The sequence below is a fragment of the Phascolarctos cinereus genome, unplaced genomic scaffold, assembly GCF_003287225.1.
Source record: "Phascolarctos cinereus isolate Bilbo 61053 unplaced genomic scaffold, phaCin_HiC Scaffold_3;HRSCAF=262, whole genome shotgun sequence".
In the NCBI taxonomy this organism is placed as follows: domain Eukaryota; kingdom Metazoa; phylum Chordata; class Mammalia; order Diprotodontia; family Phascolarctidae; genus Phascolarctos; species Phascolarctos cinereus.
Window position 1 is genome coordinate 229818027 of NW_027555736.1, and position 144179 is coordinate 229962205.

The following is a 144179-nucleotide window of genomic DNA, read 5'->3' on the forward strand; positions in this document are numbered from 1 at the left end:
ATAAAGTGAAAATGGTTTGCTTCAATCTGCATTCAGACTCATCAGTTCTTTCTCTGAATTTGGATAGCATTTTCCATCATAAGTTTCTTGGATTTGTCTTTGATCATTGTATTGCTGAGAAAAGTTAAGTCATTCATAGTTGATCATCTCACAATGTTGTGTTAATGTGTACAATGTTCTCTTGGTTCTGCTCACTTCACTTTGCATCAGTGCATGTAAGTCTTTCCAGGTTTTTCTGAAATCCACTTGCTTGTCATTTCCTATAGCACAATCATATGATTTTTGTTCTTCTTATTAATATGTTTAATCATGTTTATAATTTTTCCAATATTGAATAAGTCCTGCATTCCTGGTATAAATTAAATCTGGTCAGTTTATATTTTGGGGGATATGTTGCTGTAGTCTCCTTGCTAATTTTTTTTAAAATTTATACATCAATATTCATTCATACTCTTCAATCCAATGACATTGGCCTCCTGGCTGTTCCATAAACACAGACATTTCATCTCTTCGCTGGGGGCATTTTCTCCACTGTTTGCCATGCCTGGGAATGCTCTCCCTCCTCAACTCCATCTAGTGACTTCCCCGGCTTCCTTTACATCCAGACTAAAATCCCATCTTTTACAGAAGTCTCTCTTGCTTCCAGTACTTTCCCTAGGTTAATTATTTACTATTTATCTTGTACATAGTTTGCTTTGTGTATATCTCTTTGCATGTTGTCTCTCCATTACACTGTAAACTCCTTCAGGGCATGGACTGCCTTTCCCCTCTTTTTTACATCCCCAGTGTTTAGCACAAGGCCTAGCACATAGTAGATACTTAAATGTTTATTGACTGATTCTGGATATTGGTCTCTTGTTTTCTTTCTCTTAGGCACTAAGACCATATTTGTATCCTAGAAGGAATTTGAAAAACAGTTTTGTAGTACTGCATTTACTATTTAAATGTTTGCTAGAATTCACTTGTAAATCCTTCTGGCGCAGGATTTTTTTTTTTCCTTTGAGAGTTCATTTATTACTTGTTTAATTTCTTTTTCTGAGATCAAGTTATTTAAGTTATATTTTTTTCTGTTAACCTGGGTATTTTATATTTATATAAATATTATTCATTTAATTTAGATTATCAGTTAACATGTAATGAGGTAAAATAGTTGTTAATTTCTCTTATTTCTTCATTGGTTGTGAATTCATCTTTTTCATTTTTTATACTAGCCATTTGATTTGCTTTTTAAAAATTAAATTAGCTAATAGTTTATTTTTTTTTGTTAAATATCTCCTAGTTTTATTTACTAAATCAATGGATTTTTTACTTTCGATTTTGTTCATGTCTTATTTTATCTTTAGGATTTCTATTTTGGTGTTTAACTGGGGTAAATTAGTTGGTTTCTAGTGGGGGGGGTTCTTACATATGCAATTCGTTGATCTCCTCTCTCTCTCTTTTATTGATCAAAATGTTTAAAGATACACTTTTTCACCTAAGTACTGCTTTAGCAGCATCCCAAAATTGTGGCATATGGTTGCACTGTTGTCACTATATTTTAATAAAATTGCTGATTGTTTCTATGATTTGTTATTTGGCCAATCATTTTTTAAAATGAACTTTTATTTTACTTTTAAATAAAGATCAGCCTTCTCTCACTCCTACTTTCCTCCTCCCCTACCTTTAGAAAGAAAAACAAAATCCCCTTTACCAGCATGTATAGTCAGCAAAACAAAATTTCTTATTGGCCATGTTTAAAAAAAAAAAATCTCGATCTGTACTCTGAGTCCATTACCTCTCTGTCAGGAGGTGGGCAGCAAGTTTTATCAAAAGTCCTCAGGAATCATGGTTGGTCATTGTGTTAATCAGAGTTCCCAAGTTTTCATATTTTAAATACATATATTTATATATAATTTATATAACCAATCAAAACAAACTTCTACATTGGCTATGTCCTAAAAAATACTTGCCTCATTCTGTATTCTGAGTCCTTCACCTCTTCATCAGCAGATGGGTAATATATTTCATCATTAGTCTTCTGGAACCCGGTCAATCATTCTGCTGATAAAAGAGTTCTGTGCAACAGTATTTCATCACATCTATATTCTATGACCCGTTTGTTCATCCAATTTATGGGCAACTCCTGAGATTCCCATTCTTTGCCACCACAAAAAGAGAAATATTTTAGCACACCTCTAGAATTTGTTTTGTTTAGGATTAATTGATCTACCCTCCCTCTAATTCCCATCACCCCCTTCTCTCCTTTCCCTCCTATTTCACTGAAATGTATTTCTGTATCCAACTCTCAATGTGTGTGTGTATTCTTCCTTCTTCTGACCAGTTCAGATGAGAGTAAAGTTCAAACGTTACCCACTTCATAACTACCTCCTCCTCTTTGTATAGATGTCTACTTGTGCATCCTCATTATGAGATAATTTTCCTTAATCTTCCGTTCCTTTCCCTCTCTCTCCACTGGTGTATCTCCACCTCCACTCTTTTTCTACTCTTTTCTTAAGATCAAGACACAATAGAACCACTCTCAGGCCTTGTCTAATTAGACTTTCTCTATGAATCTTGATGATGACAGAAGTCAGAAAGGACAGCATCATTAAAATTAAGCAGTTTATTCTTGTTTTGGAGCAGCTAGGTGGCACAGTGGATAGAGCACTAGGCCTGGAGTCAGGAAGATTTGAGTTCAAATATAGCTTGAGATACTTACTAGCTTTATGACTATGGGCAAGTCACTTAACCCTGTTTGCCTCAGTTTTCTCAACTGTAAAATGAGCTGGAGAAGGAAATGGCAAATCACTCCACTATCTTTGCCAAGAAAACCCCCAAAAAGGGGTTACAAAGAGTTGGACATGACTGAAACAAATCTTGTTTAGTCCTTTATCATTATCCATTTATGTTTACCTTCTTATGTTTCTCTCCATTCCTATGTTTACATTTCAAAGTTTCTCCACAGCTCTGGTCTTTGCATCAGGAATGCTTAGAAGTCCCCTATTTCATTAAAGGTCCATTTTCCTCCCTGTAGCATCATACTGAGTTTTGCTGGGTAAGTCATTCTTGACTGTAAGTCTATATATCCTTTGCCTTTTGGAATCTCATATTCCAAATTCTCTGTTCCTTTACAGTGGTGGCTGTTAAATCATTTGCGATTCTGACTGTGATTCCTTGGTACTTCAACTCTGCCTTTCTGGAAGCTTGTAGTATTTTTCCTATGACCTGGAACCTCTGGATTTTGTCTTGAAATATGATGTTCCTAGGAGTTTTCATTTCTAACAATGTTATTAGACAGCCCTTATCATCCAGCCAAGAAGTTCTGCTGGTTAAGAACTGCAGGCTTCCCTTTGGTCAAGGAATCCTGCTCTGGTTATTTCTTTGCAGGCTGGTTGAGATAGTGGAACTGAGATCCCATTTTGCTCCTAGGGCCTGAGCCAAAGTCCTGCTGCTTGCTTCTTAACTTCTACTATGTGCCAAGCACTGTGCTAAGCACTTTACAAATTTTATTTCATTTGATATTCATAAAAGCCCTGGGAGATAGGTGCTACGATTATTCCAATTTTATAGTTGAGGAATCCGAGGCAGAGAAGTTAAGTGACTTGCCCAGGGTTCCATAGCTAGGAAGTGTCTAAAGCTGGATTTAAACTTGGGTCTTCCTGATTCCAAGCCCAGTGCGCTATCCACTGAGCCATCTAGCTGCCTAAGCTAGACATATGCTTAGCACCAGTACTCTAGGTTTACTGCACTCTCTTGTTCCTAGTCTTTTCCTCTCACCTAGACCTAGTTCTTTTTCTTTCTTTTTTTAAACCCCTCTTCCTGATTCAAACTCCATGGAATTTGTTTTTCTTAGGACTAATTCCTTCCTTAATCTTTCCTTCTTCCTAAACCTTAATGTTTCCCAACTGAATGAAATGTATTTTTGCATCTAACTGTATGTGTGTGCATTTTCCCCCTCCTTTAATCAGTTCAGATGAGTGAGGTTCAAGTATCACTTACCTCTCTCAACCTACCTCCTTGTTTGTATAGTCTTCTAATTGCACGCTCCAATTACAGGATAATTTTCCTCAAACTTCCTCTCCCTCCCACCATCTCAATCTATTCCTTTCCCTTCCCCTTTTTTTCTTCTTTTAAAATAATCAAAACATTATGAGACCACTCCCAGACCCTCTGTCTTATTAGAAGTCTTCCATGGCCTTTAATATGGGGTAACATATTTCTCCATATTAGGATGTAAACAGTTTATCCTCTAGTCCCTTACGATTGAGTGCTCATGTTTACCTTTTTATTTTGGTCTTTTCATTAAGAATTCTTGGAAGTATTCTATTTCATTAAAGATCCATTTTCCTCTCTGCAGAATTATACTTAGTTTTTTTGGGTAAGCTACTCTTGGTAGTAAGCTTATATATATCCTTTGCCTTCTGAAATGTCATATTCCAAGTTCTTCATTCCTTTATCGTGGTGGTTGCTCAATCATGTGTAATCCTTACTGGCTACCTGGTAGTTGAATTCTTTCTTTCTGGCTGCTTGCAATATTTTTCATTTGATCTGGAAGTTATGGATTTTAGCCACAATGCTCCTTATTTTGGAGTTTCTTCCAGGAGGTGACCAGTGGCTTCATTATATTTCCACTTTGTCTCCTCCTTCTGGAAGAAGATCTGGGCAGTTTTCTTTTGTGATTTCTTGAAATATGATGCCCAGGCTCCATTTTCTCAGTCAGTCATTGTCAGCTTGCCATGGCTGGAGTTCTAGCAGTTTGCTAACTGGAAGGCTGTTTATGCTGAGTTCAGAACTGTAGGCTCCCAGGGGCAGCTAGGTGGTGCAGTGGATAGAGCACCCCAGCCCTGAATTCAGGAGGACCTGAGTTCAAATCCGGCCTCTGACATGTAACTTACTAGCTGGGTGACCCTGGGCAAGTCACTTAACCCCACTGCCTAACCAAAAAAAAACCAAACCTGTAGGCTCCCTTTTGGTCTGCAGCTGTCTGCTCTGATTATTCTGCTGCAGGTTTCAGACTGGCCTGGAGGCTAGAAATGAGACTCTGCTCTGTTCCTAGGGTCAGAGCAACATAGCTGCTTGCTTCTGAATTTGCTCCTTGCTCAGTACACAGCCTAGGATCCATGACCATTCTTAACCCTGGAATGCCACCTCTAGACACAGTTCGTGCCTTCAGGTCTCCCTGGTTCTGTGACCACAAACCGGATAGCGAGTTACTAAATATGTTGTCTCCCCCATCAAATGTAAGGTCCCTGAAGCCAGGAACAGTTTCAATTTTCTTTGTATTCCCAGAGCTTAGAATAGCACTTGGGATATAGTAAGCCACTTAATTTTTGTTAACTGACTGCCCCTCATTGCACTAGGTCCTAAGACCATAAGTTACACAGAAGCTATTAATCCACACTGGTGGAGGAAATCTTCACAACAGGACCTTCTTAAGTGGAAATCATGGGTCCTGACTACTCATGCATGTGTGTTTATCTCATATAAATATATGTGTGTGTGGGTGTGTCCCCCCCACACACGTATATTAGATAAGACAGACATATTGAATAGTCACAGGAAGAAAAAATCTGGCTTGAATCAATTTAGGAAATCATTTAATCTGTTCCCTTCTTGACTTTACCCCACTGTGTTACAGATTTCTTACTGAGCACTCCTATCTAGGGATATTATTAGAACACTAAGATATACCACTATCTGGGCTCCTGGCAAAGAGAAGCCTCTTCTAGGTCACCCAAGTTTATAACTTCAGGTCATCCTTGACTTTTCTCTTCTTCCCCCACCCCATTCTCCATCCACTCAGTTGCCAATTCTACTTCCACATCTCTCGTTCCCTTTTCTTCAGTCACATGGACACCATCCTAATTCAGGGCCTCACTACCTTTCATCTTTACTATTTTAATCAACTGCCCTCTCCCTTTGGCAAGCCACTTCAAACCTTCCATTTACAGAGCTGACAAAATAATTTTAAGGAACAGATCGGATTGTTACTACACTACTGAAAAGCCTCCAGGAAGTCCTTGTTGCCTTTATAATAAAACACAACCTCTTCTAAAATGCATTTAAGAGTTTCCATAATTTGGCTACAACCTACCTTTCCAATTTACTAATTTCATGCTATCTATTTTCCACCAATATGGGCATCTAGGTAGTACAGTGGATAGGGGGAGAGGCCTGAAGTCAGGAAAACACATCTTTGTGAGTTCAAATCTGGCCTCAGGAAGATGGCAGAGTAAAAAGGTAGTCACTCTCACCCTTCCCTATCAACTTCTGAAAACCCGGAAAATATCACCCCAGAAAAAAAACCAAAAGCCTGAAACAGCTGAACTAGAAGGAAGATGGGGAGCAGCAGTGCAGCAGCCCAGCAAACGGGTCTCCCAGCGCCTCAGCAAAAATAAGGGAAGCAGCACTACAGAGGGCCCCAGGCAGATAAGTACCCTACAGCATCCATCTGAAAGGAGCTGAAGAAAGCAACCTAGAGTTTTCCTAAAATCCCAGGCTTGCTGATTCCAACCCAACACCAGGTAAGCTGTCAGAACCCTACAGCCTCCAACTGTCAACCAGGAGAAGACCCCGAAGCCCAGGCGGTAGAGCAGGCAAACACCAACACTCAGTGCCTCAGTGAAGATGGGGGAACCAGTGAAAACCAGCTCAGAAAACCACCAGGTGCCTTGGCCCTCTATCGCAAACGAATCTCCCAGTGCATTAGCAGAAAGGAGGGAGGCAGCACTGCAAGGAGCCCCAGGCAGATAAACACCCTGCAGCACCCAACTAAAAGGAGCTGAAGAAAGCTAAAGGAAAGGAAAAGCAAGCAACCTAAAATTGCCTAAAATTTCCAGCCTTGCTGATTCCAGCCCAACACAAGGTAAGCTGCCAGAACCCTGCAGTCTCCAAGTGCCAACATAAGAGGCCCCAGCACACAAAGCCAGTGACCAAGACCTAGCCTCCCAACACAAGAAACTTGTGTCACTGCCCTCTGTTCCCCAGCTCAATCTCTTTAAAGGTCAGGGAATAAAGAAACCATGAGTAAAAGGAAACGTATCATAGATTCATATTATGAGAAGAGTGAAGATCAAGACAGAAATTCTGAAGAGGACAACATTGTCAACAAACCCACATCTGCAACATCAAAAGGGAATATGAACTGGTCTGAAGCCCAAAAAGTCTTCTTAGAAGATCTCAAGAAGGATTTTAAAAGTCAAATGAGAGAGGTAGAAGAGTCCTTAAAAAATACAATTGGCCAATTTGAAAAAAAGTACACTGAAGAAAACAAGTCCCTAAAAAACACAACTGGCAAACTGGAAAAAAGTACACTGAAGAAAACAAATCCCTTAAAAATACAATTGGCCAATTAGAGAAGGAAGTATAAAAACTAACAGAAGACAACAATCTGTTAAAAACTAGAATCGGACAAATGGAAACTAATGACTCTATGAGAGAGCAAGAATCGGTCAAACAGAAACAAAAAAATGAAAACATAGATGAAAATGTAAAATACCTCATCGGTAAAACAACCGACCTGGAAAATCGATCCAGGAGAGACAACTTAAAAATTATTGGACTACCTGAAAAACATGATGAAAAAAAGAGCCTGGTCAAATCTGGCCTCAGACACTTACTAGCTGTGTGACCCTGGGCAAGTCATTTAACCCTATTTGCCTCTGTTTCCTCATCTGTAAATATGAGCTGGAGAAGGAAATGGCAAACCACTCCAGTATCTTTGCCAAGAAAATCCAATGGAGTCACAAGAGTCAGCCATGTCTGAAAACAACTGAACAACAACAGAACATTTTAGCCAAACTGAGCCACTAGATTTCCTTCTAAACTTGACCTTCCATTTCTCATTACTGGGTATTGCACAAGCCATTTCCCATGCCTGGAAGTACTTCTTCCTCATCTCTCTCTTGCAAAACCTCTTCTTTTAAGGCTCAGCACAGGGCAACTTCTGCTAAGTCTTCCCTGGTCCCTGTCCACCACTCCTACCACCCCAAGACCAACTCTAGCTCTTCAAATTTTAATGGGTTTTGTCAGTAAAATGTAAGCTTCTTGCGGACAAGGACTTTACCTTTTGTGTCACTACTCCCAGTGCCTAGCATATCACAGATGTGTGAAGAGTGTTTGAACTGAGTTGAAAATGACTCTCAGCAAGACTATTTCCATTAGGACTTCAATGAATCTTGCCGTCTGCCAGTAGAAGCAGTAACACCCTTCTTAGTCTTCAAAATACCCTTGGCAAAAATAAGCTGAGAACTGGTCTGCTCCCTGGCTTGCTTCTTCTAAAGACTGTAACTTCCCTTTTGTTTTCTTCATAGCAGGATGTGACTCAGAGTGGATGTCATTAAGGCAGTAGGGGTGTTGTAATGTTTGGAACAAGGGACGGGGGAGTGGATGGAAATTCTATGCATTGTCAGATCCATAAAATTGGTATTGAATGCTATTGTTAGTATGATCTACAGAACAGCTCCCACCTAAAAATATTCCTCTAGCACATGGAAAAATCTGTGTTGCAATAAACCTTCATGCAGCATTATTTCATGCTATAATAGTTTTGACAATGTCTTTAAATTATTGTAAAAAGAAATTTTTCCCTAGAAAACAAGTTTGAAGAAAGAGCTCTGTAAGGAAATGAAGCTTTTAATAAACACCTATAAAATTGTACCATTTTGAAACATAGCTTGCTATATAATCTATACCATCTTAATAAAAGCATAGAAGGAAAATGGGCTTCTGACCTGTTTCACGTTTATTTCTGTATTGTTCCAGTATTTTTATACTATGGTACTTAAGGCAAGAAGACTAGCAGTTAGGATTCATGCGATCTTTAGTTTATTAATCTGACAAATACAGGAAAATTTTGCAATCTATCAAAATTGTATCTTATCAAGAATTTGAAAGGTGTTACAAAAAGATGTTTTCACATTCTTTCTGGATTATGTACAAATCAGTGTCTGTAGAAACAAAAACAAAACAGCAAACACTTGAGAGTAAAGGAATCCCAATGAAGTCCATATTCCAGCATGTCCAACCGCATTGTAAACTACTGCAATGTGGACAACCTTGTAGCCACCACTGCATGATTCAAAGTTTTGAAGCTGCTGACAACAGTTCCAATAAATACTTGTTCTTTTAAAAAGGAAAATGTCCTAAGAAGGAAACTTTTCCCGCTGCATAGTCCAACCTGAAGTTCTAGTCAGGCACATTCGAGGAGAGATCTGACTGTCTCCTCATATTATTGACAGAGCAAGCATTCAGAAGCGTTACCTCTTTCTGAGATATTCTGAAAATGCTTTGTACACAGAGACATTGAGTCATTTCAGCAGGAGGCAGCTTTCAAGTACATCAGGTGAAAAGTGGTAGGTTTCTGATCAGGACTCTACTGGCGGTCAAGGCAATACCTATCCTGCATCCTCTCCTGAGGCAGGTGCTTCCTCTAACCAGGTAAGACCACCAGGTAATGATATTCAGATAAGCTGCTCAGAGACCATTCTTTTATGACAGGGCTGAGAAGAGTTGAAAGTCGGCGAGTGTTTTTCAAAGTCCTTTATTCTGGGATTTTAAAGACATTATGAAGATATGCTCTATGCTCAAACTGAAGACATAAAAAGTCTCTGCCATGAGATCCAGAGGAAAAGAGAAAAAGATCAGTGAGATCATCTGTCCAGTTCTGAAAGCTCCTCTCCAACACAGTGTTTAGGACATCTGCAGGCAAAGAGGGAGGATGGGAGAGTGGGGTACTGTCCATCACATATTATATGATGAGGGCAAATTCAGAGGAAGCGAAGGAAAGAAGCCTTAGTCCACTCAGAAGACTCCTTCCTGAAATGAGCACAACCCAGTTCATGAGCCTGCTTCTCACACAGAGATGGTCCGGGGGAGAAGCTGCGACAGCACACGCTACATAAGGCTCTGACAACATTATTGCAATTTTCAGTGTCAATTGTGTTCGTGTGGCAAGAGCCCTTAAGGACAACCATGAAAAAGTGGTTACAGATTACAGTATACAGTCATTATGCCTAAAGTTTCTGATGTTTTAAAGAGTTTAAAGTTATCCACATGTTAGAAAACAGCAAACTAATAATACAGTCCAAGTGAAACTCTTGAAAAATTTAGAGAAGTCCAAGGTAATGCAGCCTCCTCCTTCCAGGAAAAAAACAAACAAACCGTTGCTGATCAAGCACAGTCGGGTGAACAAAATGGGGAACTTGTACAGCCAGGAATCACAGAATGTAGCTCAAGTTCTGCTTCTGACATCATACAGCTTCTCTTAACTGCTTAACTTTTTTATATTTCCCCTTTTGTAAGTGGGGTACAGATCAGTTTGTGTGAAAAGTGCTTTGAGATCCTTAGGGCAGCAGCATCAGATATGAGCAAGGTACATTGTTTGCAGTCCTGGAGACTCCGAAGGAGACTATTAGATGCAAATGACGCATAGAGAGGAGATCCGACATTCACAACTTAAACAATATATTCAGTTATTGCATTTATGGGTGGATAATTAATAATAAATTTCTGACTTTTCTCATACTTTTCTTCCAAGCTCTGCAAAGGTCACAATTTCCACTTTTCTAAAGGTCAAATGTCATCAATAAGAAGCTGCGGTACCTGCAATTTGTTCTGATAGGTGATTTTGCTTAACTTTTAGTAGGAAGGTACTATAGGACAGGGGTGGTTATTTAAAAAAAAAGGTTGATACAGTAAAAATTAAATGTATAAATAAAAAAAGAAAAGAAAGAAAAACAGTCTTGAAATACAATAACATACTAGGCCAGGAAAAAAACAGAGGGCTGCGACTTCTAGTCTAGGGCATCAAACATCAATCTTCCAAATATACCCTGTGAACTATTTTCTACATAAAAGCACTCTTTCATTAAGTAAATATGTCGTGTGTCAAAACTAGATACAAATCTACCATTTTCTCATCTATTGCCTTAATTCCTTTCTTTTAAAGGGAATTTTAATTTAAAGAAAAACTTGAAATTCATCAAACTTCTGAATTTGTTGCATTTCGTTGGTTAATTCAATGGGTGGTGCTATTCCCAGTGTGGAAGAGCCCCACTCCTCAGATAAATACTTAAGGGATAAATACTGTGGCTGCCTATCCTTGAATGACTTTCAAATGTGTATCTGGCATTTCCTCTGCTCCATAATGTGACCTAATTCCTTTTTCATTATAGAAGACTCATAATTGATATGCTGGAATCTCCAAACTTATTCTTAAGAGAGCATTTTGGGGGAAGTTCATGCTGTTGAAGTCCTTGGTTCTACTTAATGGAACATATAATGGGTCTGTTTGCTATGATGCAGCTTGGTTCAGATACGGCTCAGATTTGCATGTAGCATCACCATCCTTTCAAGGGGGAAAACTGAAGCACAGGATAGCCAACACAGGCACAAGCAAACTTCTCTTAGGTGAGCCCTGGTTTGAAGTAAAAATCTATAACACACAGAGTATCTGGAAGCCTTGCTAAAAAGAACTCGCTTTATACTTCACTAAGTAATGCCTGAGATCATGAACTCATAGATATCTAAGTGCTTCTGAATCACAGGTAAAACTCCAGGAGATAATATTTCTGCTGTAAAGTATTTAAGTGGGAGAGAAGAATGGAGAGAAGCCTGAGAGAAAAGTATGAAGTGAAGAAAAGATTCAGATTTTTAAAAAAGCAAAACAATCAAATGTTCTGAAACTCATCCTTTCTTTTTGCATCCTTCATTTCCATTGAAGTTCCCAAAACAATCCAATATGAGCAAGTATTTAGATACAAAGGCATTACCTGAACATAAAATCCCCAAACCAGGTGAATACACATATTTTCCTTATTACCCTAATAAACCAGAGAAGCCATCCAATGGCAGAGTGCATATATTCCAGGCCCCAAAAGAAACTGCCCCAATCTAGAAGACATATTACAGCTAGATGCGTGTTAGGCACAGAGATGATACTGGTCACTCCTGAGCTACAGCACCGCCTTCTTCTTCTTGAGTACACTGTCTGATCACTAAAGCTGAGGGTTCTCTGAGGCAAAGAGGGCCAACAGAGTTTGTGCCCTGTCTACACACACAGACTTTAGTTAGAGATAGTAACCTCTGGAAAGAGCAGGTCATCAGATTTTTTTTGTTTGGCATAGAACCGAATTTCACTGTTGCTTAAATTAGTGTCTTCACTGTCCCCAATTCAAACAAAGATACTTTGAAACAACATGCAATAGGAGAGGTATAATCACAAAAAACCAACTGTAAGGTTTCTGATAAATGATTTGGTATCTGCTCTTTAGCATTTAGTTTGTTTTGCCCTATTAGCTGTTTGAGGATGCTTCTTCCCTCATCAGTGACTTCTCCTCCTAACCCCATGCTCCTAAAGATAGGCCAAGTTTGTAGACTGAAAATACTATTATCTTTCTACATACTAGTTTCTAACCCTGCTAAACAAAACTGATTCATAAACTACCTAAAAAATAATTTGCTTTCAGCAGTTCATTCTAATTCTCGACAGCTGACAGAAATACTGAGTCCGACTAAGAAAGAAACCAGGAAAGGAAGAATATCACAAAGCATTATATTTTGTTTTAATTCCCTGGCTTTTGGCCACAAACTTTTGATGGGAGTCTGTGTATTATTGAAGAAATTACAACAAAAAAGGCTAATTGCAGCAATTTACAAGCATACAAGCATGCTTGAGATAAAATCCTAAAATAAATGGGTCATCCATCCACTGCCATGACAGACCTTATCTGTCTTTCTTACTTGGGTAGGAGAATTACATGCAGTTTGGAGTGAAGGCGAAAAATATGGAAGATATGTGGGGAAAGGTGAACTTGGAATGCTGTGCCTTTTGAAAAAAAAAAAAAAGACTAATTGCATGTTGCTATCATAGCAAGAAAGGACAGAAATGTAGCTGGATATCCAGAAGCATTCTGAGAATATCAGTGAGGAAGAGGCTTTGAACAACAGTCCCCTTACCACTGATATCTACTGAATCTTGAACCAAAGTCCTTTGACATGGCCTAGCCCAGATTACTTCAGATTGAAGTTGAGAAGAAATGGCAAAAGTGAAAAGTGATAAAACTTCAGTGCTTGAGAACATAAACCATTAAAATCTGCCCGAGCCCTGGCTTGACCCAAGGTGGAGGAGATTCTCTTACTTGAAAATGGCTTGAACTTCTAGCACAAAAGTCAGGAAGTGGCAGCTGCCTCCCTTTTCTCCACTCCATTTGGCTTGCAGATGTCTGTCCACTTGGTGATACCCCAAAAGGTTCAACCTTTAACTAACACAGATTTATTGGGTTGATTTTTCAATACATGGGTTGAGGTACAGGTCACTGTTTGGTCTAACAGCTTCCCTCATTTCACCTCTTGGCAATGGCAGTCCTGAGAGTCTGTAGTGTTGGTAATGTCTACCTATGACCAAGGGGTATAAACTGCTGGTGCAAGCATCAGCAACTTTCTGGCTTATTGTCCTGCTTCTATGTCTATTCCACAAATCCAGGTGGCTTCTTGTAGCAAAAAAAAAAAAAATCAACATATTTAAAACCATTTACGGCCTTTTCAGTGTTCAGGGAAGCAAGTTCTCACAAAAAACTGGGAGAAAGTTGTGATGAGTCCAGCTGGGAATCTTGAAACTGTTCCATGAGGAAGAAGAAAACTTTTTTGTCCTCTCTAGATTTTACTACAGTAAGAGGAGAAAAATCCACAGGATTCCAATTTTCAATGTGCTAGATATAAAATTGGTGGAATGCTAGCTGGTCCATAAAAGGCTGCACTAGATAATCTGTGGCAAAATAGAAAACAAGCCCAAAGGTGATGGAGATTGGAAGAGCTGGCAATGCTTTCTTGAAGATGGCGAGAAGCAGTAAAGTAAGGCACAAACCCTGCAGAGAAGGTAGAAAGAAGCCATAAATTGAAATGCACTCATGCACTTTACAATTCAATGTTGCTATTAAACTCAGGAGTTTTTGCTTCATGTAATCATTAGCCAACTGAATACTCTTAGGTTAAATTTTAGAAATCAATTTTTTTTAAAACACTGTGGAAGGTCATTAAAAAACTTTTTGAGGTTCCTAGTCTAAAATAAAGCAAAACTCATTTCACTGGTTTACAGCAACCCAGTTATAGTGATTCAGTATATTTCATACACTTGCACAATTTCAAGCAAGAAATAAAATTGAAACAAATTTTTCAAAAGGAAAAAGTTTCATTACTAGACATAAAATAGTGGAAATTTTTACAGTCTTCAGATTGGCCTTGGAAAGAAATGGAAGAAGTGAAAAGTGATAAAATTTCAGTGTCTGAGAACACAAATCACTAAATTTTACAACTGCTAACAGTAAGAGATGGAATCTCCCTTTCTGAAAAGACTTCAGTCCCTGGAATTTTAGGTGAGCTGATGAAAACTGTGTTGGACAACCCACCAGCATAGAAACTTTATCCTTTATGCTCTATATTGCAAGGAGAAGTGACTGCTAATGGTAGAAACAAGGCTTATGTTTAGAGGAACTATCTAGCTTTCTTTGAAACCTGAAGTAACTGTAGTGCAATTCATTCTCTTCCTTAGCTATTTAAAAGTTAACTACAAAATTTGAGGACAAGGGTATGCAGCATGCAATTTTGTCTAAGGAAAAAAAACAGTAACAAATTCCCAGTGTTACAGTAGATATTTTAAAGTATATTCAATAGTGGGGGCAGCTAGGTGGCACAAAGATAAGAGTGCAGGGCCTGGAGTCAGGAGGATCTGAGTTCAAATTCAGCCTCTGACATTTACTAGCTACATGATCACAGGCAAGTCACTTTTAAGCCTATTTGCCTCAGTTTCCTCATCTGTCAAATGAGCTGGAGAAGGAAATGGCAAACCACTCCAGTACCTTTGCCAAGAAAACCCAAAATGAGTCACAAAGAGTCAGACATGAAATGACTGAACAACAAAAAATTCAATAGAATAAATTAAGGCTCTCATCATGCTAACACATCTACATTTCACTTGCATACTGCACAACAAAGATGGTATATTTTACAGAAAGACAAGTGAACAAAAATATCATATGAAATTAGATTTGCTTAAAGCACACATGTGAAAAATTCAGTGCTCATCTTTTTGCACTATCAAAAAACGACAGATACGATGGTCTATAACCCATTCTGTTCTAAGAGCTGGCTGAACAGCTGGGACACAAAGTTGTTAAAATGACACCATATAAAAAGAGCAATAAAAGGCTTTGTCATGTCCTAACATAGTCCCCACCTTGTGAGAGGCTACTGAGAACATAGCTGACTCCTGATTATCCCCTTTAAGGTTGCTCTCTAGCACGGCTACTTCCTCATATGAATGACTGCCATGCTTACCTTTAAAGGGATGGAATAATCACAGCTGAGCCTTAGGGGTATTTAATCATTTGTTAGGTTATACTTACAATTAATATGGCTACAAAACAGGCTATTGTTGTGTTCCAGTCTCCACTAGCTGTTGCTGAGGCTTTGCCAACCAGAACACTGTAGAAAATGAAATCCCCTAGTCCAAGCTTTACTCCCCCTGAAAAGAAAAGATTAGGAACATGAAGAAACACAACTGCCCGAAGGTCCCAGTTATTCAAAATACAAAAACCACATATGCTTTAAAAATTTTTAACATTTTAAACTTTAGAAGTTCTGTTTAGTTAGAAAACCATGCTCTGCTGCCATCTAATCAAATCAACACTACACCAAGCTTACTAAGCTGAAAAAGAGTAAGGAGCAGGTGTATGACATAAGTAAAAGTGAATTCTCTTAAAATGATGGTACTGGTATATGACATAAGTAAAAGTGAATCCTCTTAAAATGATGGCACTGGAAGGCAAAAAAAATGCTATGATTTTGAGCTTTGGGTGAAATGCTATGGAAAATACACATGGTATAATTAACTTTAGATTCAGGAGACATGATCTGACCTGTAAGATGACTTCATGACACTGCCAGAAGAAACCTGCAATGTATTTGTATTGTTCTGCTTTGAATAGGAAAGTAAAGGGCTTGGACTAGTTCAAATCAAGAAACACTTATTAAGTGTCTATGAGGTGCAAGGCATGACAGTGCTGGTATACAAAGACAAAACAAAATGGTGTCTGCTTTCAGGGAGCTTATTTTTCAATGGAAGGGAAACAGCACATACACAGATCAATACCAAATATACATAAGTAATTCTTTGTGGGGAGGGAAGAGAGAAATCACTAAGCATTGGAGAATCAGGAAGGGCTTCCTGTTAGAGAACAGCACTTGAAGTGAGCCTTGAAGGAACATAAGGATTCCAAGAAATAGAGGTCAGGAGGGAGACATTCCAGGTGTGTGTTATAATCAACAGAAAGGCATGAAGATGAAAGATGTAATGTCATGCATGTGAAACGGCAAGCAAGCCTATTTGGATGGAACACACATTGGAAAAAAATGTGAAATCAGGCTGGAAATGTTTGTAGATTGGAGGCAGATTGTAAAAGGTTTTAAATGTCAAAGAAAGGAGTTTGATATCATCCTTGAAAGCAAAATGGAGCCAATGAAAGCATCTTAAACAAGCGAGTGATACAGTCAGAGCTACACAGTAAGAATATAAATTTGGTAGCTGTTTTACAGAAGGTGGACTGGACACAAGGAGACTAATTAGGAAGCTAATGCAACAGTTCAGTAATGAGGGCTTTAATGAGAGTGGTGGCCATGTGGGTAGAGAGAAGGGGATAGATATGATAGATGTTGCAGACCTAGAGTTGATTGGACTTGGCAACTGATTTAATTAGGGGTGGGAGGATGACAGGGAGATAAAATGAAGAGTTAAATATGACACCAACCTTAAGAACCTGGGTGATTGGAAGGCTAGCAGTACTCTCAATAAAAAGATGACTTAGGAAGAGGGGTGGCTTTAGGCAGAAAGACAATGAGTTGTATTTTGGACATGCTGAGTTTGAGATGTCTATGAGACATCCAAATGGAGATGTCTAACAGGCAGCTGGTGATACAGGACAGGAACCCAAGAGAATGATGACACAGACGTGCGTGTTTGGGAGATGTGTGCACAGAGAGGATTACTGAAATCATGGGAGTTGAGGAGGAGATTACTGAAAGTAGAAAAGAAGATCCAAGATAGATGCTGAGGACACACCTGGGCTACCAGCTGAAAATCTGGACTCTCAAAGGGAAAAGAGAAAATAGGGTGTGGAAAAACTGGCTACACAGATGGTGCTGAAAACCTATGGATCATAATCTAAGACAGGATCACAGAGCTAGAGATGGAAAGGACTTATGGGACCATTTAGTTCAAACCCTTAATTTTTTAAACGTGCTAAATGAAGTCCAGTGAAGTTAATGTCACCCAGGCAGCAGAAAGGAGAACGAGGATTTATTCCACTGTACCACTGGCTTAGGGGAGAATGTAACTCAAGAGAATCAGGAACAGCATGTTTATCCAGAAACTTGGCATTTTGACCAAGAAAGCTCATAATAATGGAGGAAAAATATGCCCAAATAGATTGTAAAACCAGATACTATGCAGAAGATCAGGTATGACCTAGGAAGAATAGGGAAAGAAGTATCAGGTAATTCACAGAAATTTATTGAGAAGTTAGAGACAGTAGTTTTTCTTCCCTCTTTTTAAAAATTTTGAACAGAAACGTCAAAGAATGTCCATACATACATCGGAACACAAAAGGATTCCATATGAAATTGTGATTTTTCATTTTATATTTCTTGCTTTAAAAAAAAGCATACAATAAATTCTACATATTACTTTCAAAAACATCTTGCTTATCTGTGTTTCCTTCTGAACTTCCCTCAGTTCTCTTCGATGTACTTTAAAAAAATGTTTCAGTAGTTTTCTTTTTTCCCCATCACTATTGCTATCCCCCCTCACCACCATCTTGCCCCATCCACCCACCACCCCATTACCCACTGCTAAGAAAAAGAAAACAAAAAAACTTATAAAAATATAGTGTGAGCAGAATTCCATATATACATATATATGTATATATATGTCTATATATGTGTATATATAATTGCAAGCAGAATGGCAAAATTTCATACACACACATAAAAACCCAGAGTTTAACATGCATATGGAGCAGTGTGTGTGTGTGTGTGTGTGTGTGTGTGTGTGTGTGTGTGTGTGTGTGTAATCAGCTTATCAAATTAAATGCTTGGTGAACATTTAATGTAGTAAAACACTGAATTAAGCTTATAAATTATGGTCTCAGAAATTTTTGGTCAAAATTTGTGTTACGACTTATGTTCAGTTGAATGTCAATAATCTCAAGAAAAAGCTAAAGTTATAGTCAACAACAGTGGCATCAAATTCAAACAGAAACAGATCCTGCAGGCCACATACTAATTTAGAAAACCACAAATTAACATTACTTGTATTTATTTTGTATTTTTGTTTATTTTGTTAAACATTTCCCAATTACATTTTATTCTGGTTCAGTGATTTTGCAGGCATAAGTTTGATACCACTGATCTACTTCATTCCTAATTTTATTAAAGGAATTGACTTCCAAATTTTACTTCTATTCCTAACACTGTTTATTTTAATCGAGACAGGGACCTATGACCAACACTACAATAAAATGAACATCAATGCTTAGAATATAAAAATATAACTTTTCCTGATGTTGCAGATACTAACATGCTACAATGCCCCTGAAATTTGTGTGTGTGTGCTTACAACTTAAACCAAGGGGTTGAAAATGTCCTTCTCAGTTCAAGACAGAGTGATAAAGTATCTTGACAGTCATACCATTCCCATCCTATATATCAATGAACTGCTAAATAAGCCCTTTCTCTATGTTTGATTCCTCAGGAAAAAGCTGGGAAATCAATCTTTTCAGGGAGTGATACTGAGCCATATTTTATTAGTGATTTAGGAATAAGGATGAAAAATAAACAACAAAAAACGTAATTCATCAAGTCTCTTTCCTTAGTCAAACAATCCAAGGGGACAAGTTATTTCTAACAGAAAAAGCTAAGGGACTTAGGTTCCTCTTAACTGATACTTGTATTTGATAAAGACAACCAACTGATAGCACAGCAAAGCAACCTGAATCTCAGCAATGAGCCCTGGGACACGGTTGAATTAGTCATTTCTATTTCCAAGGGTGGAGAGAACTCTCTACTAAAATCTTCCTTCAATGCATGCTCATGGTACAGAGGTGACCTGGGTTCCCAAAGGCTATGTCAGCTGTGGATGAGCTCTGGGAAGTTCTCAACAAGGTGGAAAGGCTTCAAAAGCATGGGCTCAGTGGACCACTCTCATTAAGTTTGGAGAAATGCACTTCTAGAAGGCTGGGCACTCTGCGCTGAATTTTTTATTCAAAATAACTCGTGAAAGACCATCTACTAAAACATGGTGGTCTTTGCATTAATGAAGAAAGTATATATTAAGATTACACTAAATCTGAAATACTGAAAAAATCAGAAGACAATTTGCTTTAAGTGTGGCTAATAGTTTTTCATTGCAACCCTCCTCTACATTCCCAGATGTACAACTAGAATCTTTATGTCAACTCTGAAACATAATTATTCCCATCCCTTCTTCCCTACAGGATTAAATTCCTACAATGAGCAGCCAACACTTATAATCTCTGCTCATTCTTTCAGTGCTTTGGTATACAGCATTTGACTATGCCATTTTATGAAATTACTTTCTTACAAGTTACCAATGACTAAAAAAGTGGTAGAATCAATAGTATTTTCCCCCTCATCCTCCACGAACAAACAAAAAAGCATTTATTTAGAGCTTACAATGTATCTATGCTAGTGATGGGTATCCTAAGGGTCCTTAGAAGTCATTTAATCCAATTCCCTTCATTTTACAGATGCTCTGAAATGGGGATACAAATGCAAAAAAAAATGTTAACAGCTTTTGCTCTCAAGAAGTTTACATTATAATAAAGGGAGACAGCACATTTAGTGGAGTGGTAGCCAGAGGAGGGAGGGTGGGTCAAGGGTACCACTGAGATGGTGAGCTGATCTACGGGGCAGTGACCTGACAGTCTTTCAGAAAGCAATGGTATCACTGATTTGATTAATGTGCCCAGAACAAGAGGTTCAGAATGCACAGAGGGAGGGCAAATGATTCCTCATTGGACAGCTAGATGAGTTATGAAGCATAGTCTTATCTAGAGCTATCTAGATAAATCTGAATTCACTCAGCAGGGCTCAGCCTCAGGGCAGAAGTTTAGAGAGGTTGAGTAATTTCTGTTCCCAAGGGAAAGGGAATATGGATTCTTGAGGTCCAGTATATTTGGTGCTGATCCAAGTCTTGGGCTTAGATCATCTCTGTTTGTCCTCTCAATTTTCCCTCTTCTGCACAAATAATGGCTGTGAGGCCTGAGACTCAGATAACCTCTTGGTACATCAGGTCATTCTCTAAGATGCTAAGTTTCAGAGTAGGTGCTGATCTGGTAGGGGATGTTTCCCCACTGGGAGTTCCCAATACCGATGAAAAAAAAAATCACAGTTCTGGTCTAAAAAAAATATAACAAAGGAACACTGGCCCTGGAGTCAGGAGGATCTGAGTTCAAAGCTGGCCTCAGACCAAACACTTGACACTTACTAGCTGTGTGACCCTGGGCACAGGCTCTGCCTAAAAAAAAAAAAAATTTAAAAATAATAATAAAAATAAAAAAATAAAAAAGTCTTTATAAAACAAACTCTGATTCATAAAACATCATGAAATATTTCTATAATATTACAATTATAAGCTAAATCATCACAGCTATTTCTGCCTAATTATACTATCCTGTCTCCCACATTTATTAGTTCCGTAACTTCTCTGAACCACTTTCCTCGTTTACAAAATGGGATATTAATATCTATGGTACTGGTCTCATAAGAATACTGTAGGATCAAATAATATATGTAAACTGCTTTAGGAACCTTAAAATGCTATATAAATGTCAGGTATTATTCTTATCTTCAGAGAGTAATCATCTAGGAATATCAGCATTCTATGTTGAATATTTTAAAATCAGTTTTATCACCAGAAAACAAGATTCTGCTTATAATGACAACTGGATATCTTCCTTGACTTTAGGCCTCATCAAATTTAGCAGAGTTTGAAATATAAATCAGCAGTGATTTCAGTGTTACAGCATAAGAAATTCCCAGTAAGAAAATTCCCTCCCCCTGGGCACCTACTTTATAATATTGTTAATAAGAATTTTTAAAGAAGGAATTAGCAAGTCTAACATATTAGAAAACTGAAAGAAAAAGAGAGTTTTCAGAGAGTCTGAAAAATAAAATAATAGAATTGGATCTCAAATCTATCAAGTCAGAATGACAATTTAGAGAACAAAAAAATTTAAAACAATAACAAAAAATATTATTAGAAGAATAGATGAACAATCTTCAAAACAAGTATAACAAACCTGAGGGTAGTATGCCAAGAGATTTAGAATGATAGTTTCTAGAAAATAGTTAAAAGAAAATCTAAAGCCACATTTCAAGAAACTATACCGAAAAAAACCCCAAAACACCCAACTGACCAAAACATTAGATGTCAATGTCAAAGTTCAAATTGAAAGAATCCACAGAAAGCCAATAGAAAAACCTATTTTTAATTCACCAAAGAAAGTTGTAATCAAAATTAATTGCTACATCAAATTACAAATTTTACAACAGGCTATAATAGAAAAATCTTTCTGATTCCTAGGAGAATTAATCAAAATAGCACAAAATTACTCTGTATTTACAAACAATCAAAAGGAAAAAGTTGAAATATCATATCCCTGAAAAATAAAGATTGGCTGCCAATCACAAGTAATATGCTTTGTCAAGCTGAGGCTAAGCATCAAAGAAAATAACTAGACGCTGAACAAAAGGGAAGAATCGTTCGAAATAAATTAGAGGTAAGCTGGGCATTCAACATGCAAACTGACCAAATAGAAAAAAATTAATACATTTTTAAACAGAAAATAAAACAACAAACCCGCATACTATATGTGATGCACTAGAAAGACAAAAACAGCATACACGTGGCCAAAGAAACCAAAGACATGTACAGCAAAAATCAGGAAGAAAGTAGGTGTAAGAAGTGCCTTAACTTATCAAGGGGGAAAAGTCTTATTCTCTTAATATGTAAATCAATAATATAGGTGATAGAATAATACAGAGGAATTCCTCCTGGATAGAAGAGAAGATGAAACAGGGGAGTCCAGGAATTATACTTTTCCCCTTCTCCTTTCTGGAGTGGCTGGAGAATAAGAAGAGAACACAGGGGTTTGGAGTGGGTGAAAGGAGGAAGCACAGAGTGAAGAATGGGAGCTGGATACTACTGAAAGGATGTGAATTATCTGACAGCACTGTGAAACGACGCTACAGAAGCTGGCAATTGGGTAAGTCTTGCAATGAACTATGTTGATGGGATTTGGGTATTTAAGGAGATCAGCTTCCAAAAGATGAGGCTGTGCATACTGGTCCTAACTAACTTACATCACGAATAAAGAAATATGTGGGACAGGGGTGTGCTGATGGCTCAGACAGTTTGAATACAGGGTGGGATGCAAAGGGAGGATGGCATATTATCAAAAAGGATAAGCAATGAGGGACAAGGCTAAGAAAACGATTGGGGCCTCTGGATTAGGATTACAGAATATTTCCTACTGCATCCAAATGCCTTCATCAAGAATTAATATTCCTGTGAATAAATTTTAGGAGTAACATAGAAGGAAAAGAAATAAAAAAGTGAGTAGAATGAATACAACACTTCTTGGAACGGGGCACTGCATATTAATATCAGTGAAACAGTAGGCTGGGTCAGAGATGATTAGATAATATATTCTGATGTGAGCCACGAAAGGATAACATTAGAGAGGGTGAAAGAGAGAGGATATAACAATAAACATAAACTCAAACAATTTGGGATTGAGTAGGGTTACAGAAAAGCTAAGTTCCAATCTCACCTCTGACCCATACTGGCTGTGAAACCCTGGACAAGTCCCCTAACCTCTGTGTCCCAGGCAACTCTCTAAGAGTAGAAGTACAGCACCAATGCCAATCTAAACTGGGAGAGGGAGTTTCCTCACTGGAAGTTCCCTACACCAGTGAAATCCCAGGACTGGACAAAAATAAAACACAGCTCTTTTAAGTATGTAGAATCAGATGAAGAATATTCAGAAAGCAAGAATCCCCATATGTACATGTGTGCATATATTTAATAGAAGAAAATAACACTTGACAACTGTAAATCTAAACAACAGATGAAATTCCCTAATAAAAAAAGAATGGGAAATGCATTGACCCCTCCCCCCAACAATTTGTGGCATGTAAGAAACACATTTAAAACACAGAGTGAAAATACAGAGTGAAAATGAAGGGATGGAACAAAATTATTATGATTAAAAAAAAAACAAGAGTTGCTACCATGAAGCTACTGAGAAAACATTCAAAACAGTAGAAAAGAAACAAAGCAAACATGTAAGAAATTCAAGTGGTTACTACAATTCAGAAAGCAAGGAAAGTATACTGATGAGTAGACTTACTCTGACCCTCTCAGGCTTTCCAACTATAGAGCTGACCACATGAGGTGCATCTCATTTCACAAAATTATAGAATGTATGACCTAAAAGGAACCTTAGAAGCCATTCAATATCACTCTTTGATGAAGAATTCCTTCTACAGCATCCCAAAGAAGTAGTCATCAAACCCCTACTTGAAGCTTCCCAACAGAGGGAAATCGACATCTCACAGCTGCCCATTCCACCTTTAACTGGCTCTAATTGTCAGGAAGGTTTTCCTTATGTTGAGCATAAATCTGTAACTTCCACCCATTGTTCAATCTAGTCCCTCTTCTAGATAAAAGCCTCCAAATAGTTGATCATAATCAATTATGCATCCCTTCCACCCCCAGGCTAAATGTACCCTGTTCCTTCAAATGATCCTTCTATTTTTGAGTGTTTTTATCATCTTGGTCACTTTCTCCCAGATGTGCTCCAGCCTAAGTCTTTCCTAAAATATGCCCAACACTAAAATGTGATATGGCTGAATGAGCACTAGATTTGAGGCCAAAGATCTTGGGGTCAAATTCTACCTCTGTTATTTACAACCTAAGCGCTGTAGACAATTAACTTAGTCCCTCTGGGCCTCAGTTTTCCTCATCTATAAAATCTCTAAGGTCTCTTCAAGATCTAAATCAACGATCCTAGATCCTAGACCTAATTTCAAATTAGGTAACAATAAAAAGTGGTAGTATCAATATAGATATGTAAGGAAACTACATTTTTAAAAAGACACCACACACAATAAAATGACAAAGATACTAAATATATCCGTGCCAAACGGCACAATAACTATGTTCTTAAAACAAAAGCCAGGTGAACTAGAAAAATACATTAGTAGTAACACAGTAACAAGAAGGATTTATATATTTCTCCCTTAAGATATGGATAAATCCAACAAAAGGACAAACCAGAAAGAAAATACAGAACTGAATAAATTGTTGGGAAAAAGTAGATTTGATTGACCTGTGGTGACTGGCAAATAAGAATATTAAAGAATATGTTTCTCAATATCCCCTAAAACCTTTACAAGAACTGATCACATACCAGTATAAACAAACACAAAAAAGGCAGAAACATATCCTTTGTAGATAATAACAAAATAAAATAATAATGAATAAAGGAAACATGAACAAAATATATAGACCTAAATAAAGGCCAAGTGATGATATTATCAAAGAACAAATCATAGGAACAATAAATACCGATGCTAAAGATAATGATGATGCAATATATCAAAGTTATAGAACACAATTGATGTGTTCCTCAAAGTAAATTCACTTCTCTGAAACTTCTTATTAATAAAATGGAAAAAAGGATGAAAAAAAATTCAGCATTCAAATAAAAAGATTAGAAAATATATCAAGAATGAATATACGAAAGAATTCTGAAAATTAGAGAAATAAGAAACTTGAAAAGAGATTACAGAACGATAAATGAGCTATTTTAAGAGATTAGTAAAATAAAAAGCCATGAGTTAACAAAAAGAAAATATTATCAAAATTTAAAATAAAAAAGGTCAATTTACAGAAGAAATAAGGAGAATTATCGGGGCAGCTAGGTGGCACAGTGGATAGAGCACTGGCCCTGGATTCAAGAGGACCTGAATTCAAATCCAGCCTCAGATACATAACACTTACTGGCTGTGTGACCCTGGGCAAGTCACTTAACCCCATTGCCTAGCTCAAAAAAAAAAAGAATTATCAGAAAATACCATAAATAATTACATGACAGCAAAATTGGGAATTCAAAGAAATTTGAAGATTATTTACTAAGACACAAAATATCGAAATTAGCAAAACAGAAAGTAGAGATCATAATGAATCCAAAAAGAAAAGAAATCAAGTCATGAATAAATAAGTCATGGGGATGGAGCCAAGATGGCAGAGTAAAAGCAGTGACTTGCTTTGAGCTCTCCCCCAAACTCCCCTGAATACCTATAAAAAAATGGCTCTAAACGAATTCTGAAGCAGCAGAACCCACAAAAAAACAGACTGAAACAAATTTCCTGCCCAAGACAAACCTAGATGGTTGATTGGAAAGGCATATTGCACAGGGCTGGGAGCGCAGTGCGGCATGGGCACGCAGGCCGCACTGAACCTGGAGTAGGCCTCAGAGGACTGAATCACAGGCAGCTGTGGTGGTTTCCAGACTTCTCAACCCACAAATGCCAAAGACAACTTAGGAGGTCACTGGGAAAAGTCTGTTTCTGCAGTGAGAGAGAAGTGGGGTACCAGCTCCATTCCCTGAGCTTGGCCCCAGGGAGTAGCTGCCTCCTGAGCTTTGACCCACAGACTGAGGGGGAATCGAGCGGCTGATCAGAGGCGGACTGCAGGGAGCTCTCTGCTGGTGCAGGATTCCCTTGCTTTGCCCGTACCTGGATCTGGGTCACAGTTCCGGATGATGGTTCTGAGGCAAGGAGGAGCGCTGGTGCACTGGAGCTTGTAGTGGCTGTGAAGAGGAAACCCTCCTCACAGTTCCAAGACAGAAAAGAGTGCTTGTGGTCACTCACAGACCAGAGCACAGGCCAGCAAAGGAGCAAACACCTCGCCCTTGATCATAGCACCTTGGAAGAACTGAAAATTTACAGGTCCCTAGAAGCATCTCTGAAAACAGCTGCACAAAACCCCTGAAGCTTGGGACAGTACATTCTCCATACTGGAAACAGACTCCTACCTTAACAAAGAGTTTATAACTCAAGTAATTGGCCAGGATCATGAGCAAGCAGCGCAAAAAGAGTCAGACTATATTATCTTACTTTGGTGACAAAGAAGATCAAAACATACAACCAGAAGAAGACAACGAAGCCAAAGCTCCTACATCCAAAGCCTCCAAGAAAAATATGAATTAGTCCCAGGCCATGGAAGAGCTCAAAAAGGATTTTGAGAAGCAAGTAAGAGAAGTAGAGGAAAAACTGAGAATAATGCTAAAGGAGACCCAAAAAGATATTGAAGAAAATAACACCTTAAAAAATAGCCTAACCCAAATGGCAAAGAGGTCCAAAAAGCCAATGAGGAGAAGAATGCCCTAAAAAGCAAAATTAGCCAAATGGAAGTCCAAAAGCTTACTGAAGAAAATACTTCTTAAAAACTAGAATGGAGAAATTAGAAGCTAGTGACACTGAGAAATCAAGCCACTGTAACACTGATCCAAAAGAATGAAGAAATAGAAGAGAATGTAAAATATCTCACTGGAAAAACAACTGACCTGGAAAATAGATCCAGGAGAAAGAACTTAAAAATTATTGGACTATCTGAAAGCCATGATCAAAAAAAGAACCTGGACATCATCTTTCAAGAAATCATCAAGGAAAACTGCCCTGATATTTTAGAACCAGACAGCAAAATAGAAATTGAAAGAATCCACCGATCACCTCCTGAAAGAGATCCCCAAAGGAAAACTCCTGGGAATATTGTAGCCAAATTCCAGAACTCCCAGGTCAAGGAGAAAATATTGCAAGCAGCCAGAAAGAAACAATTCAAGTATTGTGGAAACACAATCAGAATAACACAAGATTTAGCAGCTTCTACATTAAGGGTCCGGAGGGCATGGAATATGATATTCCAGAGGGCAAAGGAGACAGGATTACAACCAAGAATCACCTATCCAGCAAAACTGAGTATAATCCTTCAGGGTAAAAAATGGTCATTCAATGAAATAGGGGACTTTCAAGCATTCCTGAGGAAAAGACCAGAGCTGAATAAAAAATCTGACTTTCAAATGAATAAACAAGTCACAAATGAAAAAAAAATCTCTGGGCTTGATGGATTTACGAATGAATTCTATCAAACAATGAAGAAGCCATTACTATATTCTATTCTACAAACATTTTTCTTAAACACTGAGAGAGAAAGTACTCTAAAATAAATATTATTTCAATACCAAAACCAGGAAGAGTCAAAGGTATAAAAGAGTACAATAACTCACTAGTGAATATTGATGCAAATATTTAAAATCTTCACAAGACTACAGTAATAGAACTAGAAAGTAATCTACTATGAGTAAATAGGATTTATACCATGCATGCAAAGATGGTTCGATATTAGAAAAATAATTAGCATGATTAATCATATAAACAAGAAAACACAAAAATGATATTTCAACAGATGTGGAAAAGGCCTTTAACAAAATGCAACAGTCATTTATGTTAATCATTTTAAAAGCATAAGCATGGAACCACCTTTCTTTAACATCATCAAAAGCATATATTTAAAACTGAAAGCTAGCCTTGCTTACGATGGAGAGACACTGGAATTCTAAGTAAAAAGATGGGTAAAGCAAGGACAACTCCCTCTCTTTACTATTTTTCGGCATAGTTCTAAAAATACTTACTCTAGCAACAAAAGGAAAAAAATTAAAGGCATAAACACTGGCATGGAGAAGGAAAAATTATCTCATTTGTAGATGATATGATACTATACTTAGAAAACCACAGAAAATCAATGAATAAAATAAATGGGAAAACTAATAGCGTCATTAAAGTAACGGAGCAGTATACAAAAAGTAATTCAACAATCATCAACATTGCTATATAGTACTAACAAAATCCTAGAAAAAACAATTTGAGAAATTTCATTCAAACAGCTACAAAATACATAAAACATTTGGAAATTAACCTATCAAGACAAATACAAGATTTATATAAATACAGCTACAAAATGCTCTTTGCAGAAAGACAGACTTAAATAATTGGAGGTATATTCACTGCTCATTACTGAGTCATGATAATTTAATTTAAAAGTGATAAAATTACTTTACAGATTTAGTGCTATGACAATAAAATTGCCTAGGGGGTACATTATTGAACTAGACAATGTACTGACAAAATTCTTTTGGAAAAAGAAAAGGTCTGGAATCTCAAGGCATATAATGAAAGGAGAGGAGTGCAGGAAAGAATGAAAGAAGCACAGTGTTATCAGACCTCAAACTGTATTACAAGGCAGTAGTCAACAAGTCTATTGTATACTGAATTAAAAAGCAAAAAAGCAGATTAATGGAACAAAGTAAATAAGCAAGAATCAGATGCAATAAAAAAAAATGTACCCTAGTGTTTAATAAACTCAGGAATATAAATTACTGATGGAAAGAATTCCTTTTGACAAGAACTTCAGGGAAAAGTGGAAAACAATGAGCAGAACTTAGGTTTAGTTCAACATCTTATACCATATGTTGCAATAAATTCAAAATGGTTATGTGAACTGAATACATAAAATCATAAAAAATTAGAAGAGAACTAGAAGAGGTAACTCTCAAAACAATGGCTGGAGGATGAACTCTCAACCAAACCAGGGACAAAGGGCAAGACAAGAAAAGATTAAATAGACAATTTTGTTTTTGAAAAAAACAAAATGACAAAAAAAACCTTTCGTATGCAAACAGAAAATCAATGAAGATAAAATAAAAAGAAAAATTCCCGAGCAAAAAAACACTTGTATTAAATGTTACCAATAAAAGTTTCATTTCTAAGAGATGTAATGACATAAATACTGTTATCAAGAACCACTGGCCCAATAAATGTGTCAAAGTATCCAAAAAATTTCTGAAATTGTTACAAACTATAAAATGACCATTTGTAGTCATGCTCTAAATCATCAGAAATGCAAACTGAAACAATTCTGAGGTTCTCCTTGCAAATTGGCAAAGATGAAATACAACGGGAGCAGTCAATGTTAGATCGCCTATAAGAAGACAAGGCTGTTGGTAGAGCTGTGAACTGGTTCAAATGTTCCATAAGGAAATCTGAAATTATGCAAGAAAACTGACTGTGGATGATTCTTTTGACCCAGAAATATTACTATAGAACATATGCCCCAAGGAAGCTAAAGACAGAAAATAAAGGTCCATTATAAACCAAAATATTCTTAGCAGCATTCTTTGTGGTAGTAAAGAACTGGAAACAATGTACAGATTGGAGAACAGCTGACAGAATTATGATATGTTAATGCAATAGTGTTACTGTGCCATAAAAAATGAGGACAATGAGGAATTTAGAGAAACAAGATTTATATGAACAAAATGACTACAACAAAGTCGATGAAATATTACTAAAAGATGACCTCTGGGTAACCGAAAAACTAATGAGGTCCTGGGGAACCAAAAATGAAATATACTTCTTTCTTCACAGCAGAGGGACAGTTTACTAGGGGAGAACACTACATATGTATTAGATCTGGTCATGATGGTACTGGATATTTTACCTTAATTTTTTCCTCATTACACAGGAGGTTCAGTCTAGTGAGTCAGGGGAGGGTTTTATTTTCTTCCAGAAATGACAGTAACATAAAGACAAAAAGCAGTTAACAAAATGGAATTTTTTAAAGAAGAAATATGGAATGACCAAAGAAATGGACAGAGTACGTAATACTTGCCACTTCACTCCCAGCAAGGATACTCTCTCTACGTTTTATTTTATTATTTTTAATATTATATCTTAAATGCTTTGTATATATTTTACATTTACTTATCTGTGTACATGTTTCTCTCTCCTCCTGGAGGGCAAAGACTGTTTTTCATTTTTGTAGCCCGAGTGCCTAGTTGCACGTAGCAAGTACTTAACAATTGCTGAACTGACTCTGGTGACTGCCTAGATTTAAATACCAGTAACAGTATCAAACAGGAGAGAAAGTGTCTTGGAGGCTGAGCTTGAAACTTAACCTTACAAAGTGATGATAATCTTATACCTGGCTATTTGCATTTCTGACATTATAAATTCCTTTTCTTTTCCTCAAAACTAGCAGAATAACTTCTAAAGGACATAAAAATACTAAACACTGATACAAATCAAAAGACTTCTGAAACACAGAAGATTTTCAATGACAAGTAAGAAATATATCAATAAACAAATTGCAACTACAACATTCAACAAAAAAGATGAACAGCCAAACTTCCCCATCTCTTCTTAAAAAAATGTTAAGTAACACCAGATTCAGAAAAACTAATTTAACAAGCATCTGAGAATGAAGGACAGAGTTTGGCTAATTTATCAAAACAGCAATGTGAAAAACACTAAGGTGTTATTATAGGCTAATAATAATAACTATTATTAACATTATAGTCACTTACTTAACTGTTAACTATCATCATTCAGAAATAGCCTGTTTCACTGGCCAGGTCTCTTTAGATTTACTTTCTGAAAAATATGCCCAATATCTAGGCTGCTATTTCATTATTCCTAATTCAATGATGTCTTTGGTGGTACTGACAAGTGTCCCATTTGAGACTTACAGCTTCTCCAATTAAGGGAGCAGATACATACTTTCCTCAGGATCCTCATGTACATGGGAAGCTCCTCCAGGAAGCTCCTGCACAGCAGCTCTGGATGCCGGTGTGGAATGGTGGTGCCCCAGATTACGATCCCTTTGAGCTTCCCACTCTTCGTTGAAACCGCCATCATCGTCAGTAACACTGCTAGAGTTCTGGTTTACTGGGGCTTTGGAAAAAACAGCAGCAAAGATTATACACATGACACGTCCTCAGGTTGGTGAAGGCGACTACTTCGTAAGAGTCGTCAACTTTTGTTATAAATTGGCACCTAAGCGTAGGTATGCTACAGTACAAGAAGACTGCGTCTTATCACTTTTAAAACACAACTTGTAAATAAATACAAATGTTTTCCTATTAACATTTATCAACACACTTCTGGTTCAAGTTTCTTTCTATACAGATGAAGCTGACCTGACTGGAACCTGACTTAGAGATTATGTAAATCCATGAATCCAAGAGGCATTGTTATCTTAAGAAGAAAATGCAAATAAAGGCTAGACTAGACTAAATTATGAATTTCATGAGGGCAGAGAGCACAGATATCTCTTTATCGTCCCCAGTTACTATGCGTTGTACATAAATGAATGACAATGAATAATCAATATCCTGCCACTTTTATTAAACTCTATATATTAAAGTGAGACTGTCATGGGATAATGAGATTTACATGGGATAATTTAAAAAAGAGAACTTCTTTGCCACTTTTATCAGTGATGCCAGTAAACTTAATTGAAGCCATGGCCACAGAGACAGGAAAAGAGGAGAATAAAAAGAAAACCAAAGCTTCCAGAACTGCATACAAGTGGCCTAAGGCAACTGGCATGGTACCCTCTTACCCTTCTTTGCTGCCTATTTCGTCTCTCTTAAGTTGCTCTGCTCTTTGTCAATCTGGACCCATAGAATGATTAGGGCAGGTTTGAAAATAGTCATTGGCCCATCGTGGAAAATGTTTTATGGGAGCCAAGTAACTGTAAAAGCTGATTTTAAATACTTTTTATAAGTGTGCACATCTCTGGATGGAAGGATGAATCAGAGTTATTTATGGGCGCTAATCTATTTATTGTCAAAGCTAGTTTAGTGGTTATTTGATAACATATTTCTGAAATATGTCTATCACATTATAGTGTTTGGAACTGTCTATATAGGTCAAAGTGATTAAAAATAACTACATGGTAGATATTCTAGAAGATATCTATTTTTACAGTTTTGTGCTGGATTTTACCTGATAAAGAAAAGAATTTTTCCCCTTCTCTACTCTTATTAGATAATTCTTATCCTTATATCTAAGCATTACACCACTTCTCTTTATCTGATCCAGAAAATGTCTATACTGGGGAAAATGCTGCTGAAATGTAACCATGAAAATCTCCAATATGCACTATTTAATATTCAGTATAAATAAGATGTATTTCCTTCCTGATGGTAGAAATACAAGTAAAAGTCAAAAGAAATAATAATCAATTTTATAATAAGACAGAATCCAAGATTCCTCCAAAAATTTGGTCCCCCATTTATTTCAATCTAGTTGTGTGACCCTGGGCAAGTCACTTAAACCTGTATGCTTCATTTTCCTCACTTGTAAAATGAGCTGGAGAAGGAAATGGCAAACCTCTCCAGTATCTTTGCCAAGAAAACCCCAAATGGGGTCACAAAGAGTTGGACACAACTAAAAAAATGACTGATAAAAAGATCTCAGGGTATATACAGGAAAATTACTGTAAGTATCACTTCCACTCTTCTTAACTCTAGCTCAATGTCAGGACTCTCTCTTTAGCAATCTTGTTTACTAAGAAACAAAGACTTAAGATCCAAATAGATGTGAGCTCCAGATGAGAAATGCTCTTTCCAGTCACTTGAAACATGACTTAGAATTTCCTAAGATTATCCCCAAAGAATTTCCCTGAGCTATTATCTCTCTTTCCTGGTATACTTCTTTTTTGACACTTTAAAAAAGTAGGTCTTTAAAAACTTTGTGGCCACATATCTCACTTCAATTTTTCCCGATACTGGCATACTGTTCTGCCATAAGATGACAGTATATGTAGAAAGCTAGAAAAGCTAGAAAAAAATGAATATGTAAACAAAAGTCTCTCCTACTTTGTGCGTTGTAGTTAGAATTTTTGGAAACTCTCCTTTGGGCTTCTGGGTCTCCTTCTGCCATGTTCACCAACCACACCATTGTTGCTGTTGGAAAAAGATGAAAGTCTAGGTAAACATTTCAAACAAAGAAGACATGAGCAGACATCAAGGCACCATTTTGCTACTGAAATCACCAATTTTCTTTCATCAAATCACCTCCAAAATCTCTTTAGGAAATACTTAAGAAACTATGGGTGGAGACTTTTTAAAAGCGGAAAAAAGTTCTCTTCAGTCAGGCACAGAAATAAGTCTCTGACATTAAACATTTTGTTGTGGCATTCAAATGGCATTTAAAAATGTTGTTTTATCATGTCTGAATTCTCTGAAAATTACCAAGAAAACTACAGAACTGCAACTAGTTGGACTCGCTGACTGGCCCTAAAATAGTTTTAACTCATTGGCAAGTGGACTCTTGGGAATTACACTTCAAGGGAAAACTAGTTTCACAAAAGCCTAAGCTGATGAAAAGCATTACAGAAGAAATTTACACTGTAAGTTTCCTTTATATTCCATGTAATGCCAAGCTTCTTTAACAATGCCAAACTGTGTCGTGGACAAAGTTAAAAAAAAAAAGAAGGGGAGAGGGTTAAAAGCAATGTACATAAAGTATTAGGTTAAAATAGTTAAAATACCATTTAGAGAAGAGCAAATTGTCATCTTCTTGGTCCCAAATAAAATTTTAATATAACAACCCCATGTTTTTGTTCATGGAAATCACACACAACCTTGGGTTAATCACTTTATCTCCAAGGGTCTGGGTTTCATTATCTATAAAATGAAGGTGTTGACAATGAATTCCAAAGTCCCTTTCAACTCTAAAATCCTCTGAATGATTTTATAGAATGGTTCCAGGTTTTTACAGCCAGTACCATTGAGTCATAACCAAATTTTCAGTTTGATTTTTTTTTTTAGGATAGGCAATTGGGGTTAAGTGACTTGCCCAGGGTCACATAGCTGGTGTTATGTGCCTGAGGCTGGATTTGAACTCAGGTCCTCCTGAATCCAAGACTGATGCTCTATCCACTGCACCACCTAGCTGCCCCTCAGTTTGATATTTCTGAAAATTTTAAACCCTCAACCACTGGAATGTAGTTATCTTCTCATTTTGATCCTTTTCTATTCTCTGTACATAACTTGATAGCTACAGAAAGGTCAGTGGCTGTTATATCTGCTGTTAAATGGGAGTGATAAAAATATGATTATGGGTCTGATTCTTGTTACTCAGTTGGCTTTAGTCTGTTCCATGGCTGTTCCAAATTGCATCTTTAACCACATCCGACAAGTTACCTCACAAATGTGTGGAAATCAGACAAAAAAATAAAATACTAGAGCCAAAAGGGACCTTACAGATCATCTAGTTTATTCTTCTTATTTTGAGACCAAGAAAGTAAGATGATCTGATCAAGATCATTTCACCTCATATGGATCAGCGCAAAGTCATTACCACTAAAAAGCATATGTTGCTAACCAATCGTAAGAAAAACATCTACCTTAAAGTTATTTCAAAAATACCAGCTACTATTATTAAATATAACATAAACATATATAAAAAGTAATTAGAAAAATAATTTGCTATGGGTACAATGATTATAAATACAGTGAATTCCTCTTCCTCCTCCAAGGCATGCACCACTACAGCTAGGAAGTGAGCACCAGCAGCAATCTGCCTCTTCCCTCAGACAGTCAGGGGCTTTAAACAAAGCTCCCCGAGAGCTGTGTCTGGTACTTTAAGATGGAAGGCACGTGATTCAGATTCCACATGTACTTTTTGAGGGGATCAGATCCAGAATTCCACTGGTGCAGGACCCTCTTAGTGGAGAGACCCCTGCTCTCTAATTATTGTCTCAGAATGTTTTGGAGCACAGAGAAGAGATTTGCCTTATCTCCCACAGCCAGTGTCAGAGGTGGGATGCAAACCCAGGTCTTCCTGACCCCAAGGCCAGCTTTCTTATCTACTACGCAACATGACCTCTCTACACTACTCGTAATAACCATTTAAAAAAACAGTACGTTTCTTGAAAAAAGTTATCAAAGAAAGCTGACAACTGAAGCCAGTATTTTGCTTATCGTTCTCTGATGTTCCTACCTCTTATTAAATTAATATTATAACATCGCATTATAGTTATTTTGTATGCCATACTCTACTCCCCACTAGACTATAACCTTTTATCAAGGCAAGTATCATGCCTTAGCTAAACTCTCTACCCCAACAACTAGTACAATTCTCTGCACACCACAGGCAGTTACAGTATGTTTAACAGATGAATATGAGCCAGCTAAACACCCTGGTGGCATCATAAAACAACCCAGAAAGTTACTGACCAAAGGGCAGAATAACAAGATAATTAAAAAGAATAACAATAAAGCAGACAAGAAGTGGCTCAAAAGAGGGAGAATGGAAAGGAAAACAAAAATTACTATGCTCAGAAGTATATAAATTTCTCTAGATCTGACAAAGGCATTTGAGATTCGTAAGACTTTCTCAACATTTTCATGTGTATTATGGACGGGAATATACTTCTATTACCAATATATAAGAATACACCCTTTTGGAGTCTTTTTTTTCTAGTATGATACTCTTCCTACTCACACTCCATTGGCTATTTCGTCTAGAAAAAGATACAAACTCTTTTGGCACTTAAACACCTTTCCCAATCTGGTTTCAGCTGCCCTTTCCAATCTAGATCAGCCAGATTGACAAGCTGAGGCAGTGAGGTGGCACAGCAGATGCAGTACTGGACCTAGAGTCAGGAAGACTTGAGCTCAAATACAAACTCAAATGCTTACTAAATCTGTGATCGTGGCTAAGTCACAACCCCTGTCTGTCTCCGTGTCCTCAACCATAAAATGAGGACAATGACAGCACCTTACCTCTCCCAGGGTTGTTGTGAGGATCAAACGAGACATTCATAAAGTGCCTACTTAGTGCAGTGCCTGGCACTTAGTAAGCACTGAACAGATGCTTCTTCCTTTCCCTTTCTGTGCCTTTGCACAGGCTCTCCCTCATGCTTAGAATGCACTTTTCCTCATGTCCAGCTCTTACAATCTCTAGTTTCCTTCAAAACTCAGCTCAAACTACCTCCTTTATGCGTCTTTTCCTAATCACCCCCATATGCTAGCACCCCTTCTTCGACCTCCAATTATATTTTACTCATTTTGTATATGTTGTAGTTTACATATATGTATATGTTGTTTCTCTCCTGTAGAATATAAACTCCTTTAGGGCCAGGACTATTTCATTTATGTCTTTGATCCCACCATCTTACACAGTGCCTGGCACCCAGACAGCACTTTTTTAAAAATCTTATTCATTGATTAACAGAGCAGGTCACTATGAAACAAGCAAATCAAAAGCTCACAAAAGTGATTTTGTTTTGGAGTTTCAAAAGCTGTTCATTCATTTGGAGGGATGGGATGTCAATCTCCAGGAATCAAATAAAGTGATGGTGCAGCACAGGAATAGCATTGCGGCATGCTGGGAAAGTGTAATGTCTTTGTTGCCAGAAAGCCCAAGTTTAAATCCTGACTTTGTTACTTATTACTTCAGTGACCCCTGAAAAGTCCAAAGTGGCTATTTTTTAAAGCAGCTAACAAATAACGAAATGAATTAATACACTTTTGGATGAATGTTTATTAACATCAATGAAAAGTGTTAATCAATACTGTTGTCTTCTTACATTCTGTCAGAAAAAAAATCTGACCCCCAATGGTTTGTAAAATTGCCATGTGATACAGATCTGGCAGTCTAAGAGAAAAAAGGCTTTTTTTTTTTAAAACATGTTCAAACATGCCTGACAAGGTGAAATTTTCTGTTCAAATTTTTTCAAATACATTAAGGTTGTTTCAACATGTCAGTATTATCCTGATATCTTTTCACAGATTTGAAACAAACTAAAAATTCATGTTTGTGTATGATTTATTTTAATGCCTAAAAATATCCTAAGTGAGGTTCACATCCTAGCAGAAATATAATCATTTGCCCCTAGAATCAGCCTTTTCCTGTAAAAATGAAAATAAGCATACCCTTAACAGAAAGTACATGATTCAAAAGCAAAAGACAAATTTTGCATTCCCCATAATGGTGGTCCTAAATCTTTGCCACTCAAGCCCCTAATGCAACTCCATGTGTTTTCAAATGATCTCAATTCCAAACTGATTAATAGCAATGGAATGTAAGTTCCCTCAGCATCCCACCTCTCACACTTCAAAAATTATTTCTACCTCACCTATCTTTCTTTTCTCTCCTCCTGAGGAAGAAGTAACCTTCTTCCTTTTCAGGAGTAATTTCTTCATCTGGTGAGCCAAAGATTCACTCTCCACTTGCCTCCTCTAGGGCCCTGCTCCATTAAACTATCCCTACTTCGTCTGGTATTTTCAATAATTTCCTCTCTAATGAATCCTCTCCTTTTGCCCACAAATGTAACATACTCAAGTCTCACCCACACTAAGTACAGACCTTCCTCTCAAGCGTGTCGCCCCTTCCAGCTGTCATTACAACCCTCTCCTTCCCTTCACTGCCAAATTTCCTGAAAGGCAAAATCTATACCCGTTCTTTACTTCCATCCACTGATCGCTTAACTGCTTGTAATATGTGCTTCGTTCTACACCCCTGAACCTTCCGAACTACCAATTCAATGGTCTCTCGTTAGTTCTTATCCTTCCTGACTTTTCTGTAACATCTTATTGAGTTCATCCTTTACCTCGTTCCTCAAATACACTCCCTCACTGGGTTTCTATGATACTCATTATCATCTCAATCATCCTACCTCTGGATAATTCGTCTCCTTTGATGACTTTTCTTCCATATCCCACTCTCTCAGCTTTTATCCTCAGTCCTCTTCTCTATGGTGAACTCATTAACTCCCACAACTTCAATTATAGTCCTTATAAAAACGATTCCTAAATTTCCATCATCAGGCCTACCCTGACTTTCAGTCTTGCATTTCCAAATGCCTGCCAGACATTTTCTTGGCCCTCGAAAACCCATGATTTCCAGTACTGAATTTCTAATCTACTCCTCCTGAACCAGTTCCTCTCCCTAGTTCTGTTAATGGCACTACTAGTCTCCTGATCATTCAGGCTCAGACCATCAGTGGTTTCCTTGACTCCTCCTGCTTCTCAAATCCCTATATCTGTTAAACCTGGTTGACTCAACGTCCACCATCACTGGCAGTCCCCTGCTTCTCCCCTTTCTCATTGCTGCTGCTTTTGTTTAGGTCCTTGTCTCCCCTGATGGGGATTATTACAACAGTTCCATATGTCTCCAGCCTCTCTTTACCTCCAACTGTTGCTATATATCTACGAATTGTGGCATTTGGAGCAAATAAGTTACACTGAGGATGGTGGGAGTAGGGAGAGGCAGTGTCTGAGAGAAGACCTAACATCTGACCACTCCTATAAGACAGTATGAGGTGGTGGAAGCTAGGTTACTCCAAGGAGGTAAGCTAGGTCAAAGAAGACTGTAAGTCAAGGACTGACCTTATTGGGAAAGAAAGCATGGCTTGGAGGTGGACAGATGACAGTAACAAATACCCATACAGGACAGAGTGACTCTATAAGGAGAAGTTGATGCTAAGTGTTGGTGGGTCTAAAAGTGGTAACCAAACACCAAGGAGTATGACAATTCCCTTTTTTGGTCCTCACTATTAGGGGGTGTGATGTTAGTAGTAGAGTAACATCAGAAAAGCATATATACATACTCATATATCACATCACTATACTACCAACTTTTTATAAAGTAGCTTATGTAGCACTGTTTCTTTTTTAAAGAAAACCTCATTCAAGCAAGAAAGATGCCCACTTCAACAAAGGATGAAATGAAAGGACGAAATTCAGGACGATATATTTAGAGCTAAAAGGGACCTGGGAGGCCATCTAATCCAATTTCCTCATTTTATGGATGCAGAAACTGAAGGCCAGTGAGGAAAAACGAAATACATGTTACCTTCAGGTCACACAACTAGTAAAGTAGCAGAGTAAGAGTTCAAATTCAGGTCTTCTGACTCTAAATCCAATGATCTATTCACTGGACCACAACAGAAGGTTCCTGGGAGCACAAAAGAGAGGACAGAGAAGGCTAGTGGCTTGAGGGAAGGCCAGGGCTGAGATTATTATCAGCTAGGAGAAGGTCACTGGGCAAGCAATAACTTGCCTTTGTGAAGGATTCTGCACTGTCTCTCATGGAGCAGACGTTCTTCAAGACTCAGTATGGGGGCAATTAGGTAGCACAGTGGAGAGAGCACTCAGGAGGACCTGAGTTCAAATTCAGACTCAGACACTTGACACTTACTAGCTCTGTGACCCTGGGCAAGTCACTTAACCCTGACTGCCTCACCAAAAAAAAAAAGAAAAAGAAAAAGAAAAAGACTCAATACAAATCTTACCCTCTACAGGAGGCCTTTCCCAGTCTCCTTCTTCCGTGATCATGCTTTCTCTTCAAGATTACCTCCCATTTACACCTTACGTATTTTGTCTGTACATGGTTGTTTACATATTGTCTCCCTCATTACAATGGGAGCTCCTTGAGGGAATGGGCCATATTTCTGCCTTTCTTTGTACCCCCAGTTCTTAGCACAGTGTATGGTATATACTAAGTGCTAAATAAATGTTTGCTGACTGACTGAATGAGGTAAGAAGGAAGAGTAGCTCATGGGATGGAGGGGGGGAGAAGGAATTCTCTCCATGCCAGCAAAAATACACCCCAAGAGACAAGGCTAATGGTCATGGGATGCTGGAGGAAGGGGAAAGGGGAAACCACAGCACAAGAGGAAGAGGTGGCAAAGGATAAAGCTGGCACCACCAAAGAGGGATGGGAAGCACAACCTCTGCCCAGGAAGAAAGAACTGTGTCTCTTGGAGCTGTGGCATGAGAGTTATTAACCTGGTTGCAAAATCTTTTTCTGTCTCCACAAATTCCATCATTTATTACTCTTCCTTTCCATTCACACAGCCAGCCTCTCATCACCCATCACCTCTCACGTGGATTATTGTAATAAACTAAGCTATCTTTTGCCTCATTTCTTACCGAGCTTTAAATCACTGAATGGGTGTTGCCTCAGATAAACTGAGACCTGGGAAAGACCTTAACTTAAAAAGACCAAGGTCTGCCACTGCATCCAGGGCCATCTCCAGTCATCCTGATCTATATCTTGCCACTGGATCTAGATGGCTTCGGAGAAGTGAGTGAGGCTGGTGACTCTGCACAGCCCTGCCTCATTTAAATTCGATTCACTTGCAAGTCATGACATCACCTTCCTGACGTCACCGTCCTCTTTGAGTACAAAGGATAAACAACAATAGCCCTAGTTGCATTGTACTAGTTCTGGATCTGACTCAAACCTAAGCCTATACATATTGCCAGAGTAATCCTTTTACAGGATATTCCTCTGACCATATTTATTTTCATGCTTTAAAAAAATTCAATGACTACAATATAAAGCCTAAATTCAACTGAACTACACTCCTTCCCAGATTTAAGTCCATAATCTTAAGACTGGTGATCAGATGATCTAATCCAATTTCCGATTTTACAAATGAGGAAACTGAGTCACAGAGCAGTGACCCGACTCACCCAAGGTCACACAGATAGTAAGTAATAAAGCCCACATCTCATGCCCACAAATCCAGTACTCTTTCTATGCCATCTCCTAAATAAATCACCATTAGGTCAAGGACCTAACTGTGCAAAAAACAAAGGGGTAAGCAAACAAAATTATAAGTTAAAGTCGAAGAGATCATTGTGATGATTATAACTGGATTTCTTTGGTCTCTCAATGGTTAAACAAGTGATTACTAACTCAAAAGTCTTTGCAAAATACTTACAGGAGTAAATAAGAGCCGGGAAGAGAGTTTCATTTCTTTCCTGAGCTGTTTCAACGAGCATACGTAGTGGACCTTTTGGACACAAAACCGCTACCAAATCTGGAAAAAAGAAAAAAAAAAACAGAAAAAAAAATACCATGAATCACACTGGCTATGATTTGGGGTAGGTTGTGGGGAGAGGGGAAAACCTTGGTTAAGATATCTTAGTGTCTCTTAATAGGATGTGAAGGTCAAAGGTAAAAACGACCCCCAAATAAACAATCAATAATAGAGTGTCTATAAGTGTTGTCTGGGGGCTGACTTCCTGCCGAATCAGCTGGGTTCTACGAATGAACGTTCCCATCTTGTAAGAAAAAGATAGCGATAACAAGATGAATCCATTCTCCAAAAACTGTCAATGTGCTATAAATAGAAACAGGCCACCAAGCTGTTTCTCACAAAAAAAAATCAAACATATAAGCTGTAAATATGGGATTTATGTCCTTTAAAGTCTAATGAGAAGGGTTTTGATTGTGAAGAACAGAATAAAGTAGATTAGTCCTTATTCATTTTTTTCTAATATTATTTATGAACTTAAGGATCTTGAAATTAGAGAAACTGCATATAATGAAGAATTATTATTTCTATAGCTAGCTGATCAGTAGAACATAAAAGACTTTAGTGAATAAATTAAAGCATTGATTAAACACTTGATCTGTGCCTCAAGCACTGTGGTAAGTGCTGGGGACACAAATACAAAATGGGAGACAGTAAGCTCAAGAAGTTTACATTCTGATGGGGGAGATCACACAGAGATGGAGGTTCTGGCCAAGGAAGGAAGTTATGTCTGGGAGGTAAAGATGTCAAGTGGGATAACAGGATAGTCAACTGACACACCCTCAACAGAATGAGGTTCTCATAAAAAGTATGTGAGACCAATGTCAAATAATAATAAATTTTTATGGATGCCTCACCAAAAAAAAATGAAAAAAAAAGGGGGTGGCAATAGGTGGTGCAGTGGATACAGCACTGGTCCTAGAGTCAACAGGACCTGAGTTCAAATCCAGCCTCAGACACATAACACGCATTAGCTGTGTGACTGTGGACAAGTCACTTAACTCCAACTGCCTCACCAAAAAAGAAAAAAACGAACCCTAAAACAACAGTAAGGAGCAAAATTTTCATAATTCATTCCAAACCATTATACTATTCTCTATATTTCCTCAATGTAATTCAAAATTCAGAGAATGAAAATTTATGCTAAATAATAATTTTTTAAAATAAAGTTCAAAATATCTAGAGGAGGGATGGAAAACATATTAAGAGATCTTGGGCTCTGGAGAATCAGCTAACTCCTTAGGCAGGAAAAACAAAAAACCCACACTTTCCCATTTTCAGCACAATTTATTATTTGATAAAGGAAAAGAGGTTTGTCCCACTCCAAAAAGCAGCCCTTTCTAGCTTTCTATGGAGATGTACTACCAGGTGAGTGATGACTTTTATTTTTCAAATCAAACTATACTAAAATTAGTGTTAGTTTAAGAATTTGAGAATTTCTTGACATTCTTTGTGCTGACTTTTGTTTAAAAACAAAAGCAGGGCTGAGAAGCCCCGCTCTAATCCATAAGTATCTTTTTTTTTTCAGAAGCTCAAAGCACTTCACAGATGTCTATCAGTTTCCCCAGCACACCAAAGAGGAAGATAAATTGCAAAGGATAACATTGCCACAGCAAAGTAGGAAGGCAAAGGGAGTGTAAGACTTCCCAACTATACCAAAGATGCCTTAAATATGAGGATGAAAATGACAGATCTTACTTTCAAGTCCAATTCCATTTCTGCAAATCTATCCTGTGTCTCAGTGCAAGAATAATGTAATTTGGAATAACCAAATTCTTTCATAATAAAATGGGGGTGGTACTGTGATATGAGTGGTACATAAGTGATCAGCACTGGAACAGTAAATGGGAAAGGTACTGTGTTATCATAAAATATATGCCACGTTCATGTGGTTAGAAAGAGGAGCATTGTTGAAGTGAGCATCTTTCTTGCCTAAATGAAGTCTTCTTTTAAAAAGAAACAATGTAGAGTAATATCAGAACAGCATATTCTGTTAAATAGCATTTGGGTTAAACTTGCCAAAATGATAAAATAGTATTTCTATAGAACCTTTCTTATAAAGATTTAAAAATCTTTTACATACTATAAAGGCTTTCACTTTCAGGGTTGGCAACATTATGGTCTAGATATGGCACAACAATTTGCATTCTCTCAATCTCTAGGTTTTACATCTAGCATGTGAACTGAGTTTTCATCACCAATAATATTAAAGAAAATTAATATTTACTGAATAATCATGGCATAAAGTTAATAGGGCAAGAAATTATGATTTCATCAGCAGCTGAAGCAGGCTGAAATCTGATTATAACTTAGTAGATAAGTCTTAGAGAGATACCTGGGGCTCAGAGAAGTTAAGTGATGGGCCCATGGTCACAGTGTGTCATTTTTGTCCCTAAATCAAAATTATAAAACAGAAGAAGGATAGAACAAATCAAAGCAGAACCATCATAATTACAGGAGCAGTATGTTTTTATAAAACTTTACCATATATTGAAATGACAGCCAAAATGAGCCATGCAGTCCATTCAGGAAGGTACTTTATGAATACCAGAGCCATGAGGGCACTGATCATAATAAGATAAGCCTGCTGGAGCCGAAGAGGGCCTTTCCAGTGGATGCAAATCATTCCTACCACGCCAAAATTCCAGATCACGAGTGCCAGAGTGATATAGTCCATGGCAACATTGTAGGTTTTAAATACTTCACTGAAAAGCAGAGTTAAAAACAAAGGGGCTAGAACAAAGATGTACTGAATAATTAAAGAAAACAAAATACAACCACTTCCTAGAGGTAAAGCATAACATTACGAGATCAGACCTAAAAGATCACTTACAGCTGCACTATTTTTAAAAATCCAGACCTGTGATTTCATCAGTGTTGGATCATCCCACTGTGAAAACTGCCTCCATCATACAGGTTGGCAACACGTATGCAATTATACTCTTAGTTGTCCAGAGTATCAAGAGATCAAGTGATATGTCTACATAAATTTGTCACCAAATGATTCTGTGCCAAAGGCAGGAGGTGATCCCAAGACTTCCCAACTCCCAAGCCTGTACTCTTCTCATTCTACCACACTGCTTACACGTTTCACTAGGGTAGTAACTTTCTAGCAGAAAATTCCTCCAAGCTACATTAGAGTTCATTAAAAGCACTTCACACTCTAAGTTTAGCTTACCTTTTGTCAAATCTGTGATGAAATGATAAAAAAGGCAAGGAAAGAGAGACAAAGCTCAATCTCCTACTCTGATATTCATTTATTTGCCTGTTAGTTTTATACCTAGCAATCAGCTATAGCACTAGATATTAACATAATGTGTTTGAGCTGCATGCTGGCAATCATGTGAAAACCTATTTTCCAAGAACTTTATTTCTTGCCCTTTCAGTTACCTGAGGTTATCAGTAGAACGATCAGCAATCACAATGTCAGTCATGTCAGGAGAGGGGTGACTAAATGTAATGTCATTCTTGGGTTCTATTGAAGCATTACATTAATTCCCAAAAGGGACGGAAAGGAAAAACTCTACCTCAAAACCTGGCTCCTTGAGGCAAGGTACCATTTGGGAGTTTTTTGTTTATTTAGTTTTGAAGATTGAGTCTCCTTATCTTACCCAGGCTGGAGACACAGGGGCAACTCATAGGTGGAACCATTCCAATTAGTGTTGGAGCTGTGACCTCCTCTAGGCTAGTTTGCCATCTTTTGCTAAGCTGCTGGCTTCTCCTGCTTCCAGGGGCTCACCACCTTAATAATAAACTTAGGGTAGATACCCAACCAGCTTAGCCCACTCTAGCTTGGACTCTTGAGTTCACAACAACTGCCAGCCTTAGCCTCTTTGGTAGCAAGGATTACAGACATGCACCACCAAGTCCAGCCATTTTTATCTCTTAAAGTACGTAGTACAGCATCTACACACATAAAGTAATAAATGGGAAAGAGACTGCTAAGAACTCACATTTTCACCCCTTCTCTCTAAAAATTTCCTGGGTAGTTTGAAGCTAATCACATCTTGGGATCTATAACCCAAACAGCCTTTAGTCTACTTCCCTATAACACAAACTATTGTTGGGGCTGCCCAGGTAGCCTGTTACAATAGCAAAGATCATCCAGCCTTCCAATTTTTGAGTGAATTCGAAGAGCATAACAAATTTGGAAAAGAAAGAGTAATCCATTATAGAACAGTCAAATTAAGATACTAGGGTTGTTTTTTTTCTCTCTCTCTTTTTTTTTTTTGGTGAGGCAATCAGGGTTAAGTGACTTGCCCAGGGTCACACAGCTAGTAAGTGTCAAGTGTCTGAGGCTGGATCTGAACTCAGGTCCTCCTGATGCCAAGGCCAGAGCTCTCTCCACTATACCACCTAGCTGCCCCAAGCTAACACTTTAATAAACATTTTAAAATAATACAACCAAGCTAGCAGAACCTAAGATTGCATCAGTGTGTCCATTCAAATAAGATGCAGAAAACAGTCAGCAAGGAAGGAACAGCCCCCTAGGAACACAGCTATAAACAATCCTATCCATATTTTGAACTTGTTTGTTACGCCTTATAAGGACTCCCTTGATTTGGATATGATCATAACTCAAGTGTAATTGCAAAACAATGCAGATGGGCCTACATAAATTCTGCAAGAGCAGACAGGAAATTTCTGAAAAGTATTTAGGCTTCTAGGTACTTACCCCAGATAAATGAATGAGAAAAAGAACAGCAACAAGAGAGAAGAAATTATAAGCCAAGCATGGATCACCTGAAAAAGAAAGGGGTTCAGTTTTATCACGAACAGACTAGAAAGGTCCATAAAGACTCATATTCATTCTTGTCTCAAAAACAGACCTTAATCAAAGACAAGCCCCAAGTATAAAATGGCACACAATGCCTGTAAGCTATGCCTGGGAACGGCAGAATTCACAAGCACTAGAATCAGTGTATATCTGCATGTGGTTTTTTGGTGCTGAAGATTGGGCACCAGACATTGGGTTAGTTACATATTAATAGTAACAGGAAACTCAACAGGACAGAAATGGAGAATCCCCTGGCTCACACCCTGGAGTTATTATACTTTTTTCCTTCATAAATAGTAGAGCTTTAGAAAAGAATTGGCTCTAAGAGGGCAAATCGTTAGCAGAAGATAAAGATACGTATGCCATTAAAACCGACTGTAGTAATGTTTGAAATACAGTTTTATTTTATTTCTGAAATAAGCCCAAGGCAAATCTAAGTCAAATGAACATTCAACAAACGGACTTCTGAGCACCATACATTAACAAGGCACAGCAAGTAAGCTATCATGTTGATAAAAAAAAAGTTTAGAGGCTGAAATCTCATTAAGACTTTCAATACATTGGCAAAGAATTGGAAATTGAGGGGATGCCCATCAGTGGGGAAATGGCTGAACAAGTTGTGGTATATGAATGTAACAGAATACTATTGTGCTATAAGAAATGATGAGCAGGCAGACCAGAAAAACCTGGAAAGACTTATATGGTCTGATGCTGAGTGAAATGAGCAAAACCAGGAGAGTACGGTACACAGTAACAGCTACAATGTGCGATAACTCACTTTGATAGACTCATCTCTTCTCAGCAATACAAGGACCAAAGACAACTCCAAAGTACTCATGATGGAAAATGTTGCCCACATCCAGAAAAAGAACTATGGAGTCTGAATGCAAATCAATGCATATTATTTGTGCTTTTTTTCTTTTTTCTTTTTGTTTGTTTCTTCTTTCTTGTGGTTTCTCCCATTGGTTCTAATTCTGCTTTACAACATGACTAATGTGAAAACAGGTTCAATATGAACGTATATGTAAAGCCTACATCAAATTGCACACCATCCTGGGGTAGGGGGAGGGGAGAAATAGGGAGAAAATTTGGAACTCAAAATTGTTAAAAATTAAAAATAAGTAAATTTTTTTAAAAAGACTTTCAATACATGAACTCTTATTATACAGTTCAATAACAAGTAGTCATATTAAGAGCTCCATGAAACATGTCTACTAGTTTACTATCATTGCACAAAATTTCTGTAGTACTCTACAAAGTACTTTACAAATTACCACTATCCATGTACTCCTTCTTACATTCATGGTGTAGCATAAAGCACAATTTGATTTTTTAATATAATATGGAAGATGAAGAAACTTTTCTCAAAAGAAACATAAGCTGATCATACATGCATAATACAAATGAACAGACCTAGTTAAAATAAATCTGGGGTTTCTCAAAAGTGGAGAAATCAAGAACAAGACAGAGACAAGAACTGTTAAATAATTTCTAAAATAAGACCTAAAGTAGAATAGTGGTTACTGTGGGCAGTCATTTTTTCAGACTGTAGTCCTCTGCCCAGGACTTGGCTAGATAATTCTGTCATACTGTACCTAGTGATCACTTTTAATTTCCAAATTGGCCTAGTTCTTAACTAGAGCATTAAAATGTCACACCATCTCCAGGAAAAGGCAGGAGATGTGTGAAGAACCACGTCTGAACTTCCATTACTTCATCTATAGCATGGAAATAGACAGTTGCCTGGGGCACTGAGAAATTAAATGACTTGCCTAAAGTCACAGAACCAGTACTATAAAAGGCAGACACTAAACCCAGGACCTTCTGATTCCAAAGCCAGCCCCTGATTCACTGCTCCACAACGCTGCATTATTACCTTTATTGTGATTAGTGTAATAATTATCAAAATAACAATAATAATTAGCCACCACCCAAAATTCTCAAAGAACTCTTCTACTCTTTTTAAGGTACAAATAAACATCTTTAAAAGAATTTACTATTTGCTAAGTGATTTTTGGGGCCTCGGTTTCTTCATGTATAAAAGGAAATATAATGACCTCTGAGGTGTTTCTAATTCTAAACTTATAATCTCATGAGAAAGTAATGTTTCTTGGGCTGCTTAGGCAATATTTTCACCTATGTGCACTTTCAGATACAATCCAAGTCACAAATATATCAACTATCAGAAACACTGACTAAAAATTAAGTTCATTCATATTCTTGATCGTAAACAATTATTTTATGTATACTAATACAAATCACATTAATATCCATGTACAGCATTAAGTGATTTATGCTGATAAATCTACCTCTCTCAAAAATTGTTTCACTACCATAAGATTAAATTAAAAGGGAGAAGACACTTTTATTGCAAGTCAAGCAGTCTTGTTTGCTACAAAATGCAGAAATTCAATTCTCTTCAGAGTTATTTTAATGAGTTTCAGAAAGTTCTACTCTTAATAATTTTCAATTATTTCATGATTCCCTCCTGCTTACTTTACTTAAGGATTTCATTCAATCAATGACAGCTCTTTTTATTGACCTGTATTTATATAGTAACAGATTCATAAATTACTATACAAAAGAGAAACTGCTTCCCAAATTTAATGTGTAATTAAGACCAGAAAATCTATAATACTACTTTTGCTCCCCAACTGTGTTTTTAATAAAGAGAAATGATAGTACTTAAAATGACCTAGTGAAGTTTAAATAATGTGAATAATAAATAATGAATGACTATTATAATAATAATAATGTGAATAATTAAACAAATGACTATAATAATAATAATAATAAATAATGTGAATAATAGTTTAACAGGGAATAGAAGACAGTATAACCAAATTCAAAACCTTTTACGTCCATGACTTAATAGCACTCTCTTTTGGGATCACAGACAAGGAAAACATTAGTCTCCTAACTCTGTGAAGTCCTCTCAGCTTTCCCACATAATAGGGTATGTATTCACTATTGCTGGTTTCACAGGAAGGAGCCATTACCCCAAAACAAAGAAATAATTCATTCTAACACTCCTTCAATAGCATTCCCTGAAACATTGTTACATTAATAAACTTTTGTGACTTCAGTCTGTAAAAAGTGCTTTTTTAACTGAATTGCAAAAATACTGCATGGGATATATTATCACCTTTTTCATACTCCACTTGTTTTCATTGTTGTTAAAGTTCTATATCTTTCACAAGGACATTACACAACCTTTTCAAATTCTCAAGCATTTATTTAGTGGCTTTCAGAACAGGTCGTGGCAAGTTTCTAAACTTCACAGACTCAAATGCTCATACTTCATTTTACAATCCTGCCTAGTGTTTTGTTTCTCCAATGTCAATTTTAGTTAATAAAACCTGAACAAAATTACATGCCAACAAGAAAAAAATGACAAAATAAGTGCGAATTTCTGGCTGTATACATATTTTCTTTAAGCAGTCTGAAAATGTGCGAGCTAAGAGCAAAACTACAAAAAGAAAAATCAAGACATACCTAGTGTTATAATCACTATTAGATAAAATAAAATTACTGTTAGTTCAAGGGCTGAAAATCCAATTTATCAATTATTTGGGTACCTAGCTGCTTATCCAGTCTGCTTTGGCCATTTTCCTTTTCATTTATATAGCCTCTAAAGCCACAGAAAAATGAAATTTAACTAACCAACTAGTGTTAAAGGAAAAAGTACTGGGCTGGGAGTCAGGAGACCTGGATTGAAATCCCAGATGCATCTTTAGGAAAGTAAAATCACCTTTCTAAGCTTCAGTTTCCTTCTCTACAAAATGAAATTAGACCAAATGATTTCTAAGTTCCCACCCAGTTATAATATGTATTATCTGATCCTAGGATCGCCTTCTTTTCGAACTTTAACCAGGCAACTCTTGACTGACTTAAAAAAAAAAATGACAGTAATAATACTCACATCCTGCCAGCAAGGTGAGAAATGCAAAACGCAGAACAAGGTAAGCATTTCTGGATACAGTCAATGTGAGAATGTTTGCTGGGCTATGCATATTTATCATGAGGATTTTCTTTTTTCTTTCTTGTGCAATTGGGGATAATGGTTAACAGAAAGGAGAGACAGAAAATGCTTTAAAAATAATAATAATAAAAAAAAGATAGGATATAAACTTGGCCCCAGAGAAGAGATGAGAAGATGTAAATCCCTTCTTTATTTGTAGAGGTAAAGGCCTATGCAAGTGGAACACTGCATATAGTATTAAACTTGCTTGATGCGCTGTTTAATTTTGTTCAACTTCTCCCCCCTCCTTTCTGTTTTAGTCTTTGGTACAAGAAATGCAGGCAGGAAGGGGGATTTTTTTGGGAATGAAGGTGATGTAAAAACAAAAAAAATGCCCATTTTTCTTTATTAAAACCTATGACAGCAGCAGCAAGGCTCGAAATGATTAGCAGAAATTAACTTTTAGATTATCTGAAAATTTCAATATCTATCTCCCACAGCCACAGGCAGGAAAGCTGGTGATACTGTTTTGATGGCAAGGAATCCGATACTTCAATGGACCTGTGATTTTAATGATGGGGACATACTCTAACGATCCTGACTGTAATGCAGCCATGTTTGACCATCCTGTATGATTCCTGTTCATTTTCTTTTGTAAATCTGACACCCAACATGTTGTGTGGACCTTCCTCTCAATCTCTTAAAAATGAAGATATAGAAAAAGGCAAAAGACAGTCCTTGCCCTCAAAGAGCTTACAATCTAACCAACCTCTGTGATGTGACTAAACTATCTTCTTTTCTAGTCATACGTTTCTCTAATGGTATTCTTTTTTTCCCCCCAATAAGAGTCATTTTACTTGAATACTTGGCATGGATTAGGATTTCATTTTAATCTGAACAATGCATCTTAATCAAGATAGGGCAGTAAACCATATGTACTCACATATGCAATGGTATATGGATTACGGTGCAATCGATGGTCAAAACTTATATTACTTGGCTTAAGTTAGGAATGATTATATACTGCTATAAACTATTAATACTGAATGGTGCCCAGAGAAGCTGACTATAGATATATTAGGCTAGACTAACATTTCTTGTGAATTCCAATGGTCTCATTATTAATAAACAACTCCTTACATCTGTAAAGTGCCTTATAGTTTATAAAGCATTTTCACATACATTATCTCATGTAATGAGAACAAGATGAGATAGGGATATAATAATCAGTGTCTATGCAACTGAGAAATGTGACCTCTGTGAAAGTCACAGTACATAAGGGCGATACAGGGATTAGAGGTACATCACTCTAAATACTTGTTTGATGGTAGGAATAGGACCTATGGTCCCAGGAAGCATAAAGATAAGCTATTTTTAAACTTTATCTTCTTCACCATCCACAGCTAGTTAATCATCAAAGCCTGACAATTCATCCTCTGCTGTAATTCTTGGCCCTACTCTTCTCCCTTATTCCCATAATCCTATACTGGCCTCTACAGTTCTCAATTTCTGGTTTATGGCTCAAATGATTCATGGTGACAGTAGTTGAATATGACACTAGAGCAAACTGAAAAGAACCCTTAAGATCATCATTATGAGGTTCTGACTGAAAAGAGAACCAGAAACCACTGTAAATTTTTGAGAAAGGTGACAGAATCAAAATCTTACTTTTGGATAATTATTTTTATTCTTAATGAGGTAAATTCAAAAGACAGTATTTTCAGGCTTTCAATAAAGTTAGTTAATATGATAATGCACAAGTTCAAATATGAGAAATCTGGGGTCTGCTGAGGGACTGTGGGAACAGAGAGAAAAGAGGAACAATTGGTAGGCTTTGGTGATATGAATGGTAAAGAACATGGAGAAACTGAAGATGACTAACAAAGACTTAGCTGACAATGACTGAGAAGCTGGAAAGTGGTTATAAGAGTAGAGGAAAGGATAGTGAGTTCAATCTCAGATGGAGCTTTAGACATCAGCAGCTATCCAAGTAGAGATTACCTACAGAGAATAAGGAGAACATACTGAGACCAGGCTAGAGCTGATGATTTGGGAGCAGCTGAGAAAGTATGGGATACCTGAAGAAGTATTAAGAGGGGCATAAATGACACGAAGGAATAGCCTGGGGGGACTTTCCCAGGTAGGCAGGAGAGGAAGAAGAGGAACCAGCAAAGATAACTAACTGAGGGTGCTGAATAGTAAGAGAAGGGGCAGAAAAGTCAATGTAACCTGTCAAGAAGCCTGTCTTGACTGTCAAGGAAGAGAGTGGAATGTCAAAGACAGAAAACCTAGAGAAGTAAGAAGACAGAAAGGGAATTTTGTAAAGAGAAGTCATCAGATGCCTCAGCAGGAACTACTTCTGTGGAGAGATAGAAAGAAAATCAGAGTTCAGGTACATAAGAAATGATGAAATGGAGGAAGTCCATCAAAGAAGACCCGTATGTGTTTAGAGCAGAGGGAAATGAACCCAAGGTTCAACATCACAGAATACACAGAAATGTAAAAGAGATAATCTTATTGCAAAATTAATAATAAGAAGAACTAGTATTTATATAGTCCTTAAGCACTGTGCTAAGTACTTTACAAATATCTCATTTAATCTTCACAAGAACCTTGGGAGGTAGATATTAATATTATCTCCATTTTACAGTTGAGGAAACTAAGGAAGGCAGAGGCTAAGGCACTTTCCCAGGGTCACACAACTAAGTAGTCTCTGAGGCCGCATTTGAACTCGGGTCTTCCTGACTACAAGGCCAGCACTCTGTCTGCTGTACCACCTATCTGCTTAGTAATCAAGAATGATCAAGGTATAAAACAAAGACCAGAAAAGACATGGCATACTTCATATACAGTGTCACAAAAAGAGGTGAGAAATGCAGATAAAGAGTAGTTCCAGGCAAACAACTATATGAAATTTACCTGAAGAGACAGAAATAAAAAATCAGAATCAACGATTTGTACAGTTTTTTCCCTGTCATCAACCTAAAACCACAACTCTCTTACATCTTCTTCATCTGCCAAATGAAGGGAGTCATTCAGTGAAGTTATCTCCTCTATTTAATCAGAAGGTTAATAAAAAGTATTAAGAAGATTACGCTCTATGTTTCCCAATGCAGAAGGAGTCAACTTAAGAATAAAGTTTTGAAAAGAACTGCAAACTCAAACCACCTGAAATATTGCTCCAGATCAGTAATAACAAAAGAAAAATACCAATTAAAAGAACTTTTAGATTTCACCTCACATTCAGAAAATTGAGAAAGAAAAAAAAACTGAAGTAACCAAAGTTATATAGGAGCTTCAGGAAGTCGAGCACAGTAATATACTATTGGTGAGCTGTGAACTGGTCCCACTAGTTTGGTTAGCACTTAGGAATTATGCCAAAAAGGTGACTGTAATATCCATACTGGACACAAAGTAGATGCCTATTAATTATGGAATGGCTAAACAAATGTGGAAGATCAACATAATAGGATATTATTGTGTTGCAAGAAATGATCAAAGTATTGCACTTCAATGGAGAAACATGGCAAATTCATTACATGAACTAACGTAGAATGAAGTCAAAAGAACCAGGAAAATAATATACAGAATGACAACAATATACGTGGACAGAGCAAAAAAAAAATAATAATAAAATAACATATGAAATTATAATATGCAAACTTGGCACCAAAGAAGAGATGAGAAAATGCACCTTATTTGAAGGGTAAGAGAGTATGGGACTTACATGTTGTATATACTGTCAGATTCAGCTGATAATGTTAGGTAAGCTTTGCTGAATGTTTTTTACCACTTTTTCTTTTTAATTCTTTGCTATAAGGAGCAGTTTGCTGAGTTGTCAAGGAGGGAAGAATATATTAAAAAATGAGGGCCAAAAGCTATCAATGAAAAATTTAAATTAATTTTTTAAAAAGTTTATCACTTGACTTTTCCTGGTCTAAAGTAGAGGTGAGCATAAGACAAATCGGAAAGACTGGAAGAAAATGGTCACAAAAAAAAATAGTTATAACATTAAACCAGGTTCTTGTGCTTTTCATCTCACCTTATAGCACCTGTATTTATAAAGTACCACCAATAGGATGGTCATAACCACAATAACACTGATCATGATGGCAGCATTCAGAATGGAGTGCAGTGCTCTCTGCCCTACAGTTTCTGTGTCTTCAGTGAATGGAGTATAAATTCTAAAAGAAAACAAAATACAACAAAAGTACATTGCTACGTCAGAGTATATCCCAAACCATAATTCTGTGTCTTCCTCCCCCCACAATGCAAAAAGAGACTATAATTTTTCTCAATTAATTTTAAAAATTAATTTTTTCCCAACTCACCTATTTTAGTAATTTTTTTTAAAGTACAGTATTTACTGAGCAAAGGTGTGTATATATACCTTTGCTATGATTTCAAGCAAGGTGTTGGCTCCATCTAGTGGATACTCTATAAGAAGCTATCTAAGTCAAATGGTCTTCACTCACTACTTGCTGATATATAAAACAAAGAAATAGATTTACATTATGAACAAGCTAAGGGTGGTGAAACAGTATGTAATTCTTGACTTTTGCCTCTAAAAAAAGGACTTGATTTCAGGAAGATTGAAAATTAAATTTAATACTGAGATAATATCACATGGCACCAGAGATCCTCTTTACTTGGCAATAAAGAATCATCTATAGTAGAGATTCTCAAGTTTTATTTCTTGATTACTTATTTCCTTCATAGGATCATCCTTTCAAGCTACCTCCTCCAACACCTCCCACAAAAAAACAAAGGTTGATCTGGTGACCAATGTCAACAAAAATTTTATCAAGATTTCCAATACAGCCCCCTACCCCACTCAACACACTTCTTCAACTGGGATCCAAAAACCCCCTTCCTCTTGTCAAGAAAGAATTTGCTTTTGAGAATCAGAGGAAGACTCTATAATTAAGGCACCTTTATTACAAGAGGCCTCTAAAAGTGATAATGGAGTCTTTAAAAGGCCTCCCTGTTTTAGAGAATAATAAAATAAACACATCATACATACAACTGTCCATCCTTCCGGGTATAAAAGCTGACAGATTTGATGGTGGCCACAACCACAACCATGCAGAGTGTGACTGGTACAAATAGCATGATCACGTGTTTGGCACCATACTTTAAAGTCAACTCTTCATCTTCTTCATCATCATGTTCCACCACCTGCCTTGTGCCACCCTGCGGTTGTCCATTGGTCTCTGACTCAGGGTTACCATGCCGCTGCCTTTCGCTATGTTCGTGGCGCTGTCTTTCCCGGCCATCATTCTGGAAAACACGATCCTTTTTTCAGTAAAATATTCTTAGTAAAATTAGGCCTGAAGCTAGAAGAACTGGTGCTAACAAAATGATCATAACAAGAATCAATGATGAGAAAAATCTAACTAAGAGACAGTTTGGAGTTTAAAAAAAAAAAAGTCCTGCCAAACTAGATTATGCACCCTTCTCCAAATGTGTTGTTGCCTTTCTTCTCCATATCTCTGCTCATGCCATTCTTATGGCCAAATATGCTCCCTTTCCCACTCCTGCCTACTGAAATCCTCAGCTTTTAACCTAAATTTTACCTACAATTTCTACAACACGTTTTTTTAAAGGCAATTGGGCGTAAGTGACTTCCCCAGGGTCACACAGCTAGTAAGCGTCAAGTGTTTGGTCTGAGGCCAGAATTCAAATTCAGGTTGTCCTGACTTCAGGGCCAGTGCTCTATCCACTGTGCCACCTAGCTGCCCTGAACATTTTGTTTATATTTTACTCTCAAAACTTAGCTGTACTGTAGTATAATGCAGCTTTAATGGTGCCCTGCCCCTGGCAAGTACTCCAATGTTTCCTGAATTGATGAATGACATATCCAGGAACATATAATGTGTATAATTCATGACATATTCAGGAATATCAATTGGGCATTTAGGCTTATGATGAAAATCAGCCAGCACTTCAAGCTTATATTAGACCAGTAGGCTTTTAAACATCACCTGTGCTCCTTTCTCCCCTAATACATTTCTTTCTAATTTGGGTACTATTTGGCTGCTATTGTAAATACTGAAAATTTGTATTACTTTCTAAATTTAAGAAGAGTTAGCAATAATATTAATAAATAATAGCTAGCTAGCACTTAATAGGGGAAGCTAGGTGGCTCAGTGAATAAAGCACTGGGTTTGGAAAAAGGAAGACTCATCTACCTGAGTTCAAATCTGGCCTCAGACATTTACCAGCTGTGTGACCCTGGGCAATTCACCTAACCCTATTTGCCTCAGTTTCCTCATCTATAAAATGAGCTGGAGAAGAAAATGGCAAACCACTACAATATTGTTACCAAGAAAACTCCAAATGGGGTCACAATGAGTCGGACACAACAAAAAAAATAACTGAACAACAACAATAGCCCTTTAACGTTTACAAAGTGCTTTACAAAGGCTCTATGTTATCTCTTTCGATCTTCACAACAACCCTGGAAAGTAGGTACTATTAACTCCATTTTATAGATGAGGAAACTGAGGTAAACAGGTAAGCGGTTAAGTGACTTGCCCAAAGTCACACAGACAGTAAGTGTCAGAGACTGGATATGAATTCAGATCTTCCTGCTAGACAGAGTACTCTATCCACTGTGCCACCCAGCTCCAGTTTATTGTCTGCTAGCACCCCCTTCTCAGGGTCTACCTGGAGTGGACCTTTAATGCTATAGTATTAAGGACAAATATTTCAAAAGAAATTTTGTAGGATAATGTTTTGGAAACAAATAAACAGAAGAGGGCTGTATAATGGATACTGGCTTAACAGTTTTGCTTTTAGAGAATACGAGACAATACCCATAATAACAGTTAACATATCATAGTTCCTTAATAAAAATGCCTTATCTACATTATTTCATTTGAACCTCACAACAACCTGTAAGAGAGGTACCACTATTTTCCTCATTTTATAGATGAGGAAGCTGAGGCAAATAGAGGATGAGTGACTTGCCCAAGGTCACAGAGCTAGCTAGCAAGGATCTAGGGAAGAATTTGAATTCATAGCTTTCTGACTTTAGAGTTTAGGTAACTAGTCCTGTTCCTCTTTTCCCACACTTCAAACATTGTTCTTTCCAGCTTCGGTTTGAGAAACAAACAGGGAAGGAATTATCTTGAATTGAGTCATGCTTGCTAACTCCTTGGAAATACACTCAGCCATTCTTCTAATTTCCCATCAGAAATACTAACATAGGCTGCTGTTCCACGACTAGTGAGGGACTACATATGGGAGATTATTAAGGCAGCTAGGTGCTATAGTGAACAAAGCAGGAGACTTGAAGAAAAAAGGCAAAGAGATATTTTTCCAAACTCTAAGCCTCTCTCTCCTATCAATCTTTTAGCACAATCCTCTTCTCTGAAAACTACTTCAGGGATCTGGGATGGGGAAAGACTTGTTGAGTTTACTTTTTCTTTTTTTAACTTTTCCCTCCTATTCAGCTATATATTCCCATACAATCTGACCCCCAGACTTCCTTTTGGTCACTTTTCTAAACCTTTCCCCACCTTGGAAAATTGAAATTTACCAACTGGCAACCTCTGCAGAGTGACTATGGTTGGCAAGGAAGAGAATCTGTCAAAGCAACAATCTGACATTCTAGGGCAACTATTGTCCCTAAGAAGTGGCAAAATCAAACCAAACCAATATCCTCCACTCAAAGAAAAACCATCATTTTTCTCTTTGTTTCACCTCCACGAGAATATTGTTTGAATAAGCCCTGAAAAGTCAAGAACACTTATCTTCCTTTTGATCTTCTTCTTTATTATTTATTATTCTTATTCTATTTATCTTGTACTGAGGAGTGTGCTGGTAGATATTTAAAAACTGGATCTCCAAGGCGGACAAAAATGTACTCATGATACACTTTTAAGTTTAAATGGTTTTATTAACATTTTCTCCATCACTTAATGAAGTCTAATCAATCAATGAAACAACCACGCAGCCCTGAATTGCAGTGTTTGCCAATTTCTGAGATGTAAATGCTCACCTTGAAAATTTAACAATGAGCTCATGGTACGAGCTGGCTCCAGCACCCCCTGCTCATCCTCCTCTTCCTTACCAATGTCTTATCATAGAAATCTTTACTACATACAAGACACTGCTCCTGATCACCCTATCAGACAAGCTACTTCCTTTCATGACCTTTTCCCCCTTTACAGAGTCTCCATCTTAGATTTTTAGTATGAATCTGTCACAAACCTGATAATTTCTGAAGTTAGTCAAATAAAAGAAATACTACTTTTCTGTTCTTAACAAAAGCACATTAAATCCTGAAGTAAATGACTGGGGACAAGGGAAAGTTGCAGTCACCTGTGGTAAAGTTGTAAACTATGACATAGGGAGAGGTGGATGTTGCTATATGATACTCACAAGATGAAAATAATTGAGAACTAAAAGTGCCAATGATTTTAGACCAAATACTGTACTGCTGTAGCGACTGTTTCAGAGGCAAAATCTGAGAACAGAAGTCAGAGGCAAGAAATGACTCATTTCTGGTGACTTCAGGATTAGAAGGAATGCCTTCTCCCTATATTATATTAATGATATCACCTCAAAAAGGGAGGGGACATTTGAGGAATGATTAAGGCGTATTGGCAAGTTTGTTTATGATTATGTCAGGATTCCCAGAGCCCAAGGTTTTAGTCATTTTCCCTTTGAAAGAAGACAATTCACCTTTGTTGTCCCCTTCCCCTGAGTCTCTTTCTCCCTGCTGCAGGGAGTGACAGAGTAGAAGATACAGGTCAAGATTCCAATGCCCCCATGCTGTGAGAAGCAGAAATCATATGAAAACTACATTGTAACTGGTGATTTTAGATGAAGTTTTATTTATTTGATCCTATCCCCTCATCACCAAAAACTTGCTCCATCCTACCCTATCATTCCCTATTTTCAATCCTTTATCCACTGGCTCCTTCCCTGCTGCTTAGAAACATACCCCATCACAATCCTTTAAAAACAAACCAAAAAACCCACAATGTTCACTTGACCCTCTTCCCCTCAAGCTATTTTTATGCATCTTCACTTCACAGACTCCTAGAAAAGGCCACACACCCACACTGCTTCCACTTTTTCAACTCCCACTCCTTAACCCCCTTGTAACCTGACTTTAGCTCTTGACTAAAATCCTCTCCTGTCCTCGGCAGCATCTGACACTACTGGCTACCCTTTCCCCATCCCAACCCAAATCCACCCCAAATATTCTCTTCTCCCTGGGTTTTCTTGACTACTCTTTCCAAGTTCTCCTCTTACCTATCAAAATAAGAGCCTTCTGTCTTATAAAGGATCAACACCCACATCCCAACCCTTATATGTAGATATACCCCAGAGCTCTGTCCTGAGCACACATGTGAGCTCTTCAGTAGTCTCCCTCTCCCATCTCTTTATAATAATTTCATTAGTTTCTATCTTGGCACTATTATCTATATGCAGATGACTCCCATACTTACTTACACATCCCTTCCTCATTTCTCTTGAGCACCTGTCTGTCCCACATCACTAATTGCAGTCACCTTCACCCAGATACCCATTAGCCACCTCCAACTTAAAACATTCAAAACAGAACTCAGTATCTTTTTCTGTACTCCCCACCCTTCCGATTCCTTATTTCTGACAATAGCACTACCACACTTCCAGTAAGTCACCCAGGTTCTCAATTTTGGTCTCATCCTTGACTCCTTAACTCTCCTTCATCCTACATATCAAACCAGTAGCAAAGTTTTGTCAACTGTTATCTCCAACACATCTCTAGCATCTGTCCCGCTTTGCCAGTTGGCTACTGTCCTGGTACAGGCCATCAACATTTCTCCCTCAGGCAAAGCAATAACCTAAGTAAGCTATATCTCTGCCTCAAGTCTCCCCTCTTTCCAAACCATTCTCTATTTCTTTACAAACTGACCACTCTAAAATAGAGGGCTGACACTGTCACTACCCTAATCAAGAAGTTTCATCGCTTCCCTATTGCCTCTAACATAAAATACAAACTCCTCTGTTTGGCATTTAAAGGCCTTCAAAATTTGGCTCCAAACTATGGTACACTGGAAAAAGTACTGCTTCTGGAGTCAGAGGACCTGATTTTTAAACCCTATGTCTCAAGCTTGAGGGAAATCACTTCACCTCCAGGGCCTCAGGTTCTTCAACTGTAAAGGGGCAGAGTTAGATTAGAAGGCCTCTGAGGAGTCTTGCAATTCTAGGTCTATGATCCTACCTTCCAAATGGATTTTACATCCCTCCTCCTTCACACACTCTAGCTTCCAGCTACAAGGTTCTGCTTACTATTCCCTGATCACAACATTCCATCTGCCATCTCTGTGACTTTGAATGGGCTTATACACCATGACTAGAATGTTCTCCCTTCTTATGGCCACTCCCCGGAATCCCTAGTTCCCTTAAAGATTCAGCTCAAGTGCCACTTCCTATAAAAGTCCTTTTACAGGATCACAGATTTAGAACTGGAAGTGTCCTCAGAAGTCATCCAGTCCAAGGGGCAGCTAGGTAGCACAGTGGATAGAGCACAGGCCCTGAAGTCAGGAGGACCTGAGTTCAAATCCAGCCTCAGATCAACCACTTGACACTTACTAGCTGTATGACCCTGGGCAAGTCACTTAACTCCAACTGCCTAAAAATAAAAAAAAAAATTTTAAAAATTAAAAAAAAAGAAGTCATCCAGTCCAACTTCCTCCTTTTATGGACGAGGAAAGTGAGGCCCACAGCAGCAAAGCAACTTGCCCAAGGTCAGGAGGTAAGAGTAGCAAAGCTAGGATTTGAACTTATGTACTCTGACTAGGAATTCACTGCCCTTTCCACTACACCATACTGCTCCTAACTGCCGGTTCTTTCCTAATTTCTCCAGTTGTTAGTGCTTTCCTTGCTTCCTCAAAAAAAAGACTTTGCAACTATCTTGTAAGTATTACATCTTCCCTCATCTGTACACATATTGCTTTGCCTCCCTGAGAGGAGGGACTGTTTCATTTTTGCCTCTGTATCCACACAGTGCCTAGTACGTAGTGAACATTTAATGAATACTTGAATTTATGAATTCTCTGTACAGGATATAGTCTGAGCAACCCTTAGAGTTGAGAGATGAGGATGCTAAGCCTTTATTCTAGAGTAGAATCATAAATAAAAATCTGACACGTCAAAAGAAAAATTTTTCAGATTAAGAGCAATCGGTTTCTTCAACACAGAATTCCAGAGGGCATCGGAGATTTTCCTGTAGTGTTCTAGTTCTATAATTTTAGGAAAGGATACAATTTTTAAGCTGTTGAAATAACTGGTTAAAATATTATTAAATACTTACAAATTGTCAACAGTGTGTTAGGCTTGAGTTTTTAATCTTCTATAAAATGACCTAAATCTCTACCAATCCAACATTTGTGATTTGTGGCTTGTACCTCAGAAGGTTGCCCAAAACTTGGCTTTTTATTTTCCCCCTGTCTTTGGCATTACTAAGATAGTCACTTAGAATTGCAGCAAAAAAAAAAAAAATAATAATAATAATAATAATAATAATAATTTCTTAATCACCTTCAGCTACTAATTGGGTTACAATTCAATCAATTTAGAGCTACACCATTATTTTCTCTCTCCAAAGTTATTATTTTTCAGTTTTCCAAGATTTCTCATGATTTCTTCTCTCCTTGATCCCTAAATAATGTTTTTTTAAAAGGGTCCCAATGACTAAAACAATATAAAGAACAATTACAACAAAATGAAACTGAATATGCTATATAATTATGATAATGAGGTAGGCCCGTTTGAAAAAGGAGAAGAAAACTCCCTTTCTTTATGGAAGAGGCAGGGGACTGTGGGTATAAGACTCAGATGATCTGTAGATTAGTTTTGTTAAACTATCTTTGTTTTTAATTTCATTCTTATTCTTTGAAAATTCTGTAAGGCAGGCAGCTAGGTGGCACAGTGGATAGAGCTCCAGCCCTGGAATCAGGAGGACCTGAGTTCAAATCTGGCCTCAGACATTTGACACCGCCAGCTGTGTGACCCTGGGCAAGTTTACTTAATCCCAACTGCCTCACAAAAACAATTAATTAACTAGAAAAAATAAGCAGTAGAAAATGCTGTTAGGCGATGTTAAAAAAATATTTTTTCATCTAGGAAAAAAATTACCTCACCCATTTGCGGACAAACTAGCTAATGAAGTTTGGGGAATTTACTGTTTTATATTCAGAAAAAATCCAACAGATGGACCTTATTTACAAAGAGAAAAACATATTTTAGTGTAAAACAGTTTTAACAGCACTCTTTGTAAATTGACTTAAGAAACAAATACAGCATTATGCCTGGAAGAATTCCTTTTCTTTTTGATAAAATGACTGTCATCTATAATAATTCAAGCTGCCTAAAATTTACTCCTAAAAGAACCTGAAAAATTTAAGTAGAATAAACTGAAAATTAGTAACACAAACAAGGGTTCAATTTTTAAATGCAATCTCTTTTCCCTTTATTATCTCATTTTGATATAGTCCATGGGGTCTAATCATAAACATGAGAGAAAACAAAAATAAATATACCTGATTTCAGACTCGCTTTGGAAAACTGACCACTGTTTTTGTTTGGTCGTGCCCGACTCTTCATGACCCCAATTGGGGTTTACTGGGCAAAGTCTGCCATTCCCTTCTCTAGCTCATTTTACAGATAAGGAACTGAGACAAACAAGTTTCAGTGACTTGCCTAGGGTCACAGCACTAGTAAGCATCTGAGTCCAAATCTGAACTCATGAAGATGAGTCTTCAAGCCCAGCGCTCCATCAACACAGTTGTCAACAAATCATCTCATTGGATTCTCATAATAGCCCTGGGAGCTCCGTACTATCTAGCATGATCCCCATTCTGTTGCTTAGTGGTTTTAGTTGCGTCCAACTCTTTGTAACCTCTTTTTAGGGGTTTCTTGGCAGAGATCCTGGAGTGGTTGGCCATTTCCTTCCCCAGCTCATTTTACAGATGAGGAAACTGAGACCAACAGGGTTAAATGACTTCTTCAGGGTCATACAGGTAGTAAGTGTCTGGATTTTAACTCAGGTCTTCCTGACTCCAGGCCCAGTGCTCGATCCACTTCACCACCTAGCTGCCCCTGGCTAGTATACCCACGTAAAAACAAATACCTGAAGACAACATACATAAAGATACCAGGTTGTACCAATTCAAAAACCTCCAACATGTATTCTTACTTTTTTCTTCTAAAGTCCAGTTTTGGCTATCCCTTGTTTTAGAGGATTAGGGTACAAGTAAATTATCTGGGGATTGGTTTTTAGTACCAGCATATTCTTTTAATAAGGCCAATTCTAACACAGCTAATCACTGTCAATAATTTGTGCAGCTTAAGAAACAAACTTCAATCTAACAACAAACACCACGAAAAGAAAATATTACAAAATCCATCACAGATGTGCACATCAGATTACAGGAAAAAAAATTATGAATTTGCAGAGAACACTTCAGCTCTGAAAATCAGACCTTGGAAGTACCCTCTGCCCCTGTGCCCCTTTCTCTGATTGGATCTGGACAGCTCCTTTGAGAACCTCCATTTAGAGAGAGTGCCAAGGCCTTTCCATTTCTCACCAGGCTGCCATTTAGACTCTACCCTCATGTCATTCACCTGCAACACTCCCTTCCACCTTCCTTTTATGTGCTGTATTCTCCCCATTAGAATATAAGCTCCTTGAGAGAAGAGGATATCTTTTGTTGTTGTGTAATTGTATTCCCAGTGTTTAGCACAGTGTGCAGCATATAGTAACTACTTAAAAATTCATATTGACTGAACTGACTGGCTGAATGGACAGGCAGTAAGCTCAGCAAATGAGGAAAAACCTTAAGTCCTTGTTTTCAAAGCTATTTTAATAGCTGGTACATAAGAGGATTTTAAATCAAGTATATACTTTATATACTTGTTCAGGAAACAGAAAAACAAAACTTTAGTTATTTCACAACTTATAAATGCCTAAAAACCGTTGCTCTTTGACAATCAAATCTGCCAGTCTCCAGCCCTTCCAGAGAGACTTAACAAATGTTTCCAAGCTGCATATGCACGCCACATAATATTGCTTTATGTGAGGTAGAACGCAAACAGTGACAATACAATCCTTCTTGAGTACTGTTCAAAAGAAGGATGGCCAGAGATTCTGAGTGCCACAAAAGCAATGCCACAGATTCTCCACTTTACTCTTTAGTCATGTCACACTGGCAGGTCTACACATCAAGAAAAGACTACCCAACAGTTTAACACCAGCACAGAGAGATGTTAGAAACTAAAGTGTCATGGTGAATAATTTCAACTGCAGCATTTAATATCGCAACGATAGCACTCACATACATTATCAAAGGGAGTACACATTATGGTTAATAGTCAAATGAGGGCAATTCCCTAACGAGAAAGCGAGCGAGAGATAAGGCTTGAAGACAGCTAATACAATCCACTCAAGCTTTTTATTTCTAATGACAATTTTTAAAAAAATTTCCTTGCTAATGGATAAGAAAGGCACAAACTTCTTTGGTTTTACACACGTTGGCCAGTTTGGTTTACATTATCTCTGGAACGTCAGGGTTAGTATTAAGTTGTTTAAGGACACAAGGCAACCAATAAACTCTAAAGCTGGAAGTGGAACACACTTGATGTCATGAAGGAGGACACGTGTATGTTCTTCAATTTCAAAAAACTGACGTGGATATTTCTCCTCCCAATATAGAGAAGAAAAAACAAATGACCTAGTGGCCAACCCTCTAAGGATGAGCCTCTCCAAACCTGGCCTTTGATGAAAGACATAATACTGAGCTCATATTCAAAGTATTTCCAACATGTCAAAAGCATGCACTCCCTTGGCAAAGCCTTTGAGAACTCAGGGTCACCTTCACACTAACAGGACTTCAGAGCAGGCCTACAGTGACACAGCTTATATAGGTATATTGGCTAATACAGACATGTGATTGCATCGATGTAGGAAACCTCTCAGTGTTTGGAGACTTTATCAGTGCAGATAAGCAACATGACCATTAATCTGTAATCCTGAAGAGGTGTCAGGGACACTAGTACGTTAAGTGATTTGCCCACGGTCATAAAGCTAATATGTGTGAGAGGCAATACTTGAACCTAGTGCTTACTGAATTCAAGGCCAGACATCTTTTCACCACACTATGTCACCTTCTTGTATGTTCTTACTCTCATAAAATTATAAGGAATACAGTACACCTTGACTATCTTCCAGTGGATACCAGAGTTAAGCGATAAGAGAGTTAGCTGTTCTTGACTTCAGTGCTATTACCAAGTCCCTTGTTTACTCTTCCTTCCTTCCTAAGCATCCAGGAAATGAGCCAATGCTTGCTCCTAATACTCAGAATCAACTATCAGCCAAAGTGTTTAACACCAAAACGTTTCCATACCTCTCCTCCCTGTAAGTACAGGGTCCACTAGATGATTCGCTCGCCCTTCCCTGAACTGAGCATTGACAGCTGCTGGTTCCATGTCCTCAGACAGGCTACTGCCCAAGTCTGGGACGTAGCTCCCTTCTCAGGATCTTCATTCCAGGCTCAGTTCAAGCACGACTTCCTGCTTTGCAGAGTCTGCAATGATTCCAGCTGCCCGTCCTCATCTCAACTGACCATGTGCTCATGTTGTTATCTATCCCCACAAAATAAGCTGTTTCCAATTTCATCTTTGTATACTCAGCACCTAGCCTGGCCCCCGCCACATAACAAGTTATCTAATAAATTTTTGCTGAACTGAAAGGAAACAAATGGCAAGTCTGGAGAGAAAGGAAGGAAGCTTAGGCTACTGCTTTAAAAGATGATGCCTTCCATTTCCAGCATGGCATGAGAATGAGATAAAATAAAGAAGACGGATGGCTTTCCAGTCTGTTCTGGATGTGATCTTCACAGAAAATCTGTTATTTTATTGGAGGTTTTAGTTCCTATAATTATCAGTCACATCAAGATATTTTTCACTGAGCATTGGGCTAGGTGCTGTGGGAGATACAAGAAAGCATAAAATACAGTACTTGCCCTCCAAAAGTTTACAAGTTTAGTTGGACAGACAAGACATAATAACAGCCCCCAGGGGCAGCAAGGCGGCGCAGTGAACAGATAGAGCACCAGCCCTGGAGTCAGCAGAACCCGAGTTCAAACGTGGCCTCAAACATTTGACACTAGCTGCGTGACCCTAGGCAAGTGACTTAACCCTAACTGCCTAACCAAAAACACCCCAGCACCTACCTCCCAGGATTACTGTGAGGACCGAAGGAGATCACATTTGTAAAACACTGACACTTGATAAATACTTCTTTCCTCCCTCCCTCCATCTGTAAGGGAAGGAGAAGATGTTCAATACATCACTCCCCATCTTCTGAGTTAATTCATTTATCTATGGAACTCCCATCCTTGGCCCTGCCATCCTGATCAGGGTCTTAGAGAACCCACTTACCTAGTGCATTATATCAAGCGGCCCCAGACCCCAGCCCATATTTATCTTTCTACCCCATCTAGTTGTCCATCCAGATCATCTCACCATCTGCTCTTCCTTCTCCCACTTCCCTCTCACTGCCCACCTCTTGTTCAGGGTAAAGTTAAGTAAATCAATTACTCAAAAACATTTATTAGGTGCCTCTTATGACAGGTACTGGGTATACAAATACAAAAAATGGATCAGTCCCTACTTACAAGGAGCTTACATTCTAACGGGGGATATGAATACACAAACATAAAGTGAATAAACACAAATATTTACAAGGTGGTTGGGAAAGGGCCCTGGAATGGTTAGGGGGTGAGAGTGAGAGGCAAGAAAGGCTTAATGCAGAAGAGGGTGCTGAGCTGCACCTTAAAGGTAAAAAGGGACTTTAGGGGGTAAAGGGGTGCATGCCAGACATAGGAGGCAGCCAGAACAAAGGCAAGAGGAAGGAAAATGGAATGTCATATCTGAGGAATGGAGAGAAGGTAAATTTGGCTGGATCACAGAGGATGGAAGGGGAAGTAATGTCAAATGAATCTGGAAAGCTAGCACCAGGTTAGAGAAGGCTTTAAAAGCTAAACAGAGGAGTTTATATTTTATCCTAGAGCTGAAGTGGGGGACCTGTGGCCTTCTAGGTCCTTGGGTGAGGCATTTTGACTGAGTCCAAGCTTTACAGAATAAATCCTTTTATTGGGGGATTTGTTCTGTGAAGTTCGAATTTGATCAAAATGCCAAACTTGAGGCCCTCTAGGGCCACACTTGGGATCAAGGCCACAGGTTCCCAAACCCTGTCCTAGAGGCAACAGCTACTAGAATTTATTGAGTAGGGAAGTCACGGTCAATTCTGTACTTAAGGAAAATTACTTTGAAATAGTACTACTGTTTTTGGTAAAGTCCCTATGGATCAACTCATTCCTCCTGCAATTTTCCTCATCAAAACTCCTTTCTCTGGTCAACACTCCCCCAAAAAGTGCTATCTCTTGCTATTAGGATACAAGCTACAGGAGAGTATGGAGTATGGACTATTTCACTTTTTATTTTTGTATTCCCAGTGCCTAGCATGACATATGGCACAAGAGTGCTTTAATAAATAATTTTTTCATTTATTTATCCTTCACCTCCAACTAGCTCCCAAGGCCATCTTGCTAAAGCCATGGCAGTGATGGAAGCTATCACGTGAAAAAGTACAACATTTTCTCAAAGCTGCAAACACCTACTCTGATCATAGGGACTGTTTTGTGGTGTCATTTAAGTAAAGGGAGACAGTGTTTTACAAGCAAGAAAAATCTTAAAACTGAAGTCACCATCATAGGGATAACAGAAGCTAGAGTAGCAGAAGTCACACAATCCATGCACTCCCTATGGCTAGAGCCTCAATTCTGATACTCCTTGGTGACAGAATATGTAACCAAAAGCAGGAAGCCACAAAAATGGGGCACAATGATTACAACAGCAGGCCTGTGGAAATAATTCCACTTGCTCAAGACAGGCCATGATTTTGTGCTGCTGGAGTATCATGAGTTATAAGAAAGGGTAGTTAACATGCAGTTGGCTTCCTCCACCCCCTGCTTCTCTTAGCTCCCCCAAGGCACATGAAAACCTGCATGAGATAAATCTACAGACTGATGAAAAACAGCTGAAAGAATTACAGGTCCCTGAAGTCAGGAGGACCTGAGTTCAAATTCTGCCTCAGAACAAACACCTGACACTTAATAGCTGTGTGACCTGGGCAAGTCATTTAACCTCAATTGCCTTAAAAAAAAAAAAAGAATTATAGGTAAAATTTTCACTATACCTGGCTACGTACTGTATTGCTCATATGGCTGTCTTCTGTCATCTGTGCATTCTGGAAGTAGGGTAAGGGTGCAGATAGCTCCGTCATTGGAGCAGCCTTATGGACACACTTCTCTTCCGCAGAAACACAAAACCTCTTGCAATGCTAAAAAAGGGAAAAAAAGAGAATATATTAATATGTTAAGGTTACATTTGTCTTAAAAAAAACCTGTATAAGTTACATGTTACAAAAGCAATCTTTTTTAAAAGTTTTTATTTTTAATATACTTTTCAATATAACCAAACTATTTAGTTGACCTGAAGGGTTTACTATTACCTTCAGATTACATCAGGATCTCCAGTTATCAAGCTGGATTCCATCAATTCAATTAGGGTTGAACAATTCACCCTGGTAAACAAAACTCATGCTAATCAAATATTCATAAGATTAGGCAATAAGCCAGAAAGTTATTCTATTAACATAAAATGAAAAATACACTTTGTCTGAGTAGAAGGTACCCTCTTCCTGATGAGAGAGTCTATTCAGGAAACAACTTATAAGATCAGAAGGCTAATGAATACAGAATTAGCGTAAAGGCAGCTGAATAATATTTAGAGAAATGTTCTTTAAGCTACAGTAGACTAATTAATAAACTATCCCTATTATCTATTTAAAGAACCAGAAACAGTGATGTAGAATCAAAGTATCTTCTCTCCTTGAGTCAATGCTGTAAATTCTTACTCTTGAGCTACTCTTTTGTCTGGGTTCCATGCTAGGTCTTCCTTTTTAAAATAATCTTTGCAAAGTGGATAGAACACCGGCCCTGGAGTCAGAAGGACCTGAGTTCAAATCCGGTCTCAGTCCATAACACCAGCTGTATTACTCTAGGCAAGTCACTTAACCCCAATTGCCTCATAAAAATACAAAACAAAAGAAAACAAAATAAAAGAATCTTTAAATTCTTCAAAGTTCATTTACATTTATTATCTCATCTGATATTCACGACAACAATAAGCTAAAGCAGATATTATTATCCCCACGTGACAGGTGAGGAAAAAGAATTGCAGAAGTTAAGTTTGCAAAACCTCATACTATTAGTGAGGGAAAGGGCCAAGTAAGTCTTCTCCTGCTGCCCCAGACTCCTTCCTCTATCTTCTCATTTAAAGGAATACAATTATCTCTTTCATCCAACAAGGTTTCAATATTTTACCTATAATTCTTTCTTAAATGGGAATTTTGGGGGAGTTTTGTGGAAGCCGAAGACAACACAGAGCCTATGACCAAATACTTAATCCAAATTTTCCAATAAGGTTCTATAAACACCCCATAAAAGAGAAAGAAAAAATTCAGACTTCTCTGGTACATAGGGAAGGCTAAAAAACTTTACACATTTTCTAGATCATGGGGGCACCATGCCTGTAACCAGTGGAAGAGATAACTTATTTCCACTACAATACAGAATGCCTACTGTACTCACCTGTAACATTTTTCAAATTTCTCTCTAGTTGATCTTACCGTTCTAATCAGAGACTTTTTACCTAATTCTCCTTTGGGGCCTCCAAATCCCTGACAGCCCGGAGAAGACTAATGAAATTCTACTTGAACAGAATTTATCCTTTTTAAGATTTTAATCTTCAGGGCAGCTAGGTGGTGCCAGTGGATAGAGCTCCGGCCTTGGAGTCAGGAAGACCTGAGTTCAAACGTGGCATCAGACACTTGACACTTACTAGCTGTGTGACTCTGGGCAAATCACTTAACCCCAACTCCCTCACCAAAAAAAAAGGAAAAAAGAATGTTAATCTTCCACTAAAGTCCCACTTTGATACGTTATTGCAGTATGAAGAGAAACACAGATTCTCAAAGGCCAGGCCAGCAGAGCACAAGCTCATGCTGCAAAAATCCTGAGCGTGGGGCTGGTAACAGGCTGTATGGTTGCTGGCCAAGGACCATGCAACTAATTACCAGGTGGGCTGCAAGGTGATCAGCAAATCTTAATGATCTTCCATTGAGTTGTGGAGGCCTCCTGAGATGCATCAGTAGCAAGAATGCTCTTAACAATAAACTCCTCAGTCCTGGAAAGTTTATGGAAATCCAGCAAAGTCTAACTGTTTACAGACTCAAAGAAAAACTCTGACCATTGAACTATACTAAACGTGAGAACTTTTTCACCCAATGATGTACTGTTGAATTTCCCCTCATTTCAGGATTCTCTTACCATAAAGAATCATTACAATTTTTTCTTCTTTCACCCAAACCACATAAAAGCAGGTGTTCTTTTCCATTTGGCAAAGGCACAGAATCACAGGTAGCTCTTGATTATTAGTATACAGATTATTCATGACAATGTTTTTGTCCTAGACCAGCTTCCCTGCCAACTGAAAATATTTTTCTGTACCACCTGCCCCAACAATCAGCTGAAACTGTGTTGCAAACCAATTTAATATTACCTGTGTTTATTTTAAACCAGGAATAATTTTAATTTTAGAAAAGCAGTGTTGCATAGTGTATGGAGAGCCTGCACTGACATCAGGCAGCTGAGTAAAAGCCTGACCCCCCCCCACACATCCTGGCTGAGAGACCCTAGGCAAGTCTCTAAGCCTCTCTCAATACCCAGGTCACCTTCTAAGACTAGAGTTCACACAGTGGGTACTGATCTCCAATAGTAGAAGTTACCTCATCAGGAGTACTAGCAATGGCTGGTCCAATAGTAATCATAACCATTTTAATATTAACTCAACAAATCTTAATATTAACTAAACCTGAATGCTACAATGGTACACCTTAAGATACTGAACAAGTCCAAAGGTCTCCAGGATGTTGAGTGAATTTACATAAATACATGAGCAAGAATCATACCAGATAAAAAGGCTGCATTCCGTACCCATGAAGGCAGCAGGTACCCATATTGATCAGATCACAGGTTTACTTTAAGTATTAACTATGAGGACATAACTAACAAGACTATAAAAACATGTTATTATGATTATTAAAATAATACAAGGTGGGCAGCATAGGGCAGTAGATAGAAATCTGACTTCTGAATCAGAAAAACCTGGGTTTAAGTCTTGCTTCTGACCCACAATGACCATGTAACCCTGGGAAAGTCACTTAACTCCTCTACACTCCAGGTAATTCTCTAAGATTGTAATTTGAGGAGAAGGTGACAATCTGCATTGGTAAGGGGAATTTCCTCATGAAATCACAGATCCTATCTTCTAAAGTAATACAATGATCTTTAAATAAAAAATAAATTATTTGAGGATTAGCTACTACTTTGAATTACCTATTAACTGTGCTTTTTTTAATAAAGTGATCTCTAACTTTCCGTTAGCTCATTTCATCAGTAAAAATTTTTGAGCGTACTCTTACAATATATGTGTATTTGTTTGTAAATCATACATGTATTACTATACTAATATGTGATTAAAATATACACAAAAATAAAAATTTTTAAATGATATAAAAATGAAACAATTTTTTAAAAATGTAACTTCATTAGTGGTATAAAAACCTTTTTGGCTCTTATTAAAACAATAATAATATTTTTGGTGAAAGCAGTGATATTGAATACATTATTTAAAAAAAAAAGAAAAAGAAAAATCCCTGTGCATGTCTTGAGGGATATGGTGAATGAATGAATGAGAGAGAGAGGGAAAGAAAGAAGGAAAGCAATAAGGAAAAAAGGCATTTTTAAGAGCTTACTATGTGCCAAGCACTGTGCTAAAGCACTGGGCATACACATACAAAAATGACAAGCCTTGCCCTCAAGAAGTTTACATTGTAATGGGAGAAGACTACACAATTGGGGCAATTTCTTTATTTTGCTGGTGGTCAGGGAAAGGCATTATGATCTGGAAAGTCACAAAGATGGTAAATGGAACAGGGCAGTCATGAATGGAACAACAGGGCAATCCCCTGACACGTCCTTTTTTCAGAGACAATGGGGTAGAATTTATTAGATTATGTAATTCTCAGAGCAAGGGGCAGGTGGGGGTGGAGGGTCCACAGCAGCACAGCAAGGGGGCAAAACCAAATAATGGCCAGGCTGAAGCCAAGGCTGTATGGTCCCAGGGAGTGCGTAGCAGAGTGGCTCAGTTCCTCAGAGCCATCATCTCTGAATGTCCAATTTGGAGGGTGAAGCGGCAGCAGGAGCAACAAAAAGCTGGGTAGAAGAGGGTAAGTTTTAGAGAAAAGATAAGTAATGAAATCTGTGCTAGAGATGTCAACTCATCCCTGCAGGCTCACCTAGTGCAATTCACAGTACCACTTAAAATGAAAAGAGGTGGGGCTCCTATGCACAGGTCACTGCTCCCAGAACAAAGAGCCCACATTTCTAGAGGGGCCAGATAAGTAGGGAGAATTTTCTGGTGCAGCTGCTACAGTAAGGCAGTTGGGTCAGTGATAACAGCCCTTGGAAGCATAAGCTCAACAGAAAGGTGAAGGCACTGTGCTAAGAGCTGGGGATACAAAGAAATACAAAAGATAGTTTCTGCCTTCATGGAAATAACTGTGTACAAACATGCTATAAACAGGAATAAATTGGAAACAATCAACATTCAAAAGGCACTAGAGGGGCAGCTAGGTGGTGCAGTGGATAGAGCACTGGCCCTAAAGTCAGGAGGACCTGAGTTCAAATCCCACCCTCAGTCCAAACACTTGACACTTACTAGCTGTGTGACCCTGGGCAAGTCACTTAACCCCAATTGCCTTTAAAAAAAAGGCACCAGAATTAAAAGATAACAGGACAGGCTTCCATGTAGGACAGTACCTGAGACTTGAAGGAAGCCAGCAGACAAAGATGAAGAGAGAGAGCATTCCAGGCAGCAGGGACAGCCAGTGAAAATGCCCAGAGTTGGAAGAAAGGGTATCATCAAGTTGGCCAATATCACAGTAGTACTGAGTGGAAAGGGTAGAGTGGAAGGAAAGGGGGAAGAGAAGCAGATGATGATGGGCTCTTAACAGCAAACAGAGGATTTTATGAGTATAGGGGTGACATGGTCACAGCTTCAATTTAGGAAGATCATTTTGACAGATGAGTGGAGGATGGAGTGCAGTGAGGAGCTGAGGCAGGAAGATCAAACAGCAATCTACTACAAAAAAGGCGTGAAGTGATGGCTGTTTACATCAGGATGGCAGCAGTCAGAGGAAAGAAGGGAGCACATCTGAGAGCTGTTATAAAAATCAATGGGTCTTGGCAACAGACTGGATATGGAGGGGGAAGAGAGGGTAAGGAGTCAAGAACGACACCTAACTCGAGCCTGAGTGGAGCAGTAACAGAGAAGTCTGGAAGAGGAGAAGTGTTTTTGGGAGAAGAGATAATGAGTTCACTTTGGACATGTTGAGTTTAAGATGTCTGTGAGACAGCTAGTTCAAGATGTCCAGTTGGGGCAGCTAGGTGGCGCAGTGGATAGAGCACCAGCCCTGAAGTCAGGAGGACCTGAGTTCAAATCCAACCTCAGACCAAATACTTGACATTCACTAGCTGTGTGACCCTGGGCAAGTCACTTAACCCCAATTGCCTAAAAACCAAAAAGGAACAAACAAACAAAAAGATGTCCAATACCAGCTGAAGATGCTGACAAGAGGTCTGCAGAAGTTAGGACTGGATAAGCAGTTCTGAGAATCATCAGCATAGAAATGATCATTGAATGTATGGGAAACTGCATCACCAAATCATATAACACGAATTGGCTTCATACGTTATTCCCAGAAAACAACGTCTCTCCTGCTTCTGCATATTTGCATGGGCAATTTCCCACAGCTAGAATAATTTCCTTCTTCATCTCCAGCCCTTGGAAACCTAAGGTCCCTTCAAGGCTCAGCTCAAGTAACACTTTCTTTAAGGGGCCTTTCTTGATTCCTTCAGGTGTCAGTGACCCCACCAAAATCACTAGTGTTTGCAAAAATCCTGCACTGAGGTTTCTGTGAACATATTATATCCTCTTAAAAAAAGTAAGGTCCTTGGGGGCAGGGACTATCTCATTTTTATATATGCATTCCTAGTGCTTAGCACATAGGAAGTGCTTAATTAAATGCTTGTGACTGGATTAATCATATAACAGGGATCATGCTGGGACTCTATGAACAAGCCTTTTGTCAAGAACACAATTATCTCAAAGATAACCTTTCTCTTTATGTAGAAGTCCTCTATATGGAAAGCAGTGTTTGCTCATACTACATCCTTAGTTAAACATAGTGAAAACCAATCACAAACTTTGAGTGGAGATAAGTTGGTATGAGGAGAAGGAAGAAATAGGCAGGCAAACCCAAACTAGCCATAGTCTAGGTATGAGATAGCAGACATCTAGATAACATGCGCTGGGAAGTTCAACTACCCCACTGCTTGAGCAGACATGGCATTAGCACTGGTGACATTTATAACATTCATTTCGTCATAATGGGAAAGAGGAAGAAAGCTTATTTGAAAGTGGAGCTTTTAAATATGGTCAATAGCGTTTCAAAAAATATCACTGTCAGCTGCCAATATTTCTTTTAGAGGTTCCCCTCAGACTCAGTACAACACTTCAATTTATTTCCACTCATTTCCTTTTCCTCAAGATATTTGGTCAACTGAATCATTAATTACTAGACCAAAAAAAAAACCCCAACCAAAAACTCATCTTTTAATAAGTATATATGCATTTCCTGTCTCACATTTTATCTATACAAAGATTAAAATCTCAAAGAGACGTTTAGAAGGTCATGATGTCTTGAAAAGAAAATTAGTTCTCTCCACTGAATTAAATAATCAAAAGGTACTAATAAGGGGCCGGGTGGAGTGAAGATGGGTGGATAAAAATAAAAAGTATTTTAATACATATTGCACCAAGAAAGCCTGATGCCCAGAGAAAATATTTTAACTTCTTGCTATTTCCCAAGCCCAAATTTCACATATCATTACTCATTTCAAACCAGTAAGTATTTATTAAGGCTTACTAAAAGCATCATGACTTAAGGGGACAGAGGTCCCACTTTGGAATAAAGATGGCCCGGGTTAATGTACTGTTTCTGACACATACTAGATGTGTCCTTATATAGACTCTTCACGGCAAGTCAAGGCCTCACCCTGTGATGTCAGTGGTTCTTTTGGAAAATGAAGGATAAACTGCAATAAACAACAATACCAAGTAATTCTCTAAGACCAAGAGTTACTAAAAAGTTGCTGATCTATATCAGTGGATGAAATTTCCACAAAGCCGATTTCTCACCAATTTCTTTTCTGATGAAATCACAGGTCCAGAACAACTGGGCTGTGTTCTAGACACTCAAAGACAAGAGAGAAAATAGTCCTTGACTTTAAGGAGCTGATGCTGTACTTCTCTCAGTTATTGGGACTTTTTTCCTTGTTTACCAACAGAGACAAATGGGAAAAGGATTTCATTTCTATAAGAGACAAAATCTAGGAATTCGTCTCAGTCTTTGAGCACAAAAGACTCCTCACATGACAAAACACTTGAATAAACTGACCCACTGTTCTTTCACTCTGAAAATTAAATTATTTTGTAAGTGAATATCTTTCTTCCAATAACAACAATGACAAGCTTTCACATAGCACTTTAAGGTTTTAAAAGTGCTTTAACTGATCAACATTTATTAAGTACCTACTATGTGGCAGGTTCTGTGCTAAGTGCTGGGGATTTAAAAAAAAGGCAAAAGACAGTCCCTACCCTCAAGGAGTTTACTATCTGATGGAGGAGACAACATGCAAACAAATACATACAAAGCAAGCTACACACAGGATCAAGAAATTGGAGGAAGTAATTAACAGAGGGAAAACACTGTAGTTGAGGGGTTGGGGAAGGCTTCTTGTAGAAGGTGAGATTTTTCTTGGACTTTAAAGAAGGCCAGGGAGGTCAGCAGTCAAGAGCAGAGGAGGGAGAATGCTCAGGGCATGGGAGGCAGCAAGAGAAAGTGCACGGAGCCCAGAGATAGAGTGTCTTGGTAGAACAAACATGTGTTGAGATGTAAGGTGTAAGAAGACAGGAATGGCTGCAGAGGGCTAGGTTATGAAAGGCTCTAAATACCAGAGCATTTTGTATTTGCTCCTGGAAGACACTGGAGTTTGTTGAGTGGAGGGGAGGGTGGGCTTACATGGTGTGACCTTTGCTTTAAGCAAATCACTTTAGTGGCTGAATGGAGGATGAATTGAAATGGGGAAAGACTTGAGGTGGGCAGACTCACCAGCAGGCTATTGCAATGATCCAGCCATGAGGTGATGAGGGTCTGCACCAGAGTGGTAGCAGCCTCAGAAGAGAGAAGTGGGCATATTCAAGAAATGTAGCAGAGGTGAAAACAACAGGTCCATAATAATGGATAAGAGGAGTGAGAAACAGTGAAAGGAAAGAAAGTGGAGGTGCCTAATGTAGATGGCTTTTTCCAAGAGTTTACCTACAAAAGGGAAAAAGAGATGTGAGATGATAGTTAGCGGAGACAGAAGTATCAAGTGAGAATTTTTTCAGAATAGAGGAGATACGGGGATATGTATAAGCAGTAGGAAATGAGTTAATGGACAGGGAGAAAGTAAAAATAAGTGAAAGAGAGGAGATGACAGAGGGGCTACTCTGTTTAAGGAGATAGGATGGAACAGAATTGCTTGGACAAGTTGAGGGGTTAGTTCTACTAATATTATTTCATTTGAGCCTCACAACCACCCTATGAAATAGGTGCTATTATCATCCCCATTTTACAGATGAGGAAATTGGGAATGAGTAAAATTAAGTAAATGTGAGTGTCTGAGGCAAGATTTGACCCCAGGTGTTCTTACTTCAAACCAACACTACCACCTAGCTGCCTCAACCAAAAAAATCTTACACTTAGAAGAGACCTCAGAGGTCATCTAGTTCAGTCTATCCAATCGGAACAGGAATCATCTCCATAACATCCCCCACAAGTGATCATCCAGTCTCCACTTGAAATACCTCTAGTGATAGGGAATTCATTACCTTACACTTTTGGACAACTCTTAACTGTTAGGAAGCTTTTCCTTATGTTCAACTGAAATCAGCCCCTATTGCTTCCTGTTCCTGCTCCTAACTCTGCCCTCTGGGGCCAAATCAAATAAATCTAGTACCTCTTTAATAGGCCACCCTTCAAATATTTGAAGTCAGCTATCATGATCTTTTCCCACCTTGACAAATCTCTTCTCCAAGCTAAATATTGCCTAGTTACAAATGATCCGTGTATGGCATAGTTTCTGGCTGCCTCACCAGCTTGTCAATATCTTTCCTAAATGTGGAGTCTAAACCTGAACATACCTCAGAAGTGGTCTGACCAGGGCAGAATATTGAAAGATTACCACCTTCTTTGTTCTGGACATTATACTCTAAAGGGTTTAGAATCTAGATGATGATGAAGGTATCCTTCAACAAGGCATATTTACAACGTAATAACAGTAACAATAAATAGCCTTTATATAGCATCTCATGTGCCAGTTTATCTTCACAAGCCTGGGACATAGATGCTATTAATACCCCCATTTTATAGTTGAGGAAACTGTGGCAATCAGAGGCTAAGTGATTTGCCCAATGTTATACTTAGCTAGTAGGTGTCTGAGGCTGGATTTAAACTCAGGTCTTCCTGAGTAGGGGCTCAGCACTCTATCCACTCCACCAACTAGCTTCCTTTATTCATGTTTGCTCAGCTGGTGCAATTTTTATTGGAAGTTTAAATCTGCCACAGTGTATCCACTTAATGTACTGGAGAGCACCTAAGTTATCTTTATATTTCTTGGATACCAATGGAGCCCATTATGTGACCACTGTGAGAAATGAAAGAGTTAAGTTTCCACATGAGTAAAGGTAAGCAATCAGCACAGACAGGCTAACTTCTCTGTCCAGAGAGGTGGAGTGATACCACAATTCTAGGCACATAATGTATGTTAGGGGTGGGGCATATAAGAAAGATTGTAACGCAGAAGGATTAAGACCAATCCTGATCCAGAAGGGAGGAGTTAGTCAATTACTAACTATAAAGCTTGCTTTGGCTTCTTTTACTGCTCTCCATTCTCCACTTCCAAAGAGGTGCACCTGCTTCTCACAAGAATCAAAACGACTCACTTCAAGCTCTTTAATAAAAAGTCTTTTGAGACACCAGTCTTTGGAACTGAGGCTGGGGTCATCTTTATAACACCAACCCATCTTTTTCAGTCCCTAATGGCATCCTATACACAGCTTTTCCTGTATAATATCCTCATTTTAAGTGTATTGAAATCTGTTCATGCCATTTTCCATTGTCCTTTGGGCTATTCTCAAATTTCAATCTCCAGGGATTACATAATATTCCATGACTTGCATCAATACAACATCGCTAGAAAAAAACTGGTGTTAAAAAGGTCTCTGTTTCCAGCAGAAGTTTGGAGTCATTTAAAGACCTGTGCAATTTCACAAAGGAAATCCAACCCACTTCTCCTGTTCTGGACCTATATTTCTATTTAATGTGGTCTAAAATAGCATTAACTGTCTCTCAGTTACCATGTCCCACTGCTGAGAAATACTGCTCATGAAATACATGTTTACCATCTTTTTTCATATGAACTCTGTCTAGCATTGCCCCTCTCATCTTATATTTGTGAAGCTGCTTTTTTTTTTTAAACCCAATGTGTACTGAAGAGCTCCAGTTTTCCTTGCCAAAGCCAGCCCTCTATGCACCATGTTTGACTGCCTCTTTATTCGGGCTTTACTAACAATGAGACAAGATCAGCATTTAAAACAAATTATACAATTGACTTGGGTAATATACAATGGTGACTTTAATAGATATCTTACAAACATTTTGCTTGTAAGCTTAAGAAAAAAAACCAAAACTCCAAAATCCAAAAGACTTAATAAACCCTAATCAATTACTTGCCTGAAACAAAGCTCATAGAATGGAAAATTCAGAAATAGCATAATTTAGTACAGAAATGCACAAAACTGCATTCTGGATTCTTTCACTTCTGATTTTCTATGACATTAATCAAGCCAAATTTGTTTCTCTTTCTGAGAAATTGGGGAAGGATTTGCTAACTCTGCTGTGTCTACAAAGCTAGCATTGAAGTCACCGAGTTTCCTTTTTTTTTTTTTTAAACTACCCTATTTTCTAGGTCTTATTTTGAATTTAAATTGCCTTTTAGGTAACCACTAGTAGCCAAAAATTAAGTGAGTGGGAACTTTACCATTTTTTGTTCACTGTACATTTCCTGGTTTACTTTTAAATAGTCTCATTCCACTTTCCTAAAGAACTAAATATATCTGTAATACAAGCAGGTGGTGCCACGCCTGGACTCAGAAGACTCATCCTTCTCCAGTTCAAGTCTGGCCTCAGACCTTACTAGCTTTATGATCCTGGGCAATTCACTTAACCCTGTTTGTCTCAGTCTCCTTATCTGTAAAATGAGCTGGTTAGAAGGAAATGTCAAACCACTTCAGGATCTCTGCCAATGGGGTCACAAAGAGTGAGATGACTAAACATCTATAAGGGCTGCCACAAAAAAGGGACTAAGATAAATGACTGATGCCTACAAAAACCTTTTCTCTAATTTTCTTTTCCTTGACTTAGGTTCAATTTATTAAGCATCTACCTAAGGCACCGTGCCAAGAGCTGTTGTAAGAAACACACAGATATGTAAGAAACGATCCCTGCTATTGAAGGTACAATTTAGGAATAAACAAGAGGCAACTAGGTAGTGCAGTGGATAAAGCGGTTGGATCTGGAGTCCTAAAGACTCCAGCTCAAATCTGACCTCAGACACTTACTGTTTGTGTGACTCTTAACAAGTCACTTAACTTCATCTGCCTCAGTTTCACCTGCCTCCCAAGGCTGTGGTGAGGATAAAATGAGGTAATATTTGTAACCTTTTCAAACCTTAAGGTGCTTTGTAAATACCAGCTATTGTTATTTAACCACCAACAATTTCTTGACAGAAAAAACAAAAACATGTTTTGTCTATGCCTTTTCTAAGTTCATATGAAACAAATGCACAGAACCCCCCTCCAAAAAAAACCCAACCAACTTCATGCTTCTGAAAACATCCATTAAAGTTACACCACAAAGGTCCCCCCACGGAAGCATTATCTATGTGCTCTGTTGCCAGCACTGCTCTTCCTGAACACGAAAGCTAAATACGCTTGTTTTCTAAAACGCCCGAGGACGTGGCGAGGACAGAGTCCGGGCGGAGCGCACCACAAGTCAAACTTCAATGCCCACACGTTCCCGGTGACTCAGTCAAACCACTAGCGAGAAAGCTGGATTTCCTGGTTGGGTGGCCGTACTAGCCACGACGGTCAGCGAGGGCGGGAAGCGAGGGGCCACGAGGACACGCGAGGGGGACAGAGAGGGCAGCCGTGCACGAGGGCGCCCACTGAACTCGCCCACGGCCAGAGGGACCGGCCGAGCTCGCCGGACCCATCCCGGGAGGGTCGGCGGCTGTTCGCCCCACGCTGAGATACTCCCGAGGTTAGTTTGTTTTCCACAAACTGCCGGCGGCTTCCTCGCAGCCCCGGGGGCCCCTCGCGTCCCCCAGACAGCAGAACCGCCGCCCCCGCTGCCCGTGCCTCTGGCACCTGCCCCCAGCCCAGGAACGAGACTCTGACCTCTCCGCCCCACCAGCCCCAGGGACCCGGCACCGCTTCCGAGGAGGCGGCGGGGGGCCAGGGCCACGACTGCCGTCCCGGGTCCTCGCCGCGGCTACGGGGGCTGGCCTCGACGCCGGAGGGGCCTCGCCACTGCCTGCATTCCCTCAGACTTCCAGCCCCGCTCCCCCCGTCCTCCTACCTACTCTTCCTTCCAGCGAGCGCCCGGCTAAATCAGTTTCCGAGTCTCGCCCTACAGGAGTCGCTTGTTTTGTTTCCAAAGGTATCTCTCGGCCACCGTAGCTTCCGGTTCCCGGGAACCTCTCGGGCGCTTTATATGTCGTCACTTCTGGTGCGGGCCATAGTACCTGCAGGAACGCAGGCGGAGGCCGCTCTCGGTCCCACGTTCTCTTGTGGGCCTCCCTGCCTCACTTGGAGCAGACGGCGGGAACCCCTGAGCCGACTTTTCAGCGTCTTCCTTCAAGAGGATCACCTTAACAGGGCCAAAGAGGAGCCCCCCCGCGCCCTCCCACCTTGAGCTGCCCCGTCACTGCTCACCTTTGTTTAAAAAAAAAAAATTCAGGTGGACGGCCTCAGAAGTCGCTTTCCAGTCTGGGGGGGGGGGGGTGCGTCCTCTCGTAATTAAACGGCTGAAAGAGGCCCTTACAGATCGTGGAACGGGCCCCAACCTTTTCATTTTTACATACCCGGCTGCGGGGAAGTTACGCGAGTGGTTGGCTCGGGGCTAGAATTCTCCCCGGGGGCACGGGAGCCCAGTGCCATTCCCTCCTCGGGCACGTTGCTTCGCTGAGAGGCAGCATGGTGCCCTGGCGAAAGTTCTGCTTTTGGAGTCAGTGGGCCCGAGTTCGAATTCCATCGTTTTCTTATAAAATAAAAGGCTTGTACTAGGACACCTTCCAACTCCTTCCCCATCCCCGTCCTCCTCCCCCTTTATAATCCGGTGATATTGGGCTCCTTGCTATTCTTGACACGACTGTTCTCCCTTCTTATCTGTCTCTTGGCTTCCCTAACTTCCTTACAGGCCAAGCTAAAATCCCACCTTCTACTGAAGGTCTTTTTTGTTCCTCTTATTTCTGGTGCCCTTTTTTCTGTTGATTATCATCCTGTATGTTGACTGTTTGTATTTGTTTGCATGTTGTCTTCTCCATTAGAGTCAGCTCCTTAAAACGGAAATGGCTTTTACCTTTCTTTGTATTCCCAGAGCTTAGCACAGTGCCTGGCACATAATAGGTGCTCAGGAAATGTTTATAGATTTACTGAGTCATCTCAGTGGCCATCGGTTCCAACCTATAACAAGAGGTTATGTCCAATATAACATACCCAACAAGTGATCTTTTAGACAAGAAAATTTCCAAGGCACCACTACTTCTAAAGGTAGCTTGTTTTAATTACTACCGTACAAAATTTGTTGAAAGGGCACTCAGAGGCCATCTAGTCCAATTCATACTTGACCAAGAATCCTTCTGCTATATAACAAGTTTTGCTTGAAGACTTCTGTTGGAGGCTACCCACTACCCGGAGGAAGCTCATTTCACTTTTGGACAGCTATAGTCAGGAAGTTATTCCTGACATCAACTAAAGTTGCTTTTTTTGCAGCATCCATCCACTGCTACTGATTCTGCCCCCTCGAGCCAACCAGAAGTGTAATTCCTCTTCCATGTCATAACCCTTCAAATAACGAAGTACAACTTTCATGTCTCCCTTTTCAATACCCTTAAACTATGTACGGTACCAAGATCTGAACACAATACTCCAGATTAGGTTTTATCAGAACAGAATGCTGGGAACTCTGCCCTTTCTTTTGTGACTAAGATTGCATTAGGTGTTTTTGGCAGCAGCTTGCATTCCACTAAAACCTCCAAATCTTAATAACAAGTGCTATCCATGACTCTGCATATTACACTTATAAAGTTCAATTTATTGTACCTAAGTGTAAGCCCTTACATCCCTGTTGAATCGTTTATTAGATACAGCCCAGTGCTTCAGCCCAGAGATTCTTAAGCTGGGGGTCTGTAGATTTCTGAGGATCTGTGAACCTCAGTGGGAAAAGAAACACATTTTTGTTTTCACTAACCATTAGCTGAAATTTAGCATTTCCTTCAATACAAATGTAGGCAACAAACATTATACTGAAGTGGCCACAGGTTTCACCAGATGCCCGAAGAAGTCTGTGACACAAAGTGTCAAGATTTAGGGAAGAACCCCTAAATCTAGACTGTCAAAATTCTTTTGGATCCTGTAGCTCTCCCAGTTTTATGTAATATGCAAAATTGATAAGCATATCTAAAAGTCATTGTTAAAATGTCAAACAGAATAGGCTCATATCCCTGGGATAGTATGCTGAAGACCTGTCACTTTGCCAATTAACTGCTCTGATTAGTAATCCAACCATTTCCTAATCCACAGCTCTCCACAAGAATAGTATGACACTTTATTAAGAGTTTTGCTAAAATTCAGGTAAACTATTTCCAAAGCATTCTCATATACTTAGTAATCCTGTGGAAAAAAAAAAAAGATCAGTTTGGGATGATCTAATGAAGCCATGATGGATCTTTTTAATCAACCCTTTTCTTTCTAGATATACTCACCAACTATCTCCAAATAATTTATTTTGGGGTGTTGCCTGGCTTCCATTTGAAATCGGAGACAATGTTTATGCTTCTCCAGTGCTGAGGTGCCTTACCCATGATCTTTCAAATAATGGCTGATAATGACTTAGTGATCATTCTTTACAAGCAAGCTGTAATTCATCTGGGCCAGGTGCTCTAATTCATTCTAGGACAACTAGGTGCCCCTTTAACAACTCCTTATGTGAAGGGCCTTGACTCCCTGTTGTTCATTCTCTTGCTCTGTCTTTTTCCTTTGTCAAGACCCTTCTCAGTGGAGCAACAAAAGAATTGAGCAGCTCTGCCCTTTCTCAGTAGTGATCCCATCTATCCCAAGGCAAGATCTTATCCTTCTTGATCCTCCTTACAATTTAGGTAGACTTTCTTAATGTCCTTAGTTCACCTTGACAATCTCGGCTTATTCTGCACTTTCACATTCTTTATGTCATGCTCTCGTATTGATCTTATTTATGTTACGTGCCCTTCCATCTTTTGAATATCCAAATACATGAGTGAATCCAAGTTGATTGGTAGGAACTCCTTGTGCATCTACATTGAATTTTTCAGATAAATCCCATTTTTTTTCTTTTTCATTTTAACTGTTTCCCTTTGGGTCTTCAGAATTTCATTCTTCTTCCAAGGGCTGAAGTATTTTTATCCACGAGGATCCTGCCAATCACTGCTCTGTATGCTTTGAAATCTGCTTTCCCAAAATTTGGTCCAGACTCTGCCCAGATTTCCTCTCCTGTCACAAAATCTTGGATGGAATGGCCACATATTTCCAAGCTTCCCATCTATCCCTCTCAAAAACCAGTTCCTCCTTTTTAGAGAGAATCAAATCCAGAATGAGTTTCCCTTATTGGTTCCACCACCTTTTAAGGGATGAAATTATCATAAGGACAAATCAAGAAGTTATTAGTAATTTTCTTGAAAGCTCCAGGAGATGTCTGAATAATTGAAGTCCCTCCTCAATACTAGAGCATATCTCTACGCTAGGTTTGTGATATTCCCCGAAGTCATCTATTTCATTTCTGTCTAGATTGTCTATGACAGGGACAGCTAGGTGGTGCAGTGGACAGAGCTCCTGCCTTGGAGTCAGGAGGACCTCAGTTCAAATCCAGCCTCAGACACCTGACTGACATTTACTAGCTGTGTGACCCTGGGCAAGTCACTTAACCCCAGATTGCCTCACCCAAAAAAAAAAAAAGAACCTGGCTGAATTAGATGATCTATGACATATTCCAGTGAAAATCAGTTCTTCTTCTTCTTTGACCTTCACTCAAATACTCCATCATGTTTTTCCCCTCTGATTCCTGAATTTCTTCAAATGAATATATCTTCCTAAAATGCTGCTGAAGATGGTAGAGTAGCAAGCAACATAGTCAAGCACCTATCCACAAAACTTCTCCAACCAAACCTAAATATGCACTGAATCCTGATGGGGAAATCTACAAAAAGTCACAGTGATTTCTTTGCTCAGCCCAGCTCAGCCTTGGGAGATGGATCTGCTGACACCGAGGACTGGGTTAGAACAGAACACACTAAGCATGTAGAGCACTCTGGTGCTCATGGAAAGCCTGCGCACCAGGGCAAGAAGAAGTCTCAGATCCATATGAGGCACCTCCAGGTCCACACTGGGGCACTGCAACAGGGACAAGTGCCAACTTGAACTCTGTCACTCACTACCCACTTCTCAGTGCCAGCAAAACTGAGAAGAGCCTGCACAGCGTGTCATTCCTGGATAGGATGGCTCTTGGCAATGTATGGAGAAAGGAGGAAGTTCAGAAGCAAGCAGCAGCACTTTGGCTCTGCCCATAGGAGCAAAGTGCAATCTCAGTTCCAGTATCTAGCCCAGCCTGCAGAGAAATAACCAGAACCTACTGGTTTTGTTGTTCTGAACCAGCAGACCTTCTTGGCTGGCCGATAGGCACCAAGTCTAATAACATTTTATGAAATGAAAACTACCAGGAACATCAGAACCAAAATCCAGAGCTTTTATGTCATAGAAAAAATACCATAAGCAGCCAGAAAGGCAGAATTCGAACACCAAAGAGCCACAGTCAGGATCATAAATGGTTTAAGCAGCCAACACAATAAAGGAACGGAGAACTTGGAATATGAAATTCCAAAAGGCAAAGGATATATAGACTTACAGTCAAGAATAACTTACCAGCAAAACTCAGTATAATGTTACTGGGAGAAAAATGGATCTTTAATGAAACAGGATTTCCAAGCATTCCTGATGAAAAGGCCAGAGCTGAATAGAAACTCTGAAATTCAAACATAAGGGGCAAGAGAAACATAGTAAAAGGCAAATAGTAATGAACAGTCATAAAGGTCTAAAGGATAAACTGCTTACATTCAAATATGGGGAGATGGTAGGTGTGCCCTCTCTGAACCCTTCTCATCAGGGGTCACAGAGGGAGTCTGATTAATAAAGGCCTAGGAGTGGTTCTGTTATGTCTTGATCTTAAGAATGGTGAGAGAAAAAGCAATACACTGGGGAGAGGGAAGGAGGCAAAGGAAGGATAGGGATAATTACATAATCAGGATACACAAGTAGGTATGCAAGAGAGAAGGAGGTGGGAGGGAACAAATGACCTTTGAATACCTCATCTATTCAAAAGAAGGAAGAATACACACAATAGGGAAAGGGAAAAAAGGGGAGGAGGGGAAATTAGGAAGGTAGATTAAGGAAGGCATCAGTCCAAAGCAAAACAAATTCTACAGATGTACAAAATATTTATAGCTCTTTTTGAGGTAGCAAAGAATGAGAATCTGAGGGGGTACCCATAAATTGGGGAATGAATGAACAAGTTATGGGATAGAGATATAATGGAATAGTATCATGCTGATGTCTTACCAGTGAAATGACCATTGAGGATTCCACAGGACTAATGACGAAACATGCTAATCATTAAGAGAAAAACAGAGAGCAGAAGACTAAGACAATGAAGAGGAAGAAAAAGGAAAGTTAAGAAAAATGATCTCACCTAATTAGGTGAGGTAATTTATAATACAGACATCCATATAAACAAGGAAGAGAGAGTGGGAGGAGTAGCAGATGGCTTCAACTTCACTCATATGAACTGGTTAAAGGAAAGAATACACACAAACACAGAACTGGGTACAGAAATACATTTCTTTCAACGGCAATAGGCAAAGAGAAGCAAAGAAGAGGTGACTAGAAAGAGGATAGATCTTAAGGGATTAGTCTTAAGCAAAACAGACTCTTAAGAATTTACAAAACCATTTGGAGCTCTTTCGAAGTAGCAAAAAATGGGAACCTGAGGGGATGCCTATAAATTGAGAAATGAATAAACAAATTATGGTCTAGAAATGTGATTAATACTATTGGTTGTAAGAAATGAAAGGGATGGGAGCAGCTAGGTGGCACAGTGGATAGAGCACAGGCCCTGGAGTCAGGAGGATCCGAGTTCAAATTCGACCTCAGACACTTGACCCCAGTTGCCTCACAAAAAAGAAAAAAAAAATGAAAGGGATGATTTCAGAGAATCCTGGGAAGACTTATATGAAATTATGCAGAGTGAAGTAAACAGAACCAGGAGAACAATTTATACAATGACAGCAATACAGTAAAGGCAAACAACTCTGAAAGAAGTAGGAACTCTTATCAATGTACTGACCAACCCCAATTCCAGAGAATTAATGATGAAATATGCTTCCCATCTTCTGATAAAAAGGTGAAAGATTTAAGAATGTGGAATGAAGCAAATTTTGTTTTTATTTTTTTGGATACGGCCAATGTAAAAATATAGTTTTGACTGATTTTTTCTTTTGTTCTCAAGTTGGGACTTGGTGGCAGATGAAACTGGGATCTGAGAGTGAGAAGGTAAATTTTTGCTGACTAAAAAATATAGTTGGGGCAGTTAGGTGGTGAAGTGGATAGAGCACAGGCCCTGAAGCCAGAAGGACCCAAGTTCAAATGTGGCCTCAGACCAAACAGTTGACACTTACTAGCTGTGTGACCTGGGGCAAGTCACTGAACCTCAATTGCCTAAAAAAAAAAAATACAATTTTAAAAATATACAATGCTATCCCCCTGCCTTTTACTTATTCTGTGTCCTTTGAATAAGGTAATCCCATGAAGACCCACAGATTCATGGGTTTCACTCTTAAGTTCTCAGTGAGGTCAAATTTGCCCCTTTGTGTTAGAATCTCTAGTTCCTCATTTGTTGCCTAAATTTTATTGATAATTGAAACCATGAGTTTTACTATTTTTTTTAACTGTGTCTTAAGAAATAGCAAAAGGGATAGATTAAGAGAAACCTAGAAGGTCTTGTATGAACTGAGTTTGCAAAGAAGTGAGAACCAGGATGACAATCTGTACAATAACTACAACACTATAATAGAAAACAATTCTGAAAGACCTTTAAGAATTAGGACCAAAGCAATGACCCAGAAAAGATAATAAACCATGTTTCCTACTTCTTGGCTGAAACATGAACTAGAAGTGGAGATGAGAATTTTTAGACACACCAAACACGTGGATATGTTTTGCCTGACTAAGTTATAAGGAAGAGTTATTGTGTGTATATGGGGGGGAGTGGTGGCTACTTTTTGGGGAGAGAGGGAAGAGGCAGTGACACAAAAAACATAAAGAAAAGAGCATCAATGAACCAGTCAGAAATAACTAGAGTACAGGAGTTCCAAAGAGGACACAGACAAGCAAGCAGAACTGAAACCATTAAATTTGAATAATCTTTTTAAAAGCTATACATAGTAGAAAAAGTACATAACAGTTCAATTTCATAATAAATCCCTTGTTATTTACATGTCAAAATGTCCAACTTTTTTTTTATTAAATTCATAAGAGAATTACTAAAAAAAAATAAAAACTAGCAAGGAGAACAGTTCACCTGGAATAGAGAGTGGGTTAACAGGAGTAATTTTAAGACTAGCAAGGTCGGAACCACGCTGAACAGCTTTCACTACCACGGAAAAGAGTTTTTATCTCATTCAGAGACAGTAATGAAGCGCTCAAGGTTCTTTAGCAGAGAAAATGAACAATCTTTGTGCATGCTATTTCAGCGTTAGGCATTTAGGTTTCTAGGATATTTCCTACCAATAACGATAACTAATGATACTAGACAGGATGGTAATAAATCATTTTGGAACCAAAATAAAGTAATACCACCAACTTTATGTAAGGGTGCTATATGGGACAACATAGGCCTTAAATTTGGGAGAGTTTGGCTTGAGTTTTTACAGACTATTTGTTGTGATCTTGGCAAGTTACTTAACTTCTCAGTGACCCAGAAAACTCTCCAAGAGCTTCAAAGTGCAGAATTGGTACCATCTGCATTTGTAAAGGGGGTTTCCTCACAGATAATTCCATATACCAATAAAAACACACATCTACTTTAAAAAAGTTTCCTAGTGAAAAGTCCTGACCTCACAGGGTTTGAGATGTGAAAAGATAAAGCTACTCTCCCCACTAGTGTTTTTAGTATTTGCCACAATTGAGTCTTTCCCAAGACAGTCCTAGATTGAGAAAAAATGTGAAGTTTATTTTAAAGTGAAAATTTACATTAATAAATTTCCATTTATCTTGACTAAGTATGCACATTTTTGTGGTAGATAAGGGAATAAGTATTACTATCCTCATAAAGGTTACCTAAACCACTGCAAATCACTACATAGCAGTGACAGACAGTACAGCATGAATATTCAGGTATCTTCAATGCTAATCTAAAGTTTTCTACTAACTACTTCTGTTCATTATTATAAGTATTTAATATCTTTAGTCACAAAGACCCAAAACTAGCTTTTGCACATTCTCATTAAGGACCAAATGACATTAATTTATTTGAAGAGTGCAATACAATGTCAATTACTAGTATATGAGACTTTCTTCAATTAATGATAAATTTTTTGTATCACTGAGTGATAGAAAAGATTTACCAAGAGTCACTGTGATACCATATAAGGCTCTTTGCTGATTAGAAGAAACCTTGTCAATGAGATTGCCTTCACCTTCCCTACTAAGTTACTATATCTAGTCACAGGAAGATTAATTGCCTGTTTACTGCAATGATCAGAATCTTGGTCACTACTATTGTGCTTAAGATGGTTAGAGGCTAGAATGAAAAGCTTTTTCAGGCTGAGCCTCACTGCTTCACGGGACCAAAGAGTGAAGTTCCTAAAGGTGACTTTATGAGATTAGGGTTCAATCCTTGGTTTTGCAGATATAGCAACTCAAGTTGACAGTTTGCACAATGGTGGGTCAGGCTCCGAGAAACTGATTCGTGCTAAATTCTTAAAGCAAAATGCCAGTTTTCAATGGCAGATATATTTGGTATGATAGCTGAGAAATTCATTATAGAATGTTAACTCTGCAAAGCACCACAGAAATCTGGTCCAACCATCTCATTTTAGTGATAGTTTTATGAGTGGCAGAGCTGAGACATAAACTTAAGACTCCCAATCTAATGCTCCTATCTATATTCTATCATGTAATTCAGAAAGGTGTTTAGTGAGCAATTAAATCAGAGCATGGGGAGTTAAACGTATCAAGAAATATTCCTATTAAACCCTGTTAACCTACCTAATGAATTTTATTTCTTCATTCTAAAGATATTTTGGTCTACTTGTACAATGCAAAACCTAAACACCCCCTTCACTGGACAACAAGAAAGAAACAGTAATATTTGCTTCGACTATGCATATTTGTTAAGAATTTCCCACCCCCCCATCCCCCCAAAAAACCTGGGAGGTAAGGCTAGAAGATAGAAAAATAAATTTTTTGTTGATTGAAAAAAATAAAAAACAACAAAAAATTCTTACTTTCCAAAACATTTTCTAATAAGACCACCAAAAGCTTGTCAGGTAGGAGAAATGAAGTGATTTTCTAAAGGTCATACAGTTAGTTCTTGATACTTATACATTAGTTACAAGACACAGATGAACTGTAAGCTCTGAGGGCAGGTATACATCTTTGGATCCCCACCAAACAGAGAAAATGAGCTTGCTGGGGAAAAAAAATTACCACGGTCTATATATGATGGGCATGTTAAAATTAGATTAAAGCTTAATCTTCCTTCAGTTACATTTTAAATTACAGCTAATGGAACTTTTAAAAGATAGTAGGGTCTCTAAACAGCAGGGTAACAGCAACACGTTCACAATCTCGCTCTTAGGACGTATTACTTTCTGGAAAAGTTCAACAGATGTTGCCACACATTGGTTTCTATCTGAGAGCAGCACTTAACCTTGACCCTAAATTCTGGTGGTATGTTCTACAGGCATTGGCAGCAGCCATTCACCACCATAGCTATCAGCTATCATTTCTCAATGAAAGCTGAAGGATATCAATTTGGGGTAGGGAGGGAGAGAACAAGCATTTATTAAGTGCCTTCCATGTGCCAAGCACTGTGCTAAGCACTTTGCAAACATTTTCTTATTTGATCTTCACAGCCCTGTGAGGTAGGTACAATTATTATCCTCATTTTATAGTTGAGGATATTGAGGCAGGCAAAGGTTAAGTGTCCAGGGTCAATAAATTTGATTTGACAAATGTTTAAAACTTATTATGTACAATCACAGTGCCAAATGCTAAGGATGCAAAGATTAAAATATCCTTGTTGTGAAAAAAATACTTGGCTTGAAAATGAAAATTTGAGTGACTACTGATAACTGGGGAAAGCTGAAAATTATAAAGAAAACTATCTGAACTAAAATATCAAGTTTAAATCAAAATCAAGAATGCAGTTTATGGTTTTTTTTTTAATTTAAGCTAGGCAATGGGGTTAAGTGACTTGCCCAGGGTCACACAGCTAGTGTTATGAGTCTGAGGCCGGATTTGAACTCAGGTCCTCCTGAATCCAGGGCCGGTGCCGTACCCACTGCGCCACCTAGCTGCCCCAAAACTCAAAGCTCATTACCTTTTTTTTTTGGGGGGGGGGATGAGGCAGTTGGGGTTAAGTGACTTGCCCAAGGTCACACAGCTAGTAAGTGTTGTGTGTCTGAGGTCACATTTGAACTCAGGTCCTCCTGACTCCAGGGCCGGTGCCGTACCCACTGCGCCACCTAGCCGCCCCTATGTTTTTCTTTAAAAAAAAAAAAAGCAGTGTTTCACTTACACTTTTAGCCACCTCGCACTGCCATTTCAATGGGCATCTTAATCCCACAGAATTCATCACTTTTTAAATGAATTTGATTCGCATACACTCTGAGCCAGCAATCCTACTCTTGGGTTTATATAAACACCTAAGGAACACTATAAACAGAAAGAAAAAAGAGACCTATTTACATGGAAATATTTATAGCAGTAGTATGTCTAAAGGCAAAAATGGGGAATTCTCATACGCACAGCCAAATAAATTGTGGGACACATGTAAAATAATATAATTGTACTGCGCGGAATGGCAAATACGAAGAACTCAGAGAAGCGTGGGGAGACTTGTATGAAGTAATGCAGAGCAGACAAGGCGGAAGAAAAGGCGCAGCCACAATTAGCCCGCCAATGACTCCTCAGCCTCTCTGCTCTACCTCCTCGTTTGGCATAGGCTCTCTCTGACAGGCGCTGTATCCACTTCCTTCTCTTAGAATCTCGCTTCCTTGAAGGCTCAAACTCAAGTGCTACCTCCTAACCAAATCCTTTCCCACCAGTTTGTGATCTCACCTGTTTTGTTCTCTCCTCCCTAAAATTAGCTTGTGTACTGATTGAAAACCACATTCTCCCTCCAACGTACACTCCTTGAGGGTAAAGACTTGGTCTGCTTTCATCTTTGTATCCTCAGACCCTAGTATTGCCTGGCAAACAGAAGGCACTAAATAAACCATTTGTGGAATTGAACTGAGATAAAGAATATAGCTAGTAGCCATGACACAGTGGCTCAGATGTCAGAGGACTTGGGTTTAAATCTTACTTCTGACATTTACAACCTGTGTGAATTCAAGCAAGTCATAATCTCCCTGGACCTCCCTGGACATCTGTAAAATAAGGAGGAGGCTAGACTAGATAACCTCTAAGATATGTTCCAGATTGAGATCTATGGTCCTGTGATCATACACAATTACTACTAATAACTAGATATTAAGGAAGGCAGCAGATCAAGATCAAAACCAGTGGGCAAGTGGATAGAGCACCAGCCTTGGAGTCAGGAGGACCTGAGTTCAAACCCGGCTTTCAATGAATAACACTTACTAGCTGTGTGACCCTGGGCAAGTCACTTAACCCCAACTGCCTCACCCAAAACACAAAAAAACAGTGGGCAAACTTTGTACTAACTTATATAGCCTACACTCTCCATATAAGGAACGTGAGTCTATTATAAAGTTTGATTCATTATCAGTAACAATCACTTCAATATCGTTACTTTTAAATGTTTGGGGGATCGGATCATTGAGGATTCAACTGGAAATACATGAGATGGAGGAATTGGGGGAATGTGTTGAAACAACATCTATTAAATTTTTTAAAAAATATGCTTCTTCAGAAATTGCATACTTAAAATGTTTTTAGATGCCAAACCAGGGAGAGGAAAAAGGGTATTGGTGACAAAACCCAGGGTATGCTGAAAGGCAACTACTCCAGGAAATATAGTAAAACTTAACTGGAAGCAGTGTAACTGTTTCACAGCACCCTCATGTGGAATTGCCCAACTATGATAAAAATCCATGAAGTGATGAATGCATGGTCTAATTAGGAAGACAACCCAGGAAGTCCAATCTATTAACAGGAAACTGCATGCATGTTTCTCTGGAAGCTGTGTCAAATAAAATTATATACAGTACCAGTCATAAAATCATATTAAATAACACTTCAACGTCTAATAAGTTTCTCTTAATGTTGACATTTTTAGAAAGACTTTTCTTTTTAAGTTTATATCTAAAATTTTTTCAGAGGCATGTACTGTCAGTTTTAAAAATCCTAAATCCTTCATGTTTTTCATAGATGTACAGTTTTTCTTCCCACTCCCAATTCGCCATAGTATAGGAAGTTGACATTTCTTGAAGGGCAATATACAGTAATTGTGGAAGGGAAAGAAAAATATACCTTGAATAAAATGATACGGATGAAAATCAGATTTAAATAAGTAAAACATAACAAAGATCTCTTAAATCTACTAGAATAAAATTTGAAACTGACAATATTGGGCCAATGAACTAGAAACAATTCTCCAATATCATGTCTAAAGAAGTGTTAACTATGTTAAAGGAGCATGGATATGCCTATTACACTTTCTACGACTGAAATGGGATAAAGGTTGAAGAAAGAAAAGACAGAAAAAGAGCCCTTTTCTAGAGATCTTTGTAATTAACAAATAATATTGGATTTCTTCCCTAAGTTTTCACCTTAGGAAATCAGAATTTAAAACATTGTGACAATAAAGGCATTTCCACACATGTAAAGAAGGTCCATCCAAAACAAGGTTTTGCTTCCATCTTTTCTAAATACCCATAAAATATTCATGAAAACCTCACAAAAACTCATCCCATATTTTCAAATTAAAGTTTTCTAGTCTGCACCACACAATTATAACATGATGCCATTTATTTAACAAGACTCTGAAAGAATCTGAGTCCCCAGATCAAATATATACATTTTTTAATATTCGAAATATTTACATGGTGGAACCTTTTCACGTTTCCATTTGTTAAGAACAGTGTTTTCAAATGTCCCCTCAAGATGAAAGAAATGTAGTAACACAGGGTCACAGTTAAGCTTTTCTAAACAGGTTAACCTGTTTTGCTCCCTGGTAAAGTTCTGTCCTACAGTAAAAACAGCCCATGGTATGTCTTTATGCACATCATCAGATTTTTAACCTGGATATGTAGAGGTAAAACAAAGTCTCCATTTATGTATACATATATATATATTATTTTTTAAAAAAGGTAAGCCATATAGTTTCTTTACAATTTAAGGGAAAAAAAAAGAAAAGAAAAATCAAGAGTGGTCAAAAAATGCCTAAATGGATGACAAATTGTTTTCTAAACCGTTATGTCCAAATCTATTAATGTTTTCTCCTACTTCTCCCAATGTTGAAATTGGCTTTTTTTAAAAAGAAAAACATTTCTTCAAAGAATTTTTTTCTTTAAAAAAAATTTTTTTTTGAAGATGAGAGGTTGTTACAAGGACATACTAAATGGAGCTATAATAGTTAAAGCCAATGAATGTAAAAAATGATGTGCTCTAGAAATTAATGATCAGCCTAAAGAAATGTAAAAAGCTCTGCATGACTCATTCTCCCTTCAGAGAAAAGCTGAAAGAGCCAGCTAAACAGGGGAACCCCATGCCGTTCAACAGAATGCTGCACCATAATAAAATCCCATGCATTGGGACACTGATAATTCAATTGTCCAAGACATTTAGATTGGCACAATATCACTACTTTCCCTTTAGGATCCTGAATCATGAAATGTTTAAGGCAGCTGCCCCTAACACAAATGAGGGGGGGAAAAAAAGGAAGACGTTCATACATTCACTCACGCTCACACACACACACACAGTTTAAAGAAGAGTGGGTTGCCCACCTGACACATTCTTACATTCTAATTTAAATTCTATATCTTAAACAGGACTTGCCATTTCTGATCGGTTTTTAAATTAAAAAGGGCAGGGTTGGGGGGTGGGAAATAAAAGATGGCTGATACTCTTGCAATAAAAAATGATTATCTTGGTTTTCTAACTGGTACAATTCAACATTAAGTGCAATTTTGCAAAAGAACCAGGGAGTCATTTTAATATTTACAAGGAACAAATTAGCAGAACAAGATTATCAGAGAGGCGTTGTACAGTAGCTGCAGCTTATAAAACATACCAGTAATTGTACCTGGTGAGTTATAAAGAGAACCAATGTAGGATTCAGATAACTCCATAACCGAGGGAGAACAGAAGGGTCTTAACAGAGCAGAGGACCAAAAATTTTTTCACATTTTCTACATTAAAAAAAAAAAATTACAGATCTCACAAGTGTCTTTGAGGACAGATAAAATTCAAAGTCCTTTGAATGGCGGAAAAGGGGAAAAAATTTGAAATGGAACCTAAATGTAAAAACAGTTTTACTTCACAAGACCAATTTTCTTGGCTTCTGTTTCATATATCAATAATCTCCACATTTTGACTATAAAAACTTCTGCTTCTTCATCTAGTACCTACAGGAGAGAGAAAAACAATTTTTGATTAAAACAAATAATCACAACCATTTTCAATAGTAATGACCAGCAAAAGTAATTTTAATTGCCAAATTTGAAGGAATATGCACTGAAATGTTTTATTTCCAGCTATAACTTAGAGGGAAAACTGCCTAAGGGAAAGCTAATACCAGAATAAATGTGAGGCAGGATCTCTCCACATATGGTACTTTAATACTTCACTATTTTTATCTATAATCTCATCCCTGTGGATACTCCTTTCCACAGACACAAACTCCAACTCATCTATAACTTAATAAATAGTCTTTGATAGTGGTATGACCCCAAAATTCATCACCCTGTGGCCAACCTAGCAAGGAGCCTCTTTTGTCTAAACTCTGCTAAGTTCAGGCAAGGGACATTCTCTTTTCAGCTTGGTAGGACCTGCCAGAGCCTAAGCTCTGGTGGCAGAGCCTATGAGAACTTCATCATGTCATAGGGTATACCACACATTCTAGGAAATTACTGAAAAACAATAATGACAACTTTTTAAAGTTTTTTTTTGGCTAGGCAATGGGGCTAAGTGACTTGCCCAGGGTCACACAGCTAGTAAGTTAAGTGTTATGTGTCTGAGACCGGATTTGAACTCAGGTCCTCCTAACTCCAGGGCCCACACTATCCACTTTGCCACCTAACTGCCCCCAAAAGTCACTTCTCTCTTTTTCTTCTTTTTAGGCAATTGGGGTTAAGTGACTTGTCCAGGGTCACACAGCTAGTATCAAGTGTTTGGTCTGAGGCTGGATTTGAACTCAAGTCCTCCTGACTTCAGGGCCAGTGCTCTATCCACTTCGCCACCTAGCAGCCCCAATGACAACTTTTAACAAGATACGTTACTTAGGAATCGTGGCACTATGGATCTTCCTTGCACTGACAGATATAACTGTCCACAACTTAGTAAGCAGTAAAGAAGGGCTACAGCTACATAAAATCTTTGTTTTAAATTATTTGTATGTAGAAAAAATGTGACTCTGTTACAAAGAGAGGCTTATAAAACATCCACAGAGGAAGAGCCATAACTACTGCCAAGCTGACTTCAGGGTGCCTTTGTTCAAAGCACTTCATCTATATTTTCTCTCTTGCTCCCACAGCATCCACAAAAAGTAAATAAATGTCATTTTCCATTTTACAGATGAAGGAAACAGAACAGCTGATAACTTAAGGTAACAATTTTATCAGCAAAAGCATCTTTTGCTACCTGGTCAAAAGATATTCTTTTTAAAAAAAGTATGCTGTCAAGCTGCTGACTTTTACTACTTAAGTTCACAATGAAATTCATACTACAGAAGATGCCAAGCTTACGTAAGCAGATAATATAGCCAAAGGTCAGTTTATTCATACAAACAGGAAATGGAGATAATACAGCAAATTAAGTCCTCAGATATGATCAACCCCTTTTTTTTTGTTTATAGTTCAACATCTTCCCTTTTCAAAACAACTTTTGCTAGAGATGTTATGAAAAGACAAATGTGACAGAACTCAGTATTTTTTTTCCCTCTACCAGAATACTGAGCAGTAAGATAAGTCAAAGCTACAGAGATAATACGTACTCAGAAAAAATGAGATCACTAATAAATGAGTACTGACTGAACTACATCAGCCTAAAACTATTTTTTGCGTATCACTGCATGACACTACTCAAAAATTTCATGAACTGAAGGGCACCAATTGGACCAGTAATTTGATTAGGCTTTGTATCAGATGACTAACACTAAGAAAAAATATAAATTCCTGACTAGAGCACTGTGCGATGATGCTTGAGGCAAATCTTCAAGCAGCTTAAACAGAAAGCTTCTTTGATACAACACATGTCAACAATCAGTGAAATTCATTATGTACATGATGTTCAAAGATGGAAATTTTGTGATACCAATGAAATGGGGGAAAACAGGACATTTATTGATAAGGAAATCCAACTTACCATGGCAACATCATCTAATATACTTTGTGGTGAACTATGAGCCATAACCTGAAAGAAACAAAAAACCTTTAGTCTGCTATCAAAATGTGCATACCCTTTGACCCCGCAACAGCACTAGCACTTCTAGGGCAGTATCCCAAAGAGATCAAACAAATGGGAAAAGGACCCACATGTACAACAACAATATTCATAGCAGCTCTTTCTGTGGTGGCAAAGAATTGGAAATTGAGAGGATGCCCATCAATTGGGGAATGGCTGAGCAAGTTGTGGTATATGAACGTCATGGAATACTGTGGTGCTATAAGAAATGATGAACAGGCTGACTTCAGAAAAACCTGGAAAGACTTGTATGGTCTGAGGCTGAGTGAAGTGAGCAGAACCAGGAGAACATTGTACACAGTAACAGCCACGCTGTGCGATGACTAATGTTGATAAACTTAACCCTTCTCAGCAACACAAGGATCTAAGACATCTCCAGAGGCCTTGGGATGGAAAATGCTGTCCACATCCAAAGAAAGAACTATGGAAGTTGAACTGCTATCTTTTTTTTTCTCTTCTCTTGAATTCTGCTTCCTCTTTCTGATGGTTCCTCCTATAGGTTTTAATTTTTACTTACAACTTCACTAGTGTGAAAATATGTTTAATAGAAATGTAAATGTATAGCCTATATCAGATTGTGTGCCATCTTGGGGAGGGCGGTGGGGAGGAAGGGGGAGAAAAATTTTAAACTCAAAAGCATACAGAAGTGATTGCTGATAAATCAAAATAAATTAGTAAAAAAAAAAGCCTTTAGTCTGAAAACTTTGAGAGGGAAAAAACGATGATAATGTTAGTGATTTTAAGAAAATCTCTAAGATAATTTAAATGGTTTTCAACTGTATTTAAGGAAACTTTGTAGTATTTGATTTTATGCCCAGAACCCCACACCTCCTCATCTGATTCTGGGCTAGGGCTTAATGGTGACATAATTAATATTCATGCAGGAAAACATCCAACATGAATATACTTCATATCAAGAAGTCTTTAGAAATGACTTATGAACACTAAACATTCCTTGAAATGCCACTTAGAATAACACATTTTAAAAGCATAAGTTTAAATTTAAGTATTTTGTAAATATTTAAAACAAATGAAATACATTATTCATAAGAATATCAAGTTCTTAAAACCTCCACGTGAACAAAATGGAGGAAAAGAAAAACGTTCAAGCCATAAGCTCTGGGAAATCCCCAAGTGGGGATGTGGTGCTTAAGTAATCAACAGATGGTAATTAAAAAAAAAAATTCAGAGGTATCTACTTTAATCAAAACAAAAAACCAACAGCGGCAACATAATACAGTAGAAAGAGGATGGGTCTAGACTTAGGATCCTAAGACAGACATTTTCACTATCTCCTACGGAACAGATCACACATTACTAAGAGATTTTCTCTGTATCGAGGTCGAATGTTCCACTAATTTTACTTTTGCAAGATAGGCACTGGAACTGAAATCGAAAGATCTAGGTTTCAGTCCTCACTCTACTGTCACAGAGATATAAGAACTTGTGGCAAATTCCTTAACCTCTGACGGTCAATGTCCTAATTTATAAAACAGGTATATACTTGTAATTAACTACACATCACCCAGTGGTTGAGAGACCCAAGTAAGATAATATATGTAAAATACTATGTAACTATAAAGCCTTATATCAATTCAAGTAGTTATCATAAGTGTATTTTAATACACATCACAAAAACAAACTTTATTTTACTGATCTTTTTTTATGCCACAATACCAACAGATGAAAATAAAAAGTCCAGGCTTGCTCCATCCTGATCTCATTATCTAAATAGGCAGATAGAAAAATAAATATTATATTTATTGTATGCTATTAGTCACGGTCTTAGAGGGATATGCTGCTCTTATTGTAGTAACTACATCTTGTTAATGCAAAATAAAACTTGCTTATTTAACACTTAGCACAATGTCTGGCATGTAGCAGATGCTTAATAAATGTTTATTGGTTGATTAATTCAGCAAAACCACCACCAAGTGTATATCCCAAAGAGATTGGAAAAGAGAAAAAGGACCCATATGCACAAAAATGTTTTGAGCAGCTCTTTTTGGGGTGGGCAAAGTACTGGAAACTAAGGGGATGCCTACCAAATGAAGAACAGCCAAACAAATTATCATTTACGAATGCACTATTACTGTGCCGTAAGAAATAATGAAGGGGTCAGTTTCAGAGAAACCTAGGAAGATTTATATGAACTGATTCTTAATGAAGTGAGCAGAACCAGGAAAACAACTGATACACAACAACACTGTGAAGACAAAACAACACAGAAAGATCTGGGAACTCCGATCAATACAATGACTGACCATGATTCCAAAGGACTCATAATGAAACATGCTACCCATCTCCTGACAAAGGGGTGATGGACCCAGGCTGCAAATTGAGATACAGATGTATAACATACACATACATACGTATTTATATTTCTGACATGGCCAAAGCAGGAATTTGTTTTGCTTGACTATGCGTATTTGCTGCAAGGGTTTTGTTTTTATTTCCTTTTCAATGGGAGTAAGGTGTAGGGGAGAGAAAGGGATGTTTTTGTTAAATAAAATTTTTTTAGAAAAAATAAATAAAACTCATCTAAAAAAAGAGAATGGTTGTACCCTTAATCAGATGCTTTGCAACAGAGGACCCAAACAGTTTTTGTGCTAAAAAATCACTTTGTTTCTCAGCTGCAGGTGGAAACCATACCTCCATGTCTCAACAACATTCCAGCAAGCAAGGGCAGTAGATCTAGACAATGCTGTAATCTCACACAATGCTTCCTGCTTCTCACCACCACATAAGAAGAAGGGGCAGGGCAGGGCAGCTTCCAACCCTCCTGCTCTCTTAAATCCTTGGTTGCACATGCATTTTTTTGAGTGAGCTGGTGGGGGTGAGTGGCCAGAATAAGGCTAGAGAAGGCTTGCACGCTATATTGGTATTGCTATCAAATGCCTTGTTTTGGCACAGTGGTGACCCTGAGATCTCAAAGGCAGAGCACAAGCTTGTGCAGGTTCAACCCAACTTGAAAATGCAGCCTGTCAAGCTCATGAATGTCTATTACCCACCGAGTTAGCTGCAAGGTGATCAATTTTTCAGCTAGAGCAATTCTTAAAGACCATCTACAAAATCCAAGATGGTCCACCTTAGATCTCTGAAGTATTGACATGAGAAAGGAAGAGTAAGGCACTAACCTTAGAACAAACAAAATCAACTAACGTGGCTTCTTCTTCACCTATATATTCTATGATTTTCTTATTAATCCACGGTCTAATTCGACGTTCCATTAATGTCTGCATGAGAAAAAGGTAAATGTGTATTGATTGCTTCAACATTTTTTTCTTCAATATACCATTTATTACAGATTAAATGTTGGTAGATGGGACTACAAGAAAAATAGTAACTCACCGGGTCTCAGGCTAAAATATATCATTTGCATTCAACTATGTAAAAATCATATGAAAATACTAAAATTTCAAATAGCTTGGTTATAGCTAATTGTGACCTACAAACCTAGCTTTTAATAAGAATGTGGGGGAAAAGGGAAGAGAATTAATCATCATACAAAACCAGTAATACACTTTACTATCATTTTCCTTAATGATACTGTGAAAGTCCAATATTACTCATCAAGGACCTTGCTCCAGCCCATCAATGACTGCCCATTAGAAGCAAAAGTAAGCCCTGGGGAACTGTTCCATTCTCCTGCCCCAACCTGCACTGACCAGTTGATCCCCTGCCCCCAACACCTACTCTCAGCTGGATGCTTTTCCCTGACCCATGGGCACCTTCACTGGAGGTGGTGCAGAGCCTCAGCCCACTGTTCACTTTGTGCACGCTCCAGTCCCAACAGTGACTGGTTGTGAACTAATACCCTGGCATTGCTCCTTTCCTTGGCTTTTCCATCTGCCGTGAAGCTGAAGCCTCCTTAATAATATTTCCTCCCCTAATTAGAACGTGAACTCTTTGAGAAAAAGGACTGCCCTCACTTTTCGATTTGTATCCACAGTTCTTGGCATGGGGCAAGCACTTAATACACATTTTCTCATTCCATTCCAGCCCTGACCCTCTCATCGAATTTGTGAGAACAAATATGGATGTGCACATACACTTCTCTTCACAAGTTGTGGAAAGACTCTTGAGAAGCTGAAGTATCACCTGAGACCATCCTCACAAGCACACAGTTAGTGTAATATATGTGAACCATGCAATCTTCTCTACAAACACTACTAATCAAAACCAAAAGAGCCTGACTGATCAAAGTGAGACATAAGCTCCATAACAGTTAAAAATCACAACTCACAGAATCTACAATAGACCAATCCAGGGGATACGCAAAGAGCTCAGGTTTAGCCGTCGGGATTTTCTCAATGAGACTTTTGATATGTTTGCGCTTTTCCTCTGTGTTAACAGTGCCTTTGGTGGAACTTTTATCATCTTCACCATAATCTAAAGGAACCAGTTTCCTTTTCCGGGGCACATCATCGCTGTCTTCATCTTCAAATTTGTTAAAGACACTATCCACAGGGAGCTTCTTTCTCTTTACAGCATTAGGCTGGCCAGGACTATTAGAAGCACCTAAAGTAAAAGGATGATTTAGTAATTCTCCAGGAAAAACGCTTTCAGTTATTATGTTATTTATAACTTGCTATTCCTGAACAGTAACACATATTATCACAGCCTGTCACAATTCTCACAGACAAATCCAAATACAGCAGGGCTGTGACACTGACCCCTGTGGCCATCAGGTAAAGCCCATGCATCCCTTCTCAGATAGTTTTCAAATAGAAAGAATATATAAGATTACAAAGGAAGCCAATTATATCAAAATACTTAAAACACCAAATTCAGAGACTCCAGGTTAAGAAGTCCTGCTCTTGGGAGAAAACTTACTACACACAAATCCTAGATAATTATAATTTTCATTTCTCAGAGTTTGATATAGATGCCCAAGCAAAACTATGAAAATAGCGAATTAGAAAAGCATTTTGCCAATGCACTTAAAAAACAATTAACTACCTCCAATTAATTCTTTAGCCTAGAGGCAGCTAGGTGGCGCAGTGGATAGAGCACCAGCCCTGGATTCAGGAGGACCTGAGTTCAAATCTGGCCTCAGACACATGCCACTTACTAGCTGTGTGACCCTGGGCAAGTCACTTAACCCTACTGCCTAGCCAAAAAAAAAAAATTCTTTAGCCTAGGGTAAATTTAGAAGTGGCACTGATACATTTAACTTCTTTGACCCTAAGGGACCAAAAAGAATCCCAACATACCCAGCTTAAGACTTAGTCCTATTTTTGGCCTGTGTTCCTCAGGTTGCTGTTGATCAGGGGAGTTTTCATGGGGGATGATAATACCGCAGGGAGATTCATCCCCAGGAGTATTGGGGGTTGCATTGCCACTAGCAGATGAAACTGATGGGGCCGAGCTGATGGGCCGCAAGGTTGGCTTAAGACAAGGTTTTTGCTCCGGCTCCTCCTCTTCTTCCATGGGCTCCTCTCGTTTTTCTTCTTTCTCTTGCTTTTCTTCTTCTTCTTCCTCAGACTCTGGCTCCTGCTTTATTTGTGGCTGCCTTCGCCTTTCAGCTTCTTGTTCCATCTATAGCCAAGCAAAAACTGGATTAATGTGAACGAACTGCAACAGTACAGAACTCAAATTCTCTTCTTCCTCCCAACCATGGAATAGCTGAGGCAAGACTTTAAAACCAGGGATCCCTTTCCATGTTAGATCATCTGAGAGTGCTCCCTCTGCACGAGAAGCTATGCTGAGCACTGCACAAAATGTTACAAAACACAAAGTACTCATTTTAACAAATCTGAAAGGAAAACAAAGCAATTATGTTTTCAAACTTTCATTTAGAAAATTAATGGGGAAAATGACCAAAAGTGTTAAATTCAGTGATCCATACACTATAATAGGACATCTCAACTGAGCTATCCATGATCAGTTCTTGCTTACCGAGGATCTAGAGTTGCCAGAGTAACTCTAAATATAATGAATATGACAGATACGGTGGGTGACTGTCAGGTAAAAATAAAACACATCAGTACCAAACTTGGTAAAAATGATTTACAGGAAACCCTAAAAGTATAACAAATAAATATATCCCAAGAATATAGCAGAATCCTTTCAAAATTTCTCCGCAAAATCACCTAAATGGTACTATTTTTGTGGATCACGTAAATTTTTTACAGCTAGTTTTTACAAATGGAAACTTCTTTTAACTTAATTTTTAGAAACAAACACTTAGATGTGAAAGAAAGACAGAGTGACCTCAATTTCCTCATCTGTAAAATGAGCTATATAACAGTTTAATTATCTCAGAGGGGGAATACTTTGTTAAGTCCTAAAATGCTGCAGAATATGAGTTCTTATAATTATTGCAAAGAATGCAACCTGAGTCATTGCTGTTAACTAGAAACTGAATTCTAAATTAGTTGATTTCACTTAGTGAGGAACACTTAAAACACATTATCTTTTCTCAAATGTTCCAGTTTATTTCTTACTCTTTGGAGCTCTGCATCTGGGTCTGGATGTCCTTCTGCCAGAAGACGCTGTCTTATTTCTTCTAATTCCTCCTTCTCTCTCTTCCTATCTCGTTCATCTGCTTCCATTTCTTTCTCCCTGTCACGCAATCTTTTCTGAAGTGCACTACCCCTATAAAAGAGAAAAGTCTCAATGCATTAGTTGTTTTTCTTCCAAAGGTAATAAGCAAATAGTGGAAAGAATGTTTCCAAATAACCCCATTTTCCAAATAAAAAAAAAGCTATGTTCCTGAGAACAAGGGCCACAGCTTAAAAGTTCTCTGACATTTCCTAAAACATCTAGATGAGTCTCAACACACATTAATACTTATTCACTGACAAGTACCATCAAGGATATTATTTCTTCTAAGCTATATTAGAAAAAATAAGCCAATCTGATTTTTAGAAAGCAACAACTAGTATGGTTTTCAGTGATCAGTGAAAGAGGGGCCATTTCTTGTCTATCTGACTAGGAATATAACATAATATGTGATTCAACTTTCATTTGGCTCTAAGGCAGGATACCAATATTATGAAAATAATCAGTAGCTTTGAATAGCCTACAACCTTAAACGGACTGCATTCTTATTATTAATAGAGTCCCCACAACCTTACTTGAATGATGAAGCTTTTCTTCTTGGGACTACTCCCAGAAGAAACTCACTATGCAGGACAGAAAACGGAAACAGCGGGTATAGAATAGTTTACCCAAATCTTGTAATACTGTTCCTGTCTTAGTTTTGGTTCTACTCTTGACTGTCACGGACCTGTATCGGTAACGTGACAAACATCAAACTCAAATGCATCATACATTAGAGATTACAATCTATACTGTTCCATTTGCTATGATGAACACTAATCAAGTTAAGAGTGTCAAAAAGTCTGCCACCTTCCTCCTTTCATGAAAGGAGGGAGCTCATGGGTATGTAACTACATACAATGTCAGAAATGCTCCTGGAGGTGTCAGCAAGTAATGTAAAAACCAAAAGTCATCAACAAAACATGTTAAGAAATCTTTCAAATACAATGAATTACAGGTTGGAAGGCTGGCTGTCAACACTACAGAAGGAAGTCCCCTAATGTCTTATGGGCAGGGGTAAGATCCTGTTTCAGGCTCCACAGGCAAGCAACAGTTTTCCGCATGGTTCCTAAGATCAGATTTTTCAAAACCCTATCAGAGGTCTGTATAAATCCTTACATTTCCCTGGGAAAACAAAGCTCATTTTTATTAATTTTTAAGCAGTTGAAAGCATAATGTTTATTCAAGAAGCTTACTTACCTATAATATTTAGGATCATCTCTATCATCATCATAATCTTCCAAGAATTCTTTTAGTCGTTTGGCTTCTTTTGCCTTCAAAATAAAAATCACACACACACACACACACACACACACACACACACACACACACACAATAAAACCTTTATAATTACCATAAGACCTCACGAATCTAATCTAAATTCACTTCTGCTTAAGCCAAATTAAATTACATTTTTCTTCTAAATTCTGAGTCAGACTAGAATGTGCAAGGTGACAACCAGCAAAATGAGAATCATGCGTGATATCACCCCAAAATCTCTAAATAACTTTATTACAAGAGAAACTGTTAAAGCTATAGGGAGCTTAGCTAAATAGAGGATTGGGCAACTAAGTCATTTGTAAGTGATCCATTTAAAAATAATGCCCACTATTTTTATCAACAAAACAGAGTTAACACTTTGATTTCTTATTCCTACCCCTAGAATTTAAGGTACAGGGTGTCCCAAAATTCTTAGTGCACTTTGAAGCTATTAAAAAAACTTTAGTAGATTAAAACTGCACTAAGACTTTTGGAACACCTTCTATAACAGACAGAAGCACAAGGTGGAGTCATTAAAATAATTTTCTCCAAAGAGGAGAATTGAAAAAATAATAGAATTTCAGAAAGAAAGAACACATGCAACACACTAGTGATACAAATGAAAAACTTTTTTTAAAAAATTTCAAATATTTTGCTTTTAAAAGCTCCATGTATCATAAACCCTTTGGTATTACAGATTACCAAATCCAGGCCACAGTCTTTTTTTATGATTGCCGTAAATAATACAAAATAAGTAGATAGAAAGAAAATATGAACAACTCCAGAGCCAGAAAAGGATACTGTATCAATTGTAGTTACAGAATTCTAAGATAGCACACATTCTTTTGTTGTATCAGAATTTTTTCTCAAACCTGATAATGAATAAAAAGTGCCAAGTGGGCACATCAATCTTTACTATACAGAAACTCCTATTTAATATCTTTGGTCACAATGCTTACCATTTCTCTCCGTCTCTCTTCTTCTCTTTCAGCCTCTTTCTCATATTCTCTAGTTTTCTTCCGTTCTCTGATCTCCCAATTCTTAAGTCGCTGAAGGAAAATGTCAGAAGTATTAAAAAAAAAATAATAACCCTACAAGAATAAGCTTGTCCTTGACTATGACAGAGTGAGCCCCGCTGCAGCAGAGTTAAGAAAAGGAACCTTGGCTCCTCCTATTACCTCTTGATAAGCAGCTTCTTTCTCCCGTAACTTTCTCTCTAGCTTTCGCCGTTCATAAGCATCTTCTTCATCCTCTTCCCGGTCTCTTTTCTTGTCTTTTTCTCTCTCTCGCTCTCTTTCTCTCTCTCGTTCCCGTTCCCGTTCTCTTTCCCGCTCCCGCTCACGCTCTCTCTCTCTTTCCCTCTCCCGTTCTCGTTCACGGTCTCTGCTCTTCTCTCTATGTAACACACAGTACAAAAATCATTCTCTTTTCTTACAGACATAAGCCAACAGTAGAACAGTTCATTATGAGACACAGCTAGTGCTTAATTTCCAATGAAATCTATTTTTCCTACTTGACTTCATCCAGAATGCTGATGAAGAGCTATATTCCTGGATCGTATTATAATCAACAGAGGTATTCTATTAGCATTCTTCTTGATATTCCAAGAATTTAAGTTGATATTTTTGGTATGGACCTTTGATTCTTTCAGAGTAAAGGGCATCCCTGTGAGGAAAATGCTTCTAACAACGAAAATCTACAAGTTCTGCAACTTATAGTCTTACCAAGTCACCTGGGCACTGAGAGGTTAAATGACTTGTCAAAGGTCACTCAGAAAGTCTGTGCAGGGGTGGATCTTAGACACAGGTCTTCCTGATTCTGAAGTAATATCTGTATCATACTATTACATATATGCATTATAATTTCATATCATTAAAAGTAAATCAGAGTATAAGAGAACAAAATAACTTACTCAGTAAAACTGTACATGTTAGATCCCAATCAACAAGGTAGTGTATTATAATAACTCTATTTAAGATTATATGATTCAAAGCTACATGGGGCATTAGAGATCATCTGGTCCGGAGCTGTCAAACTCCCAGCCCTCTGTGTGTGGCCTGAACCAGATTAAAACGCAATTGGGAAATGTAAATAATTTTATATTTACAAAATAATTAGGAATACAATATAACACTGATAATGTTAATTTGTGGTTTTCTATTCGAGTTTGACACAGTTGCTCTATTCCATTTCTATAATTTTACAAATAAACCTGAGGCCCAGAATGTAGAAATAATTTGCCTGAAAGGTCACTAAGTTAGTAAAGAACAGAGATGGAACCCTAAAGCAAGATTTTCTTGGACCCTAAATCCTGCCCTCTTTTTATTATTGATTCTCTTATGAATATTGATTATATCTCTTTATTTAGATGACAGTATGATTGGTTTAATGATGATACTTTATATATAAATCATAGAGTAGCAGAGAGCAACTTAAATAGTAAGTCAGATTGCAAAAGTGAAAAAACTTCAGTGCACTCCTATTTTATGAGACAGAAAGACAATAAAAACAATCACGTGCCCCATCCCCTCTCTGAAATTTTATAAAACCAAAAAACATACTTTCATATTATGTCTGATTTTTTAAACTTCATGTACAGCAATAGGATAGCCTTGAAAATTATTCTGACCACCAAATGGGACACTAAATGAGCCTTTGATTCAGTCAAAAGGCCACACTTAAGGATCTAGAAGATCACATGTGGCCTCCAGGCCACAGGTTCCCCACCCCTGCACTAAATTATCAAGAGGAGGTATAACTCAGTATACCAAAGCAGGTAAGCTCAATGTAAAAGAACTTTATCAGTTATGGTTTGAGTGGAGGTGGGAGGGAAGTCCTGCTTAACCCTGAGTTGATAAAAGTCAGTTAAGTCAAAATATCTTAATATGCAAATATATTCATTAAGTTTTAACTACGAAAATCTAGAAAGACATCACAACTTTCTTATTTAAATAAACTACTTGCGTCTCAAAACAGATAATGTAGCTAAAAGTTTCTGTAGGTCTCCTTAAATCCTAGCTTGCAGAAGATACTCAAAACAACGTTTCAAAAGTAATCAGCAACGACAATAACAAAAATTACACTATAAGTTGGACTAATAAAGTGGTAGAAGGTAAAGAAATAATACTTCCGGCTTATGCCAGGTAAAATTACCACAAATTTTAAAATATAAACAAATTGTTTTACCATAATGTAAGTCAGTTAAAAATGAGTAACTTCTTAGAAATCCCTTCTTATTCTCTTGAAGCTGGGTATGATAAAAAGAAGCATCATGAATAAAGTAACTGACCTGATGTCAGGAAGACCTAGAGTTCACATCCCACCTCTGACAAGCCATGGTTATTTCTTTGAGTCTCAGACAACTCGCCTGTGAAATACTACACTGACAGATCTAGAGACACTTAAATTCATATCTTCTCATACATATCTTCTCATACAGATATATAAAAAAGAGCTAATGGATGACCTCTTTACAATACAAAAAGCGTGAACATAGTAGGGATGCATCACATAGAAATCACTTTTACCCCTTTCTTATTTCAAGATCCTAGGTACTTTGCATATGCTCTGTGGATTGGGGTTGGTTTATGCATTTAGAAAGATTTGATTTGTGTCATTTAAGTTTTTATATACTACACAACTGGACTAGCTGAAGTGTTGAGTTGTAATTCAGTAGAAAAGCAATTCCTACTGATGGTAGGAAAAAGAAACACAAGGAGCTCAGCTGTAACTCTTTTCCCATCTATAATACATCCCTATTGCCTTACACAAGGTAGCTGTTTAATAAATGCTCGTTGAACAGAGTTAACTTAAACAGCACAGTACTCAGTTCTTTTATCAAAGGTATTAACTTTCTATCATGGAAAGGGGACCAAAGAGGATACTTCCTTAGGGTTAACTGTTTACCGAATTCTCTGAAATCAGGTACACAAAGCATTATTTTAATAAGCTTTTATAATCCGAGAGATCATAACGAAGAGGGCACAGAAGTGAAAATCAAGAAATTTGAATGTCTCAGTTCTTTTACTAATGACGTATGTGACCCTAGAATGCTCAACTTCTCAATTTCCTGATCTGTCAAATGAAGAATTCTAATAGATAACTGTTATATGATTCCACGAGAATAAATTCGATACCTCAGCAGCCATACCTACCCACCTTTTTATTTTAATCTAGCACCAGCTAAGACAGTAACAAGCTACCTAGTACGGAATAAGGTAGTTCTGCCCTGAATTCCAAATTTCTAATAAGTAAAATGAGTGGATGACTTCTAACATGTTCTAACTCTAAAATTTTTCAATTCAAGATAAACAACTTTGTCATACACAAATCTTCCTTACTAGTGGGATATGGTAATTGGTCATTTGTGCTTCATATTTTAAAAAAATAATAACTTAAGTCCAATAAGTCTCTAAAACTCTGAAGTCCTCCCAAAATAAGCAAATCAATATAAAGACACTCTATGCTCTCATCACCTCTGGAGAAAAATTTTGTGTTAAAATGCAGTACTTGAGATGAAAGCCTATTGTCTAGTTTCCAAGTATCAAAGCATATGGTAGGAAAAAAGTAATGCAGAAACTCTATCAAGTGGTTATTTATACACAGATATACATATATATACATATGTATGTACACAGATATGTACACATATACTATAGAGAGGCACTTCATCAGTAAGGCATAACCAGTGATTTGTCCAGCAGTTGTGATGGGTGGCCCTGGGCCATTCACAAGTGGTTAGAGGGAATATTGCATGACCAAATCCACTTTATAGCCAATTATACACATTGCGATATATTAAAAATGTAGTCAGACTAAAGATGAACTTAACTAGCCCTCTTAGGAAATCAAATCCGTGACTTGGGAAGCATTAACCCAAGCTCTAAAAACACAACAATAAAAAAATGAACACAATGTGCCTTTCATTCACGGCATCAGGAAAACACCCACTACTGCTGAGGAGTCCAACGGACTTACCGTGATCGACTCCGATCTTTGTTACGGTCTGAGCTCCTTTCCCGGTCCCGGTCCCGGTCTCTCTCTCTATCCCGGTCTCGGTCTCTCTCCTTTGTCCGGTCTCGGTCCCTATCCCGCTCTCGTTCCCGCTCCCGTTCCTTCTCCTTTTCTCGTTCACGTTCTCTTTCCCTTTCTCGTTCCCGTTCTCGCCTTTCTCGTTCCCTTTCACGTTCCCTCTCTCTTTCTCTCCGTTCTTTCTCAATTTCCTGTCTCTCTTTCTCCTTTTTGCCTTTCTCTTCTTCCAGTTTCTAAAAACCAATAAAAGAACTTTCAGAATTAATTCTTTAGCTGAGAGATTCAGATTTTTCCCGGCGCAATGCCCAATAATGGGAATGGATGCACCAAAACCAGTGGTGCTTTAACATTAGACATTTAATATGTTAACATTCTATCTTATAAAAATGATAGATCAAAGTGCAGCAATCACAAGACTAGAATTCGTGCAAAAGCATAGATTCTAAACAGACCAGCAATCTCCAACCTTGGATGCTGGGAGATTGTATGAGTATGGCCGGCCTTTCAATACATACATAATGGCTACACTGGAGATCAAATGCACGGTGGTTCAAAGTGGGAGACAAAAGTCTCCAGAAACACAATGAATCACTCAGCACTTGACTGCAACTGTATTTTGTGCAAAGAAATAACTAGAAAGCAGCTTAAAAACTGGGAAATATGAATTGTAACCCCAAAGAACTCCCAACCCAGGAAAAACTACAAACTTGGGGGCTTTGGGGAAAGAATGGAAATCAATATCACTACAAAACCAGAATAGTTCATTGTTCTCCGGTCTTCCCACCCTCCAGAAAGCTGTCTAGCTAGATCCAGGCAAGAGCTGTACTATTATCTACTTTATTCCCACCATTACAAGATGGACAGCCCACCAAGTATTTAAAAAGGTTGGAAATCACTCATTTCAAACAGAGGCTAAAAAGGGTTATTTGCTACGGTTTTACAGAAATGTATATAAACTGTATTTCTCCATTTAATTAAATAAAAAGCAAAGCAACATATCTATGCCCAGAAATCCTATAAGACAATAAAAATACATCAAGATAATGACAAATCCATCCTTGGAAGCAATTGTTGTGTGTTAACTTACAGATGCTGTGCTAGGACATGGACCGCCAACACTGGATTAACCTTGCCTATAAGCTATGTTTCTGGGAGGAAGAGCAAGTACATGGTTCACAAATAAACCAAATAACAAAGACAAAGTTTGTCAACCTGAAAGATTGCCAGTGTACCACATGGTTTTTACACATACTCAGCAGAAAAAAACCCCAAACAGGAAAAAAAACCAAAACACGTTTATCTCTTTGGCTCCATGTTTAGTGCCACTGCAATGAAATGAAAACTTCAACAATAAATGTGCATTTTTCTTTTCTTCATCATGTAAAGCATTTAAAACAACTTTAAAAAGCAATCTTACCTGTTAGACACTCTTCCCTCTTGTCCATGGATCAGAGAACTGACACAGAATTATGAAATAAAGCTAATTCACAAGCGATCAATCTATCCAGCTACTGCGCCAGTCTGTATTTAACGTGAAATACAGGCAAACACAGCACCAAATACATTGAGATTACAAAATGGAAGAGAATAAAAATGGCAGAAAGCTGACAGAGACAAACAAAACTGAAATCCTATTTAAAGGGGTAAGGAAATTCAGCCTTTAAAAGATCCTAATATCAACTTTTAATTTACAATATGGGGCTAGACTACATGAAAACTTTGAAAGTAAACTTACCTCAATTTCATATACTTATATAAAGATATGTGTTTAAATACTGAGATGAGGGATACTTACAGATTATTTTAGCTGTTCCAATAGTAATTTCTTTGGTAGCATTCCTGGATTTTTCTCCTCAAAGCACACTTTATTCAGTGTACTAATTCTTTCTTTAGTATATCTTTTGGATTATGTAAATTAGGCTTAGTTTTTTAGGACTCATTTCAAAAGTTTTCTTCTTGCAAAGCCAATGAAAGAACAGATAAATCTAATTTATAAAAGGCATTTATCTAATGGATTTCTATAAGATAAAAGGTCTAGAGAAAAATGAAATGGGGCTAGGAAAAGAAACACAGATGTAGGAAAGGAACAGAAAAGGAGAGGTAAAAGAATCATCAATCTTACCTTGTGTTCTCTTCAGACTCGTCCGTGCTGTAAATGGACGCCCCCTGCCACGCTGATTACCCTGACAGTCTGTGCTTATTTAATAAACTCATACCAAAACATGCAAAGGTTCACTGTGCTCATTACTTTGTCACTGATGTTCCAAAAGACCCCTTTAACCATACCACCCAAATAAAGGAACAACCATTTTTTAACCTTTTTGGAAATCCAAAATAGTCCCCAACGAAATATGTCTGAGGCAGTAATATGCCTGACAGCTTCTCAAACTCTGAAGCATATATATTTTAGACTGATTTTTTTTAAACCACATGATTTTATCATAATATGCTACTGACATGACAGGGCTTATTTAACAAATCAATGATGACAAAAAAAGGGGAGGGGGGAAACCACACACACACTTCTATAACATTTTCACTCTTACTTGGTCCCCAAACTTGAATGCTGAACTTTGCCAAAAAAGACTCTTATTTCCCCACATTTGCATTCCCAAAATTAATTCTGGGAGAAAAATAACATGTTTCTTGTCATATTTATAGTTGCTGAATAAAGCACTACAAAAATGAGAGAGGGCTAGACACAACGGATGACTTGGATTTGTGGGGTTAAACCACTTCACCAAATTCCAACTTTGAATTTTGAAAAAATAAAAACAAAAAAACCCACAACATGACTATGTGAAGAAAAAAACACTTATCAACATTTTACTGCTGAGTTACTGGCTACTCAGTCCTAGGGGGAAGAGCTAGTACCATCTTAAAGCTTAAACATTAAAATACATTTCATGCAGAATTTGCTTTTCATGGTCCATAAGCATCACTTTCAAAACCAGAAAACATTCACAGATGTGCTAACATTGAGAAGCTTTTGTAGGCAAGGCTTATAAAAGGGATTTACTCTTGCACAAATATTCATTTCCAAGCCAGTTACCCCTTTGCATATTTTTCTGAGGGGGCATCCATAAATATAATAAAAAACAGAAGCTCATACTTACATCCTATTCCTTGTTACTTTCCAAGCTGAGAGTTTCATCTTGCATTAGTCACCATATGATCTCTATCATAATGGTGGGGGTCAATGAATAGATTAGCTTTATGGGAATTTACAGTTCTTCCATGCATCTAAATTTTGGTAAGTCTGGTAACCACTGACCTACTTTTAAAATTTTCCCCCTCTCAAATTAAATCTATGCAAATAATAACCCTTAAATTTAGCTCTAAATCCAACTGTTTTCTTCCGATTAAGCTACACAATTGCCCACAGAAATACACTAAAATGTATGTTATCCTGCTGCCCCCTTGAATTGTTATAAATTTTGAACCTGATGTTTAGGTTGAAATTTATGGAAAACAAATATTCTTTAATTCACATTAAAGTGAGATGACTGCACAGCAATCATTAAATAACCGAAAGAACTAGACATAAAATGTACAGGACCACTTTAATGTGGTTCTGGTCTTTGGTTCTTGTTTTCTATCTATATCTATTATACCTACTATAAATAGCATTTTTAATGAATTCTAATGTAACGTTGATTTTAAGTGGTCTTTTTTTCTTTTTGGATTCTGTAAAAAGTCTAGTTTGGTATCAAATGCAAAAACAAGAATACTACCTTGTGTGTGTCTCTGAATTTACTGATCTCTCGTGATATCAGGTCTCTTTTGTCTTCTTCCATTTCTATAGCGTTTATATCTTCCTAAAAGACAAGGGGGACAGGAGGGAAAAAAAGAATGAAGGTCAATCAACATCGACACAAAGAGACAAGAGAAAAGTCGAAGGTTAGAGGTTTTGTACCAGTCTTGTAAGAGAAAAAAAAAAGCCCTTCTGCAGTATCAAACCTGACAATCTGATGTTAATGAGTGAAAAATCAGATGGACAAGAGTCACAAATCTGGCAACTAGCAGTAAATATAGTCATTGTCAAAGCCTACAATGTAAACGAACCTTGGTGATGAGTGGATAAGGGATCAGTGGGGCCACTGGAAATCTGCGGAAAATCTGCGGAAAAATCCACGAAGATTTTTTTTTTTAAAAATAGAGTTCACACTACTCTGAAAAACAATGTTCTGTATGTTTGTACTGTAAGCAATACTGTATTGCTGTGATATCATTTCCTTGTCAAAGTTACTTGATACTAAAAAATAGACTTCACTCACTCTCCACACCTCCCCCTCCCACAACCCCTCCCCCCTCATTCAATGGAACAGGGAAGGGACTCAGTGACTAACATTAAGCAGAAATTTTCTCCTGATCCCCCTCCAGGAAACAGTGGACACTGACATGAGCAAACTTCTCCCATAATTCTTTCCATATGGTAGGTTTTCTTTCTTTCCCTCCCAACCCAAGCCAAATGTGGAAGCTGTTGAGTATTTTCCTCCCTCCCCATTAAGGGAAGGCGTGCTGAGGGAGTCAACCCAACAGAACTGCTTCCACTGGGTCTTTGAGAGAACCCAAGGGCCAACACTCCAAGGGCTTGGCGACTCCCTGTTATAGCTGCCCTGTTGAAGGCTGGATCAGAAAGAACTGACTAAGGAGAATGAAGGCATTTAGCCACACATAAAACTGCTCAAGATCATCTGTGAGGAACTGAAATCCAAAGAATAACATAAACCTTAAGTGTGACTTGGTAAGTAATCACATTATAAAGGTTTTACAGTACTTCTAAAATGGTATAAAATATTATCATGCATATAAAGTATTTCCCATAAATGTAGATAAAATTATTTCCATTCAATGTTTCTCAACAGTATGCCCAAAGAAAAGGGTAGGAAAAGACCTGAATATTTCCTTTTCAACCTGGATTTCCTATTCCTCAGACTAACTGAAGTGGAGAACAAAGTAGGGATGTGACACTCAAGACCCTGAGGAGGAGTGTTTCATCTCGCGCTGCTCTTTCAAATTCCTCCAGCTAGATAGATGTTCAACAGCATTATTGTCGATGGAGGGGTATGAGGCAAGGTTTCTAAAGGAAAGGCAGCTGAAAATTAAAGGTGAGTGAAGATCCTCAGTGAATGAGACCTGGTTTCCCGCTTGGAGCAGAGAAAAAAACAACCATGAAAAGGGGATAAGGCAAAGTGAGATAATCGCCATTCTAATATCTTTAGGGCTAGCCCCCATAACGGAAAAACTTACTTTGCACATAATCAAGTATTGGTTTACCCTTCATCATACAATTAAAAAAAAAACAGAACTAGAAGGGTGAACCCATACATAGGCAGAAGCCTCCATGCCACAAAATTTTTTCTATCACAAAAATACAAAATTTGTGGTCACAAAAATTAGGAAGCCAACTTCCTAAGGCATGACAGAAATTAATTAAAAGCTTACTATATTCTGATATAAACAACTAATCAGTTTCTTTTCCCATCAGAAGTTTGAAATTAGAGCAACTGTATAAGACAACAGAGATCATAAAAAGTAAATCGAAGAAATAAATCTGTTTTGTCCGAAATCAATAACACATACGTCCTCCTTCTTTTCCTTTTTCTTCTTCCTGGGGTGAGAGTCAGATTCCTGGGAGGGGGCATTGAGCTCGCTGGAGTATTCCCGTATTAACACTTCAATGGCCCCTTTAATGATCTGATCTCTTCTTTTTGTTTCTTCATCTAAGGCTTCATCGTCATCATTTGTAGTCTCTGGCCTGGCATTCTTGGGAAACAAGGCAAATTCAGAAAAATCACCAACCTAGAAAGTGAAATTTATTTTGAAGCAAGAGTTGGTAAAACCCAGTGTTTTCTCCAAAACACTTGTCTGGGAGTCCTTGTATGCAGCACTATTTTTGTTATCAACTTAGCAAAGCTAAGTTTTGGTTTAATGTCTGGGATTTTTTTTGTCTCGTCATTTTCTTCCCACTTCTTTCTCCTTTTAATACTTAAGAATCATGGGACCTAGCCTACCACAAAAAAATCAAGTTTCAGGACCATCACTCCACATAACTTGTGTACAAGAAAGATAAATGTTTCTACAACACAGACTCCCACATTTTCTTTCTTAAAAGTTAGGCCAACTATAAAGCTGTTGTTTTTTTTTTAAACCAAACTCTCCATGTTGTTAAAAAAAATCATTGTTTAAACCCACATATTCTATTCTTCCTCCAATATAAATCAATACTCTCCTAGAGATAGTATGGTCTTCAAGGTAGGCCTAGCTACTTAACACTACTTCCTTCTATAAAAAAAAAAAAAAACAACCTGACTCTAATGTTCCCCTAATCTTTGCATCTGAATTGTATTTGTTTCAACTAAAAACCTACTGATTAAGGACAAAATCTGGTTTGTGTTATACAAAGACTAATGCTTGTTCAATTAGTAATGATTTCAAAAAATTTAACAATTTGGACAGAATACTCTTAGTATCAGATTTTTCCATGTGTTACAGAATCCTCAAAACTTGGATGGAGAGTGAGGAAGAAGTGATAAGCAGGACAGACATAAAACAAATTATGTCTATTTTACTGTTCTTTCTTTCTTTTTGGCAATTGGGGTTAAGTGACTTGCCCAGGGTCACACAGATAGTAAGTGTCAAGTGTTTGGTCTGAGGCCACATTTGAACTCAGGTCCTCTTGACTTCAGGGCTGATGCTCTATCCACTGCACCACCTAGCTGTCCCCTTTACTGTTCTTTCTTAAAAGTATCAATTACAGATCAATTTACCTGCCCTGCATTGGTAGCTTATGGTCACTGTTACAGTTATAGCCAAAAGCCAGGATGCTGTTCCTGAATAAACACTTTGATTATGGTGCTTCATGGTAAACAACTCACATACACATGTAATTTGATAAAAGTCAGAAGCTTTGCAGTTCACTTTAATTTGAAAAAAACAAAACAGGAACCATGTAGTGCTACCTTCCGCATTCAAAAGGCTGTAACTAGTTGATCATTAATTCAACAAGTATTTACTAAGCACCTACTGTATGTAAAGTGCTGTGAGAGATACAAAAATACAGACTACAGATTTTCTAATAACTGGGGGGGGTGTTCCTCAGTTGGAGAGTTGTCATTCTATATAGCTTAACAGTTCTTAGTTATTATGTGTATTCTAGCAGACACAGCTCCAAAGTCAGGGAACTGTATAAGTAAATCCATAAATAATGATTTCCTTAAGATTCATGGTTTTATATATAGCATATACTGATGTTTTGAAAATCTACAAATTAGGCTGGGTGAAACTTTCATAAACAAGCAACATTTTTCATTAGTTAATGAACTCATTCCCACATGCTATGGACTGAGAGAGAAAAGCCAGTAGTAGATCAAGAAAAACAGACAAATCTGTGAAGAAACCCTGGGCCCACTTGTTACATGCAGAAAACTCGTATTTTCTTAGCTGATTAATATAAAAGCTGTTAGGAGGGGCTCAACACTTCCTAACAGGCAGGTAACATACAAGTATTAGTGAGCTGAAGCATTATTTATAGGTTGGCTAATTTTGGTGAGCCAAAAAAGAAATACATGTTTACAAGGCTGGGTAAAAGATTGTAGCCAAGACTGGCGAGCAGGCAATAGAATCACATCTACTATCACAAAAGAAGTGGAATGGAAGAACAAGATGTTCAAGTTTGGGACTGGCAGAAAAGACCCCCCCCCCCTCAAATAAAACCCTCCACTCAACATCCCCACTTCTTAGGGTACCTTCAAATGCCCTTGAATAAAGTCATCCACCTACTCACCTGGTAAGATTAATAATTTATGTCAGACAAGTAGTAGTAATAGTAATGATAAATAACAACTATAACAATTCACATTTTTAGAATCTATATACTTCTATAAGAGGATGACAAGCTGCTTTAAATTGTGTAGGTTTAATTATAATTTGTACTTACTTACAAAGCTGTCTTAATGAATTAGTTCTGTTTGGAATAGTCTGTACCAATGTTTTCTCTGGAAAGTTAACCTTGTCCAGCCTCCCCTTCCTACCTTCATCCCAACCTGGAACAAGCAAACCAAGAGTCATCCACCCACTGTGGGCGGATAAAATATTTAAAATACCTACATACTTTTTTAAAAAAAGTATGTTCTCTGGTCATAACCACCTATCAATATGATCTATTGAAGCCCTGCATAAAAATTTCAAGACAAGAAACATTTCACTCCGAACAGGACAGCTGACCTACTGGAGTGACTCGCTGAGACACATACCCCATTGGATGCTTTCCTCTTCGCTTTCCATTCATCTAACTGTGCCTTAGTCTTCGCATCAACTTTAACCAGGAGCTTCTTCTCACCAATCTGAAGATCATGCAACAATCGAAGGGCACGGAGAGTAGATTCAGGCTCTTTATATTCACAGAACCCAAAGGCTAACAATGGATATGAAGAAATATGAGAAAATACCAATGTATTGATGGTTTTCTAAAAAAAGCTTATGCATTATTAAACAAACTCATTATGGGTACATGCTTACAGTTCATGGGTTTTACAGGTCCCTTTTATGGACTCCATTATTCATTAGCACCTCCACCAAGAGGGAGGAGAGGGGAGAAGAAACTCAAATCAGACAATTCACTATGTTATTCTCTGATAAAATTATAGCTGGAGGCTGAATTTAATGACTAAAATGAGAGTTTGATCTTACCTATGGATTTTAATTCATACTATCCCTGTTCCCCACATTATTACTAGTAACTAAGAGTTACTAGTAATGTTTACTATTTCCTCAATTTCTTGAATTTCGTAGGATTTTTAAAAAATGTACATTTCTTTTTACTGACAGATCAACTTTACTATTACTACCACCTTTGAATAACAAATGAAAGGGCTCTTGTATGGTTGAATTTCCATCAAAAAGCACAAAGTGACAGTTTGTTCACTTTTGGTATATTCCAGAGCACCATGAAACCCTGTGGCTGCTTATCTTCCTCGATAGTTCCATCCTCATCATGAAGACCCTTTTCAAACCTCCTTCCCCTTACCTGACTGGTTTCTGACACATGAAGGAAAATACCAAAATAAAATATCAAATAAAACACTAAAACAATAAACCGATCTATTATATTCTTTTCTTTTCCCTCCCCCTGGATATACGGACTCCGCTTTCCCTGCCATCTAGCTCCAACCCTCAGTTACTCCCTTCCCAACTACAATCCAGACAAAGAGGACAACTCCCATAAAGAACTGTATCTATGCAGCATAGCAAAAGAAGCGAATTATTCATTTAACCTACAACAAAGGCAAAAAAAAAGTTCATCTACCTTGAAGTTTTCCAGATGCACCTTGAACTCTCTTCCAGCTCAAAACTAAACCACATTTCTTTATTTAAAAAAAAAAGAGAAATAAATGTTATTTATAAAATCAACTAATTTTTAATGCAAAGAAGGTTACATTTACAATCAGACTAAAATGAAGAAAAACAAGAAAAAGGTATAAGGACTTACTTTTACTAGAATTCTAAGAGAGTCAAACTTTTTTGTTAAGTAAAACAAACCTAACATGTACAAGAAAGAAAAAATGAATTTTGCCACATCTTCATAGAATTACATTCCCTTGCATAGACCAGCAATTTCCACCAGAAGAAACTAAAACTTTTTAAATTAATGTGGAATTTAATCATTAAAATGTTTGTTTAGAAGTATGACATAAAAACTAAACAACTTTTACTATCATCATTTTCAAAAATGAGGTGTTGAAAAAGAAAACTGGTTTGAATCCCATCTCTATGACACAATATATGTTACCATAGGTCAATGACTTAACCTTTCTATACTTTGGTCTCTGCAAAATGGTTATAAAAACTATACTAACTACATCACAAAGTTATTGTGATGATCAATTGAATATATAAATGGTTCATAAATGAGCTATAACTATTAGTTAAAAAATATTCTTCAACTTACAGCTAAGAGCTGCCTAATAAGCATATCAGAGGCTTTCTCAGAAATGTTGCCAACAAAAACTGTTGTCGTGGGACCACTGTTTTCATCATTCTCTTTGTTCTTTAGGCCTGGATGATCTTTTCTGGCTCCCAAATGCTTTCCAACCATGGACACAGTGGGTACTAAAACCTAAAGAAGAAAAAGAAATAAAATTGTAGTTTCATCCTTTCAAGCAACTGTTTACCAATTTTAATATGAACTAAAGCAAAAGATTCAGCAGTGTAAACTTATAATATAACACACTTTGTATATGCTATTATTACTGTTTCATAACTAGTTAATGTCTTCCTAAAACCCCTATGGAATGTTTATAGCACTTTTCATTAAACCAAGCATGTTGTTTTCAACAGAAGTTGTGTATACCTCTAACTTTTAATTCTAACTCTCCTCCAAAGACAAACACAAGAAAATTAAGAATGGTTTTTTGAAATGTCCTATTATTTCAGAAAGAGAAACCAATAACTCATCTGACAACATCAGATCAATTCAGTAGTTTAATTAGGACAGTACAAGCAGTACCTGAGTTTAAAACGACCCATATTCACAAAAGGGATAGGTGAAATCAGGCCCCTGCCTTGTAGCAGCACTCCCACCTCCAGCTCAAATCCCATCAATCTGAATCCTCAGGGAAAAGCACTTAGGGATTTTAGATAATCTCTGACTCAGAAATGGAAGAAGGGAGAAGATGCAAAAATAAAAAGCAAAAACAGGTAAGAGATCTGACTACAGAACCTCCTGCCAAGTACCCCATCAATCCTCTCCATTTAATTTTAAGAATCAATAGTTTCTCATAGAAATACAAATCATCTGGGAGGATTAAAGGATACTCATTAATGTATTAATCAGCCACTTTATGGATCAATGTAGATTAATTCAGATTACCTTCCTTTTAACACTGATTTTCCTTTAGTAAAATGATGATAATACTTGCACTACATACTTCATAATGGTGATATGAAGAAAGCATCTTGTAAAACTTTAAAATACCATATAAGTATGAGGTATTAACACCTGGCTGAAAACAGCTGAACTGAGAATGGAAACTTTAATTAAGAAAGAAGGAAAGATGGGTAATTCTGGAGTTTGTAACAAGGTGTTTTTTTTTAGAGAATGGGGAGATGCCACAGTTTAGGCCAATATGAAGGCACTAAGTACATGAATAACCAGAGATGTATGTACAAAAGTGAATGTGAGGGTGTAAGAAGAAAATCTTAACCTACCCTAAAAAAGCCTATAGCTGGCTTTATGCTCAGGAAAAAAAAAAACGGAGGAAACTCTACTCCTAGGACCCAGAACTCTGGCTTTTGCTGTTACTACTATATCCCAGCTATATTATAGACTATTAAAAACATAATTTTTCAATCTGGCTTGGGAACCTAACCATCATTTACAATGTTTCTTTAGGAATATGTGATCCAAAAAAAAAAAGTTCTAAGCAAGCTGCTTAAAAATTAACTTTTGGAGTATAATTCAGTCATATGTTAGAGACTGATAGTACATGTAATTTCTAATTATTCATATTAACATGAAGAATAGTTTAAAACTCTGTAGCAGACTGTGCCTAATAATTAGAACAGCTTTACACATCACAACTTACAGGAATACAGGTAGAAACAATATTCATGGTTGAGGGGAAAAGACTGAAGTCAAAATCCACTCTGGCAATGATTCACCTAAGAATTTTAAATGGAAATGGGAAGGTGGGCATAACAATTAATTTGTTCAATCAGTATTTGCTGAATTTATCTAATGAAATGCTTAAACCTGAAAAAGGTAAAGAAGGTACTGAGGAAAGGAAAAAAGCAAAAGGGACACTACAAAATTATTATCAAAACTGTTAAGACTTTACCTATATAGCGCCAAAATGAACAGGATTCTATTTTTTTCCATCAGGAAAATTCAATTTAATCTATTTTTCCCCTATAAAACATAAATTCTTATTGATTGAAATAAGCTTACTATATATTCTTTACAACTCAGACATGGGTTTCATTTTTAGAAGGTTATCATTATACATTTTAAAGTACTGATTTTTTTGGCATCAGGAGAACCTGAGTTCAAATCCAGCCTCAGACACATGATACTTACTAGCTGTGTAACCCTGGGCAAGTCACTTAACCCCAATTGCCTCACCAAAATGCAAAAAAAAAAAAAGTACTGATTTTGTTTTTATGTTTTATTGATATCTCTGAAAAGGCTTCTATTAAGGAAGATTCTCTATTGAGAGCCAACATAGTGAGAGCCAGGAAAGAATGCTGGGATCTGAAGACCTGGATTAAAAGTCCAGCTGTGCCAATTATTAGCCATGTAAGCTTGAAAGACACTGCATTTGATATCCAAAAACCTAAGTTTGAATCCCAGCTCTTCTACTTAGCTGTATGACCTTGGCAAGTCACTTAACCTCTTTGGGCCTCAATTTCCTGATCTGTAAAAGGAGAGGCTGGACCAAATAAGGTGACTTCTAGCTGTAAATCTACGAACCTATGAATTTAAGTCACTTCACCATTCTTAGCTTCAGTTTCCTATCTATAAAATGAGGATAACAGTGCTTATACTACCTTACAGTTCATAGGACTGTGGTGAGGAAACTGCTTTAGAGATTGTGAAGCACTCTATAAATATGAACTATTATCATGCTAAAATTATAGCTGTAACTTGCAAGAATTTGCACTGATACAACATATACTAAATTATGAATAAATAAACCTAGTGTGAGGACTATGTATACAACAGAATCCTGCTTCCTGGGGTTTACAAACTGTATACATCTAACTTGTCCCTTTACTATTTTCATCCTTTTATGATTCTTTTCTGAACCAAACAAATGATGAATTATGACTTTCAACAAATATCACTCATTTATGTCAACATGAAAAAAATGCTTATTTGTTCAATGTGGAAAAAAATAGGCTCAAAATCAAATTGATTGTCTCATATAGCAGTGTAAAGCATAGCCTGTAGGCTTCAGATCAGAACCTTTAGATTTGGAAAAATATAAAAACGTGTCTTCCTACCAAGAATCTCTCTTAAGTTTTTTTTTAATTTGGGAGTGAGAAATCATATTTTACAGGCAACAAACTACAAGAATGAATTTGAAAAAAAGAACCTAGCAGTTATTAAATAAAATATACTAAGCTAATCTAACTAATTTAATGATATATTGAATTGTCATTTCATTGTACAAGAAATAGGCATAAATAATAAATAGTCCATATATAATTAACATTACTACTTCTAATCAAATCAAGAATTTCTGGGATTAACTAGGGAGAGGAGGAGGAACTGGACCAAGCATAAAGTTGCTCTAAGGAAATTCTAGGTTCATAATTCACAGGGAATCTGATTTTTCCAGAAAAAGTCTTTTATGGCACACAAACTCTCCTTTCCCCTTCTTCCCTCACCCATTTCCTCTGTAGAAGCTGAGATCTAGTCAATAAGGAGAATGAAGAAAACTATCCTTACTTAAGCCAAGGTGTATAGGTTATGAGAAATTATTCGTAATTTCACATAGTTGAGATGCTTTGAGGGACTAGAAAATGTTTGGTTACTTAGGGCATGGGAACAGTGATGAAGATGAACAATTTTGGAACATGGAATGCAATAGGAAAGGGAAAGCCTGACGGGTGGGACAAAATATTTTTTGAGGGGGAAAATGTACTTTGGATAATCCAGGACCTGCATGAAGACAATGGGTTCCTAGGGAAAAGGAAAGGGAAAGGAGAGGGGAAGAGGGAGAGAGACAGAGATAAGTAGAGACAGAAACAGAAAAGGGAAGGAGGGAAGGAAGCAGAGGTGGGAGTAAAGGGGTGGGGATGAGAATTAGAATGATGTTGCAAGACAAAAACTCTCATTTCACCTTCTTGGAGTTTTGTGCAGCAAGACCATCCACAGCCACACTGCCTAGTGTGAAGTGAGAATAACCAGGGAGCCAGTCACAGCACACGGACCCAGGTCTTGCTGCGTAAAACACACAAAAGGTGTTCATGGGAGTATTTTATGCAGGTACAACTTGGCATCTGGATGTTGCCGTGTTGGACTTAAAAGTCAGAAAGATCTGAGTTCAAATCTTGAACTTACTTTAAATCTTTAGAAACTTACTTAGCTGTGTGACCCTAGGCAAGTCCCTGAACCTCTCTCAGACAGTTTTCACATCTGTAAAATGGGGATAACAACAGCAACTACTTCATAGGGTTGTTGTAAGGATTAAAGAATACATAAAAACAATCTATAGACCTTAAAGTGCCACATAAATGTGAATTATTATTATATAACAACACAAATTATGCCTGCTACTCAAATAATTTGATACAAACTGATGACAGCTTTCAGTTAAGAATTCTAATTATTCTTTTTTCAAATACAATTTTAAGTGATATTTTTTGTTTCTGTCTTTGCCTAAATTTGCCCTTGTAACCCTCTCTCTTCCCCTCCCAGAGAGCCATACTATAACAAAGAATTTTTTTTAGAAAAAAGAGGAAAAATCTGAAAGTCTGATTGATATATATATTAATTATTTTTATTATATATATATCCTAATAATATATGCAATGTTTCTAATTATTATTCTAAAAGTATGTATAAGCACAACAAAATCAACCTAATTTAACAATATTTTTAGCTTAAAAAAAGCATACCCTTACTCCTCTTTAAATTATACTTACAGTTGGAGCAGGAGTCATAATGCTCATTGGTACAGGAATCATTGGGGTCCCTAAAAAAAAAAGAGGAGAAAAAGTACTATATCTATAAGATTCTTAGAAAATGAAGTCTATCTTTATTACATGCAATGAAAATATCACTCAGAAAATTAATACACTACTCAAATTCTATATAGTGTTTGAAATATAATTAACGAAAAGGTGGCACTCATACAAATGCTATCATTTTGAATGCAAGTTGACATCAGGCAAGTCTAAATGGCATTACATGCAACAAAAAGCTATTTTTAAAGCAAGCAGTTTTACGACATGCACAACTTTCTCTGTGAGAACTGAATGATATTCTGCATTTTACTGTCAATTCACCAGGTTCAGCAGATTCCCCCAAAACTAATGTTTGGTTAAATCAACCTACTTCATAAATGTGAATTTGCTTATGTGTTAACAGCAATTCTAGTACTTTCTTTTTAAGTTTAAAAAAAAAGTGGCCACTGAGAAATTAATTTGGAATAAAGAGTATAATATTCATTACAGTATCAAATAAAAATCATGCAAAGACAAGATTAGTCTAAAAGCCACTAATGAAGAAGAAAACCTTAGATTTTGCTATGTTTGAAGACATTTGGTATTTCCTGTAAACCTACAAAGGTTATAATGACAGATCAAGTCTATTAGCAGATTAATTTCCATGAAGAATCAACAAATTAGTAGATTCTGTGTGTTGCCATTTCTGTTCCTAACTTATTAGTTTAAGTTTAATTAGGGACTACTGATAAATCAAAGAAGTTTCAGTTAGGTCTAGCAACATGATAAACTGTTACAAAGGCTAATTTTTAAAATCATCCATTTGGCGAATCAAGTTAATATTCTAACCTGTAACATACATAAAATATAATACAATGACCAATATTGGTTTCAAAGGATAAATATAAAACTGCAAGGGGGAAGGGGGAGGGGGGACTGTGGGTGTGAGAGTCTAAGCTCAACGTTGCTGACACTAACAGAGTTACAGAGCGGTTGGTTGGATTGATTATTTTTCTTTGTTAAAAAAGAGAGCTCTACAAGGAGGAAGGGTTATATTGAAAAAATGTTTTGGGACAAAAAACAAGACATTGATAAAACTGTAAAGACAAAACAAAAATGTACATTATAAATCCAACTTTAGGAAGGTTTAAAAAATACTGTTTTTAAATAATCTAAAAAGACTTCTAGTTGCCCTGACCATTTATGCTAATGATTACAGATTAAGGATTATGTTTAAAGATTCACTTCCATATAAGCCTGGTGAAAATTCTTGCATTTACCTCTATAAATGCAAGCTAGAAATTAAGATATAAATAAAATAGAGGTTATGTATATTTACATTAATCCATTTTATAAAAATCCATTTTATTAATCCATTAATCTATTTTAGAAAAATTTCCAATGCATTTCAAAAGTATGACTTGTAAAAAAATGGCGAAATATGTAAATTTATGGTTTATGAAAAACTTTTCCAAATAGAACCCCAAAATTAGAGACCAAATTCTGAAACGAAATATTTCATCTTAAACTCCCCAATCAAAAACTTATAAGAAACTAAAAAACAAAAAGCAAAAGAATTATTTTACATCCCAAGATTTCAAACATTATTCTTTCTTTCACATGTAAGCTTCATACTCGAACACTAGTCATAAAATAACACAAAATGACAGCAGACAGAAGGATAAATCATTTTTTCTTTTTTTATAGTCTCCTAAAAATATTAAGAGTGTGTGTGTTCCCCCCATCCTGACCTACCAAGTTCACTTGAAATAAAAATAATTAGAAGAAAGTGTGCCTATTTCTCAAATACAATTTCAATACATTAAGAAAGGTCTCAATACTTCAACTATGTATTTTATACCTTCTGCATATAATTGTTATAATAGATTATTACAATAATTGGTAGTGTAATAATACCTATTGTACATGTCAATCAGGTAGTACAGTTCTGAGTTATATTTAGTGTATTAATTTTCTACATTTTAAACTATTAACAATGTATACAGCAAGCAGCTGATGATGATTATATGGAGACCACTTAGGCAAAATTTGTTTCCCAGAGGAAATATGATTATTATTGCATATTGGCCCCCTGGAATTAAAAGTGTAACAGAATTACCACTACCTAAATGAAATAAGAATGACTTCACCTTCTAAGTACAAGAGGAAGATTGGACATCTGGTTTGGGAGTCTGCTGACCCATAGTATAAGAAAATAAACAAAGTTCAACTTTTTTTTCTTGAAAGAGAAACATGCCCTACTTACCTTCTATTTCCCTTTTTAATTTGGTATTGTGTTCATCAGAAAAACACATTACACTTAATATTTCTCCTCAACATCTCAAAGGGATTTAAAATTTCTCATTTGTCTTAACAAAAACACTGTAAGATATAGAACGAATATTTACCTAGACCAGGGACATTTAGTTACTAATTCCCCAAGGGTCATCTTTCTGTGATTCTAAACAATCAGGCTGGAAATTACACCTACAAAGTCCTACTTCTCAATATATATGCATCCTTACAAAACCATCTAGAAGAGCATTATTATTAAGTACATCTCAAGTACACCAAGGCTTTATTTAAGAACATTATGATTAAGTCTATCATTAAACCATCCATTAAGGTTAGGTCAGAAAGAACAATTTTAATTACTAATTAGGAGGTCACTGAAGGGTCTACTGTCTCAAGCATCCTACTCACCCTAACCTTTCTCTTTCCCTTTAGATCCTCAAACACTCTTTCCTTACCATATCCTTGAGATTTTCCATTCCCAAACTACTGATGAGGTGGAATGGTTGCTGTTGATTTGAAATTTAGGTTAAAAAAAAAAAAGACAATAGATAAAACATGCTTCCTCTAGTCATATGAGGTTGGGAAAACTGCTGCTTAATTTTCCACTTTTGCCCTCAAGAATGAGGAACTAAAACTAAACACATATGTGCAACTGAATACAACACTACTGATTCCATGTTTAATGTGAACTTCAGATACAGAATATCCCCTCCATCTTTCACTAGACTAATAAATTTATTTCCTTGGGAACACAAAGCATATATAAGAAGATTGGCCTAGAAGAAACTGATAATAAGCTAAGAAGATTATCTTCCACAAGTAGTTTATATCCAGAAGACTGGAGAACTAAAGGTTGTTATTGCTTAGCATACTGGTTATCTAGTGGACCACATCAGTGTGAGGATCACAACACTATTCAGTTGCACATATGTAAATGAGTTGACTTCCAGAGTCTAGTTTTCAAAACTAGCTTCTAACACAGGATAGTCACATAGATACAACAGAGTTCAAATATTCAGTTAAGGTCACAGGCACTGAGCTATCTTCTGTTTCAACCCCCCAGGTATTGTTAATAGATCAGGCTTATTAACCTGTGTGGCTTTCTAAGAGGAAGTACATAACAGTGGAATCTGAGATTTGCAAAGCTTCTGACATCAAATAGTGTTGTACCTGCTCTATGAATACAGGTATCAGTCTACAATATAATTTTGCTAAGCAACAGGTAGGGTCATCAATGAAAGAGACATTTATGTGTAAACTGTAAAATTCCAACTTAAGAAATCAGTACATGATTTAAAGCCTCTCTAAAAGGCTGAAATACTATAGTCATTATAAGGAAATTAGAGTAACTCCTGATTTCAGAATGATGCAGAACTGGATTCCATGTGGGAAGGAACTGTACCCAATGAAATTCTTTGTTTTTGAATGATCCAATGAAGTAATACCTAAATATTAACTTTATGCAAGTTAGTAGAGAAAGCTCTCATGTCTTAAAAAAAAATAAAGTTTTAATTATCAGCTACTTTTTTTATCTTACTATCAAGGTCTGGAGTAGTTATCTAAAACCTGGCATAAAGAGCCTTATCTTCTTAGAAGTCAAGATAAAGTTATGTCCTAGAAGAGGTTAAAAAATCCAGACATTTTTAGATGAATTCTAACAGTTTGGATTAACATAAATACCATAAAACCATCAAAACCATCACATTCAAATCAGAAATTTATTTAAGACATTTCATAAAGTACTGGTTCCATAACAGCCACAAAGGTATTCCTTCCACAGTAACAGAACCAGCTTACCTGGAGGCACAGGTGGAGGAAATCCAGGAAACTGTGGGGGCGGGATACCTGGTGGGAGAGCGGGGATTCCCATTGGAGGTCGATTCAAGTGAGGAGGGAAAGACATTCTTACTGGAGAAATCTTTAAAAAAAAAAAATAAAAATAAAAATCTCAAAATACTTGTAACTTTTTCCTCACAATCTACTAACATTTCTTATTACAAATTTACCTTAAATGTGCCAGCAAATGATGTTTTCTGTCTATTCATTTGCCAATGAGTAATCCTAAGATTTTAATACTTTTCTAAAACATTAATACATGGCCCAAGTCCAGGATCAACTTGAAAAGTCCTTTAGAGAATGTTTTTAAAATAAATAGCTATGTCTAATTTGGGAAATAGGAGAAAAATTTCAAACATAATCAGCAAGGTAACAGTTTATACCCGATTCAAAGTAAAAGATCATAGCGAGAAGAGCTGCTTTGAGCAGTTGGTTATTCGGTCACTGACAGACCTTATAAATGGTGTAAAGCAAAGGTGATGGAGAAAGCACTTAATTTGAGAGTCACGAAGATCTGAGCTTGAACCTAGTCTGAGACACTTACTAGCCACATGACCCTGGAGAAGTCACATAACTTTGCTCAGTCTCAGTTTCCTCATCTGTAAAACAGTGATAAAAATAGCACCTGCCTCCCAAGGTTGTCATGAGGATTAAATGAGATAATAATTGTAAAGAGCTTAGCACAATGCCTGGAACATAGTAAGTGCTATATAAAATGTAAGTTGTAACTTCTCTCAGCCTTAGTTTCCTTAACTGTAAAAGGGAGTATAACAGCACCTGTCTCACAGGACTGTGAGGATTAAATGAGATAATATATGTCAAGAACTACATAAACCTTAATGTGCTACATAAGTACTACCTATTATTATTTATAGGCCAAAATTTTTTACCTATAGTTATTCCTGTCCCTATTTAAAATATACAAGGAGGGATTCCTGTTCAGGTCTCAGTTCAATTGGAGAGTATCTCTAAGATTCTAGGTATGTCTAGGTCATTAACACTGCTTCAGATATAACATCAACGTGTCTGCTACTTACTACCGGTGTAACCTTGGACAAGTCCTTAAGGTCACTGGGCTTCAGATTCCTCAGCTGTAACAAGACAATGCCGAACCAGACGACCTGTGGAATCTCTTCTGGCTCTAAAACTGATCCTACGAATCATTTCAACAGCCCTAAGCTTTAATGTTTTCTCAAAAGCAGGGCATATGTGCACTTTTAATAAAGTGAACATAAGCACAGAAAACTTATTTTAAAGTACAAAGATACAAGTTCCCATTTCCTTATTTTACTCTCTACACTCAGAAGCCATAACTACTGGGAAAGGGTTAAAAAACAAGGTTTAGGGTTACAGGAGGAAGGCTCTGCAGCCTCACACATGCAACTGATTGCAAAAAGTACATATTGGTCCTGCTAAAATTAGTTTTTTGTCCATTAGGAGGACCTTAGGTTAGTCAGGGGTGGGCAACCCTCGGCCTCAGGACCACATGTGCCCCTCTAAGTCCTCAGGTGCAGTCCTTTTACTGAATCCAAACTTTACAGAACAAATCCCCTTAATAAAAGGATTTGTTCTGTAAAACTTGAACTCAATTAAAAGGCTGAACTCAAGGACCTAAAAGGCCACGTGTAGCCTCAACACTGCAGGTTCACCGCCCCTGGGTTAGATATTTAAGAAAATCTTCCCACCAAAACTATTCGGGCATTTGTAGAGGTCAGAATATTTAAGAAAAGGAAAAACAAAAAAATTATTTCCTTTTCACTTGCAACTATCACTTTTCCTCAAATTCTGCTCAATCACATTTTTTATTCCAATTTATTTCACAAGTTTGGAAAACTACAGTTATTCCACAAAAAAAATATACTTTTAACATTTGAATTTTGGTACATAACTTCTGGACACTGTGCCTGTAGGCAAAGCACACACCTAAACAATTTCTTCTTGGATGCCCCTGCTGCAGGTATCTCACATTCAAAAATGGTTGTTACTGGACGAGCTATAAAATGAATCACTTTGCTCTTCTTAATAATATTTAAATAACTACTGGCATTACTAGCATTATCTCAGCTCCTACTAAGGAGAAAAAAGTATAGTCATCTTTTATTTTAGTCTGAAGTATATGAATAGGACTTATCAGACCTTTCTAAAAATAAAAGTAATAAATCACTTCAGTTTTTTTCTTCAATATTCAATACAAATTACATTAACACATAAGGTTCCTTTTTCTTGGTGTTTAGACTATAATTCAAATTAGGGTTTTTTCATATGTATGTCTCATTCTTACTTAAGTAAGCAGTTTCTTTCTGGAAACCAATACCTCCATTCCTTTACTCATTTTTTTCCCCATGAAACATTCTGCTTTTAACCTACATTTTTTAAAAAGGAGGTCCTTAAAAAGAAAGGAGGTCCATAAAAACAACACTTCTGGTAGCTGCAGAAAAAATGATTCCCCTTCCCCAAACCCAAATATGGAACTTAAGAGATTTTTCACTTCACAGCAAGCAGTTTCTAAGACAACAGCCATCAAAAAATCCTCTTCTAAGAGGACTTGAAGATTCCCTCAGCCTTGAACTTTCTCCTTATGAGACACAGTAAGAAAATGAAACAAGTGGATACCTTGGTTCATATGGCATTTTTAGTTCCCAGTTCATTTTTATGAAAATTTATTTTTATTTCAAGAAGGATAACAACCCTTTCTATACAAAAAAACTGGAAGTTAAACATTTGTGAAAATCACTAATCTCAAAATATTTATTTCAACATCTTAAAGGCAGGAGTCAATCAAAAGGTATTTTATATTTTGGGCTCTGACAAAAGCAAATTTGAAGTCATGAAAAAGATTAATTAAGAATATATTATCACACAAAATACATTCATATACATTATGTGTAATAAAAAGAAAGGTTACTAGTATAGTCAGATACTTTTTGAATTTAAATTCTGCTTTTAGTAAAGCATTAACACTAAATTTGGTATCAATTAACTAACACAAAAGAATATCATAATAGTCTGTCTTAAGATTTCACCCATCAAAGCGAAAGCTAATTTATTTCAAGTAAGTCTCTTCAACAATTCAACAAAGAAATATTTACCAAATGTAAGGTACTGTGTTAGTTAGCCTGAGAAGATAAACATAAGGAAGAGAAGAGTTCCTGCCCCTAAAAGAATTGTGCATAAAATTTTTGCAAAAGTTTGCAAAAGGGGCAGCTAGGTGGTGTAGTGGATAGAATTCTGGCCTTGGAGTCAGAAGGACCTGAGTTCAAATCCAGCCTCACACAATTGACACTTAAGTAGCTGTGTGACCCTGAGCAAATCACTGAACCCCAATTGCCACACCAAAAAGCAAAATAAAAAAAAAGTTTGCATTTTATTTCATTTGATCCGCACAAAAACCCATGAAGTAGGTGCTGTTATTACTTCTATTTTACAGGTGAGGAAACTGAGGCACACAGCAATTAAGTGACTTGCCCACAGTCATACAGTTAATAAGTGTCTGAGACTGCATTTGAGCTCAGGTTTTCCTGACTCCACTTCACCACCTCGCTAGCCTTATATAAATCAAATGAACCAGCTGTGTTACCTCCTACCTACTGAAGTATTCTCCTAAGCTTGTGCTAATGATATATCTGCAAAATAAACTGCAGGCTAAAAAATAAACAAAAAATAATATTTCATCTTATGATAAATGGGATAAGGCTTCTAAAGTAGTATTTAGCACCCAGAAATTAGCATCATGATCTTTAACCAGAGATTCTCTAAATACTCCCTCAAACATATTTTACCTAGCAGGATATTAGTATAATGAAGATTTTAAATAAGATTCCTTCTAAGAAACTGCTCAGGAGATAGGAGTAAAATTTTTCTGTAAAATAAACTAGTAACACCTCTGTTTCAACATATGCTAAAAACTTGTCAAGTTTTCTAAGTGTTAAATGCTTTCAATTATTTATCTAAAGAAGGGTATCGCCCAAAAAAATATTTTTAAAGAGTATACATTAGAGAAAGCTATACAAAGAACAGATTAAATATGATACTATTTAGAGCTCCTTGTATTGTATTTTTCTTCCTCGAAAAAAGGAAAGCATTGTCCATTGGAATGATTATTTCTTGTATTTCATAGGCTATATGATAAATCTGTAAAGGCACTTACAGGAAGACAAGACTATGGATACATTATTGGTGGAGCTGTGAATTTAGTCATTCAGGAAAATAATTTGGAATTATGCAGAAACTTGACTATAATATCTATACCCTCAGACCAGAGCTTATTATTAGCATGGTGCCTGGCACAGAATCGATGCTTAATAAATGTTTGTCGACTGACTAGTCTGAGAGCCTACTGCTAAGCACATATCCCAAGCAGCACAGAAGTAGACATAATAGATATCCATTAGTAATGGAAAAGCTGAATAAACTGTGGCACACGAATGTAATGGAATATTAGTGTAACATAAAGATGGGCAATTCAGAGAAACATGCAAAGACCCAGATGAACTGATGAAGTAAGCAGAAAGGTAAACAAGATAGATACAGATACAGATATATTTTTTACTATAAAAATGAAAATGGAAATAACATAAAAATGAAATCAAACATCTAATTAGACTAAGCTCATATATACACAGTAGGTTAAGGCAGCCAAAGTGTGTAAAGAGGCCTGATTCTAGAAGAGGTGTCAAACTCCTTTCTGAGTGGAGTTCAAACCAGATTCAAATGTAATTGGGAAATGTTTAACAAAATAAATAAAAATTCAATAGAACATGATGTTAATATATGTAGTTTTCTAAATCAATATGCTCTTATTGGTATTAAGTTCAAATTGGGGAAGGTTGGGGGCGGAGTTAGAAAGGATAAAAAACACTAAACCATACATAAGGATCCCTGAAGGGCGCATATTGACTTAGAAAACCACATTTGAACATTATCTATGTTCAATTTATTTTTATTTTGTTAAATATTTCTCAATTACACTTTAATCCGATTCAGCTCACTCAGCAGTGCTACAGGCCACAGTGGCCTTTGGGACAATGTTTGATACCTCTGCTCCAGAACAGCTGTGTCAAACTCAAATAAAAAGAAATCCTGGAGGACAGCATAATGACTTAGAACACCACAAACTGACATCATTTTTGTTGTATCATATTTTCATTAATTTTGTTAAACATTTCCCAATTACATTTTAATCTGGATCCTACATACTAGGCAATTTTGTGGGCTGCTTGAACTCCAGCTCCCAGTATGACACCTCTGCTCTAGAGGACCTGGGTTCAAATCTCACCTTTGATAATTACTACTTACGTAACCTTTGGCAAACCTTACTTCTCTGGGTCTCAGTTTCCTTATCTGCAAAATGAAGGAATGGCCTAGATCCAGGCCTTTGACATTCCTTCCACATCTAAATCTGTTACCATGATCCTGTTATCTCATCAATTTTAGAATAGCTAAGCACATTATTATATATCAATGTAATAGACTATTACTGTGCAGTAAGCAATGACAAATACGAATATGAACTAATGTATAAGCAGTACCAAGAAAATAATATCTACAATGACTGCAATGTTATCATGGTATTTTCACTCCTGAATTCCTTTTCTCCATGCTCTGAACGGCCATTTACGCTCTGTGAATTTTTGATTTTGAGTTTCCCCCACAATTCACCTTCTCTCCTCATACTCCCCAGCCAACAATGCAAATGTTTTCTATCTCAAATGGACTCTCACTGCTACACAACAATCTTTTTACTCCTGATCTTCTATCCTGATCTCCAGCTGTTTTAAAACTACTTTGCAATATGCAAAGAGGCTTTAGAATTCTAGGACTTGGGTTTGACTACCATCTTTGCTGCTAATTACCCAAGCAATCTTGAACAAGTCACTCAAACTCCCTGGACCTTGGTTTCTTCATAAGTAAAATGAGGGGTTTAGAAAAGATGGCCTCTGAGGTCCCTTTCAGCCCTAGGTTTATGATCCTATGAACTAAAATGAGAGGGTTAGAGATCGTGGTCTATAAATGTAATGGAATTATTGTTGGACTCTAAGAAATGATGAATATGAAACATTCAGAGGAGGGGAAGGCTTACATTAACTAAATTAAAAGGAACCAAGAAAATAACAATTTAAAGGGGGAAGAAAAAAAACTAAAAACTGTAATTATAATGAACAAATTTGGCCATGGAAAAAAGTTGTTAAAAAAAAGTACCTCCTTCAATTTATTAAAGAAGTGAGGGATTAGGGCTGTGGAATACTGCATATACTGTTCAATATCCATTATTTAGTAGTTAGTTTTGCTAAACAGCTTTTATTTCCCTCTCTTTTTAAAATCTGTTACAAGGGATGGTTTGCTGGGTAAGGGAGAAATAGTGATGACATATTTAGAAATAAAGGTGTTGTAAAAATGAAAGATAATAAAAATTTCTAAGAAATATCCAGGGGCAGCTACATGGCACAGTGGATAGAGCACTGGCCCTGGATTCAGAAGGACCTGAGTTCAAATCCAGCCTCAGACACATAACACTAGCTGTGTAACACTAGGCAAATCACTTAACCTTAATTTCCTCAACTCCAAAACGGGGACAAATAATAGCACCTACCTCCCAGGGTGGTTGTGAGGATGAAAGGTGATAATATCTGTAAACATTTGGCACAAACAGCACAACATATAGTAGTCACTTCATGAGTGCTTGTTTCTTTTCTTCCTTTCCTTAAAAAAACCAAAGCCATTCAATTTCCCTATACCTATGCCACAACTCAGAACCTGAACACCTTCACTTTTTCTTCCGTGTTTTATTTAATCTAGGTACTAGAGAAGAGGTAGTCCTCATCTAGACCAGCCACCTCTCTTCAAATGTCCTTGAAGCCATCCCCTCTTGAACCAAGCTTCTAAGAAAGCTATCTACTCCTACTGCCCTCACATAAGATCACAAACTTAGAATTGGAAGAGACTGTAGAGGTCATCTAGTCCAAGTCCTTCACTTTACAGATGAGTAAAGTGAAACCTGGAGTGGTTAAACAAATGACTTGCCAATGTTCACACAGGTATAAAGTAGCAGGGCTAGGATTTGAACTCAGGTCCTCTGACTCCAAATCCAGCTCTCCTTCCACTACCAGACTCAACCCCGTCTTCCCACTCACACTTGTGAACTCCTTACAACCAGGTTTCCCATCCTACTCACTGAACTGCTCTCTCCATGGTTACCAATGATCTCTTAACTGCTAAATCTGATCCTCTATGAATAGACAGTTCTCAAAGGAAGAAATTCAAACTATATTAACCACAATATCAAACAACACTCCAAATCACTAACAAAAGTAAATTAAAACAATTCTGAGATTTCACCTTTTACCCATAAGATTACCAAAGATGACAAAAAAGGAAAATGATAGCTGCTGAAGTAGCTGTATGGAAATAGGCATACTAATGCACTAATGGTGTGACGTGCTCCAATCATTAGAGAAAGCAATTTGGAAGTATGCCCCCAAAGTCACAAAACAGTGCATTTGACCCAATTGTGCAAACTCTGACCCAGCAGTACAAGTAGTCCTATAATCCAAAGAGATCAAGAAAAAGAAAAAAATACATATATTTACAGCAACTCTTTTTGTAATGGCAAAGAACTGGAAACCAAAGGGATGTTCATCCCCCCGGAAATGGAATAACAAGTTGTGGTGTGTCAATGCAATGGAATATTGCACCATAAGAACTGCTAAAAGGGGCAGTTTCAGAGAATCCTGGGAAGACCTGTATTAACTAATGCCGAGTGAAATGAGCAGAGCAAGAGGGACAATCTATACAGCAATAACACAAGACTTAAAAATCTGATCAAAGCAAGAACTAAATACAATTCCAGAGGACCAATGACGAGTATGTTGCCCACCTCCTACACAGATGTATTTTTGGACAAAGCCAATGTAGAAATTTGTTTTGCTTGATGATACAGATTTGTTACAAGGGATTTTTTCAATCTGGGGAAAGAAATGGGAGCTGGGATATTAAGGACAGGTTACCCCTCCCAAAAAAAGGAAAAAAAGAAAAAATTATTGAAGCTTTTTTTTAAATGTACACAAAACAGAAGGAAATTCAGAAACAAAGACAAGCAAGATAGCTTTGAAAGTTACCTGCTGAAGTTGATATATAAATACAAATAAAAGGAAAAGCTGTGCTTAACAGAAATTCAGTTTTGTGTCCAGTCCTTTCTATTCTACTTTGTATATATAAAAATTCATTTTATTTGACGTTTCTTAAGTTCAGAATAAAAATAAATAAATCTGATTCTCATCCTCTTGAACCTCTCTAAAGCTTACGCTGCTGACCACTCTGTCCTGGTCCTAGATACCTTTGGTTTCTGTCTATCTAACTACTGCTTTTCTACCTCCTTTCCAAGTTCATAATCCAACTCCCATTCCCTAATATAGATGCTCCTTAAGAGTCTTCTGTTCTGGATCCTCTCTATTCTCTCCTTCGGTATTCTCAAAAGTTCGTATGGTTCCTAAGAATGATTCCTAAGTCCCTCTCCTGAATGCCAGTTCTACATTACCAACTACCTCCTGGACATCTCCACTTGGATATCTCAAGGACAAGGATGTTCAAGGATGTGTCTAGCTCAACATGTCCAAAACAGAATTTGTCATCTAGCCCTCTCTGAACTTCCCTCTTTCTGTCAAAGTTGTTATCAATCCTCCTGGTCACATGAGTTCATGACCTCAGAATAATCCTTGTCTCTTTCCTCCCCTCACTCTCCATATTCCACCAATAGCCAAGAACTGATGACTTTACCTCTATATTAGTATTTTTCCCCTTATCTCTATTTATCCCACTTCAGGCCCTCACTACTTCTCTCCCAGACTACAACAGCCTCTTACTTGGTCTGTTTCTAGTCTCTACTCTCTAATCCATCTCCCAACAAAGTTGCCAAAATAATCTTCCTAAATCAGAGACCTAACCATGTCACTTCACTGTTCAAATCATTTACTCTTTGCATCTATGGTAAAATTCAAACTCCTTAGCTTGTTTCAGTCCAATCTGTGTTCCCAGCTTCATTTCACATTTCTCCCCTTCTGTGCACTCTATATTCCAACCAATTGGAATACTAGCTGCTTGTTAACTTAAGCTTGTCCCAAACTTAACATATTATCCATTATATTTTTGTAAGCTATCTCTCGTTCCTGGATTACACTCTCCTCATTTCCAGGTCTCAAAATCCATACTACCAAGTTTAACTGACCTCTTACATCATTTTCCATGCCTCTGAGATTTGTGAAATCTACAACCTTCCTTCAGGACTCAGCTGAGGTCCTACTTTCTACACAAACATCCCTACCCCTCCCCTCAAATATTATTTTTCCCTCCTCAAATCACCTTGCGTCTATTTATCTCTGAACATGCAGAATCTCCTCTCCGTCACTCCCAAGTAGAATATAAACTCCTTCTCACCACACATAAAGGGTAAACTTCATTGATCCCCCATTGCCTCTGGGATCCTCTGGCATTTAAAGCTCATGCTACCTAAGCCCCTTCCTGACTTACTGGTCTTCTGACACATTACTTCTGCCCAAACATTCTACTGGACAATTTCCCATACTTCACAGGACACTTCATCTCCAATTTCCAGAGTCTGCACTAGCTGGAATGTACTCCTTTCTCACCCCCCCAACACCCTCACCCCCGGGACTCAAAATCCCTGGCTTTCTTCAAGACCCACCTTCTACGTGAAATGTTTAAGCTGCTCTTATCCTCTCACTCCACTCCTGCCACCCCCCCAGGTACTCTTCCTCCCTAAATTACTTTACATAAATTATATATATATATATATATATATATATATATTTACATTCATACATGTCTTTCCTACAAAGCTCACTGAGAGTAAGCACTATTCCACTTTTGCCTCTCAGTCCCAGAAATTAGTGTAAGTTCCTTACACTTAGCTAGCACATAAAAGCTTACTGACTGAGGACAGGGAATGCTTCATTTTTGTCTTTGTATTTCCAAGATCAAGTAAGTGATTAAATACTAAGTAAATACTAACCAAATTGGAAAAAAAGAAACTAACCTTCTCCATCCTTTACTCCCTCCCCCTGTCCAAAAAGCAACATTAACAAGGACACAAGACTAGTAACTAAAGTTCAGCAATAAGTTTCAAATGTGGAAATCAAGGATGTTAAATTTGCTTTTAAAATGTCTATTTAGACTACCAATTGAGTTGTCAAGGATATAGTGATGTTAGGTTCTTTCTTGGAGATTCTTAAGGATAAGGTGTATATTATAACTAAAAGGTAGAAAATGGGTCTAGATGACCTACTGAATTCTCTTAGGGGGCTTGGATTATCTTTCAATATGACCTTTTAAAAACTCAAAATGTCAAGATGATGTTTAAAAAAAACCCCATCACTGATTATTTTTCTGTCACAAGAAGAGTCCCCTCCCCCATTATCAACTACTTGATATTACCATGTTTTATTCATATTACTCCATCCTACTGTGGCAGTCAGGTCCAGGAGCTGGTGTAGTGGAAAGAGGAGACAGAGTCAGCAGATCTAGCCTCTAGTCTCAGCTCTGCCACTAACTAGCTGCATGATGTTGGGCAAGCCACTTGCCTCTCTGGGCCTCTGTTTCCTCATCTGTAAAATGAAGAGGTTGAACTAGATGACGTCTAAGGTCCCTTCCAAGTCTAAAATTCTAAAATTCTAAGACAACAAGCCTAAGAGGTAAGCACTTCTTGGCTTTTTTTTTTTTGTCCACCTCACACTTTGCCCAAAATTTCCATGTTATAAATTCACACTATACCACTTCAGGGCTGGTCTTATAGTTGCTTGAATGTTCTCTTCCCCATTAGACTGGGCGTTCCTAGAGAGCAGGGACTGTCTTTTGCCTTTCTCTGTATCCCTAAGGCTTAGCACAGTGCCTGGTACAAACATATATTTGCCTTAAGTATTTAAAAATGTCACACTAGACTCCAGACCAAAGAAAGGGGAGGAGAAAAGAAGGGAGGTAGTGAGGAAGAGGAAACGGGGGGAAAAAAGGGGTTTTGGAGGAGGGGAACGAGGGAGGTGAAGCATCAGGACGTTTTGGAGAATGGCAGGTGCCTGGAACGAATGGTAGGGAGGGTGAAGTTTAAAGGGCAGAACTCTGTCAATTCAAAATCAACCCTGATGGCTCGCACAAGGCCCTGCTGAGTAACACCGTATGCGTCTATGGGGAAGTGATGAGTTAGGGGTACGGGAGGATCTAATGGGGGGGAAGGGGGAGGCGGCTAAAAGGAGGAGGTGGCAGGAAAGGGTGGGGGTGGGGCTCAGATCCCCGGCTGAGAAAGACAGGGAGGCAAGTCCGTTGGTAGCAGCGGGCACACACTTTGCAAGGGCGTGCGTGGGGCAAGCTGAGGGGTAGGGGCGGGGGCGAGGCTAAGGAGGAGGGACGGGCGGGGGAGGGGGTGCCTGCCTGCCCACCTCCTCGTGGCAGGGCAGCCGGGCCCCTCAGCGGCGCGGCCAGGTCAGACGGGCTGCAAAGCCCTGCCGGGAGGCTTAGGCACTCCGCAGGGGCTGCCCGGCCCCAGCCGGAGCCTCTGGCTTAAGGCGGTGGAGACGGAACCGTGCTCAAGCCTGGTCCCCGTCTACTCTTCCGTCCCCGGGCCCATTCCACACCCGCCGCCGCCCGCCTTCCTGCCTCCCTTCCCGGGGCCGGGCCCAGCCCGCCTCTCTCCCCTCCGCTCCCCTCCCCTCCCCTCCCGTGCGCTCCGCGGCGCCCACTCACCCGCCGCTGAGGAAACGGTACCGTCTTTGCGGCCTCTAGGGCTCCGGATTACGAGTGGCCGAAGCCGGTCCTGGAGTTTCGGCGCGCCGTTCGCCCGTGTGATTGATACCGAGGCGCCTGCCTGCTCGCATAGGCCGCAGAGCCAGCCGCGCTGCGCGGGGTGCTCTCGGACGTCCTCCGCTAGGCCGGCGTGCACTGCGGCCCGAAAGAATTGGAGGCGGGAACCATAGAGAGCAGCGCCTTCAAGAGTCGCCTCCGTTGAGCGACGCCTCACCACGCAGGAGGCGGATAATCATAGAGAAGGCTGGGTAGGCTAGACGCGCCCGGATCGAAGGGGCGGTAACTTCCGTCGCCCGCCGCCATCTTTGCTTGGGGCCGATTGGCGTTCGCGACGCCTTGACGCCATCTTGAGGTCAAGGTGGCTGCGGGGATGAGCTGCCGAAGGAGCCTCCTGATACACATGACATTGGGCCGTACTTGGGTGGTTGAGCCTCTCGACGAAGCTCGGGCTCCTTTTCCAAAAGGAGGACTCCCTAATAGCCCTTGGGACTCCCTAGCCAGGAGGGGTTGCTGCTAGCTCCCGATGTTGGACTCCAAGAGCCAGCGATCCCAACCAGAAATCAGAGCTCTGGCCACTTTCAGATGTTCCTTCTGCGAGAATTACTTGCCCCAGGTTGTGGTTGGTGAAAAAAAGGAAGAAAGAGAAAAACCAGCAGAGAGGGCTTTAGTGCAACCTTGGGGTCAAAGCTGGAAGGGATATTGGAGGCCCCGGTCAGCTCTGCAAGGCCTGTCAGTACTGGCCAGAGGGCCACAGGCCTGGGTCCTAAGGAGTACGCTCATACCACAGGCCAACAAAAATGCGAGACTGGTGTTGACCCATGTGACTCCTCAGTGAGCTCACTCAGGTTTTGGGGGGGGAAGGGGAAGGGTTTAGTCGGATTTGTGATTTCTTTTGGTGCCCTCTCATTGTAGATAGACCCGTGGTTTTATTTGCCCAGGGAGCCGAAAGGTTAAAATTTTCCCTGGTTCTGACTGCTAATAAGTGTTTGAGTTGAAAGACTGGCATCTTTCTTTAACAACGGTGATATTTGCATGAGATTTGGTAATCATTTGTCTCTCTTTTGGGACCTCCTCCCTAGTTGTGGCTTTATCTCCTTCATCTACATGCTTAGAACCAGGAGGTGAACTGTCCAACCCTTACTTAACCCAAAAGTCAGCTCTGCGACTTGGAGGGTAGGGGCGGAGAGGGAAGGATGAAGGAAGGGGAGTAGGAAGCTGGGATATTTTTGAATAACTGATTGGTAGGAAGTTTTTAGCCATACCTCCAGGTTTTCTGCTGACCTATTTAATTGCTCCTGGTTCTTCTCCCCAATGCCGAGCAATTTTACTAACCTCAAAATGCTTGAAGACAGTTCTTATCATCCCTGACTCACAACCTAAATCTCTTCTCCAGGATAAACATGCTCTTTTCGTTTAGCTGATCTTCATCACAAGACCCCTCATTTTGTCATCCTAACTGATATTCATTTGGGCTTGGAAACAGGAAGACTCATCTTCCTGAGTTCAGATCTGGCCTCAGACACTTAGTAGTTCTGTGACCCTGGACAAGTCACATCACCCTGTTTGTCTCAGTTTCCTCTTCTGTAATATGAGCTGGAGAAGAAAATGGTAAACTACTCCAGTATTTTTGTCAAGAAAACCCCAAATAAAGTTTTGAAAAGTTGGACACTACTGAAACAACCAAACAACAAATACTAAGTACCTGCTAAATTCACTTCACCCACTGATTGATGGTAGAGATACAAAGATAAAACAAAAAGTGGTCTCTGATCTCAAGGAGTTTACATTCTACTGGAAGAATACTTGTAAATGCATTTATTTGATAATTTGAGGAGGAATGTGAACTAATTATTGAATGACATATCTAGGTATTCTAAGAGACAAAGTTAAGGAGGGAGTACATTATGGGCATGGGAGACAGCTTGTGCAAAGTTATGGAAGTAAAAGATGAATATTAGGTTTGGGGAGTGAATAAAAAATAGAGCAGACTAGCTGGAGCATAGAATATGGAAGAGGAATAATTTGAGATGGTTAAGCTGGAAGACTACCAATATAGTAGACTATTTGCCAATATAAAGAGTTTGCATTTAGAGGCAAGGAAGAGCCACTGATAGTTCTTGAAGATGTCTTGATTTAAAAAAAAAAACAAACAACTGGGGTCAGACTTGTAATTTAGAAAAATCGTTTTGGCAAATTTCAAGATATCCCCTCCTGCCTACTCTGGAACCTTGCTCCGTTGATCAGTCTCTTCCTCTAACTCCTTCCCTAATGCCTACAAACATGTTTAAATCTTCCTTAGCATAAAAAAACCCTTTTCTTGATCTTGCCATTCTTCCAAGATTCTAATATATGTGTATATATATACATATACATATACATATATATACGTATATATAATCCTTCGTCTTTCCTGCTAATCTTGTAGAAAAAGCAATCTACACTCTTTGCTTTCAGTTCTACCCTCCTCACCCATTCCTCCCCATGCAATCTGGCTTCCACCCCCAATTTCTGTTGAAACTCCTTTCCAACATCACAAATGACTTCTTATAAATAAACTTCACAGGTACAGGATAGGGAAGAGATGACTGTGCAGTAGTTTGTCTGAAAAAGATCTGGGGATTTTCATGGGCTATAAGCTCAATATGAGCCAGTAGTTTAATGAGGCAACTAAAAAAAGTTAATGCATTCTCGAGCTGCATGAAGAGTAGCTTTTAGGATTAAGGATGTGGCGGCCCTTCTGTACTCTCTGCACTAGGGAGAGCATATCTAGAATAGTTTGTTCATTTTTGGGTACCACAGTTGAAGAAAGATATAGATAAGTCAAGGAGCACACAGAGGACGGCAAACAGAATGGTAAATGTCCTTGAGTATATGTTGTAAGAGGGTCAATTGGAAGAACTGAGAAAGTTTAGCCAGAAAAAGAGAAAACTCAAGTAGGGACATGATAATAGTCTTTAAGTATTTGAAAGGTTGCCTTGTGGAAGAAGTATTAGACTTGTTCAGTTTGGCCTCAGAGAGCAGAACCAAGAAGAATGGGTCGAAGTTACCAGGGGGCAAATTTAGTTTAATGTTCTTACAATTAGAGCCTTCCAAAAGTTGAGTAGGCTTCCTTGGAATGGTGCTAGATTCCCCCTCATTAGAATATTTCTGTGAAATACTGGATGACTCCTTTTGAGTATGGCCTGGACTAAATGGCTTCTGAGTTCCCTTGCAACTTTAAATTCTGTAATTTTCAATGGTCTTTTTTAAAGTCTTCTTTTTGACTTTTTTTACAGCATTTGATACTGTTGACCACTTCCTCCTTCTAGATCAGGAGTTCTTAACATTTTGTCATGGATCCCTTTGACAATCTGGTGAAACCTATGGACCCCTCTTCAGAATGTTTTGGTTTTGGGGTTTTTTTTTGGTGAGGCAATTGGAGTTAAGTGACTTGCCCAGGGTCACACAGCTAGTAAGTGTCAAGTGTCTGAAGTTGGATTTGAACTCAGGTCCTCCTGACTCCAAGGCCTGAGTTCTGTCCACTGTGTCATCTAGCTGCTACCAGAATGTTTTGAAGTTCATAAAATGCATAGAATTACAAAGGAAACCAGTTATATTTAAATACAGGTTAT

General features: G+C 37.9%; 2 protein-coding genes across 7 annotated transcripts; both read right to left on the bottom strand.

Moving 5' to 3' along the window:
• Window positions 1-8782: 8782 nt before the first annotated feature.
• PSEN1 (presenilin 1) lies at window positions 8783-80611 on the bottom strand. Of its 2 annotated transcripts, none has more exons than XM_020986355.2 (11): window positions 80522-80611; window positions 67793-67936; window positions 54557-54813; window positions 53576-53717; window positions 45471-45538; window positions 43280-43500; window positions 40700-40798; window positions 32838-32924; window positions 30733-30906; window positions 15381-15499; window positions 8783-13844 (listed from the first exon to the last, which is right to left on the bottom strand). In XM_020986355.2, the coding sequence occupies exons 2-11, from the start codon at window positions 67877-67879 to the stop codon at window positions 13689-13691; spliced, it is 1410 nt and encodes a 469-aa protein (XP_020842014.1). In that variant the 5' UTR covers window positions 67880-67936; window positions 80522-80611; the 3' UTR covers window positions 8783-13688. The 2 variants fall into 2 exon arrangements, with proteins under 2 accessions (XP_020842014.1, XP_020842015.1); XM_020986356.2 differs by having other exon boundaries at window positions 80526-80607.
• Window positions 80612-93447: 12836 nt separating this feature from the next.
• RBM25 (RNA binding motif protein 25) lies at window positions 93448-140741 on the bottom strand. 5 transcript variants are annotated; one of them, XM_078151488.1, is made up of 20 exons: window positions 140509-140741; window positions 139210-139379; window positions 128725-128845; window positions 124612-124661; window positions 119912-120079; window positions 119270-119327; window positions 118218-118378; window positions 115546-115764; window positions 114025-114078; window positions 113694-113777; window positions 109906-110192; window positions 106107-106323; window positions 105888-105977; window positions 104869-104942; window positions 103572-103722; window positions 102339-102663; window positions 101369-101643; window positions 100260-100358; window positions 97024-97071; window positions 93448-95066 (listed from the first exon to the last, which is right to left on the bottom strand). In XM_078151488.1, the coding sequence occupies exons 2-20, from the start codon at window positions 139210-139212 to the stop codon at window positions 94974-94976; spliced, it is 2577 nt and encodes an 858-aa protein (XP_078007614.1). In that variant the 5' UTR covers window positions 139213-139379; window positions 140509-140741; the 3' UTR covers window positions 93448-94973. The 5 variants fall into 5 exon arrangements, with proteins under 5 accessions (XP_078007614.1, XP_020842018.1, XP_020842017.1 ...); XM_020986359.2 differs by having other exon boundaries at window positions 115546-115728; window positions 140509-140739; XM_020986358.2 differs by lacking the exon at window positions 139210-139379.
• Between the last annotated feature and the right edge of the window lie 3438 nt (window positions 140742-144179).

Bases quoted from the DNA above. Each gene is read 5' to 3' on its own strand.
- RBM25 (XM_078151488.1), bottom strand. The intron at 114,079-115,545 runs GTATGTGTTATT...ATTTTTCCGCAG, and splicing joins AAAAGGAAAAGAAGGAGGAC to ATTTTCCGCAGATTTCCAGT. The intron at 110,193-113,693 runs GTAGTATTCTTG...ATTGGTTTTTAG, and splicing joins AATTCAGAGACACACACAAG to AAACTGGAAGAAGAGAAAGG.
- PSEN1 (XM_020986355.2), bottom strand. From the start codon at position 67,879: ATGACGGAGCTATCTGCACCCTTACCCTACTTCCAGAATGCACAGATG. The intron at 32,925-40,699 runs GTAAGTATTTTG...TTTTTCCAACAG, and splicing joins CCCGGCTCTTATTTACTCCT to CAACAATGGTGTGGTTGGTG. The intron at 30,907-32,837 runs GTAGGAGAGACT...TTTTTTCCAAAG, and splicing joins TTCTAACTACAACGCACAAA to CCCCAGTAAACCAGAACTCT.